A 142,303-nucleotide genomic window follows, 5' to 3' on the forward strand; every position below is an offset into this window, starting at 1 on the left:
ATACATACATGCTTTACAAATATAATTTTATTAGCCAGAAAATGTTTTCAAATGTGTTCATTTTTGTTTATACCTCAATTAGAGGCAAGCAGAACAGGAAAATAATGAACAGCACAGTGGAAAATCAAAGTATTTTGAAGAGGCTTGTTGACTGTAAGCCTGCCTACGATCAAAAGAATTCTGAGACTGGTTGGCAGGGGTGTACTTTAGTTTTTGTTTCGTATAAATATTGTAACTTCAAACTAAATAAATTGTGTTGGGATGCTTTTAGAATTATAGCTATTTAGTTAACTGTATATTGAACAAGAAAAAAAACTTTACCTTACAAAAATCTGAAAGTAATAAGAAACATTAAGTAATTAGAAAAGGGAGCAAGGGAAGCATTTTGTAGAACAAAATTAAGTTAAAAATTTAAGTTGAAGGGCTGCCTATATGAAAAAAAATCATGTGTGGTGTTAGTGCTAATGGCCGCTTTGCTGAAGTTGTGTTTTGTTGCTATTTTATTCTGGTATTCTCAATAAATATTGCCAGTATTTTAGTATAAAGAAAATGTGCCAGTACATTACATTCAAGACTTAAATCTTTCTATTTTCTACTTACATGCATAAGCAAAAATACTAATTTGTTAGGGCACAGCAATAAACCATAATGTTCTGTTTCTTTATAAAAAGATCACCAGAACAAGAATCTTGCTTTTACATTACAGAAGTGGAACCTAATTTAAGTAACAGGCCCAGCCAACTTTTCACTGAAAGTTTAGGAAACCATTGAATCCTAGGCAGGTATTTTTGCTATGTCTTTTCAACTTGCTATTTAGGAGCTTGAGAAGCTCACAGGTTTTACTACTTAAAATTGTAGACTTCCCCCCCCCCCCCCCCCCCCATGAGACACAGCATATGATGGGTTGTACAACTGTAAGGGAAAGCATCTTTATAACTGTCCCCCATATTCCCCTTGTTCCTCCTCAGGTTCTCTACAACAAGTTTTTCTACACTATCTGAAAGGGCAAAACAAAGCAGTATTTTAGTGCATTCTTAATATCTCAAATATGAGGTACCTGGAATACCTGGTTGTAAAAGTAGCTGATGATGGACACTTTTTGAACTTACATACTTTGTTTCCCATTCTAGACAAACTAAGATATGTTTATTACCAAAAAAAAAAAAAAAAAAAAGGCAGCTAATCTTTATTGTTTAGAAAAAGGCAATGATGGCTGATCATTAAAATACTATGTATTAAAAATCTGTAGGTATCACTAAGATAACCTGTGGCATATTCTCAGGCAGGAGGTGGAAGAAGAATGTACAGTCCGTATTAACAAATAGTGTTATCTATTCTCCTACAGAAGACTTCACTGAGAATGCTAGTAAGTCATTGGTGTACAAAAGGAACAGGATGTGTAAGAGTAGGGGAAAAAAGGATAAAGTATACTTTTATTAATTACAGTTTTCTTACAGTGCCTTATTAGCCCTGATGACAAAACCCATAGCAATTTTTTTTGTCATGGCAGAACACCAGGCACTTTAAGCAGACTGCTACAAGATCCCCATCTCCTCACAAGACAATTAGGTATGCTGTTTTAACACAGGTTTCACTTTATAAAAGCAAGGTACACATCATAAGCTGGGTTAGAGGTATCAGGGTTCTAATCTGTGCAGATCTCGTAGTCGTATTGAAGGTATCGTTGTATTAATCCTATTTCAATTTGGTTGGAGAAATGGATTCTTCAAAACCATCTGAATGTATGTTTGAACTCACTGACTGAAGCATGCCCTGGATGTACTGTACACAACTGATTTTTAGAAAGGGAGGCAGTTTCAGATACAGCCAGCGTATGGAAGACCACCTGAAAACTGTAGATGTTAATCAAGGCTCATCCTTCAGTACTACAAACCGTAAAAATATGAAAGACTTCATAAATTTTAGGTGTGAGCAAGATGAAGAGAGGGGTAAGCGGGAGGAGTTTCAGTTTGCTTAAGTACTTTGACTTAGTGTTTTTGGCACTATTTACAAAGCAGGACTTTGAATTAAAGTAAATTTGCATTCTGATTTTCTTTAGAATCTTTTTGCACCTTTTTTCTCCTTACTGGCAGGAGCATATACCAGGCATGGCTATTGCAGCAGGGACTCAGTATCTTGTTGGAATTGGAATCTTGTCCTGATAACAAGCACCTGCATGTACCCACTTCCTAGGATTTTAGAATAAATAGGAGCATTGAATGTGTTCAGGGTTTTTTTCCCCCTACAACTGAAGCTCATCTTAGCTACCTGCAAACTTTAGCATATAATACATAGCCTCTCACCATCCTTTACTTAAACCTTAAAAAATGAAACAACCATTTCTGAGAGTACAGAGTATCTGCATACACCTAAAAAAAGATTAACTCATACTGAATATTTCAGTTCACTTTTAATAGCAATATTGTATCTTAATATCTTAAGTTTTCAGTTATTGTAACTTCAGGTGTACCTGTATGTCATTTGCCTCGCTTCTCTTAATGTGTATTTCTACTACTAGACTGCTAGATCCTAACGCATACAAATTAGTTTATTTACTGCTAGTCATTTGGAATATTCTAAAGATAGCAACCCTGCTTTAAGTGAATTCTGACCTTTAGATAGTATCTTACCTAGTGTTCTTTAAATCTGTATCCTCTAAACATGTTTATGTCCTGCAGACTGTAAAAACCTGCTTGTAATCTGCAATATAGATCTATGGTGAGATCAATCTGCCCATTTCATATTTTCATAAAATGACTTAGTTTGAAATGTTGTTACTTAAATAGTTTTTTAAAATATTACACTCAGGTTTTCATAGGATGAAGGTACATCTGTCACAAAATTCACTTGGCAATGTGTCTCTCTTGTAAGCCGTATTACTTTTGGTGGCTGTGCTAGGGCAAGATTGTAGAGAGTTAATGGCAGAGCTGATGTGGGCCACCTGCATGCGAAGGAGGTGAGGAAACTGCTGAGGCCACCAGTCTGGCAGTATATCTGCTCTGACAAGCCAGAGCAGATATCTGACTGTGGAAATTGCTTATTCTTGTAGGAATGGGAACCTCAATGCCCATAGGCAGGACAGTACAAGAAAGTTGCCAGGGTACGCGTTTGGAGAAGATGGGTAAGGGTGACTGTCCTATACAACTTTTTGGGCTAGAGTTAATGTAGATTCAGTGACACTGGTATGTAAGAAATGTGCTTTTAATATTCAGTGTTGTTAGTTCTGCTAAATGCAGTGGAACAAGAATAACATCATACCGTTAAGGTGCAAAGAATGAGACTGGTGCCCCAAAAGGTCTTGTTAAAGGGCATAGTACACAGGAAAGATTAGACCTCACCAGGCAACAGAAAACAGGAACTAGTTTCAGCTAACATGCACCTGTACAATACTCAGAATTTTTTCAAATAATTATAAAGCATAGGTGCTTCCAGAATCTTCTCTCTGCATTTTCTTATTAACACCCATCTAAAAATCCTGTATATTCAAGTCTCCTGAAATACATACAAAGTCCTCTAACAGTTAAGATTTCTTCTTCAGGACTTGATGTAGCCAATTAGAGGCTCTGGAAGCCTTTACCTGATTTGGAACAAAGGTAGTCATAAATGCTGGAAGGATGAAGATTTGGACCTGTAGCTCAGCTACTTGGTACTTCAGCCTCCTCCTTTTAGCACCCTTTTTGGAGCTGCTATGTTGGTGTCAAGGTAGTATCCTATCAGGTGGCATTTGCAAAGATGTCTTGTAGAAAATAAGCTTCTTAAGTCCCATTTTAAATCATATGCAATTATTTTCATGTAGACTAAAAAATGTCTCTGGTTTATGAGCTGGCTAGTTATGCAGGTGTGTTCACAGGTTGTTTAACGTTTGTCCTGTTGTCAGTAGGAGGAGATTGGGAAAGTGGGCATAAGGTATAGATGAGCAGACTAATACCTGTGCAAGACAACTTGGAGGCATTAGGAATGTGGGATGGACATAAAAAACCCCCCATCTCTCAGCCACTAAAATATCTACAATTTATATAACTGGCCTAGTTTTAGTGCCTAATTGGAAAGGATTTGCAGCTAATGATCCCTAATGAAGGGAAACATGTTTTGTCCAAAGGAAAGCCCTCCTAGCTAGCTTAAATAGCTTGTTCTTTAGGCATACTGGTTCCTGAAAAGTACCTTGTTCAGCTGCCTTAACTCTAGCCACAAAATCTGTGGCCAAAGGATGAAAATTCCAGTTTCTTAGTGTACTAGCTCTGCTTAAGTGCTTTGGAAGTGTGGGACCCTCTGTGAAACTTTACTGTACAATATGCACGATTTACACTCTCAAAGTCACTCCAATCTTATACTGCTCTGTTTAGTCTGAGTATTCACTATTAAATGACAGCTGCTTTTCAATATTTTGATTCAGGAAGGCAGTGTCAGCTTCTGACTTTGTTTTTCTTATTCAGTCTTTGTGTATTTCCTTCTAGATAGACCAGCAGTTTTGAAGTGAATTTGACATATTTCCCTTTTCTAATCCATGTATTTACAAGATGTTTTTATACAATCTTTCCCTTAAAGAGATGATAACAAGCTATGTCCTAACCCAGTTGACTGGCACCCAGAATGAATCCTTGTTTAGTTTCTCTAACACAGTTTTCAGTTGATTACATGCACTCTGGAGATCTTCTTTCACCAGTACAGTGTCAATTAAATGGCCATACTGCTCTTCAATGAATGCTGCTGAATTAATAATTTCCTGCTGTTCTTCATCCTGCTGATCAACCCAAGAAGACGGTATGAAATTTACAGCATGTCTTTTTAATTACTAGCATTTTAAAGTATATTAGCACAAGTCATTACTTTGAAAGGAAATTAAACGAGCTGCTACCATTAGGAAAGGGTATGTACGATATTACAACTGAGATCAAGGAGCCGTATGCTACTGCTGGAATTTGGTAGGCTGTTTCAAAAATGCAAGAGGTAATAGGGAAGCGGGGAGAAAACGTGTTACAGGATGGACATAAGATGGCGACAGTGCATTTTAGGAAGTTAGAATCACTGGCTAATCTTAACACCTGGAAATCATACTCCTCAAAAGTTGAAAAGGAATGCTGTACCCACTGTACCCAAATTCAGTAATTTTAAGGGCTTACATGGAAACTTACCAAGTGACTAAGTTCTGTTATGTATAAATTCAAGCTCAGGTTACCCAGTGTAATGACATTATGCACTCTGAGTACTTTTGTTCACATTTACACATCACCAGTTGCAGTTGGTCTAGGATTGGTCCTTGTAAGACATCCACATGCTGCATTTTGTGTGTACCTGATTAATAACCTGGGTGGGTATCACCCTGGAGGTATCAGGAATAGGTGGCTACCCTTACCATTTGGTGGGGCTGCTCATCAGAAATGTAAAATTATTACTAGTTTATCCGAGTTCAGTAGCAGCTTCCCTGCTGCAGCCTTGAGTGATACACAGAGATCCACATGAAAGACCTGCACTTTGCTTGATGTTACTTACATAGTCAAGTTTTAAGGGAGTCAAAAATCTAGTTCTAAAGTTCCAGCTGAAAGGCTCTATGCGCACAGGACCCACTTAGTGCCCCACTCTGACTCTTGCTGTCACAGAAGAGGAGCTCTTCCATATCATAGAAATGCTAGCCCAAATACTTCTTTCATGTCTAAAAGAAAGAGATTAAAGTTAGAATACTTACAAGAGTGGCTGAGATTTCTTCTGACATGGGAGATTTTAGGACATGTTTTTTCTTTTCTGGAATGAGAGGCTTCACAAAGATAACATAAGGCTTAAACTCAGGAGTCCTCAGGTGCTTTACTGCCTGTGAACAGATTTTTTTTTTGTTACACCATTTAAAATTTTTTTGTGTGTTTGTTTTATGTCAATGATCTACTCAAGCTGGGTTCAACAGTTTCACTAGTACACAATGTGGTGTGAAGTCCTTTGTACTATATATCTGACCACAGTAACCTCTTGCTCTTCAAAAGAAAGGTTAATGTCGGTGTCCTGGTTAGCTTACAAGAGTATATAGCTTCGTGGAGCATGGTCTTAACCGCACATGTGCCTTGCTATGCATTGTGATACCAGGAACAAGAACATGGCAAAAGATACAGAGAAAAGTATAAAAAAAAAGTTGACTTGACAGGCAAGTTATGATTTGCTTAGGAGGCAAAACACTGGAAATTTTAAACCTGGAATTCATCTGAGGTAGTATAAAAGTCTTCTCCTAGCCCAGTTACAAAATCTGAATCAAAATTTCAAAGATTAACTCCCAGTATAAAGGGATGAAGAGCAGGTATACTGGCACTGGTTACAATGCTAGTAACACTTCAGAGGCAATAGGAAGGAACAAGAATGAAAAACCCATCCATGCTCTTAAGTATTCTCTCTAGGACTTGAGCAGGCTACAACAGTGATGCGCATTTCTCCTACAACAAGAGAAAGATAACCACAGTGAGAACTGATAAGGTGTCATCTAGGCTGTTATCAAGTAGACATCTAGGAATTGTAAACACTGCACTGCTTTCTGAAGTGCCCTATTCTGCTTGACTAGCAGTCAGGCCACCTGTTAGAAACACAAGTTCTGAGAGCATCATTGTTCTTTGCAGGGCAAATAGCCACAAATGGTGAAACAACATCAGTTACTTAGGCTGGCAGCCGAGTAAGAAATAACTTAAATACTTGCTTTCTTTAAAATAAGCTGCAGAACTTACTTCAGGTACCACATCCACCAAACAAACCTTCTTTTTGGCCATCACGGACCGGATTGCCTCAAGACTTGTACCGTACAGATTTTCTTTGTATTCTCCATGTTCCACAAATCTAAAAAAAGTACCATCCACAAACAATATTTAACTTACAACATTGATAGCTGTTTCCTGAAGTCACAGTAGTCAAAAGGGGGGGGGGGGGGGGGGGGGGGGCAGCAAGGGGGCGATGGTGGTTCTTTTTTCTTTTTTTTTTTTTTTCCTTCTGGTTGCTTAGTACCAATAGTCATCTTTATATGTCAATAATAGCTAATCAGCACTACTGACAAATAGGGGAAGAAGCTGCATTGATTCAGTTGACTGATGTTCAAGCCTAATAGAAGAAAGAGGATGTTTTTCACAGAAAATAGAACAAAGCTGGCAAGGAAATGGGACTCCAATTCTTCTGGGAGACTAGCCAAAAATCTGTACTTTCAGGAAGCACACTCAATCTTAAAGAAAGTCCTTTATATCCACGGATTCAGTCTACAACACACTTTAAAGTGGACTTATGAATAAAACTTGTTACCCGTCATATTAAATGGAGAATAAGTAGGCCCAACTAAATATCTGTTACTTTGACTAGATTCAGTTCTGACCAGTCATACTACTTATGATATGCAGGCTTAAATTCTAACTTGTGATTCTCCTACTAGTCCTATGTTGTTTCTAAATGGCTTCTTACTCAATTTCTGAGTTCACGCTAACAGTCCAGACTGAATAAAGAGCTTTTTACTTGGGAAGCTGAACCCTTCTAATACAGCTAGTCCAACTTTACACCTGCTTTTGGTATTCATATGATGTAAGATGTAACTAGCAGTATTTTTGAAATAGTCAATTATGCCAATATTTTAAAATTAACTCACTTGTTTTGCTGCACATCTGTCTCAAATGATTGCTTAGAGACAAAGTTGTATTCTACTCCCTCCTTCTCATGACTTTTCTTTGACCTGGTTGTATCTAGAAGAGAATGGAAGCAGGACATAGGAGACAGATCAGCCTTTGCAAACAACTGTATTTTCTCAGTTTAGTTCCAGTTACATTTTCATGACCTCAAACAAGGTAGTTAGTTACACACTGGCAAATTCAAATTAACATAAAATAAACTCAATCTCAAAAATGTTAAGACCAAAAATGAAGTTGTTTTGCTCCCAAGTGTGGTATAGCTAACACATTATTAGGAGGCATGCTTCTCACACCTGGTAGAAGCAGTAGAGTATGTCCTATGGAAAAGAGTATCTCTTAACTCTTTGGAATATTAGACTCTGATTTTCCTTGAAGTTTAGAAAATAAAAATAGGAAATATATAAAGTCCTATTATGTTGCCTCTGAATTTAGAGTAAAAATATCCCTGGCTGTTTTCCCACACTACTGTGAAACCTACATAATTATGTGTGTACCTTTTGATGTTGTAATTTCTTCTAATAATTGTTATTATGTAGGACAAGCTTCGGTGATCATTCTACAAATCTATGCCTGTCCATAAAAGTGATGTCTGCAATTTTTTTGTGTACATGTTTAAATTCAAGTAAAAATTACACATATGGTTTCTACTGGTAACCGATTAAAGGTCTGCCTCACAGACGTTTATTGAAAGTCTTAAATAACGTATAAACAGTGCCCTCAGTGTTAATTTTTTGGATTGCAAAAGTAGCTTGTTGGGGAAGAATTTTTTTTTGTCTTTTTTTTTTTTTTTTTTTTAAGAAAATAATTCAGAAAAAAATTTTCAGTGTAACTCTAGCCACGAAACCATGCAGCATAATCACTAATTTCTCTGTCACTGTGACTGGCTTGTTTGAACAGCCTAGATATGCTAATCAACAATTTAAAATCTTGTAAGAATTTTGACTTGGTTTATTGCTGTCTACTTTTTTTTTTTAACCTTTAGCTGGTATGATATTCTGAAGAAAAATCATCCTCTTTTAAACACACTTAATGTTTTGGCTGAATCTTAAGATACTAGTTTTTCACACTAGTTCTTTTTGCAATTTACAATCTTATTTTTTCTTCCTGTATCCAGTTTCTCATTTTTTTAATGGACACTGAGAAAATGCAATCTGTTCACTTGGGAAAATACAATTCAAAAAAATCAACTGAGTTGACAGAATTCCACAGTGCATATGTGCCAAGTTACATAGTGATCTATTCAGCTATTAAGGGCAAACACATTATATTACAATAAGAAAAATAATTAGAAGTACTTCCAAAATATGCATATAATCAATAGTCAAAACACAAATTGCCATTTATCAATGCAACTAGCACTATACTATTACACAGCATTTATGGAATACAGTGGCGACATGTGAAAGGCGGTAAATTTTACTCACGTGGAACTGCAACACCGTACTCCTGTGGGTTCTCTGACACAACCTTCTGCTTGAGCTCACTTAATTTGGCCCCCAAACAACCTAATAAAATAGAACTGACTGACAGATTTCTGTGTGGAATGAAATACTGCAAAGAGAATAAATATTATCAATTTCACAGAAATAATAGTGATACAGGAGTGTGCTTGAAGAAACCTGTACATGAGAGACCTCACCACCTGCCACATTCTGTTTTAAAGAACATCATCAGGAGCAAACTGAATCCTTGAACAGCTGTTGGACAAACATTTGTCAGGCACTAAGTCAGAAAATCTGTAATCTTAGCAGTCAGTTTTACGAGATACCCTTGATTTCTAGGACATCCTGGGAAACTGGCTTAACACAAAGCTGTTAAGCACACTGAATTAAAATTGCATGCAAAGTTTTGTTAGATAATTCTAACATCTACCTTTTCATCAATTGTTCTGACAGTGTAAATGTGCACATGTTTGAGTGAGGACCAATGGAAAGTGAATCAGAAAAATGAGAAACAGTCCTGCATCATTATTTTTAGAAGGATTTGGTGAGTTTGGTTGTTTTTGGGGTTTTTTTGGTTTGGTTCTTTTTTTAAATGTCATTTAAAAGAAAATAACAACCTCTGACCAAAATTAGAAAAACCTTTAAAAAAACCACCAGAACCACAAAAACCAAAACCAAGCATCTAAGGAAAGCCTCTTGGAGTGCAGGTGGTAAGGTAAGTGGGAGATACGTGAAAAATTTTGAATCAATTGTGTATCTTACCAATCAAAACCACCAGCCTCTGCTGTTCGCCAGGCTGCTGCTGATATTTCGTGACTTCTTCATATGTTAGGAACTCTGTTGTGTCTGCCTGCTCTGTTTGCTTTCCTTCACTCATATTGTTCTCCTTCTCTTTACGACTTAATCTAAAGCTCCTGCGTAAGCCAGCTGTAGAGGAAAACAAAAGATATATTAAACCATGTCGCCACTTACCTAAATTTTCAGGCTTGTTCAGCTAGAGGTTCCTCTGTCTTTGAATACAAGTTACTCTCACAATTTTTTTTTTTTATAATCAAATCAGTGCATATATTGTAATCTTATAGATTAAAACCTTGCGTATCAGGTAGAAAACCAAGCACCCAATCTATAATAAACCCCACCCCCATATCACCTTGAGTTGCCAAGTGTTGGCTATGCAAAAGTCGAATTATGCCTCTGCACAGAGATAATCCAGTTTATGAATGTATGGGAAATTAAGTCCAATGTAAATAAGCTAGTTTTACTTTTTTTAATGTGGGGGTGTTATTTTGGGGTGGGTGTGGTGCAGTTTGGTGGTGGTTTTTTTTTTCCGGAGTGGGGGGTAGGGAAGAGGAAAGGGATTTTGGTTTCTCACCTATGTACTGTCCGTTGAAATATCCTTCACAGTCACAGTCTTCTGTAAATTAAAAAGTGGGGTGGGGGGTGGGGGGACACAGGGAGGGTAAGGGCACAGGGGAAAGGAGAGTGAGAGGGGAGGAGTGAGATATATTAAACAGTGCCTGCAGTACCAGTCTGGCTCATTGGCAAGGGAAGGAGTTTTATATCCTGCGTTCTATGCACACGCTTTTCTAACACAAATATTAATGATAAAAAAAATTATTTGCCTTGGCTAGTGGTTTATATTTTAAAAAATCTTTGATGTCAATATTGCACAAGAGAATTTTACATCTCAGTATTTACAGTTCCCAGAATTTATGCTCTTTAGCATTCATTACATTTGATCAGTGCTGCTGCTAAAAGTGTAATATTCAGACTTAAGTAAAAAAGAAGACTCTGCAAACACAGAGCTCTTTTTTTAAAGTACAACTTTATAAATGGGTATGATTGTGTAAGAATATTGCCTCTTCTGACATTTCAATATCATTTGGGCTTGAAAAAGGGCATCAGAGATGACTGAAATATGAGCTCTAAACATCTTCATTTTGGCTAAGTTAAATTATCATTGCTTATTAATTCTTTATTAAAAAGGTAAAGATTTGATGCTTTTGTCATACACATGTATGTAAAATAACATGCAAATCTATGTTAAAAAAAGCCAATCCGCCCCTCCTCAAACTATGACCTTCCCCAAGCCCCCTAAAAACATGCAAAATAAAGCCATGATACTTGGCTGCAAAACACTATACTGCAATCCTAAGACAAATAACGAGTTCTCATACTTCCTGAAAGAGGGCTACCTGGCTTGTTAAAATTTAGGTACCTGAGCCCTGCAATACCCACAGAACTCTACTCATTTTAAGAAGGAGGTGTATGATTCTGGGACAAGCCCAGCCATAGGCAAAAATATATGCAGCTTAGATGTTTAACAAAATGCACCAATCCAGAGAAGGAGCTTTGTTTTTTAATGAATAGTTGCATGCAGATATGTAATCAAGCAATGCCAATGTGTACTTATAAAACATTATGCCTGCATTAACAGAAGATACTAGTAGCAATATATGCCTATCCATAGCTAAGATAAGAGCTATTTTCTGTTGTCAATGGTAGGCTCAAGTTTCATACTTGTGCTTTGGATAGGGTATACCAGTCATGGCCAGCTAATTAAAGAATATGATTAGTACCTTCAGCGAAGTTAATGGAATAGCAATACTTCTCAAGAAGCATGTGTAATGTAAAAAAACCACAGCATGCTCAATTCAACAGAAAATACCTGGTATTTGGAAAGGTGTGTGGTACAGTGACATAAATTGTGTAAGCCCAACACAGTTGCTCATAATGAAAATAACAAAACAGTCCAAATGAACAGTGAAGAAAAATCAATTTGGAGTGATACAGGTGCTCTAAAATGTTAAACCCCAATATTTCTTTATTTTTTCTAAAAATACCAGATACAAAGACTTGCAACTCTTTCAACCTCACTGAAAAACCTACAGAACATATAAATGCATGTCAGAACGCACAAATCTTTTCTCTTGAATCAGGAATAAATTTGGATGTTATCATGACCCAAGTCCAAGTTAAATTAGTTTAAATAATAACTCTGGAAGAAACTGCTGTAGGAACGAGCTATATCTGCTATTCCCTTTGCTTGGGGGCTTAGCAAGTATTTTAGAAAAATGCATTGGTTGTTTATATTGAGACAGCAAATGAGTTAGGAGAGTACCTACCTTTATCAGAAGACTGATCATCTGTAGGTAGCATGAAAGGCAGAGTTGGTATGACATTAAAAGACTGGCAAATGATTGAGTAAAATTAGAGGGAATGGAAAGGAAGGTTCTTCTGGTCTGATTTGCTTAACGGGCTTTTCTATCTTAAAAAAAATAATGCAGTAATGTACCCTTATCAACTGATTAAAAGACTTTTTTGCTAAAATTTAGTATTATAACCAGTTATCAGCTCAAGAATGTCTGAGAAAAAGCCTAAGTAGCAATCCTCATTACATGCCTCCTAACACTGAATGTAATGGAAACTAATTTGGAAAAGCTTAATTTAAATCAGTAATGTTATTTTATAATTTGGCTGATCATCTTCCCTCCTCTTTGTATCAGAAGAATACCTGTATCTCTTCATGAGATATACCATGCACCATGGGTCAGAAGTTCACTTATATCACTGAAGATGGACAATTTCCAGATTCTGTATGAGAGTGACACTCCTAGCACAATGTCTGGCTTCACACAGTCACAGGGCTGCCCCACGCATCAATAATAACTGTGCTGAGGTATCCAACAGCAACAGGAACATTATATTCTGGGGTAAAACAGAATGTCTTCTGCCCTTCATCACTGACTAGCAATTTCATCACGAGTAGCAGTTTTTGTGTGAATAATTCACTGACAGAGGCTTCAGAGCTGTAAACAAGAACCACTTTAAAGTCTACTTAAGACCAGCTCTGTAACGCTAAGCCTGAAATGCAGATGGTATTGCCAGCTCCAGTGGTTTTTATCCTCCTTAAAGCTACCGTTTATTTTCCTCCAAGCTTAGAGTCATTTCATGCACTTATGTAAGAATTTCAAGAAGTGTGCATTGGGTTACTTTTGCAGCTTTCAAGTTTCAAACCGTAGAAAAAATGTGAACACTAGCAAATTTTAAAACATCTGAACAATGTGTAAGGCCTCATGTTCTTGAAAGTAGGAAGAGAGGGACAGCCCTGTTTCTTGAAAATGGGCGCTAGCAACACTGGATAAAGCTTAAACCCAAATCCTCTCATGTGGCTGCTTGTATCCATGCAAATCAATGAGAGATTATGCAAAACACATTCAAACACATTATTGAAATAACAGAAAAATACTGAGAAGTTCATATGAACTAAGACGTTACTGAACGAACAGAACAGACTTACATAATGGTTTCTTCATAGTTCTGGGGTTCTGCAGAGTGCCTACTGTTCTTCTGTAAGTCAATCGTCTAAATAGAAAATAATTATATTTTAGCCTTGTAAGCTCAGAATTATAAAGAATTTATAGCAGGTTATATGTATAGCATTGAAAATGAATGAAGTAGTGCTTTTCCTTGAAAAGTTCCTTTCCTTGAAAAATAGAAAATGTCTCTGATTCAACATTTTAAAAGACTTTTTCTTTAAAACTATGATGGTCCCAGATTGCTAGTGGTAAGTGACTGAGAGAGAAGATTCTGAAACATTTTAGGCTTTCATACATCAGAGCACAGAAATCAACAGCACATTACTTTTATCAATGTAATTTTTTTCTATTTGCCCCCCCCAATCTTTTTTGCAAGATTAAGAAAACAACTATTCTATTCTAATTCTGCTGAGAATCCAACTTCTGTTTGCCGTTTTTACAAGGGATGGGCAAAATTCCTGTCTGCTGCAATCCTAAAACTACTAACCTCAAAGAGTACTCAAAAGTAGGTAACATTTGTGCAAAATGATCACTGCAGCTACATATACTTAGAAATTATCCATTGCCTTCCAGATCAGTTTGGAGTTTTCTGTTATTTAGTAGTAAACAAACCAAGTTACTCAGCTTGTGTGAAAATCTAAGAACAGAGTATCAAGCAAAATTTTCTGAACTGTTAAAATCATGACCCAGAGTTCAACTCCTAATCTCCCAGTCTTGAATTTGCTCAACACCCACTGGCCCCCACCGCTGCCTCTAAAAACCCAACACCGACAAACCCCCAAACAACCCAGCACAAAAATCCAACCCCCAAGAAACCCCTCACTGTTGGCAAAGGAAACCACATTTTCCTCCCAAGTGTTTTTTTGCAAGTGACCAACATTCATAACAGACTAAATAAGATGCTCAGGCATTTACACAGTCACTCAGGGGAAACACACTGGAAGCACTTTCTGTGTCCTTGCATACCTTGAAATGTAGTTTACAACGTCTTAAGAAAAAGGACAAAGGAAAAAAAAAAGACTGCAGTGCAGCAGCATCTGTTGACATATATGCATTCACAGGAAGAGAGATAGAGCTGTTCAGGCAGAATTTGCCTAGTATTTCAAAAGAGCATTCATATAGTGGAGCAAAGTCCTCTATTAGAAACCTTATGCAAATCTTGGAAGCCAGCAACAGAATCAGACTTGTTTAATTCTTAGACACCCCACCTTTGTAACACCTACAATCCAAAGAAGACATATCCAGCAATTTGGAGTAAGAATCACACAATGAGACCAGTGGCCTAAATCAGATTCCTTCTTAAACAGAAGACTTCTGTACTGTAAATACAAGACATGAGGGATATTTTTGCTTTAGAAGATACACATATCTTGCTGTGAAAACAGAGAAACTTCAAGCTCTAGAAGGTTTCCAGGTCCAAGCTACATACTCTCTTAGGAGCCAGAAGAAAGATCAGATACACTTTTTTTTACTACTACAACATGCATAAATTAAAAACTGTTACAATAAATCAACGTTTCCTCTTATACTATGGAAGTATAAGTCTGTGAAATACTGTGTCTCCATAAGTCAAGAGGGTCAAGAGACTGATCTTCCACATTTCATTTCAGTCATGTTTGTTTAGCAAGTGCTTCTGTCCTCATGCTACAAAGCATAAGTCAATGGCAAACTAGCCAAGGAAAGCTAGGAAGTTTATTATATAATTGGAGAAGATGGAACTTTTTAGCACTTTCCTCTAAGCATCTGGTATTCACCCTGGCATGATCCTGCCCTTCTTTTCCTGTGAAAAAAAGCAGCATAAAATCAGTGTGACACTGTATGTGTGAAAAAAAGTCTGTAATCTTCATTGACAAACCTTTCTTGGAACTGTTTTGAGGGGATCAAGCCTGCTCTGAGATTGGTATCTCCAACACGCTTTGCTTGCCACCATGTGGGATCATCTTGGCTTACAACTTCTAGGATGTGTCGTCTCTTAAATGGCAGCCCAGCCTCCTGGCAAGGAATGGCTCTGTCTTCTTTGGGATTATAGCAGAAAAGCGCCCTCATAAACACCTTTAAAAGAAAGTAACACATCCTTTCTTCTTGTCCTATTTAGAATTTCAAACTACCTTTCAAAGGCTTCCCCAGTACTTACACTGCTATCTATATATAATCTTCATGTCTCCTTTATGCTTTACAGTAGTGAAAAATATTGAAAACTAGCAAGCTGTATCTGTATTTTGACTTACAAAAAATAACTTTCAAGCAGATACCCAGTCATTATGTATTGGTATTGTGGAACATGGGACTCAAAGATGTCACAAGAAACACAGTTCACAGTCTACGTAAGTACAAAATGCAACAAAGGAAAAAAAAAAAAATGAAGGGGAGGGAGAAAACAATAAAAAGGGATTTATGGCAAAGTTGCCCAATTATAAAGATTGTCCATAAAAATGTTCTTTTAATGCATCAAAATCTACTATTCAGCTTTGGATTTGTATCTTACCACTATTTAATAGATCACAGTAGAACTACTTTTAAAAGTGATTTGTGGGGCTTCAAGGAAAAAATTGGCAACTGAGAGCAGGGAAGCAGAAATAGAGGTTGACAGAGGAATCCTGTAAGGGACCAGTTGAACAGGAAGTCATTGCTGATCAAGGAGGGCAAATGAAGGGCTCGTAGAGGTGTGTGGATGTTTGCAGTGGGCTAATGGGGTCAAATGATGAATGCAGCTCTGTTTGCCAATAGGTCTGTTTTGACTCAAGCGAGTGGCAAAATGCCCAGAGATAATAGGGAGATAGCAGCTGTCATGGTAAGAGGTGACTGGCAGGAGCATCAATTTTAATTATGTGAACAAAAGGAAGAGGCTAGATTTCAGAAATGCTGTGAAAGAACATGTGCCAAGATGATGAAGAAAAGAGAAGTCATCTGAGTAGTTCTACTGAATAAAAGGGCACTGCATTTTACAACAAGAAACTGCTCTACTATCTTTTTAGTTCCATTATGGGTGGTTCTGTAACACTCCTCACTGAAACAACAGGAATCTTGTATTTACAGAGATGCCAGAATTGTGTAAATATGAAAACACGTGCTTCAGTATTTCACTAAGTTGCATACCTTGCTGTCTTTTAGACGATCTTCTTCTTTGATGGCTGGAATTATTTTTAATGTTATTGATCCCTGAGACTGAGCCTGAGAAAGACAGTAATGTTTTTTTACTTTGAAAACAGGACAAGGACATAATGCAGACTATTCAAGTTCCAGTTTAGGAGCTAGCATCTGTCTCCTCAGAACTTTAATAGGCCAAGCTAATCCACTGTCTAACTTCATTACAAAGACTATCATGATGTTCCAGGAATCCTTCACAACAGTCCCCATGGAAACATCCACAGTAACTACTTGGCTAGAACACATTAAGACCTGCATTAAAATGCCTTCATTTGCTTTTAGCAACTGCATTAATTTCTGGATTACAGTTCACAGGGCATTAAATAATTCTGTGGCTTTTAGTATGACATTAAGTTTTTTCAGACTAACCATTTTAAAGTGCTCCTTTGAAAAATATTGCTGTGTTTTCCCACATAGTGACTAACCAGTAAACATCTACAAAGTAAACATCTACTTTCACTCTAAAAATCTTTGCTAGTAAATTTCAATTATTAGTTAGGTGCTTTGGAAGTCTAGAATAGGTTTATCAAATCTATTTTAGATGCCTTATTTTGGATGAGATGAACTGTGTCCTAGAGAAGCCTGCTGTTCTGCACAGATTAAAAAGGAAACCTGGACAATCAGCTTGGACAAACATTTATAGCTTTTCCTCAAAAAATAAACTGTGAAAAGGAAACTATTACATTGCAGGCACTTAGGACAGATGAATAGCATCCCAGAGTCCCCTCAAATAAAACTTTACACAGTATTTCAAAATACAATTTTTTATCTTCCCTCCCCCAAGTTAAAAGCAGTCATTCTCCTTATGCAGGATTTTTTTGATCTAAATTTAAATTAGGTGATGGAACCAATGCCAGATACCTCAGTCTCCTAGTGTTGCCGTTCTTGTTACTGTGTCCCTAACTCCACTCTACACCAAGACAAGGGGGAACCAAGCCACAAGAGGGGAGTCAAGAGACAAATAACTGTAAGAACTACGACACTTTCTACCAAGATTTGTGGGAATTAATGTTAGAGAAGCTTGAAGCAAGAATTTGCTAAGGTCACAAGGAATCTGCTGGTAACGAACAGATTGACAGCTCTATTGGACACGCAGCCAAGACGTTTCTCAGCTTCCTAACATACTGTGTTATGAATAAACTGCTTATCTTCTAGGAATGCACTTTTAATTTGTAATCTGTTTGTCATAAACAAAGCATGAAAGGAACATTCTTGACAGAGCAGTGTGTAACTTTATATTTGTATCTTACTTGGTACTGATTCAGTTTGCAGAAGTTTTTGAAGTCAAAAGGAGAATACTAAGCCACTGGGAAAAGAAAAACTTAATGCAAAGACAAGCAGGGATTGTGTCTTTTAGCTCTATACATATTTTAAACTCATGGTTGAATTTCATCATCTATTTTAATTACTATATCACCCAACAGAAAAAGATCTTGAAATTAGAATCAGTGCAGACCAAAATCTGACTTATTTCTTCTGGTCGTTTGTGAAGCACGGTAATACCATTGACTTCTCTTAGTTCATCTCCAACATGGACAAGACCTGAAAAGATGGTAAGTAAATTAAAATAAGTCTACAGACTGGAAAGCGCCACTCCTCTGGTGTCCGACCTAAGTCAATAGCATGTACCTCCTCTCCTCCCTCCCCCAGCTTAATGGATTTCCTACTAGAGTGAAGAGCCTTCATTGGCAATGTGCTCTGAAGTCTCTCGCCCTTATTCCTTCTGGCATTTTTTTTCATGCAGCACAGTCTCATAGGAGACCGGTATGGAGACAGAGAACACATGGCAAGATACTCTGGAAAATCACTGCCTCTATATTTGGATCAGCACTAAGAATGCAAAACTGGAATAGTTTCATGAAGATGATCAAATCTGGTAGTGTCAGGACACACGCTGCTGACTAGAAAGGCAGGAATGACATGGCCGTCAACTGACAGATCAACACTATGCAGTCCCAGAAAGCATGTTGGACTATTGTTTTTTAACAAGCTATGAAGAGGCCCTTACAAGTTTTAGGTTTGTTTATCCAGTTCAGTAAGAAATGTTGTACTTGTGTTATATAACCACTGTTAACTGACATAAAAGAATTTCTCAGGAAAGCAAACAGAATAACACATGATACACTAAATAAACCAAAATAGTGTATTTAAGGTAAAAAACCATTACTTTCTTTTCTTTTTTTCTAAAGCTTAGACCTACTTCTCCTATCTCTGTTGGTATTTTTACCTAGTGGCTATTTTAGAGAAAAACATATCTAATGAAATGAATAGATTACTGATGAAATACAGAAATGCTAAGTGCACATTCTAGTCATTTCACATGACATTTATCAGATTACACTAATTTGAAGAATGATAATGAAAAAGAAGAAAGCTGTAGTTAGCTAATATTTTTTCATCACAGTAATTAATTAATTTGGGGATTGCATTACTTGTGTACTAAAAAACGTGCATGAGGCTCAGAGTCTATAAATCTCATATAAGGCCAATTCAGCTTATTTAATAAAATCTGGATGATCACCTTCTAGAAAATGGAAGGTCAAATACTGCATGAATTAACCCTGTAGATCCTGCAAGCATGCTGAATGACAGCCTACACATGGAAGTCTCTCCTGCCACTAGACACCAGAAATTCAGTTGTCAAGTAGGCTCCCTTTATAGTCAATAAGGAAGAAAGGCAATTCCAGCAGTGACCCATCCAATTCTAAATCTCGTTGGGATGATTTGTTCTCCAGCAATGTCCATCTCCTTCCACTGACTACACACTAGTTCAGACTTGACATCTAACAGTTGCCTATTAAGATTTTGATAGGCTGTTATCTCTTTTCTACAAAATAGTCTATACATATATTAAACACCTATGTCAGAAGGACTGGTTTTGGAATTAATAACCATCAGATTTAGTTACAGATTATTGCTCTAGGTGTGTGTATACAGTATGTGTGTGCATGCATAATTTTGGAAATTTTAAAACCGTTTACAAATGCAATTTTAAATCCCTGTTTCTTCAGAAATTTACCACTGCGATCAGCTGCACCACCTCTCATGATCCTTGCTACAATCACAGCTCCTGTATGTTCATCTCTTCTGATGGTAGCTCCCTGAAATAAAGCATACCCCCCCGCAAGAAACCATTATAAGAAATCAGCTTAGAATATACTGAGCAGTGAAATAACATGTAAGCTGATGTATCTTTTAAACTGGAATTAATTTGTTCTATAATTTTTTTCTTCGTCCTCAACAATTTTCACTGTTACTCAACTTTTGCCTGTGCCAATGTCATGTGATTGTGGGAAAATGCACACACCTTCCTTTCTGCCGACTTTGCCAAGTGCTTACACTACCTACATTACTGTGGTGATCAAAGTCACTTAAGTGGGCAAAACAGAACTTCTTACAACAAGCTTTCTCTATGTGTCTTCTGAATCTTTATACAATACAGCCAGCACTTTTACATACAAAAGCAAGGAAGGCCAAGTAACTAGTTTTCGGGTTTTTTTCTTCTCCCACCTCTGCCAGCAATATAAAGCTTTAATTGGGAATTAAGCAAGTCACTGATCGCTTCTACTACCTACTGTCATATACAAAAAGCACTTTAGCAGATTTCTTCCCTGGTGCAACTGTTTTTTTTTTTAGGAAATCGATTCTTCCATTTCCATTTGTATAAAATTAGTACCTTGTCAATATAATGTTTACATACAGCTATCAAACATACTCTTACCATACATCACTGACTTTCACGCAAATGAGGGTATTAATTAATTGAATGTTAGCTACAATATGAAAAGAATTAATATTAATAAAAGCATAATTGCTTCAACATATAGTTACATCAAAGATCGTGTTCCCTGTGTTAACTGGCGTTATAAACCCACAACTATAAGATGTCTCACACAAAATTGTGAAGGTGTATTTACCAAAGTTTTCTTTTTATGTTACTTTACTAGCTTCAGAACACTCCTAGTTTTTGCAGACTACTTGATGACATCTTCAAGTATCTCCTCCATATTCACAATAACGTTTTTGCATTACAGAGTTTTATGACTAGAGATAGGTTATTTTATATGTACCAAGGGTTCTTTATTTTTCACTAGCCGAACAATTTTCACTGATTCCTCATCAAAATCATCATCAAAGTTATCAGGTAGAGGTGGAAGAACTGGGTCAAAGTTCTTCTGTGCTACCGTGTCATGTACTACAAGCATTGCCTGTGCAAAGGAAATAAGAAACAGTAATGTAATGGGGTAATATTAGTTTCCAGTTCTCGTGTTTCCAACATTACAGCAAGCTTAAACTGCCCCCTTCCCACCCTCACCATAAATCCTCCCCCAAAAGATTTACCAATTATCTTACACATCATGTAAATGATTTATTTGTACATGCTGACATTTAAAGTAAATCCAGGCAATAACAAAGCTCAGCCTAAATAAACTTACAGAATGGAGGTCGACTATGGAAAGCAAAAATTTGAGAAATGGTATTCTTCTCTTTTGTGCTCCCTCAGAAAATATTAAGGAGGGGGGGGAAGGACAACATGGTGCATTATACATGAAAGGCCTAATCTGTGTCTTCTCAATCCCCTTTGCATCCTAAAGCCTGTGCAGGAAATCAGTGGAATAGAGCTACAGTTTGTAGGAGGGTTTTCCTTTCCCTTAGGGAGTCTCCAGTGTAACTTTTCCATTACAAAACGTTCTATTGGAATTCTGCAAAGGAATTTCGTTAAGGTCTCTGGTGTGTTTTTTACCCTGAGATGTGGTGTTGACAACAGCTGAAGTAGCTCTTTTTCTTCATTATTCACTGGTGTTGTCTGCAATTCTTCTATTACCTTTAAAATAAAAATTAACAACCTCAAAATTAAAGGAGTCCACCAAACAAGATCATATATTTGCAAGTGAGTGCTTCTGGTGAGTGTTTGCAAACATCCATCATCCTTCAAAGTAGTGTGAACAGATCAAAAACAATCCCAATCAATAGTGCATGAATCCTAAAAGAAATAGAAGCTTCTTCATCTATTTTATTTTTATTAGATAGTGCAGGAAGACATCATCAGAAATCAGGATCCTAGCCCCTAAACATACATTTTAAGAGTGATTCCGCCAATATAATTTCAGGAATGAGTTCTGAAATTTTAAATTCTATATGGAATCCATAAGTGATAAGTGAAACAACACTCTTGTGCTTGTACTATGATAAAGGAGTTTAATCCTCTCCATAACTAGGTAGCATTGTGTGGAACATGCAACAGAAGATCCCTTGTTCCCCTGCAAAGCCTCAATACCAAAATATGCCCTGGAGTCTCAGGCCTTCCAAACAAAAGATTAGAGAAACAATGGAAGCACTTTTGCACTCGACTGGCTGGGTGGGAAGAGAGAGGGAGGAGGAAGAGAGAAGGGGTTGAGGCAAGAATGATTTCCTTTCACTGTAAAGGGTTCTCGATAGGGAAGTCATAGAGTCCCATATAAAACTTCTCTGCTGTTTAGAAGATGGTAAATTTTTATGACTTGACAGGCAACAATGCCAAAACTTTTATGGAGGCAGTAGACTATTTGTGGGAAAGGGGAGGTGGGGTGTGCTGCAGGTTAAGATGGAGCAGTGGGGTCTCCTGGCTTTGCAGAGGAAGGAATTCTAGCTCCCAAACCTTCCACAGCCCTTTGCTACGCTTTGGAAGGAAACAGGTGCAAGCTACTTGTAAAGAGCTGTCAAATGCAGTATAAATTTCACTTTTTCAGGCACGTGGCATGTTACAAACACATCTAAGATACAACTTTGCTCTGTGACAGACTGGGTGATAAATTGATTGTGAGCAGCACTGTGGAGGAGGACTTGATGATACCGATAGATGAAAAATCAGATATGTGGTGGCAATGTGCACTTGTAGTCCAGAAAGCCAATCATATCCCAGGCAGCATAAAGAGAAGGACGGCCAGCAGGTCGAGGGAGGTGACTCTCCCCCTCTACTCTGCTCTCATGAGATCCCCCACCTGGAGTATGGCGTCAAGTTCCAGGGTTCCCAGTACAAGACAGACACAGACCTGCTAGAGCACGTCCAGAGAAGGACCACAAAAATGATCCGAGGGCTGGAACACCTCTCCTATGAAGAAAGGCTGAGAGAGTTGGGGTTGTTCAGCCTGGAGAAGGTTCTGGGGAGACCTTATTGCTGCCTTTCAATATATAAAAGGGGCTTAAAAGGAAGATTGAGAAAAAGCTCTTTACCGAGGCCTGTAGTGACAGGACAAGAGGCAGAGGTTTTAAACTGAAACAGGGCAGATTCAGATTGGACATACAGAAGAATGTTTTTACCATGTGTGGCAGTACACTCCTCCCCCCCCCCCCCGCCCCTGCCCCCACCCCCGCCCCATCCCACCAGCAGGAAATGAAACTTCTCCAGGCAGGGAGAAGGGGAAGGAAACCCCGGAGGCCGCAGGTTGAAATTTGAACTGGCCAATCGAGACGTGCCAGGTACACTGAGGTGACCCTCTTGGCCAATAGGATTAAATGTCCACCGGTCAGATTCGACAGGGATATAAACGGGGTCCCGTCGGAGGACATGTTGGAACTAGTCCTCCTTGGAGCGGCGGGTCTGTGGTCAGGGACTCCCCCTCGGGTCGGGGCATCGCCCGAGGTAACTCCTCGAGGGAGAGAGCCCTCAGCTTTTGGGTGAGTGATACGTGCGTTTTGAGCCATCACTTTAAATCTTGGGGATTCTTGAAGTCGGCTGTGTAGTATTAATTCTCTTTACATCATTGAGCCTGTGGTTTTATAAAATGTTACCGGACTTCTAACTAACTTTTGCAGAAGAATAAATCTAGCTTTAACACCTGTTGGATTTGGTTATGCGTGCATCCGTAACACTTTAAATTGGCGTAGTCGGCAGGACGGTCTTAATAGAGGAATTATTACGGAGGCACGGCTGCAGCCCTTCTCCCCCAGGTCTGGACTGGGCGAAGAAGTGGTCCAACCCGGCCGCGCTCGTGGAGGGAGTAGAGCTGTGCCGCGGAAGTAGTCGAGACGGCAACGGCAGCGTGTGTGCCCTCCTGGGTGCCTGTTTGATTCAAGCACAAAACCAAAAGAGTGATTCTGCTAAGAGGCAAGGGGAAATAGATTATCTGAAGGTGGAAATGGAGGAGAGGGACGTGCGATCCCTTATTAAAATAGAAAGGCACACGGGTCCGCATGGTGGGAGCCCCCGAAACACTATTTGCACAACCCCTTGGTCGGGACCCGAACTCAGCGAGTTACAAGCTAAGTTTTCGCGCAAGCCGGGCGAAACCGAAACTGAGTATTTGTGGAGAGTTTCTCTAACGGGGGAGGATCGGATACTGTTGAGTGATGATGAAGAGAGAAATTACTGGGGACCGGGAGTGTTACTGAGTGCTGGACCGGCGTATGATCAGTCGATAACGTCCCGAGTAGCTTACTGGGCTGGGGGTGCGGACCCCAAGGAGAGAGGAGAATGTGTTACTATTCGGGTAAAGGGACTGTCGGAGTTAACGGAGGGCAGCAGGGAGGTCCGCTCAGCCGGTTGTCGACCGCGCCCTGAGCGGTCTCGAACTCGTGGCCCGTCGGGTCGAACTGCGATCCCTGGATCTCTGGCGGAAGGCATCGGCACTGGGGTCAGCCCGAGCCGGGCTGCAGGGGCCGTCCGCCGGCGGCATCCGGGAGTGGGATTGCTGGAGGGGAAAGCTAGAGACCAAAGGGAAGCGCCAGCAGCCCCGCCCCATGGGGAAGAGAAACGGAATCCTTTTGCATCACTGCGAGAGTAACTGGAAGGGCTGAAAACTAGAAGCTGCGGTTTGGGGTTCAGGCCACCCAATCCGCATGGTGAATACCTGCTAATGGTCTGCTGATAAAGAGCCTTATATACACATTCCCCCACTATCGCCCACAATACTCTAGCCAAGCCCCTTGATGCTGTGGAAGTACCATCAGGCGTTCGCATATATCAATATATAGATGATCTCCTGGTCGGTGGGGATAACAAGGAACAGGTAGGGCAAGTGGCTGAGGCCATCTGGAATCTGTTAGTCAAGAATGGGCTAGATGTTCCATTTTCTAAATGTCAGGGTCCTGGACAAGAAGTCGAATTCCTGGGGGCATGGTGGATAGCTGGAGCAGTTGTGGTCCCTGATGATACTTTTAACAGCTATTGAAAAGGGACAGACTCCAGGCAATAAAACGGAATTACAACAGCTGTTAGGTACTCTGGAGTACTGGAGAAAACATATACCAGGGTTTTCAGTGATCGCCCACCCTCTCTATGACTTGCTCTGAAAGAATAGGAAGTGGGATTGGACTTTGCAACATACGGAAGCCCTTAACACTCTGAAAGATGAGCTTAAGGCTTATCAGAGACTAGGCCCATTGCACCCGCGAGATCAGTTAAGGGTGGAATGGGGATTTGCTGAACATGCCTCATACTGTGGCATGTTTCAAAAGGGGCCACAAGGACCAGCTAGACTGTTATTATTCTCTTCCACTGCATTTAAAGAGACTGAGCAATGATGTTCAGATTGGGAGAAGGGGATTCTTTCCCTCACTAGAGCAGTTAAGGAGGCTGAAAAGCTGTGTATTTCACAGGATGTTATAGTACAGGGTCCTTGCCCTCTCTTAAACTCAATCCTCAGTGGGTCACCTCCTCTGCAGGGAGTGGCCCAAAAGGCCACAGTTAGGAAATGGTATGCATACCTAGAAGGGATAAGCCAACTGCTCCCACTAAAGGAGTGTCTGACTAACGTTGCTGTAGTTTGAAAACCTGTAAACCCTGACCCAGCCTTGTTGGCTTAACTGTATAAACCTTCTCTGATTGAGGAGGCACAGGAATTTGTGGCAGGCTCAGATGTGCAGGGAGTGTGGTTCACTGATGCATCTGGCTGTCAAGTGGGATCAATATAGCAATATAAAGCAGTGGCATTGGAGATTCGTACTGGGAAGAAAGTCAAGGAAGACAGTGAAGGTAGTGCACAAGTAGGAGAACTACGGGCTTTATTACTGGCCGTAGAGAATGGTGCTACCATTGTCTATGCTGACTCTTACACAACCTTTAAGGGTGCTACAGAGTGGATATGTCAGTGGGAATCTAGTAAGTGGGAAGTAGGTCATGTGAAAGTGGGGAGGACAGAGGACTGGCAATGTCTCTTGGCAATAGGGAGATCCTGACCTTTAAAGGTGGGATGGGTGGAGGGACATGCTTGGGATGGAACCCCAGCTGTGAAATGGAATCAACAGGTGGACCACCTGGCCCAAATCAGGACGGTCACCAGTGAGAAGGAAGATTCGGATAGACTAGCAGAATTGTTGCATATCAAACGAGGCCACTCAGGGAAAGCAGATCTCTATTATGAATGCTTATCTTGGGGTTGGCCAGTGTCTATGAAAACCTGTGAAGTAATTCTTACAGCTTGCCCACAATGCCAAATAAGGCTTAAGGCTAATCGCCCAAACAAAGCTCCGGCCCAGCATATCAGACAAGGCAAGGCTCTTTGCAGCACATGGCAGGTTGATTACATGGTCCTCTGAGACCTTCTCATGGGAGTGGAAAGACTCGCCACATCAGTGCCTGGTGGATAATCCCGGACTTTCTAACCTGGTGACCCGGTTTTAAGACCAAGGCCTAGTGTGTGCTTTCTTTTAGGACAATGAAGAAACAAGCCATTCCAGTGCTTCTGCTGGCAATGATGATGGTGGCAGGTGTGGATGGTGAAGATCTGGATGATAATGTTGTGGCAAAAATGATGGACATCAATATATCGCGAGTCCTTGAGCTCACATGGGAACAATGCAACAATTATAGTTGGAGGTTCAGATAGGATGGAGGCAAGAGGTGACTGTACCACCACTCCAAGAAAACCAGTCGAATCATGACTGTGGTCACAGGGTGCATTGTGTGGCAGTCTACTCCTCGCCCCCCCCCCCCCCCCCGCCCCATCCCACCAGCAGGAAATGAAACTTCTCCAGGCAGGGAGAAGGGGAAGGAAACCCCGGAGGCCGCAGGTTGAAATTTGAACTGGCCAATCGAGACGTGCCAGGTACACTGAGGTGACCCTCTTGGCCAATAGGATTAAATGTCCACCGGTCAGATTCGACAGGGATATAAACGGGGTCCCGTCGGAGGACATGTTGGAACTAGTCCTCCTCGGAGCGGCGGGTCTGTGGTCAGGGACTCCCCCTCGGGTCGGGGCATCGCCTGAGGTAACTCCTCGAGAGCCCTCAGCTTTTGGGTAAGTGATACATGCATTTTGAGCCATCACTTTAAATCTTGGGGATTCTTGAAGTCGGCTGTGTAGTATTAATTCTGTTTACATCATTGAGCCTGTGGTTTTATAAAATGTTACTGGACTTCTAACTAACTTTTGCAGAAGAATAAATCTAGTTTTAACACCTGTTGGATTTGGTTATGCATGCATCTGTAACACCATGAGGGTGGCAAGATGCTGGAACAGGTTGCCCAGAGAAGTTGTGGATGCCCCACCACTGGAAATGTTCAAAGTCAGATTGGACAGGGCTTTGAGTAACCTGACCTAGTGAAAGGTGGCCCTGCACATGGCAGGACAGTGAGACTAGATGATCTTTCAAGGTCCATTCCACCCCAAACCATTCTATGTGAACAGCAATGCTGCTTGGCTTGTAATGTATTTAAGTCGCTAAGACCGGATGCTTAGCTAGGATAGTCTATTGTCAAGAAAGGACTGAATGCTTTTTGCAGCCTCTCCCTTATGAAGGCCACTAATAATATCTGTCTGGTCTACCTGCCTGTGTCTGTCTTCACTGGACACTTAATGATATGGTATTTTTCAGCTCTCATTTCTGTGATCAATCATGAGTGAAACTAGCCAACAGATTCCAAAGACAGTTGGGGAAGATGAGAAATAGTACACATATAGCACAATTGCAAAGCTTTCATTTGTTGGAAAAGCAGGCTTAAATAATAGGAAAATAAGGAGACAAGAATTTTACTCACATCTTCAACTAATCCTGCTGCACTATGTAAAACAGGAGTTGGACTTTGTCTTTCATAATGACGGAGTTTTTCATGAATCTGAAAAAGACAAAACTTCCTAAATATACCTACACTGGAATATCTTTATATTTAAGGAATATAATTTTTCTGAGAAGTGTCAGAAAAATAATGTTTTTAGGGTTATTTTTGTTTTGGAGTCTTTTAGTTGTCTTTTTGCTTATGCTAGTTTCACAGACAGCCAGAAAATCTGTTAAGACTTCAGAAGCATAAGGGAAAAAATGAAGCCATTTCAGCCTGCTTTTTAGCTGCGGGGCACTGTATCTGCATTTTGGCAATCAAGACAGAAATGTTTTTTTTTCTGAACAAAATATGTTAATTGTCAGCAAATGTCCTTAATGTTTGTGCTTAAATAAATACATGCTTTGGTCAGTATAGAATTCTACCCAAAAAAACCAAAACCCCAAACTTTGGCAAAGTAAACAGTTGATAAATCAAGGGAACAGAAAATAAATAACCTGTAAGGAAAATGTACTACAATAAACAAACTTTTACCTTCATCAGGTAGCTGAGACTCTTTTCACTGAAGACATCCCTAAGGAATCCCATTTCCTCTTTATGATTTGAATCAGGTCTTAACTGAGATGTCAAAAGGGCCAAAGTTTCATGCAATCCTAAATTTAAATTCAAGATAGAACAAAAGCTTTGTAGACAGCATGTCTCATGGGACCTTCTATTGCAGACTTAACATCAACTACATTTAGTTGGGTACCATCTTGGTGATCATTAAGTTTGCGGAGAGATTTATGCTTATCTTCCACTAATTTTGTAATGCTCCCTTCTTAAGCGGTTAAGCGGCAAACACAGCTTAAGATATAACATATTAAGCAAAAGCTACCAAAGCAATATACGTTTTTAAAGACATTACTTTTGAAGTTTCCCCCTTCATGTTAATTACCCTGTTTCTAGAACAGCTAGCCCTCTAACAAACTTTAAAGAGTGCCACAGCAGACTTAGAAAATGCTGAACTACCTTCTTTGTTGCACAGCTACCAGCTCTACTTCCTGAGCAACTTTGTTTACAAGTGTTATCCTGCTCTTGCTACCTTTGAGGCACCTGTTAGAAGTCAGGTCTGACCAGAGGAGGAGAGGACTGGTGTAGGTTTCCACTGCAGTGGAAGCAAAGCTTGTGGCTAGTTTTCTAAAAAGTGCTTAAATCATCAATATGCCAATTTTGCAGTGCACAGGGCCAGACAAACGTTAGGTTCTTCCTGGTGGACCATGACTGGGAAAACAAAACAAAAAAAAAAAAAGAAAAAAGGGCAGGGGGGGCTAAAGTCTGCTCCTTTGGCTATTCTCTCCATGAACTTTAGAGTGCATTTGGATCTGGGAGACTCAAAACTCCTGCTTTAAAACTCAGTATATAACTTCACCCTGGGTAGCGTACTGGAGAAGCTGGTTAGCAAGCCTCAAATGGAATGGCTGTTTTTAAAGTCAAAAGGAAGAATATTAACAAAGCTTACCAACACCTGTTCAGAAAAATATTATAAAGTCGCACAGCAAGCAGCAGAGATACAAGAGCTGAGTTTTAATAAGCCAGTGTCCAAGCTTGTCGATAGGAGCCTGTCTACCAGCATATATGCAGGGGCTCTAGGGTTCTTATGAAACTAGGTGTTTCCTGAAATCTGACTAACTTTATTCATTTCCACCTTTTATATTGTACCTTCCTTGTATTCTTTTAGGGAATTGCTAAGAAATCTAGTTGAACTATCTTAGTTCTAGTTTATTTAACTCTAATTTGAATTAATTTCCTCTGTGAAACACATACAGTGAGATTTCAGTAACTGGTCTGTTGAAAGCATGCAGATTAGTTACCCGAGTCTTCTGAAAGCACTGGCATGGCTTTGTTCTTAATCCTAAGAGACAAATGTTCAACTTAAATCAACACGATGATAGTTTCTTCTTTCTGGACTGTGATTCAGAGGCAGTCCTGAAATAAGCAAAGATAATACCTAAGCTCAAGCATGCAAGAAAAATGGCAATCATGTAAAAATAGTAAATTCCTAGTGCATCTTTCTCTCAAGTGTTCTGTTTGACCTGAATCAGGCAGAGTCCTGCAGTTATTCTGCTATGCAAGTAACAACATGAAAAAGACTGTTATATAATAACCATATGATGTCTTGGATAAAGGTGATGCTGAAGAGAGCAGGTGCTTCCCTATTCTATTCTTAAGATAGACAGTTTTAGAAGGCCTAAGTAACTGTTTGAAAAGACAGAAAAGAAAAAAGCATGCTGCAGAATGGATGTCTAAAAGCACCGACAAACACCATATGCACAGAAATAGAAAGAGCATGCAGGAAGATGCTGTCACGACAAGATGTTCTGGGGCTTCCTAAAAGCACACCCCAAAGGAATTTACATCCCTCTGGCATTCTGATGCAGCACGCTACAATTACATGCAACTCATTAAAGCTAGTATGAGTGTCACTCCATCAACCTTGGTCATGGGTACTAAGCATGCCACAACAAATAAGGCTACTTCCATTGCTCAGAAATTCCATTAGATGCTTTTATTGCAGATTTTTCTGGTCACTGAGAGCAAATCACTCGAGAGCAATTTCATTTCAAACTGCAAAACTAAATCCATGCTTGTAATCACCAGTCCAAGATGAAACACTTTGTGTATTCTAGGGCATTTAAAACCTTGTTCATGGGCATAAAATTCATCAGGCTAGTGCTTGCAGAAAAATAAGCGGCCATAACAGCATGCAAAAAGGATTAGAAAGAAATGTGGGATACTCCAACTCTTTGCTAAAAGCAATAAAGGATGCTCCTTGTGTTTCTATTTGTAGATAAACCTCTGATATTGTGATCGTATGACACAAGTTTGATGGTTTTTCTGATTCATTTTGATTAGCTGCCTGAAAATACTGTAGTACTGCATGGCAAATTACCATATACCTGTCTAGCATTTTCTAGATTCCTGAGTTTCTCTACAACATACTGAAATGTTAAGCTCAATAGTCACCTGTGTTTTGCACCCCATATTTTCTACTGCTATGCTTAATCAGTCCACCTGGGTATCAAAACACAAGTGATTTCTCTAAACAAGTGAACTCAAGAGTGTTGAGATTTCACTCTAATCCATGGATCATATTCCAGTGTATTACATATACTACACATTTATTTAATTAACTTTCAGAAGGATTTTTATTGTCTATTGCTTTGAAGAACTAAACATTTCACTCCCCTCTCCCCACTTCATGCCAAAAGAAATGCATAGGCAATTAATTTAACCACTCTGGTTCCTTAACTATTGCATTTCATTTGACCTGTATTTAAAATCTTTACTCATCAAGAAAGGGAACTTTAATTGCATGCTCTGTCTTTGTAACAATGTGCACTTCTGTTCTGGGTTTGTGTGGCAGGGTTTGGGTAGCCATGGAGGGGCTGCAGAGGTGGCTCCTGTGAGAAGCTGCTAGAAGCTTCCCAGGCTCCAATTTGCACCTGCCTCTGGCCAAGGCTGAGCCCATCAGCAACAATGGTAGTGACTCTGGGAGAACGTATTTAAGAGGGGACACCTGTAGCAGGGGAAGGGAGTGGGATGTGAGAGAAACCCCTATGCAGACAGCAAGGCCAGTGAAGAAGGAGGGGATGCCCCTGCAGTCCCTGGTGAAATGGCAGCCTGTCTTCCTACAGCCCATGGAAGTGAGCAGGGGAGCAGAAGCCCACACTGGAGCAGGGGAAGAGTGAGGAGTCCTCCCCCTGAGGAGGAAGGAGCGGCAGAGACAAGGTGGGATGAACTGACCCCAACCCCCGTTCCCCGTCCCCCTGCGCTGCGGTGGGGGAGAAGGTGAAGAAAATTGGGAGTGGAGTTGAGCTGGGAAGGAGGGAGGGGTGGGGGGAAGGTGTTCTAAGATTTGGTTTTCCTTTTCATTATCCTTGTTTTGATTTGATTGGTAGTAAATGAAATTGATGTTGTTTTTTCCCCAAGTTGAGTCTGTCTTTTGCTTGTGACCATAATTGGTGAGTGATCCCTCCCTGTCCTTGTCTTGACCCATGAGCTTTTCTTTATATTTTCTCCTCCTCATCCCACGGGGATGGGGAGAGGAGTGAGCGAGCAGCCTTGTGGTGCTTTGTTACCAGCTGGGCTTAAACCATGACAGCTTCCCATAGCCAAACTTATTTGGCACCAAAACCCAAGAAAACCCAAGTTATTTCTCCAGACTCTTAGGGGAAAAAGCATTTAACACCTCAAGAACCTGACAGCAAACTCAGGAACACTGGAATTAGATGAGTTATCAGCAATCAAAATGGAGGCTTCCCCTTAGAGGCATTTCCCATGCTCTGTAAAAATCCAGTTAGCCAGGACTGATCAGAATGAACACTCAGAATAATGAAAAGCATTCCATATCCAGTAATTTCTCAGCAGCATGCTCCATGTCAATACTCAGGGCTGGCTTCAAAGTACTAAATTCAGCCTTGGCATGTGATATTTTTTGCAAGGGGAGCTCAAAAGCATAAATCTGTCCTTTCATCACTGTAGTATGAATAGGCTCAAATACACTTTTCATCTTTAAAAAATATCTACCCCAAACCATGATACATTTTTCACACATACCCTTGCCCAGCTGTACCCGAGACAGAATGTTTGAGCCACCTTCCTTGCCTAGGAAAAGGACTATTGATATTTGGAAACGGTTAAATAAACTGAACTGATGGGCCACAGGGGTTCAAAGAAGGGGATTAAATGGAAGCATAATATAATTTGTCATATCCCTATTACCTTGGAAAATAAACCTAGTGTGGTTCCCAGCCTAATACAACATAAAGCTTCTGTGATCCAGATATATCAGTCTAAGTGGTAGATCTCATTTTGGAAAGCAGTTGCATTCTAGCATCTTTGCAGGAGAAGATGACCCCAGTGATCTGCACGCTAGTAAGATCATAGCCTATAGCTGTGACACGCGATTTCTCACCTTGCTTTTGTGTACAAAACCCATCCAAATCTGACTGAAGTAGTCTTTCGCTGGGTCCTCTACCCGCTTTAGCGCTAAAAGAGCTACTGCTGTGATGGCTAAGTGAGGCACGGAGACAACCGCGCATCGTGCCTAGTTCGGCACTACGGGGACAGGCTCCTCGTCCGAGGACCCGCGCTCGGGGCCGGGCGCGCCTTAGGTGACCTAGGGGCTTGGCGGGAACCCCAGGGGCGGAGCACGGCGAGGCGGACCAGCTCGCCCGGCAGCGCCGGGCAGAAGTCTCCTGCCCCCGAGAGCGCTTTCCATGCGCTCCACCGAGCTGGGGCACCGATTGCTCTGCCGACAGCAAGGCTAGCGCGGCCGAGCCTACTCACGGCCCAGTCGTGAGCCCAACGGGTATGGGGCGAGGTTTTGTCCCGGACCGGGCTTCCTGCACGCCGGCAGCGAGACGTCCTCTTGCACATCTCCTTCTCCAGCCGCGAGGGCGGGCTCTGCGACCACCTCTCCGGCCCTATCTCAGCCACACGGAGGACTCCGCAGGGCTTCCGCCAGGCACGGCCCCGAGTCCTCGACCGCGGCCAGAGCCCGCCAGGTAAACCCCAGCGAACCCGCCAGTTCGCGCCACGCCGGGGCCCGCGCCTCGAAGGCCGCGTCAGAGCCCGGCTGGGCCCGGCCCCGCCCCGCTCAGCTCCAAAATGGCGCCGCCCCGGCCGCCTGTGCAGGTACGGAGCCGAGCCGCGCCGCGCTTCGGGAGCAATGCTGCCGCCGGGCGACCGTTACCTGCGGGTGCGGGCCCGGGTACGGGCCCGTGTGGTGCTGGCTGCCTGCCCCGGCAGGCCGCAGAGCCGCTCCCCGGCGCCGGCGTCCCTGTAGCCCTCTGCGCGCCTCGCTCATGCGCCCTCAGAGCCGTTCTACGCGCCGCCTCCCTCCCTCCCCCAACCTGCTCGGGGCCGGGCGGGCGGCCGCGGCAGGGCCGGGGGCGGCTGCGGCCGGCCTGGCTCGTCGTGCACCGCTGGGGATTCGCCGCGAAACCGCAGCGTAGAGTCGGGGCGGCAGGGCACCGCCAAGCCTAGCGCCTGCGAGCTCCAACCCGGCGTTTCGCCCCAGAGGTGGCGGCGCCGGGCGCGGCTTTTCCGTGAGGGGCCCCACGCTCCTGCAGGGGAGCTCGGCAGGTCTCCGGGGCGCCGTGCGGAGCTGGGCCGTTGCCGCGACCTAGCCCCGCTCAGCGCCACCCGGGCTCCCGAGTCCCCTTTTCTGAAGCCAGCCTTGGGAGTGAGTGTCGATGGTGGTTAGCGCAGCCGTCTAAGGCAATAGCTAGCGAGCAGCTGTCAGGTGTCCTGTGGCATGGGAAGACTTGGGAGGACGCTGCAGTGGCTGTCTGGATTTTTTTTATAGGGGCATTCATCCCAGGAGGGGGGACACGGCATTGGAGCATGCACAAAAATACCTGGGGGCAGATCGTGCTGGTGGATGTTTGGTGGCCAGGCATCGAGGGAGCAGAAGCTCACAGGCTGATGGCATAGGACAGCTGGCAGGGCATGCTCAAGAAGCAATCCAGGTCTTAAAGGTAAAGACAAAAAGCTGTGTTCAGTGAAGTAAAATGGGTAGCCAATGGAGAGACTAAAAGAGTCAGTAAAAATCACAGCAATATGGCAGAAGATCCACTAGGCTTTGTGGAGGTAGCATTCCCGCCCCCCCTAGAAAAAATGGTAGTATTTGGGAGATAGAGAGGCTAGGAACAGATGAGTTTTAGCTTGCAGAGTACTCTCTCTAGCTCTTCAAATTTTAAAAGTCCTTAGCAGTAAAGATAGGACAATCTATTAGCCACTTATCAGATGCAATACTAAAAAATAATTTTGGAGTATAGCTACTTTGGTCAGTCAAGCTCTTAGGAGTGAAACATCCTTATAAAATATATATGCATATGAAGGCTAGTCTGCAGCACAGAACATTACTCTGGAAAGAATAAACAAGCTAGCTATCAAAGTATTTACTAAACATTCATGATAATTTTATGCTTTATAATTTCTCCAAAGCTATTCATTAGTGATATGTTGTTACGGTGACAAATGGCATTAAGACAAAGTAGAAATTCTTCCCAATATTCTCCTAAGGTTCACCTGGACAAAGAATAATATGAAAGAAAATAACATTTTCCTTCTTCCGAGCCAGGGTACAAACAGCAGTGCTTCCATCTGCAGCAATTACTGCTGTGATTGTAAAAGTATAGGAGATCTAAAATTTGTCAAAATAGAGTGGGAAAGGCATGCGGAGACTTTGCAGCAGGCCACTTTGATAATTGTTAAATTTTCATTTAACTTGTAAAAATGCATACATGAATACAGTTTCTTTAGTTAAGTCACAGTTACACAAGCAATTGTGTTCTACTTCTTTCCAGTTCTTCACTGCAGATGGTTTAAGGATTTACTTGGTGTGGTTTTTCAGATATGATGGCAGCAATATTACTAAATGCAAACAGGATCAGCTGGTATATTCAAATATAAGTTAATCATTGCAAGAACAGCTAATACTACTTTACCAGTCTGCTGCAGTTACCAGGAGAAAAAAAATCAAACTGCTGTTTCTTGTATCTTTGGACTTTTTTTTATTAAAGCAACTTTCATTTACTATTTTTGCAAGAGAAAAAGAAAGAGAATCCCATGAAATGTGAAAACCTACGAATCAGTTTTCAGTTCTGTGCAGTTATAGGAGATTTAAACTTACACTACTGTGCTGTGATTGCATCATTGAATGCAAACATCATTCTGAAATACTGTAGACTATTGCATGACAGGTCGGTTTGTTTTTAAACAATGCTGTATTTTGCAGAGATTTTATCGCTTTAGTAACTACTTTTTTTTTGGAGGGAAGCATTGTGCAGGGGGATAAGAAACCCCTATTAAAAACCATCTCGCTAGTGGGGTACTGTTTCTGTGATTTGTCCATCACACAGAATAACTGTCTGTTTTGTTACAAAAATGGAGAACTTAAAATTTTGAAGGTGGACAATGTTGCCCTTTTAAAGACTGCTCTTTCTCCCAACAGCTAGCCTTTCAAGCAGGAAGTAAGCAATTATTTCCAAGGTGAAAGTATGTCTTTTGTCTGCTCTTAATAAAATAATGAAGTGACAAATTCCAGTTTCTGAAGAAAAGCCTGCCTAAAATCTAGGAGATAAAAATCTCTGAAGGTCAGATGATTATGTTTTCAAACTACTAGTGTCAGGCTGAAAACAGGCTGAAAAAGATCCAAAGTTCGCAATCAGATTTTCCTTTGGCTAGAATTAGAATAGAAGGGAGGAGGAGATTGGCTATTTTGCTTTTTTCAGCAGCAGCTGAGTCAGATTGGAATGTTGCTATGGAGTCCACAGAACTGGCCTCCATCATACTTGCTTTAGCTGTGGGTAACGTCTTTTCTTATGTGTCCCACCAAAATGCGTTCAAAAAATCAAAATTACTTGGAAAATGCAGTCAGGGTTGGTTATCCAGTTCGTGAACAGTCATTTGTAGAAATTTTTTTATGTATAGTCTAGCCTTGAAAGACTTTTAAGTTTCTCACTGCTTGTGAAGTATATTGATACACAGTTAACATAAAGGAAGAAAAACATTCTATAAGATTATTTATTTTTTGACAAATGAAGGCTACCAACTGGAATTCTTAGGTGCAAACCATCCTTACTAACACCTGAGGCATAAATCGATAACTTGGTTGCAGCAGATCAGTGAATGGAAATGATTCTACTGACTGTCAGGAATAGGGTTTGGGTTTTTTTATGTCATGAAAGAGGTATTTCCAGGCAGTGTGGCTCTTCTCAGTCAGACTGAGTTTAGCAAGTTTGGCCTTTCAATAGGAACACTGCTGCCTCTGTTCTGAAAGACCAGCACATTAGTAATGTATACTCAAGCCCCATGGTATGCATCTACATTATTCCAAGACGCAACTCTGCACGTCGCTGCTAGCCTTGTATTTTATCTACAAATTCCATCTGCCCTGGCAGTAAGAAACACAGAGTTTGTCTAGGAAGACCCAGGCTCCTACTTTCTACCTGGCATTATGAAAACCAGCTAATATAGTTGAAGGTCAGGATGTGTCCTTATGATTAATATGTGCAACCTGCGAGGGGGATCAGGAGGGGGAAATCAGAGGAAGAGGCTCCCATGATGGGCATACCCAGTATTCTTCCTGTGAACAAAAGAGCATCAGATCACCACACAACTGAAGATGGTGACTGCAGGCAAGCAGTATGGGTCTTCCGCTAATTAACCTCCAACATACCCTGAGATGCTGTTGACACAGCATTACAGACAGAACTCCTGCTGTTCTGGAATACAGCTTTGCCACTGCAGGCGGCAGTAATGCTACTACCTGTAGTGGTAAACAGAAATTCATAATGAGCATATTACTGTTTGGATAGGCTAAGATGTGCCATGTTTGTATAGTGCAAGTAGCCAGTTTGCTAAACACTGTACTTCCCTAGCAAGCTGAAGATTTATGTTAAAGGGAATTCTCACTGTACATTTCTGCCCTGGCTGAGCCCTTGGAAGAAACACAGCACTCCTGTTTCATCTTCCCTCCTGTGTGACTGCGACTATTACATCAGGTTTGGTGAGTGACCATGGGATGTGCAGCCTGCAATGGCAGCACAGCACCTGTCTATTCAGGAGGCAAAATGCAGGAGCATTCTTCAGAAACCTGAGAGCCTCCAGAAAGGGCAGGGAGCTATGCAGGAGTTTTTAAGGATCCAAGTTTCAACTTTGGTACCTATGGCCTTTTATGAGTGTAACCCATAATCTCTAGGTTTGTCTGCAAGAAGTCTAGTTAAGCTGAGGTTCATGCCACTAACAGAGAACAAGTAAAACCCAAAATATTGTGCCCTCCCCATGTATTTGTACTCCCAATTTTAGATGTAGCATGCAAAGAATGAGGAAAGAGTTAAAGAATGGATGGCAAGGAAGAGGAGTTACATCAGTAATGTCCAGTGCGTACTGATACAGGCAAGTGTATGTCTTAAGAATCATTAAACCGTTAAGGCTGACGTTTAGTTCTTGCTGATTATTCTGGATTGGTTGAGGGCATTTGAGAGGTTTTGAGTTTTTTTTTTGTTTGTTTTTTGTTTTTTTTTTTTTAAAACTTTAAGGAGATTGGTGAGAACAAGGCAGTAGAAAATGTTGCACAGTTATAGAACAATAAAAGAAATGCAGACATTGTTCCCCAGCAGTGGAGTAGGATTTAAAAATCAGGCATATGCTGTGCAACTAGCAAAGTCAGAACTGGCTCCAGAATGGGAGCGTAACTGTGTTAACTGTGATACTGCATACAGACTAATGAGCCCTGCTGAGAGCCAACAAGCTGCAGCATCTGTACGGTGCTGAAACACTGATGTGAGATGTGTATTTTTTCCAGCTTACTGCCCTGTGTATCATAGATACTTGCAAAATCACATGACAAAAGCCATCAAGCACTTGTCAATTGGTGGTCAGGCTAGGCATCATCCACTTAACCTGCAAGGAAGAAGGAGTGTGGAATTACTAAACCTGGATATTTGTGTCCTGTACAGCTAGGTAATCAAATTTCTCTTCAGTATGTGTTAGATAGCAAACCTCTCTCCAAAAGACACAATATATGCTTAAAATTAATGTACAGTTAGAAGGTAGATTCTTCAGTTACTGTCTCCCCTTTCTCAGTATTAAGAAACTGTCCATCCAGCGGGCACTTGCCTGGAGATAAATGATTATTGTTGGACCGTTGAAAAATAAATGGTTTTATCCACATCTTGGATGATGCCTTCTCATCGACTCCACTGCTGCAGGCCTTCTTTTGCAAGAAATATCAAAAGTACAATTCTCTTTGGGTAATGGATACTTAGGAACAAGGAAATATTGTGATAAGGTTTGGCTGACCAGTGAAATTAATCTCAAATTGTTCAGCCCATCTGATATTTGCATTCCATATTTGTGGTGAAAATGATGTGCTCAATTTGGGAGGAAATCGGAGGGAAGAGAACTGTGATCCTCTTTAGTTCTGGAAAATATGGCTCCTGAAATACCACAAAGCACCTACTGCAGCTAGGCATGGAGACTTCTTGGGAAGTATTAATGAAGTAGTGTCAAGACTGATAGCGTGAACATTTAAAAAATACTTGCTTATGCTTTAGCATTTGGTGAAAATAGTGAAATTAAACATCAGACAGACTAATAGTTTATTCAGTTCCCAGTCTAGAGCTGAAGCAAAATGCAATTGACAGTTACTACAGACTTACTTTCTAAACACTCAGCAACTGTGGGCTACAGTTTTGTAATGGCAATGTGTTGCTGAAAACTAGGTGTTGAAATGACTGACCTGAATGATAGTAGTTTTCTTATGTAACTGCGAATGAAATTCAAATACCCATTATTTTTGAGAAACAATAGTAAAAATACTAAGGGGGAAGGGAAGTCAGCAGCATAGCCCCACTTAGCTTCTAATGCCCTTAGTAATTAACACTGCTGATTTCGGATCTTTTCTGTCCATCAAAAACACGAGAGCTGCATTGAAACCGCTTAACCTTCTAGGGAACTGTCTTTGGAACAGCTTCTCTGCTATTTCGGCTGTAAGCAGGAATGCATAGACATAATTATGGCCTAACTCCGATGGACTAGGCCTGGTTTACTTGGAATACTTTTCTTTCACATGCGGATTGAGGAGTAGCATCTTCGCATTCCTTTGTCTAAGAGCTGACCTCTCTTACCATTTCCTTCTAAAATCTCCAGTGCTGCCGGCAGCACGGCCTCTCAGCTGATGACTTGGTGTCGCTCACGTTATTATTCTAATTTCCGGCAGCCTGAACTCCGCTACGAGGGTGTTACGGTGAAACGACATCTGTAAAGTAATCTTTCGTCCTCACCCAAGGGTCTCTGAGCGCAGAAGGAGGCGCTGACTGTAAACGGCTTGGAGCAAAAAGACGCCGGCGACTTACCGCTCAGCTCAGGGGCACGGCTCGCCGCTCTGCTTCCGCCGCGGTCCGACGCCCTGACCGCCCGCGCAGCCGCCGGCCGCCCTGCGGGGCTCAGCCAGCCGGCTCTGCCCCCGCCCCAGTCCCTGGCGAGCTCCGCCCCGCCCACGGGCCCCGCTCACCCGCCGGCTGCGCGGTCCCGCCGGCCTGTGCTCGGTCTCCTCGGCGCTGCTCTGCCCGCCAGCGGGCAGCGCTGGCCGGCTCCCGCTCCGTGGGCATCCGGGTGTGCCTCGTTGCCCAGCGGCCAGTGCCACGCCCGGCAGCTGCTGCTGCGCACACAGAGAGGTGCCGCCGCCCCCTCGCTGCCTCGCCGCATCCTCATCTCGCCCGTGGAGGGCCTCGGCTGCGGGCAGCATGTCTGCCGTTCGCAGGAAGTTTGGGGACGAGTACCAGGCGGTGGGCCTGGCTTGCAGCAGCGCCCGCAGAGAGCGGCAGCGCTTCGTGGACAAGAACGGGCGCTGCAATGTGCAACACGGGAACCTGGGTGGCGAGAGCAGCCGCTACCTCTCTGACCTCTTCACCACTCTGGTGGACCTCAAGTGGCGCTGGAACCTGCTTATTTTCCTGCTGACCTACACAGTTGCCTGGCTGGTTATGGCCTCGATGTGGTGGGGCATTGCCTACCTGCGAGGTGACCTGCACCAGGTGCATGACGACACCTACAGTCCGTGCGTGGCCAACGTGTACAACTTTCCCTCTGCTTTCCTCTTCTTCATAGAGACAGAGGCCACCATTGGCTATGGGCACCGCTACATTACTGAGCGCTGCCCTGAGGGCATTGTGCTCTTCCTCTTCCAGTCGCTGCTGGGCTCCATCGTTGATGCATTCCTCATTGGCTGCATGTTCATCAAGATGTCCCAGCCCAAGAAGCGAGCTGAGACCCTCATGTTCAGCCGTGCTGCGGTCGTCTCACAGCGGGATGGCAAGCTTTGCCTCATGTTCCGTGTCGGCAACCTCCGCAACAGCCACATGGTGTCTGCCCAGATCCGCTGCAAGCTGATCAAGGTGAGGCCTGGCGTGACAGCGGGTGGGATGGGGCGCCTGGGTTGCGGTGGGCGAGGCGGTCAGGGCACGGGCCAAGTGCAACCATGTGCCCATAGTGTGGGGCTTCCCTGGTGCAGTCCCTGCTGCTGCCTGCTGGTGGGCTCTGCCCTGCCCTGGGGCAACTGCCCTGCCCCAGGGCAGCTGCCCTGTCCCTTGGCATGTGGGTGAGAGGATGTGACTGGGGTGGTATGAATGGCTTCAGAAAAATTTGCTGCAGCTGCCCATAGTAGGAGCCATGAAAGAGCCAAGCAGGCATAGGGGAGAAGACAGTCTCATGAGAGACCTCCGAGAGGCATTCCAGTGGATTGTGAGGCTGGCAGGAATCCAGTTTGGTCAGGAAGGATGGATGTGTCAGGATACAGGATAGCTGCAGGGAGAGATACTAAGGCATGCCCCTTAGGAGCTGACAGCTGGGAAAAAGAAATAGATTTGTGATGACATTAAATTAGGACAAAGATCAACCTTGACCTCCTCCTCCACTTGGGGAAACTTGGGAAGCTTTAACTTGCAGTTTCTTACCCCATGGTTCCAGCCAGTGGCGTCCCAGCATTTCAGAGGGATTGTGCAGGTTCTTTAGTGGAAAGGCCCTTTGATTGTCACCAATACCTATTTATTAATCACTGACGATCGTCAGTGTAATTCAGAAGGCAAGAAAACTGGAATCCAAAGGAGATCGTAACCAAAAAAATAAAGAAAGCATCAGGAGATAGTAGAGTTTGGCAGGCATGGAAGTCCGAAAGATACGTTGGGTAGGAGTAGAATGGAAGGAGAACACTGCATGCAGCATGCCGAGATGAAGCAGCATAGCAGCTTATAGCAGCTACATCTTGTCACGGGAGCATGCTTGATGGGGAGCATCAGAAGCTGGATCCCAGTGATGACGTCAATTTCAGAATACCATATTTGAATGTTGTAAAGGTTCTATATTCTCTACAGTAATCCTCTATTTGGAGCAACTGTTTGGCCATTTTAATATTCTGCAGAAACAGGCATGATCCAGTAGGTGACAGGACAATGGTAAATGCAAAAGGCTGTTTTGCTTCTGTTCTGTGCAGAATGCTTGACTGAGCTGTTAATTTTTCTTGCTGCAGAATACCATTTAAAATGGAGAATCTGCTAAGATTCAAAAAGAGGTTGGAGATATGGGAACAAGCTGTCAGGAGTTACAATGGAGCAATTTTTGTAGGAATTGGAGCCAGCTAAACCATTATTTTTATTGATCTCTAGCTATTAAAAATTAGCAGAAAGCCTCCTCTAAAATACTTAATTCTGTCTATCATCCGAGATGGAATGTAAGTCAAAGTGGAATAAAAGCAGTGTCACAGTTGTGTTTTTACAGTGATAGTAATTCGCTATAAACTTGCTTTTGAAATAAGACACAAAACACAACCTGGTGCACTTTCTGCTGATAATTCTACTGCTGCACAATGCTGCGATGCAGGTGATTGGGACAGAAAACACAAGGATATTTGATGGACCTGCTTGACCGATTCATCTTATGATAGATGTTTCATAGACTAGATGATGAATCAGTGAGTAATATTTGATTTCTTTCAAACAATCATCATGCCCATGACTTCATCTTCAGGCTGCTTTGCCACCTTTGGCAAATATAAGCTATGGGCACAGCAAAGTTTAAAAGTGAATGTGCACTAGCTGTCCCCTCAGTCGTTACAAGGCATGGTATTAGTTCTCATGTCTTTCTGTAAGTCCTCAGTTCGTTGAGGTGCCTCTTGAACCAGACACACCATTCCAGCAATCATAGCAGCCATTCCGGCAGTATGTGAATTTACATCAGCTGTTTTGAAGTAGCTTTGTGTGTCCTGTAAACTTACAGTGACTGTGCCAGAACTCGCTTAACATTTGTCTTTAGCGAGTTCTGCCTTCTTGTGATTTGTGCTCTTTCCACAGTGCTTCATGTAGTGCTGTTGACAGCTGATCTTGCTACACTTCTTCCGCACCCGATTAGATAGGTAGAATTTTTTTTACTGGTGTCACAGTGAAAGAATGTGAAAAAATATGTCTTATCACACTTTTGAACTTGAAATAGGAGACATATTTAGTAGTGAACATAGTGTTTCGGTTGGACCAATGAAGCCCCGAGGATTTACTTTTGTAAAGAAAGTACACCAATCAAAATCTGTCTGAATGGCATTTACTGAAAGTGTGATATATGCCCTAGGATATTTGGTAGATTGCAGTGGTGTCACCACACTGTGCTGGCATTCCTTTTGGTCCAGGGGACTGCCTAGCAGTGTGGCGTAGCAATGTAATGGAAAAGTTGGGGGCCCTTTTTGGGCTGAGTTGTGGAGAGTTTGGAAAACAGTTACAAGACTAAGTGTGTATGTTTCAGCAAAAACTTTTCCAGAAATCCAAGTCTTTCTAATTTACATTGAGTGCTCTAGAAGCAGGAAAAAGCAAAATTCTGGGCAAGAAGTAGAAAGAAGCTGGTTGGACCTAGCTGCTGAAAATGTGCAGTTCCAGGTCTTGGTCTTTCCACTGTCACAGTGAGCTGTATTTTAATGCCTGTTAATTCCTGAGCCCCACTAGTGTGCCTGAGGGATCTGGTGATAGCAGCAGCAACCAGCGTCCACCATATGGCGATCAGTATTGATTTTTTTAAAAATTAGTTACGATACCTATTTTTATCTTCTCTTGATGGGACTACAGGTGTCACTGATAAACATGATGGTGTTGGTGTGTGAAGTGGTCTGTAAACTGTTTCAGCTAGTAGTGTAAGACATTTTGGTTCAGAAAGCTGAGGAATGTAACCTTATTGTAGCCTGTTTTCAACACGTGCTGAGCAATAGTTAGAAAAATACAATTGTGAAGCATAGTAGCCATAGAGCCAGTGCTCTTTGGGTTATGACCAGCAGGCACCTATTCTTTGAACTGTACTAATTAATAGCTTTGAATAAGCTGAAAACAAACAAAACTGTTACGAAAAGTTTGCAGATGGCAGATGACAGGCATTGCAAATAAGTAAGAAGACCCATTGTATTGTGATGTCAATAACTTGATAAGGAGGGCACGTGCAGAAAGTGCAAACAATATGTTTTTTTAATGTCACAGAATCATTCAGATTGGATGGGACCTTGGGAGATCTGTGGTCCACCTGCTCAAAGCATGGTGAGCTAGGAGATCAGACCAGGTTGCTCTGGGCTTTTTCCAGTCTGGTTTTGGAAACCTCTAAGGACAAAGACTGCACAGCCGTGCTGGGCAAGCTCTTCCACTGCTTAATTGTCCTCACGATGGAAAAGTTTTTCTTCAATCCAGTCCGAACTTGTCTTGTTTCAACTCACACCTGTTGTCTCTCTTGCTCTTGCTATAAAGAGTCTGGCTCCATCTTCTTGATTACGTTCCTCTCAGATTTTAGAAGGTTGCTATTAGATCCCCCTCTATGCCTTCTCTTTTCCAGTCTGAACAAGCCCAGCTCACTCAGATGGTAGTTACAGCTTGGGACAACTAGAGTATATTAAAAAGTAGCAGTCACCCTGGGAATTATCCAAGCCAGAGCTCCAGGTATAGTGTCACTACCAAAAAACCATACAATTCTTTAACAGCCATATCAAAGTAACAAGTTCATACTATTTCAGTAATGTAATATATAATAAATGTTGTTGCAAGCTGCTAGTCTAAGGATGGGGCAGAAGTGCAGATAGGTGAGATTAGGGTTTTTCCTCTCGAATACCAGAACTGAAAATATCATAGTACTGTATGGCAAATTAGCACATACCAGTTTAGCATTTTCTTGATTCCTGAGTTTCTCTACAATGTACTGCAATATTAAGCTCGACAGTCATGTCTTTTGTGTCCTGTGTTTTCTACTCCAATGCTTAATTAGTCCACCTGGGTATCAAAACATAATTATGTGAATTTTGTAAATGAGTGAACTGAAATAGGGTTAATAATAAAACTGCATCATGTCTAGTTAAAGAAGGATGTGCTTAAACAACAAGGTTTAGAAAAGTGCCGAGAATAAATAAAGGATAGGAGCGAAGACTCAAAGGGCATAAAATGCTTGGTTAGACACAAAAACAGACTAAGTGATGATGCAATGGAAGTCTGCCTAGTAATAAGAAACAAAACAAAGATCCAGTGGCAGAAAATTAACGGTGGAAAAATCCAGACGCGGTCTTTTTTTTCTTAGCTGTGAGGCAATTAACCTTCAGTGAAACTCATCTAGACCTTTGGATTCTCCATCTCTGGCCACATTTAAAATGAAAGCTGGGGCATTTCTAAGTAATTGTGCCCTTGTTCAAGCATGTATTAATTTGCAGAATTTATTTGGCTTTGTGTTGTGTGGGTGGTCAAAATAAAGAATGACAAGTGTTCCTTCCAAACTTGCTGCTGATAGTTTATAGTCCTCTGCCATCTTTTGTGATCCTTTGAGTAAAGCTATATATATGCAACAAAGGTCGCTAGCTAGGAGTCTTAACATATTAGAGCTATTAAGCTATCTTCATTCAGGTTAATTTCTTTTTATTTAACAATTTAAAAAAAAAAATTCTTCATGCCTTGCATAAATCAGTCCTGTATGTAAGATACCAAATACCTCAAACAACCTTTTGCTTTCTCCCAGATCTGTTACCTCTAATCATCCTCGCTGGATTTGTTTACTATTGAGTGGATTTGATCGAAGACTCTTCCACAGAGAAAAATGGTTTGTAGATGAAACAGTTCTTAAGTCATTCAGGCAGCAGTTTGTGCAAATATGCACATCTTTGTCTAGGTAATTGTATTTGATAAAACTTTGGGAAGTTCTGAGGTTTAGATGTTGGTTCATACAGCTCATGTTGAGCCTTGTTACCTTGGCACAAAGATCGTATGTTGCCAACCAGTTTGTGCACCCGTTGAAAGAACAGCCAGGTGACAAAAGCAGTGGTATAGTTTGCAGCTTAGTTCTGCGGGTTCCCTCAGGAAAAGAGAAAGGATGTTTTTGCAGTAGTTTGATTACACCTTTGCATCTAACAGAGACTGTCACGATTGCTACGTAGTAGTGATTTTGATTGCTTTTAGTTTATAGCGCTGTCTTTTACCTTTCAAAGCACAAATAATCCATGAGAATGCTTTTACAAACTATCAGCTGGTATTTTCCCTGTCCTCATCAGTAGTGGATAAACTGACTCTTGTGTAAGGGAGAACTTGGTTATTTAGATAGGAAGATTTTTTTTTCCCTCAGCAGAAAAACAGACACATAGCACATAAATGAAAAAATGCATTGTATTTAATAAGGAGCTGTACACTACCAGCTACCTAATTGGTTATGTAATCACCAGTAAATACGAGGCAGTTAAAAATTCAGCATTTTTAAGATACAGGTGAAGTGGAGAGACAATATGAAGGTACACTAGTTGGTTAGGGATTTTTTTTAAAGACAGAAACTTTCTTAAAAGAGTACCAGTCAGATTCAAGTAAACGGCAAAACTGCGAGCTTTGGCTTGCTCTCAGGATTAATGAATGGAGTTTCCAAGCAATGGAACCAATACATTTGTCAATACAAATGCAACACAGTTAAAACTATTTAGTAACTACAGAATAATTACCATTTATAATCAATATTTGGCTTCTTAGAGAGTTAAGTGTTTTCTAATGAAGCAATAAGCAGACAGTATTTTAAATCGGCTCTGCAAAGCTTTTTAGTTTTAATGGACAATTTCCACCAGAGACCTTTAAAGCAATCAGCTGAGGAAGCTGCCTGGCCAACTATGTAATTTTCAGTTATAGTTTGAATACCAGGAAAATGGGGGAGACAGTATGCAGTGGGGGGAAGCTATCATATCAGTATTTTTATTGGACCTGTGAAATGACGTGAATAAAAATGGGGCACTTAGCTTAATAATGATTGTAAGTTCATTATTAAGATCAACATACAGTAGGTGGTACACGCACATTGGCAAGGGGTGATAGCATCGTTAATGTCGATTTGGATGGTTTTGTGGAAATGTCACTTACCAGATGTACAATTACTATGATGCTTATGTTTGAGTAGTACATCACAGTGTCTGTCAAACCAAAATTAGTAACATGTAACAATAATGAAACATGAATTTAGGCAATGGGTTAAAATGTGCCTGGCTTGTAGATTTTATGCTCATTAATGGGAACTTTTGCCACAGGATGTTCTTGGCGAACATCCATTATAAGGCGTGTAGTGTGGTACCTGATGTTTTTGTCAATAAACATATATACATATATATATATATATCTCATAGTAAAGTTTGTAGATGATGATGAGATCTAGTGGCATGATAAGAAAAGTCAAAATTGGTCATATATAGTAGCCTTATAGTATTTAGCATTACTTATATCACCATTATGAAGACCTCAGACCTCATATGTAGATGATGGTGTCATGGAAGAGGCAGGTTTAAACTTCATTGCATTGATTTCATGTTTTATCTCACAATGGTGATTACTAAAGCATCTTTTCTTCTTTAGTCCCGACAGACACCAGAGGGAGAATTTCTGCCGCTAGACCAGTGTGAACTCGATGTTGGATTTGGAACTGGAGCTGACCAGCTGTTTTTAGTTTCCCCATTAACCATCTGTCATGAAATTAACTCAAAGAGCCCCTTTTTTTGTCTCTCACAAAGATCACTAAGAAGTGAGCAATTTGAAATAGTTGTCATCCTTGAAGGAATCGTTGAGACTACCGGTAAGATTTAGAATAATATTCATGCTCTAATTTTTAGTCTTTGTTTTCAGTCCTGATATTTTTAGCAATGCAGCTGTTAATCCTTTCAGAATGGTAATCCTGGATGCTCCAGAATATCCTGCCATATGCTACAGAGCTTCAGCGGCCTTTACCAGCCAATAGGAGACATAGGGCTCCCCATAGGGCTCTGCATTACCGATGCCCAAAGTGGCCGATACATCCAAGAAGAGATGCACCCTGCTATTCTGAATATGGCATGTAAAAGAGTACAACACCCTTATGAGACTCCTGTTTTAAGGACCACCACGCTGAAAGAACATTGAACTTTAAAAGTTGCCAGTGTTGCAAAATCACTTTCAGCCTAGCTTGCATTAAATTGAATGCAAAATAACAAATCCAGTTTTGCAGTACAAATACAGACCATGTAGTCGCAAATATTGTAGGAACACATGGTTACAGGCAAATATGAGCAGGGCTTTTTTTTCTTTTTTTTTTTAAAATTCTGTTACGGTGGTGTTCAGATGACAGCTGACTTTGTGGCCTTGTCTTTTGAGGACTTAATTATTTTATGAATCCTGTGACAATGCACTGTGGTTATGTAAGAAGCTCTGTGTCGAGGATCCATGTGCACTGTTAAAGTCCAAATCATTCAGCATTCAGGAGGTTCATCGATATTCTGATATTCCTCTCCCTTCTTTTGAGTATTTGTTAAACTTTGATTAATCAAGGAGCATTTTCATCCTTATCTCAACAAGATTACCAGTTGCTTGGTTCCTGCCTTAGAAACAGTGATGTCCTTTTGGCACAGCCAAGTGCAGTCATCTCATGCTGGACAGGAAACAGAACTGACTGATTCCTATCCACATGCTGGACTAAGCCCTAAATAAATACACAATCCACCAGGGCAGAGCACTCTTTCAGGTCGAGTGTGGCAGTCTTTAGATCCCCACAGAGGCCTCTTCTCATCCTGCAACTGAACCATGTATCTTAGATAAGTGTGCATCATAACCGCACTTAATGCACTTACCTAACTGGGTATCGCAAGGGAAACATTTTACACTTGTCTGAGAGTTAATGTAGCAGTAACGGGAGAGCAAATAACAGTTTGGGCTTACTGACTGCTAATTCTGCCTCTGAAGAGTATCATGACAGGAAGTCTTAAAGTTTTACTCTCACGGGATAGCACTCTTGTGCTGAGATTGCAACAGATTTGTTGGCTTGGTTAGAACACATTTTAGCTTGTCAGTTCACGCATGTAAATACCGCCAATGATGTATGTTCGCGCTAAGTGGAATAAATTCTTCTACAAGCTTTACAGCAGTACCTATGTCTTAGCATGGAAGAGAGCTGCAGTGTCTCTGCACAGCTTTTGTCTTGACATACTATTTGGAGAAAAAGTAGGAATGGAAGACTAAATTTTCCATTTAGCTTTGGCTGCCCCCATGCCCGATCTTTGCCAGAGAATTCTGTAAGCCTCTGCCAAGCGATGGTTCTTTCTCCCAGGGTGACTTTCAAGAAACAGCATTACATACAAGTTGTAAGATTGTTGTTGCTAGCAAGCTAATCCTATCTTAATTTTATTTTTTCCTTTTATCAAAAGTTGCTTGCTTAGTGTGACTCTGCAATATTTAATGCAGTATTTGCATAAAAATCTAGTCAATCAATTAGAGGGACTCCATGGACTGTTGGGAGATTGACTAGGAGCAATTGTTCCATTTTATAATCTATAAATTTGTTAGCTTGCAGGCTACAATAGATTTTTTTCTGTCAGCCTTACCTTGTATTTTTTGTTTCATATGCCAGTCTACTTATATTTGAATGTCATGCTCTTGTCTCTGTTTCCGTAGGAATGACGTGTCAAGCTAGGACCTCATATACAGAAGATGAAGTTCTTTGGGGTCACAGATTCCTCCCAGTAATGTCCCTAGAAGATGGCTTTTTCCGTGTCGACTATTCGCAGTTTCATGCTACGTTTGAAGTCCCCACTCCTCCTTACAGTGTTAAAGAGCAAGAAGAAAACCTGTCCCTATCTACTCCTTTGAATAGTCCTGTCAAAAATAACAAAACCAGAAGAGAACAGGTTTGTTCACTTGACTGTATTGATACTGCAGGAGAGAAAAACAGGCTCCCTTTTAAACTTCAGAAGATTAGCTCAAGAAAGGAAGACCTTCCAACAAGAACCCTGAGAATGATTTCCAGTAACACAGAGAAGACTTGCAGTACTGGAGATCTCTTGAAAATTCAAGAAATAAGTCCCATTTCTGATGGTGAAGACAATGATGAGAGGATACAGCTGAAAGCCTTAAAAATAAATGCCAAGGCTTTGACTCGGCCTACTGTCGACCTCAAGTTACAGAAGAACCCTCCAAGTATGTGCACTTTAGAGATGAAATTGGAAGATAATTTTCCTGCCAAACTTCAAAAAATGAACTCTGATCACCTCTTTTAAGAGCAGAAGCAACAGAAGTTGTTGCTAATGAACTGCATTTGAGACTGCTGACCTGAAAGAGTTGTCTTACAGTGAAGTGATAATTTGGTTTTGCTACTTTCAGGAACAACGATCCTTTTTGTATAATTGTTCTGTACAGATCCAGCTTAGGTAGCATAATAGGACTTTGAGGCGCAGTAGGGTTAGACTGTTGTGCCAAAGAGATTGCTGCCCTAATGATGTTTATCGGCATGCTCGTTGCAAATCTTTGTTTTCTTCCACATATGCAGATGCTTTTTCACAAAGCAAGGACCAGATCCTTAGTTGCAGAGTGAAATGTTCAGACATCAAGCCAAAAAGGGCGTAAAACCAGCTGAAACACAGTTTTGTGCAGCTCAGATCTTGGACTGTTCCTGCTGTATAGAACAGCAGAACACAGGAAGAATCTGTGATGCTTCTTGGTCATAGCCCAGTCCTGTCTCAATGACCCTGTTGGAAGGTGGCCTTCCTGTGCAGTCTAGTGGCATGCATCCTTCTTTCTCAGTGATTGTGGCATGCCAGCTCTGTGCCCCCAGAATTCTGTTCATTGTCATTCAGGTAAAGGAAGCAATTTGCAATAGCCATTTGTGTCAGTTGACTCAAACGAGCTCTCATAAACACGAGGATCATTTATCCTGTCCAGAATTAGACCCCAGCATTCGATCAGGTGGATCAAATGTTGAATTTTAATGACCCTATCACCACTCACTGTGAAAGGAACTTGAGGTCAGTAGCTCAACTTAATGGTATGTCTCATATCTCAAGTTCATGAAATTTTAGTTTGGAGACATCTCCTAAGTAAATAAAAGCAAAGTGCTAGATAATGCTCAGTCATTACATGAATGGACAATGATATGTGCACATCTCAGAGTTTTACTAATGAATGATAGGGTCTTTGATATTGCTCTTTTTTTTTTGGTTACATTTGCCTTCTCCATTTATGTATGATTCTCATTAATTTTGTAGATCTGACATTTATAATATTATGCAGTTTATTGCAGGGTAGAACTCTGTTTTAACATAGATATATTAATACACTGAAAGAAAAAGCAGCACAGGTCTGTAACATGTTAATTGTGCAGCTGGGAGAGGGCTTTCACTTTTTTGAATGTAATGGAGCATTCTTTCAAAATGCTTCTGCTAATATTGGTGATTTACTTTCAATGCCTGAATGAATATTTTAGAAGATCATCCCTGGAATATGGCAACTGTATCCGTGGAAATGGTCAAAAAGATGTCAGTGAAGATTTGCACAGAGGTGTTGGTGTTTTGGTATTCGGTATCTCTTTAAAGTGTCATATAGCTTTTTCTAAGGGACTGGCCTTGAACAAGAGGGAAAAATGCTTTTCTGGTTTTGAAACAAATCTTGCATAACGGAAACTACTGTTTGCCTTACTGATCATCAGGAAATGGTGAGAACTAGACTTGGACTTTCTTAGGTTTCCTGGGGTTCTACACTTCAGAATAACTGCATTACTATTCAGCTATTCTGCTGTCCATCTCAGTCTGTGAAAGAGGTCGTCTTTTTCTGGTTGGTAGTGAGCAAGCATAATGAGAACTTGCAATTTTGTAAAATGCAATGTTCAGTACCTTAGCATGTACAGTGCTTATCACTAGCAGAGCACTCCCCAACAGAAGGATCAAATTCTGCTTTTGTTACGGGGACAGAATTCAGTCAAATTTAAAAGGGGTTGCTGTGGCCATACCAATTGGCAACGCATGCCTTGATGACTAGAGCAGAGAGGTAAAGTGATATATCCAAGCCAGGGATGGCTTGGCTTGCATAAATCGCTATTTCTTGCTTTCCTGCCCCCGTGTGAAACGGGGAAAGTGGTATTTTACACAGGAGTCGGATTTGCTTGTTGTTGTTCTTGTTTGTTTTCAACATTAATTTCAACATTATATGTGTGCTGAAATCTGTATTTTCATTTATTAAATGTATTAGTATGGGCTATTTAGATGACAGCGTGAAGTCTTGATGGATGATGACTATCCCCACTCTTCAGAACAGCCAAAATTAGTATAAAGTAGAATTACATCCACCTTGGGTCTCGAGCGTTCTTGTGAGTCAGTCAGCTCAGAGTGCATTTCTAACAGACACAGAAACAATGAGCAAAAGTACCCTGTATCTTCTTTTCCAAGTAGTTAAGTGAAAGGCTGTTCTGCACATGTTATGCAACTGTCAGAGATGTAAGGCAGTAGTATTATGTGCTATGCATTCTAGAGGATGGTCCTAAGCTATTTTTAGTTTTCCCAGTTCTGGGCTGCTCTCCTATAGCTGCAGAGTAGCTTTAGTTGTGGCCTCCCGTGACTTTCCTGTAGACCAGTCTCGGCACTAAGAAGAATCTTCATGCTCTAAATGTATTCTATGAGAGCTTGCAAGCTGTAGAGTGGTTTTCTGCAGTGCTGTCTGTGACAAAAAATTGTCGAAATACTTCTGGGAGCTGTATGGTGATTCTTTTCCTACTGCATGAAGCAGAAAGATGTCATCCTGAGACTGAGGGCTCCAGAGTGCATCTCTCATAACAGTATTACTGTTACTCCTCGAGGAGTGTATTTGCTTTGGAAGAGAGTAAGAATGGAGGAGTAGGAAAGCAAACTCTTACAAGCAAAATGACACAACAGGGTGCCCAGAGATACAGGAGGGCAAGGAGGAAGAACATAGCCAGCTTTGCATGGCCCCAGTGGGACACCAGGGGGACCATACTGACTGCAGAGTCTTGTGTGACTGAGGGGGTCACTGGTGCCACCAGTGACTCCTTCTCAGGTTGTTAGTGTGGCCCTGTGTACAGGCTGCTGAGGTCATCAACTCTGCATGGGACACAGGCATCCTGGAGAGCTTTACACTGTGTCATTCCTTTCCCCTTGGGCCACAGCAGTTCTGCCGCTGCTACAGGCAGCTGCTTTCTCAAGGGCAAGGGGCTGGGATAAAAACAGGCTGCTGCATGCTCCAGTCAGAGTAAGATGCTGTTCTCTGGCGACCCGGTGCAGGGAAAGCTGAGGTACTTTCTGCACTGCCCACGGCTCTTCACAAGGGAACCGTGCTCTGGTTTTAGCAGAAAAAGGTGTTGGTGACAGGCAGCCACGTTCACTGCACAGCTGTTTGGCAGGTGTCTTGTTCAAGTAGAGGTAAATTTCTTGCCTTGCAGTCTCGATGCCAAAACAATCAGGGATTCAAGTTACAAAAGCCTTTTGCCATCAAAGCAAGATAACAGCTAGATTTCTACCAGTGCTGTATCTCAGCTGTGGTGTTAGCTGAAAATGGCTTGCAGGCCAGGAGATCTTTAGAGGGGTCTGAATTAAAGAAACTGAGTGTTGAAGTGTTTGTTTTAAGGAGGCAAATTAGGCAGCCAAAGGAACTGAGATGCTTACCTGACACATTGGCAGAACGGCCCATCCAGCCTACCAAGTATTGTGTGTTGCAGGCAGGAAAGTGCAACTGTGATGCTTGCTGGCAGAGAGCAACAAGGAGTGCAGACCTATGCTCCTGTACAGAGCAAAGATGGAACCTCCAGGGCTCTGCGGTCATCTGCTAAGGACATCTAATATACTAACATGCCTCTTTGCTTTCCCTTCTTCATGTCTAGTTACTTTGCATGCTGGAGGGCAGGGCAGTAACACCGTGCAGTGTCTCTTAAGCAAGAGACAAGCTCTGCACAAGAAGCCTTGTATGCAGGATTAGGAGAGCAGAGTTCTGATAGCACAGAAGTGAGGAAAGGTGCGCCCACCCCAACAGAGCCCCAGGATCGCCAGGGTATCACTCACAGGTCAGCTGCTCACATCTGGTCTGCTCTGACGCACCGTTTCCTGCTGAATAGAGCTGCCCCTCTGGCACAAAGCAGCTTCGGTCTCTTCGGCCTGCCTTCAGGCTGTCACCTGTGTTGCATTATTTTTTTAAAAAATCTTTCGCCAGCATCTGTTGACTGGCTGTTGTCGCTCCCACACCCCTGATGCCACATGCAGACCGATGCAGCAGTCCCTGGGGCTTGCTCCAGGGCAAACCCCCCCTTTGCAGGTTCCCTGTGCTGCTTGTCCTCCCGCAGGTAATGGGGTGGGGGCATGGACAGGAGCAACCCCTAGACTTTTAAAGCATTTCAATGCAAGGGGCAACACTCCAGCCACTCGGGTGCTTTTTGGAAGGGAGGCGATGGAGAGGCCTGCCCGGGCTGCGAGTGGGGAAAGGGCAGGGCGACGTCAGCCCTGTGCCCCCAGTAAGGAGTTGCCGCCTGCGGCTGGTCTCTACTGGGCTGAGCTGTCAGTCATCCCTCGTGCAGCTGACGCTCAGAAGAGGATCGTTGCGGCGGGGATGCTGCTGCCCGGCGCCCAAAATCCGGTACTACAGCTCGGGACCCGCGCATGCACGGTGGCGGTTTTTTTTTCCCCGCCCTCGCCGCTGCCACCCCGCGACCAATGTTCGGTACTGCAGCTCGGAGGCTGCGAGTACGCGGTGCTGTCCGTGTCCTGCACGTGCCGTCCGACGGTAACGGTAATGCGGCAGCGGGGGGAGGTGCCGCCGCGCTCGTTGCTTCCTCCCGGTAAGGAAACGCCGCTGCCGCCCCAGGCGCGCGGTGTCGGCGGGCGCTCAGCGCGCAAAGCGCGGAACAGAAGCGCCGAGGCCGCCCCTGGGCACGCGCCTCCGCCGTCCGCTCGCTGCTGCTGCCGCCTCGTGGCCGAAGCGCGGAACTGCAGCGCCGGCACCGTACAGGTGCGCAGCAGCGCCGCCGCCGCCCCGTGGCCGAAATGTGGAAGTGCAGCCCGGCGTTCGCGCGCCGGCTCTGACCCCTCCGGCGCGCCGTCGTACGGCCGGCGCGCATGCGCGGTCCCCGGGAGCAGCGTGGCGGCGCGCAGGGCGCGGGTGTCGGCGGCAGCGGGCGAGCGCCGGGACCGCGGGTGAGGCGAGCGATCCCCTCCGGCGGGGGCGGCGGCGGGTGCCTCCTGCCCGCTGGCCGCCCGGGGCTGGCGGGACGGGAGGCTGCGAAGCGGCCGCCGCGGCAGGCTCCCGGTCCGCCGGAGGCGAGCCCGGCCAGGGCAGCGCCGGGCAGGTCCCCGAGAGCCGACAGAAGGGAAGAGGGGACGGAGGCGGGCGCCTCCCCGAGTCGCCGGAGCTCCCCCGGCGCCTTCCCTCGGTCCCGCTCGGCCCGTGCGGCTGACCCCAGCTGCAGCCCCTCCGCTGAAGCCTGTGCTGTAGCCGCAGGTAGCCCCCGAGCCCTGTCGTGAGGGCGGCAAGCTGGCCCTCCGGTGTTCTCGAGTCTCCCTTAAGGTGGGTGCCGTTAGCAGCGGCGCGGGGAAGGAGCGGCGTCCGTCCGCGGAAGCCCCCGCGGACGGAGGGGCTCCGGCCAGGGCGGAGCTACGGTAATAACGGTCGCTGCTGCCTCTTTCCCTCTGCCAGAGGCCACGCCGTGAGCGCGGTTGTCCGTTCGTCCCCGGGGATGCCGTTGACTGCAGCAGCCTCAGGCTCGCGTGGGCTGTCTCTGCCCGGCCTCCCTCTCCTCGCGGCGCAGAGGGACAGGCGGAGCGCTTACTGGCTGTGGACGGGAGCTGCTGAAGCTGGAGAGGCCACAGAAAGGTAAAGAAGAAGAAACGGAAGGCCATCTGGCTGGCAGCTGCCTCCCGCTGCAGGCCAGAGAGACCCTGCCTCTGTGGGTGTGGGAGGATCCCTCCTCGTAGTCCACAGCAGGTCAGACCACCAACGTGCACCACGGGGTCTGTAAGCATCACCAACAGCGCGGTACGGCCATGTAGTGTGCGAGGCTACGTGTCTAAGAAGCCTCGTCTTATGAGAGCTGTGATACGTCCATGTATTCTTTTAGGTGGAGGACAGTCAAGCGATAGGAGTTACAGAAGAGGAAGGGAGGAGAGAAGGAGAAAGGAGTGTCTGAACTGGCAAAGGGTTGTGGCAGTGCCGAGAGCAAGAGCTGTGGTGAGTCCCAGTCCCTCCCTGCCCCTCTCCTGGCCCTTTTTTTCCTAAGCTGCTGTGATTTTTTTTTTTTTTTTTTTTTGCTTCCCTGTACCTCTCCTCTTCTGCCTATTCTCTTGTCCCGCTCCTTCTTCCTCTCCCTTTATTTGTTGTTTGACTGCTTTTTTTTTTTTTTTCTCTCTGGGTTCTTGTCCTGCTCCTTCTCCCTCTTTTTTTTCATCCTCTGTCTCTCTCCCGCAGCCCATTGGAGTGTTTTTTTCCTTTTCCATCTGTCCTGGTTTCAGCTGGGATAGTTAATTGTCTTCCTAGAAGCTGGTATAGTGCTATGTTTTTGAGTTTGGTATGAGAAGAATGTTGATGACACACTGATGTTTTCAGTTGTTGCTAAGTAATGTTTAGTCTAAAGTGAAGGATTTTTTATCTTCTGATGCCCAGCCAACAAGAAGGCTGGAGGGGCACAAGAGGTTGGGAGGGGGGTCAGACAGGGCAGCTGACCCAAAGTGGCCAACAGTGTATCCCATACCATGTGACATCATGTCCAGTATATAAACTGGGGGGAGTGGGGCTGGGGGAATCACCGCTCAGGGGCTAACTGGGTGTCAGTTGGTGGGTGGTGAGCAATCGCATTGTGCATCATTTGTATATTCCAATCCTTTTATTATTACTGTTGTCATTTTATTAGTGTTATCATTATTAGTTTCTTCTTTTCTGTTCTATTAAATCGTTCTTATCTCAACGCACAAGTTTTACTTCTTTTTCCTGATTCTATCCCCCATCCTGCTGGGTGGGGGGGAGGGAGTGAGCAGCTGTGTGGTACTTAGTTGCTGGCTGGGGTTAAACCACAACACCATCTGTTTGTCCTGATCTGCATCCATCTCTTTTTTCCCCACAATTTCTCTGGCCTGTTCCTTGGCATTCTTTTCCTCTCTGTGCCTGTACATGCTGCTCTGTCCCTGGCTTCCTAGCTCTGTCTCCTTCCTTCTTTTTTTCTCTCTATCCCTTTGTCTTGCTGTTGCTGGTTTGTTTGTTTGTTTGTGTTTTTTTAATTTATTTTGTATTTCACTGTCCCCGTCCTCCTTCCTGTTCATCTCTTACTCTCTCTGACCCTTTGTGCTGCTCCCTGGCCTTTTTTTATTCATCCTCTGTCTCTCTGCAGGGCTCCTAATATCCGTCTCTCTTTCTCCAACCCCCTATGCTTCTCACGTCTCTGTCTTTCTCTGTCTCGTCATTATTCTTGTCTGTTGCTCTGTCTTGCTTCCTGTCCTGCTGTTTCTTGCTGTGTCCCTTTTTTCCGCTCCCTGCCCATATTCATATTCCTCTCTGTCCTGTTGACCATCCCGGTTTATCTCCGTCCTGCCCCTGTCCTGATTCTTCTTTCTCTGCCCAGCTCCTTGTCCCTCCTTCTGTCTCTTTTCCTCTGTCCTTCTCTGTCCTTCTGTCATGCTCCCTGTGTCTTTTTTAATTCCTTCATCTCTGTCCTGCAGCCCATCACTATTTTTTTTCTTCTTCCATCCCTTTGTCCTGCTCCCCATCCTTGTCTCTCTTTCCCTTGGTTCTGCCTCCCATCCTTCTTTCCTTTCTTGCTCCATCTCTCTGTCCTACTCTCTATCCCTCTCACTCTCTGTTTCTCTGTCCTCTTCCTTGCCTTTCCCCCCATTCTCTGTCTTGTTCCCTCTTTGTTTTTTTTTTGTTTTCTGTCACGGTCCTGCTCCCTGACACTGTGTTTTCTCAATCCATCTATGTCCTGCAGCTCAGTGCTTTTTTCCCTTCTCCAGCTCTCTGTCCTGCTGCCCATCCTAGACTTTTTCTCTTCCATCTCTGTCCTAGTCCCCAGCTCTTCTTTTTGCCCGTCTTCCACTTTGTCCTGCCTCCCTGTCCCTTTTTTCTCTCTCTGTATCACCTTGTCTTGCTCCCTGTCTTCCTCTGACAATCTGTGTCCTGCTCCTTGTCCCCACCCACCCCCGTCTCCCATCCCTCTTCCTGTCTCTTCTCTCTTTCTATCCTTCTGGTCCAGTGCTTCTTTCTCCACCTCTGTCCTGCTCCCTGCCCCTTGTTTCCTCTCACTGTCCCTCTGTTCTGCTTCCTGTCCCCCTGGTTTTTCTGTCTTTATTTCCCTGTCCCACTGCCTCTCTGGTAACTTGTTGCTATACCTCCCTGTCCAACCAGCTCTGACTTTTTCCCTTTATCTCCTCCTCTTTCTTGCTACCTGGCCCTTTATCTTCCTCTGTCTCTGTCCTCTAGCCCATTGCTATTTTTTTTAATTTTCCCTTCTTGGTCTTTTGTACAGAGCTGACCCTTTCTTTCTTTCTCAGTCCCTTTTTGCTGTTCCCTGTCCTTTTTCTCTCTCTGTCTGTGTGTTCTGCACCCTGTCCCCGTCCTCCTTCCTCCCTCCTCTCCTTTCCCCCTCCATCTCTATCCCTCTGTCCTGCTCACTGACCCTATGTTTTCCTGTGCCATCTCTTTGCAGGACTTCTCGTCCTTATTATTTTTTTTTTAATTTTTCTACCTTTCTGACCTTATCCTTCTACCTTCCTTTCTCTCTCTGCTCCTCAGTCTTCTCCCTTGTCTTATTTTTCTTTCTAGTTCTCTCTCCAGCTCTCCACCGCTATTTTCTTTCTCCATTTCTCTGCTCCACTGCCCATTCCTTTTTGCATCCCGCTGTGCTGCTCGCCATCCGTCCTTCCCTCCCTTCCTCCCTCTTTCTCTGTCATTATACTTGCACCCCTCGTTGTCTCTCCAGGACCTGTCTGTCCTGCTCCCCATCCCTAATTTTCCTTTTCCATTTCTCTGTCCTGCTCTTGGTCCCTCTTCTTCGTCTGGCTCCATCTCCCTGTCATTCTCCCCGTTGCTCTTACTTGTTCTCTATCCCAGTGTCCTGATCCCCATCCCTCTTTTTTTTTTTTTCCCTCTGTATCCCATTTTCTTGCTCCCTGTCCCTCACTTGTCTTCTATATCCCTCTCTCCTTCTCCCTGCCCCCTTCTCTGGCCTGCTGCTTGCCACTGGTTTTTTCCTTCTCTTGCTGTCTGTCTGGGTTCTGTCACTCTGTCTTAATCTGTATCCATTGTTCCCCCCTGCCCCATCCTTCCAGCTTGTGCTTTCCTCTTTCTATTCCTCTGGCCGTAATGCTTCTTTCTCCATCTCTCAGTCCTGCTCCCTGGCTCTTTTTTTTTCTTTTTTTCCCCTTACCATCCATCCTGCTTCCTCTCCCTGTTTTTTCTGCCCTTATGTCTCTGTCCTGCTGCCTGTCTCATTGTTTCTAGTTATAACCCCCTGTCCAGCCAGCTGTCCCTTTTTTCCTTTCTGTCTTCCCTACTCTGGCCCTAGTTTTTCTTTGTCTGTCTCTGTCCAGCAGCCCATCACTGTTTTTTCCCCTTCTCCATCTCTTGTCTTAATCTACATCTGGTTCCCCCCTCCCCACCACCCTCAGTCCCTCTGTCCTGTTCCTTATCCAGCTTTTTGTCTTTCCATGTCCCACGCTCTATCACCATCTTTTTTTCTCTCTCCCTCCTCCCTTTTCTCTACATCCCTTTGTCCTGTTGCTCATCAGTGCTCATTTTTTTCCTTCCACTCCTCTGTCCTGTTCCCTGTCCCTTACTTCTCTGTCAATCTCTCTGTCTTGTTATGGATCATTATTTTTGCTGTCTGCATCCCACTGCCCTGCTTCCCATTGATCTCTTTTGGCTCTCTCCTCCTGTGCTGCTCCCCAGCAGTATTTTGTCTTTCTCCAGCTCTCTGATCTGCTCCCCACCCACCTTGTTCTCTCTCTGTCATTCTTTCCACTTCCCTGTACCTCTCTGTGCAATCTCGTGTCCCGCTCCTTGTCCCTCTCTGTGCATATATTCCCCGCTGTCCTGGTCCCCGTCCTTCTCTTTGCCTCTCTCTCCCTGTCCCTGTTTGTTCTTTCTTTCCCTCTCTGTTCCCTTGTTTTATTTTTCGCTTCCCAGCCCTCTGTCCTGCTCCCCATCGCTGTATTGAACACGGGCGGGGCCGGGGGGACGCCTGGGCGGGGCCAGGCTGGTGGGGGCGGAGGCTGCCCCGGGGTCGTTGCGGGGGGGCGGGGTTCGGGGCCGGGCCCCTGCCCGGACGGTGGGGAGCAGGGCCAGGGGCGGCCCATCCCTTCCCCGGCTGCTCCTCGCTGGGGCCGGGCGGCCCCTGCTGCTCCCGGCGCGGGTGGGGTGGTGGCGGCCCAGGGGGGCTCCTGCAGGGGCGAGGAAGGGCCCCGGCTGCTGCCGGTGGGGAGTCCTGGAGTGGGGCCGCGCTGGGGGTGGCTGGGCCTGGCTCCCCGCGGGGGTGCTTCGGCTGGGGCGTTTGGGGTGTGTGCGCGGTGCTGCCGGTGACACCGGGGAAATGGAGCCTGAAACGGCAGTAATGAAGCGACGCCCTGCCTGTGCTGGGGCTGCCCCACAGAGGTGTTGGGCCAGGCCTTCCGCAGTTCCAGAGCTCTCCCCAAAACCGCGTGTGGGACCCCGTGGGTGCAGGGCTGTGGGGTGGCTACGCTCCCCCCAGCATTGCCCACGGGGACTGCAAAGGGGGTTAGCTGTTTTGGGGGCCAGAAATGGAGACAAAAGTTTTCTGTTCCTGGGCCTTGAAAACAGTCTCACATGGCTGATTTTGGGGCTCTGAAACAGACTGAGCTGCATGGCTTTGGGCCCAGAAACAGAGGTCCGGCCCTGCGTGTTTGGGCCTTGAGAACAGGCTCAGCAGCCGGGTTTTTTGGCTCCCAAATGGGCCCCAAGTCAGCTGGTGTGGGGGCCAAAAGCAGGAGCTGTCTTGGCTGGTTTTCCAGGTGGGTAAGAGGCAGGTGGGTGGGAGGGTGTTGGGGTCTGCGGGGGAAAGCAGGGGGTGGGCAGGGTGAGTGGACCCTCCCCGGAGTTGGGGGTCTGGTTGTGTTGGACACCAAAGTTCGGGAGGCCGGCACGCAGCAGGCCGAACTCAACATCTGCAATGGTCTATGGGGGGAAGGGTGCTTTTCAGACCCCACGTGGCCTCTTTGAGTCCAGCTCTTCTTTCTACACTGCTTAGAATAGTTGTAAAGTAATTAATTGCACAAACTAATGAATATTTATACAGCGTATAACTCTGATGTTTAATCCTAATGCTCCAGTTTTGACAGCAGTTGATAGACAACCTTATGGAAAGCCCAGACCGTTGCATGTAGCTGGAGCTTGTAAGGAGAAGCAGCTGAAATCAGCCGGAGCTTCAGTGCGGAGCTGGGGCTTCAGTGGGCCAGAACTGTAGTAAGCAGGATCTGGAACAAGGCGGGGTGTCTGCTGTCTGGCGTGTGCATTAGCCAGAGACAAAAGTACCTGCAGCTGTAACGAGCAGGAGCTGTGATTAGCTGAAGTGTCTTTTCGCTGGAGTATCCGTCGGCCGGACTGCGCTCCCAGCACGGCTGAAGAGTGGCTGGGCACAGGCAGGGCTGTCTGCAGCAAGCAGCTCCGAGCAGCGGGGAGGTGAGTTGTCCTTCTGCCAGCAGGGAGCCCGGCCTCTTCCGTCAGGGATGCAATCCACGCCACGCTCCTATCTCTGCGTGGAGGGTCTCGCCCGGTCCGTTCCTGCGGGCAGGAGCGAGGTGGGGGTCCCCTGGCTCTGCTGGGGCAGCCTCCCCTGTGAGGGGGCGTGGGCGAGTTGTTGTCGTCCCCTCGGTACTGGGCAAAGAGGAGAGAAACCGGCCGGTGGGAGCTCTTGGGGTGCAGAGCCCTTCCAGCAGAATCCTCCCCTGTCTTTTCACCATTGGCTGGGTGTAACAAACAGGTTCATTTTGTGTCTCCTCTTTTCCTAGTGTCACCTTCTGTGGTGCATGAAGAAAATCCTGCACAGTTTAATTCGGCTTGCTGCTCAGGTAATTGCACATATCGGGCTGGGGGAGCGGGGAGGAACGTTTGCGAGTTCGAGGGTACTACGGATACTCTGCATCAAACGCATAGAAAAGGCAAGTTTGCTGCTAGTGCAGAAAAGCTGATGAAAAATTGCCATTAACAGAGTGTGCCCTGTTCTTGAATGTGTCCCTTGATATGTTTCTGTTTCAGGTGAAAGAATGAACTTTCATCTACAAAAAATTCAGAGCTGCCTGTTAGCTTCTTTAGTGTCGAGTGTTTCTCTTCTCTTTGTTCATACTGATTTTATGGGCAAGTTGGAGATAGCCTTTTATTTTTTTTATGTATAACTGAATTTTTAGGAATATGTGGTATTCTTGTAGCTCATTTTTGAGCACTTAGATGCCAGTAGAAACATAGTGAGTGAAACATGGTGGAAACTGGTACTTAAACTTGATTTTTATTTGATTTTTTTTTTTTTTTTCCTCATTAGAGTGTTGATGGCATGTTGTCCCATGGCACAATCGCCATTCTGTTCAGCTGAGTCTTCAGTCTAGGACTTCTAAGTAAAAAAGTTTGTCCTTCCAAAAAAGGACTGGTCATTCATAGGACTGAGACATAGACTTGCAGAGTTTCTTAAGTACGTGATCGGAATTAAAGCCAACTTTCACTTAATGTTGCTGCTGTTGGTCTTCACTTTCATTAATTTCTCCACCACTCCCTCATGGTTGGGAGCTCTGAATCATAATTTTTTTCAGTCTCTTAACACATTTTTTTTTTTCTCCCCAAAAAGGAGAGGCAGTGTCTAAAAGTTAATTAATTTCCTCACAAACGCGTGAGTATATAAAATTTGAGTTATGACGATTAAAACCATGAAAATGACACCAGTCTTGTAGATACGGACTCTCTGAACAGGCATTCCTCACACGCAAATGCCATCAGGGTACAGATCACCTGCACTTCATGCTCTGACGACAATATGCTGAGACAGGGATGAGCGCTGAAAGAAAAAAAAAAAAAGATACAGGGTCATGGTTTTGTTTTGTTGTTTTTTAGAGAGTGCAATATTGACTGGTGCCAGCCTGCAGGGCTCTTCTGCTGCCTGACCTCTCCTTCTCTTTCATGGCTGTAATTGTCATTTGGATAATTGTAGAAGAGTAATTGAATTACTTGCCTCTGTAAATGTGCTGGAACCAGTAGTGAATAACTTGGCTACAGGTAGAATTTCTGAAGGAAGAACAGCAGCAGCAACAGGAAGCAAATAGCAAGTGACCAAAAACTTGCGTGTGTCAAACGCATCAAAGCTTTATTGCCGAATGTTGTTTGGCAATACGTTCCAAATGGCTTCTTTTGGTAAATGTAAATTTTCAGGAAGTTCAGGGTTGTGTGTGGCAAAATGTGTCCCTCTGCGTCCGCGTCCTGCTACGTAAATAGCATGGGTCGATGGCAAGTCCAGTGGCAGGGCTGCTGTTCCCTACTCTCGATGTTGCCTTAGTAGTGTTGCAGCATTTAGACCTTAACGGGCGGGCTGAGGAATGGAAGGAGAATGCCCGTTTTCTGTAAGGGCTCAGAATGCCGACCCTTTTCTCTGCCTGCCGGTCCCCTGTGCGTGAGATGAAGTTGTTTTATTTTTCTCCCTTGTTTCTGGTCTAAATATTTCTGGAGCTGTTGCTGCTGTGGGTTTGCAATTGGTGTTTCTGCGTTTTTGTAGCGTTCTAGCAATGGGTCGTTTCTGCTGTGGCAAAGCGTCGAGATATGGTTTTCGGTGTAAAGCGTCAGAAACTACGTTCACTGCAAACCGGTAACTCGCGGCGCAGGTGAAACCGATCTGGCGTGTGCAGCTGTGCTCGCAGGGATGCTCGGTGGCTCCTCATCAAAACGGCGGGCTGTGTGCGTGGACATCCGTAGGGTTGCTCTCTGGGTCCGAGAGCGTTAACGTATTTTTGCTGTTGGAAGATGGAATGGAGCGTGTGTCTGCTAAATCTCAGGGCGGTCAAAAGCTAGCAGGGACCCTGAGCGGGTTTGGTGGCGCAACTGCGGTTTTAAAAGATCTTGCCCGTTTGGAGCAATGGACTGGAAAAAATTATTCCTTTTTTGCAACAAGGCAGTTCACAAGATCAGATGTGTTGCTGTGCTCTTTAGCAAAAATACTCAGCTTGGGACGTATAGGTTTGATGGAGCCTTGGCTGTACTAAAGCTTGAGAAAATATATGTAGGTCTCTGGGTGTGTCACCTGCGTTTATCTAGGAAAGTGAGTTCTAGTGAAAGTAAAGTTGGCAATGAGTCAAAAAAGAAAGGAGAAAAAAAAAAAAGGCACGGTTGTCTGAAAGATGTCAACAACTGTACCGAAGATGACGCAAAAATACTTTTTCCTCCGCTCAGTCGTACTGTCTTCACAAACCTTCACAAAAAAAAGGCAGCTTTGGCTTCCTACCCAGCTTTGTGCTAATGGTTTTTTTTTTCTTCTCTCAGCTGGATGTCAGCTGGCACTGTTTTGCCGTGGTTGCCCTTTCTTCTGCCGTGGCGGAACGAGAGGGAAAGATTCCGTAGTGGCCTGCAAGTACTAGGTACGCCTACAATGCGTGTCTGCATTTTTGCAAAGGTACTTGCAGTATGGACTTTAACACTGAGAGTGTGCCAACTCTCCTTCTGCTTTTTTTACGTGAAATATTTTAACAGAAATACTAAAAATAAGTTCTGTTCTGGGGCATGTTACACCTATACAAAGCTTACTTCCCTCAGTTTATTTTCTCTTCCTGAAAGCATAATCTTCTGTTTCTGTGTGCTTGCTAGTAAATGATACTGTGAAAATAATTTTGTACTAAAAGAGGGAAGAAACTGTTCATAAGAGTTCAGGTGTTCAGAAGAAACAGACTTTGTTTTCATGATAAAAGCTTTATGCTTTTACAGTCAGTGAGTTTTTTTAAATATCTTATAGTAGTACTCAAAAATGTTATGAAGATAATTAGCATCTGTACTAAAAGCAATCAAGGTCAAAGAAGAGATGTGGACAAAACAGGACAAACGGGCTTCGCATCTGTGTGTTTCCCAGGCTTTCCCAGGAAGCATTAGCATCCTTGTAACTAGTGACAGTGAGCCCTGAGGTGTTTTTGATGAGTTACTGCTTCAGGAATGTATTTTTTCCTTTAACGTACAGTGTGTAATTTTGACTTCAGTTGCAAATTGATTTTCCAAAATGGAAGTCTTTCTCACTCAAAGAAATTTTGTTCTATGAACTTCCCATCAGAGTGGATCTTCAGAGGTGATTGACTTGACAGTAGAAGTCATCAGTAACGAGACTTTTCACTCTCTTTAAAAAAAGAAAAAAAGAAAGAAAGAAAAAAAATAGTCCAAAGACCCAAGCACAGCCCATCTTTCTAAAGTTGATGGCATCACTGGTCTTTGGTTTCTCAGTTGTAACAGTCGAGATAACACGAAAACGTGTTGCTCTGCATGCTTCAGTGCTGCCAAAAGCATTAGGAAATCCGCCAGTCCTTTTAGGTAGTCTGAGGTATTGCAGCACTGGGGATTTTACAAACTGACTTGCATTGTTTAAACTGTAACTGCCAAATAGCTGTAGTATATGATGTGTTAGGTGTATGTAAGCAGTTAGGTATTTTTCTAAACGTTTAAAAAGAGATGCAACTGAATGTTATGGGGTTTTTTTCCTGATGTTTTGACGGAGTGCTCTGAAGTACTTTCTTTCTGTCTGGCTTTCAATGGTGCATTTCCCTGGCAGTTCAGTAGCGCCTCTCTTGGGCAGCTCAGCTGGCCAGGTGTCCCTCCGCGTTACGCAACACGCACAAAACCCCCTAGTCCCATTATGACTGTGTACTTTGGAGAGGGATAATTTAATGGTACAAATTCAGAGCTGTGCAAGTTAAGGTAATGGGAAAGGGAAATCAAATACTTTTACAGTATAAGTATTTTCATTGGATGTATATAAACATGGGCACACCTTTTTAGTGTAAAGTGAATTACTGAGATTTATTCTTTATTTTTCATTTTGCTCTCTGAAGTTTTCCACTTCACTTTCAGCTTTATTCAGCAATCAAGCAAGATGCAAAGCAGCAGCAGCAGCGCAAGGGCTGTAGCTGTTGTGGTGGATCCGTAAGTGTAGATTCTGATTGCGTACGACCTCATCCCGCAGCCTCCCAGGGTTATCTCCCTGCAGCAGTGCTGTAAGGAAGGGAGGAGACGTTTTCCAACACCGGCAAGAGTGTTTACTTGTATGCTAAGAAGGTGTTTAAAATGGTATCGATAAGCCTAAATGCTGATTTTAAGTGTTCAAATCGCTCTTAACTTTTAGAGGAGGTGGTGTATTTCGAGCTGATCTTTTTTACCTGGAATCCTCCTTTAGCTCAGCGACTGTTCTTGTGCACCCCCAGCCTCTGCTGGCAGGGCGGTATGAGAAGCTGGAAGGTCCTTGACTTAGTAAACACTGCTTAGCAACAACTACAGCATCAGTGTGTTGTCAGCATTATTCTCATCCTAAATCCAAAATGGCCCTGTACCAGCTACTCAGAAGAAAATTAACTTTATTCCAGCCAAAACCAGGACAACTCCAAACCCCCTGATTCTGGGTCTGCAAAGGAAAAATACCAAACAAATTTGGGACTCCTGGGAAAGCCAAATCCGCCTGGATTTGCGCAGCTGGAAAGCAAAAACCCCACCCCATTTGCATGCACAAACCACAACCAAAAGATCACCCCTTTTTATGTTGTGGAAAAGCACTGAAACACACCCCAAACTGAGTATTTTGAAAGAGCAAAAAACTCCCCAGTTTGGGGAAGACTGGGGGTAAAGCACAGGCAGTTTGAGGGGCGTTGCTGGGGGTCCTCCCAGCGTGGATGATCTGGTGTGGATGCTCTGTTGCGGGTTATCCCAGGTGAGTTACCTGCTGTGGATCATCCTGGGTGGACTCCCTGGGGTAGGTCATCCCCACCCGTGTCCACCATGCACCTTTGTACCCTCACCTACCCTCTCCCCGGCGTGTGTTTCTCCCCCATATGCCCCCCGCTGCTCCAGCCCGCCCCCTTCACCCATGCGAGTTTCTAACCCACGCGAGTTTTTTCCCCCTGCACCCCCTGCTCTCCTATCTCCTGCCCTGCCTCCCTCCTTTCCCTCCTCCATATTCCACACCACCACCCCCCATCATCCATCAGGCTCTAGACCACTGGTGTGCTGCCTGCACCCTGTTCTCTGTCATTTTTTTTCCTTCTTTTCATTACAAGTTGTTGTTGTAGTTCCTTTTTAATGATTAAACTGTTTTCGTTTCAAGCCACGAGTTTTCTCACTTTTGCCCTTCCGATTGTCTCCCCGTCCCGCTGGGGGCGGGGGAGCGAGTGAGCGGTCGCGTGGGCCTTCGTTGCCGGCTGGCGTTAAACCACGACACGAGGTGAGTTGCAAGCCCTGCCTGGCTAATGCTGGAGGCTCTCTGTGTTCCTCCTGCCATCTCACCGGGCCGTGCTTGTTCTTCATCGCCGCTTTATAGCGAGCGCCTCTCGCTCTGTAAGCAGCAGTACTGGGGCCGTGCAGGTACTGCGTGTTGCAGGCAGCAAAGGGCAATTGTGATGCTTGCTGGCAGGAGCGGCAAGGGGTGCAGAGCCACGCTCCTGTAGGGAGCAAAGATGGAACCTCGAGGGCTCTGTGGTCCTCTGCTGAGGACATCTAATATCCCGACAGGCCTCTTTGCTTTCCCTGCCTCAACGTCTAATTACTTTGCACGCCGGAGGGCAGGGTGGTTAAGTAACACAGTGCAGCGTCTTTTCGATAAGAGACAAGCCCCGCGCAAGAAGCCTTGCGTGCGTGCAGGATTAGGAGAGTTCTGATAGCACGGAGGTGCCCACCCCGACTGAGCCCCAGGGTCGCTCGCTTCCAGGTGGGCTGCTCGCATCTGGTGCGCTGCGCTGCGGCCTTTCCTGCCAAACAGAGCTGCCCCTCTGGCACGAAGCAGCTTTGGGTCTCTTGTGGCCTGCCTTCAGGCTGTCAGCTGAACCAGACGTTATTTTTTGTTGTAAATCTCTCGCCAGCGTCTGCTGACTGGCTGCTGTCGCTCCGCAACCCTGATGCCACATGCAGAGGGATACAGCAGTCACTGGGGCTTGCTCCAGGGGACACCCCCCCCCCTTATCCCCCCCCCCATTTGCAGGTTCCCTGTGCTGCTACTCCTCTCTAGATAATGGGGTGGGGGGGCAGGGACAGAAGTGGCCGCCCGAATTGTCTGTTCCTTGCACTTGACTGCTGTAAACGCTCCAGCCGCTCGGGTGCTTTTTGGAAGGGAGGCGATGAAGAGGCCTGCCCGGGCTGCGAGTGGGGAAAGGGCAGGGCGACGTCAGCCCTGTGCCCCCAGTAAGGAGTTGCCGCCTGCGGCTGGTCTCTACTGGGCTGAGCTGTCAGTCATCCCTCACGCAGCTGACGCTCAGAAGAGGATCGTTTCGGGGGTGCGGATTCTGCTGCCCCGTGGCCGAAGGTGGGAACTGGCGTTGGGGAGGCGCGCATGCGCGGTGGCGTGTGTTGGGGGGGCTCCTGCGGTTGACGGGTGACCGAGATGCGGTAAGGCATCTCGACAGGCGCGCATGCGCAGTGGCGCATGTACGGCGCTCGCCGCTGTTGCTTGGCAGCTAGAGCATATTATGGCAGCTCGGCGTGTGCGCATGCGCGCTGCGCCCTGTACGTTGCACGCCGCTGTTGCCTGGCAACCAAAGCTCGACACGACGCCTTGGTAGCCGCGCATGCGCGGCGTCGCGGTTTACGGCGCTCCTGTTGTCGCCTAGCAACCAGAACGAGTTACGTCTGCTCGGCAATCGCCCATGCGCGCTGCGCCTTGTACGGCGCTCGCTGCTATTGCCTAGCAACCAGAACGCGTTACGGCAGTTCTGTATCCGCGCATGCGAGCTGCGCCTTGTACGGCGCTCGCCGCTGTTGTCTGGCAACCAGAACGCGTTACGGCAGCTCGGAAACCGCGCATGCGCGTTGCGCCTTGTACAGCGTTCGCCGCTGTTGCCTGGCAACCAGAACGAGTTACGGCACCTCGCAATCCGCGCATGCGCGCTGCTCCTTGTACGGCGATCGCCGCTGTTGCCTGGCAACCAACGCGCGACACAGCGCCTCAGTAACAGCGCATGCGCGGCGTCGCGGTTTACGGCGCTCTGTTGTCGCCTAGCAACCAGAACGAGTTACGTCTGCTCGGCAATCGCCCATGCGCGCTGCGCCTTGTAGGGCGCTCGCTGCTATTGCCTAGCAACCAGAACGCGTTACGGCAGTTCTGTATCCGCGCATGCGAGCTGCGCCTTGTACGGCGATGGCCGCTGTTGCCTGGCAACCAGAACGCGTTACGGCAGCTCAGAATCCGCGCATGCGCACTGCGCCTTGTACGGCGATCGCCGCTGTTGCCTGGCAACCAAAGCGCGACACAGCGCCTCAGTAACAGCGCATGCGCGGCGTCGCGGTTTACGGCGCTCTGTTGTCGCCTAGCAACCAGAACAAGTTACGTCAGCTCGGCAACCGCGCATGCGCGCTGCGCCTTGTACGGCGTTCGCCGCTGTTGCCTGGCAACCAGAACGAGTTACGGCACCTCGGAATCCGCGCATGCGCGCTGCGCCTTGTACGGCGATCGCCGCTGTTGCCTGGCAACCAACGCGCGACACAGCGCCTCAGTAACAGCGCATGCGCGGCGTCGCGGTTTACGGCGCTCTGTTGTCGCCTAGCAACCAGAACGAGTTACGTCTGCTCGGCAACCGCGCATGCGCGCTGCGCCTTGTACGGCGCTCGCTGCTGTTGCCCAGCAACCAGAACGCGTTACGGCAGCTCGGAATCCGCGCATGCGCGCTGCGCCTTGTACGGCGATGGCCGCTGTTGCCTGGCAACCAAAGCGCGACACGACTCCTCGGTAACTGCGCATGCGTGTCGGCGCTCCTGCTGTCGCCTAGCAACCAGAACGCGTTATGGCAGCTGGGCATCCGCGCATGCGCGCTGCGCCTTGTACGGCGCTCGCCGCTGTTGCCTGGCAACCAAAGCGCGACACGACGCCTCGGCAAACGCGCATGTGCGGCGGCGCTCCTGCTGTCGCCTAGCAACCAGAACGCGTTACGGCAGCTGGGCATCCGCGCATGCGCGCTGCGTCTTCTATGGCAATCACCGCTGTTGCCTGGCAACCAAAGCGCGACACGGCGCCTCGGAAACCGCGCATGAGCGGCCTCGCAGTTTACGGCAGTCCTGCTGTTGCCTGGCTACCAAACCACGGTGCAGCAGCTCGGAAGCTGCGGATGCGCGGTCGCGGCCCCATGCGCCAGCGCTCTCTTTCGCCACCTAATGACAAAAGTCTGATACTGCTGCTGGGGTGCCGCACATGCGCGCTGGCGCGGTCTGCCAAGCCCTCGCCGCTGCCACCCCGTGGCCAATGTTCGGTACTGCAGCTAGGAGGCTGCGAGTGCGCGGGGCTGCCCCGGTCCTGCACGTGCTGTCCGACGGTACCGGCAGTGCTTCCCCGGGGGAAAGTGCCGCCGCGCTCGTTGCTTCCTCCCTCCCGGTAAGGAAACGCCGCTGCCGCCCCGCGGGCGCGGTGTCAGCGGGCGCTCCGCGCGCAAAGCGCGGAACAGCAGCGCCGGCACCGCACAGGTGCGCAGCATCGGCGCCGCCGCCGCCGCTGGTGCCGCCTTGTGGGAAAAGTGCGGTACTGCAGCCCGGCGTTCGCGCGCCGGCTCTGAGCCATCCGGCGCACCGTCGTACGGCTGGCACGCATGCGCAGCCCCCGGGAGCAGCGTGGCGGCGTGCAGGGCGCGGGTGTTGGCGGTAGCGGGTGAGCGCTGGGACCGCGGGTGAGGCGAGCGATCCCCTCCAGCGGGGGCAGCGGCAGGGGCGGTGGGTGCCTCCTGCCCGCTGGCCGCCCGGGGTGGCGGGATGGGAAGCTGCGAAGCGGCCGCCGCGGCAGGCTCCCGGTCCACCGGAGGCGAGCCGGGCCAGGGCAGTGCCGGGCAGGTCCCCGAGAGCCGACAGAAGGGAAGAGGGGACGGAGGCGGGCACCCCCCAGGCGCGGCCAGCGGGCGCCTCCCCGAGTTGCCGGAGCTCCCCCGGCGCCTTCCCCCGGCCCCGCTGGGCCCGTGCGGCTGACCCCAGCTGCAGCCCCTCCCCTGAAGCCTGTGCTGCAGCCGCAGCTAGCCCCCGAGTCCTGTCATGAGGGTGGCAAGCTGGCCCTCCGGTGTTCTCGAGTCTCCCTTAAGGTGGGTGCCGTTAGCAGTGGCGCGGGGAAGGAGCGGCGTCCATCCGCAGAAGCCCCTGTGGAAGGAGGGGCTCTTGCCAGGGTGGAGCTATGGTAATAACGGTCGCTGCTGCCTCTTTCCCTCTGCCAGAGGCCACGCCATGAGCACGCTTGTCCGTTCGTCCCCGGGGATGCCGTTGACTGCAGCAGCCTCAGGCTTGCGTGGGCTGTCTCTGCCCGGCCTCCCTCTCCTCGTAGCACGGGAGCACAGAGGGACAGGCGGAGCGCTTACTGGCTGTGGACGGGAGCTGCTGAAGCTGGAGAGGCCACAGAAAGGTAAAGAAGAAGAAACGGAAGGCCATCTGGCTGGCAGCTGCCTCCCGCTGCAGGCCAGAGAGACCCTGCCTCTGTGGGTGTGGGAGGATCCCTCCTCGTAGTCCACAGCAGGTCAGACCGCCAGGGTCTGTATGCGTGACCAGCAGCGCGGTACGGCCACATAGTGAGCGAGCGAGCGAGGCTACGTGTCTAGGAGGCCTCATCTCGTAAGAGCTGCTAGGGGCTCGCATGTTCCGTTATGCGGAGGACAGCCAAGCAACTGGAGTTACAGAAGAGGGAGGAGAGAAGGAGAAAGAAGCGGCTGAACTGGCAAAGTCTCCTGGCAGCGCCAAGAACAAGAGCTGTGGTGAGCCCCGGGCCCTCAGGGCCCTGTCTCCCCTCTTCAGCATTCTGGTCCCTCCCTGCCCCTCCCGCCCCTGGTCCCCTCACTTTCCCACACCCCTGCCTTTTTTTTTTTTTCTTTTTTTTTTTTTGTTTCCTCCCTTGTACCTCTGATACTGAAAAGCCGGTCGAAGAAACTCCCTAAGACTTGTTTTGGAGTTTTAGAAAGCGGGCATTCTTCATTGCAGCGCTGGATGCACGGGGGATAGTTCCACCTAGTGTGCGTGCCACAGCTTTAGCACAAACAGGTTATATAGAATAACTAATTGATTATTAATCAGATTAGTATACATATACATAAAAACGACAGCAACCGATTATCATAGCACTGCCTACATCTGATCACGCGCAATGAAGGATCCATTTGAGACAAAGGGCTGCTTTTGCGACCACTGACCCATTTGAAGTTCTTGCTGGCTGTCCTCGAAGTCTTTATTCTTGTCCTTGTTCTTTGATCTTGAAGCTTAACGTAGTTTCAATCACATGTGGTCTGTTTCAGCATTGTTCCCATTGTTCCCTGTTTAGCTTACAGGGGAACATCTAGTCATAAGAGCAAAGAACTGCAAAACTTAGGAGTACCTACCTCTGCTAGTTAATTGCTTGGCTATACTTTTGTCTGTTGTTTCAGTCGTAGCATTAGTATAAGATTTCTAATAATTATTTACCAAATCTCACTTTTACAGTCACCTAGCAGCAAACCACAGCTGGTACAAAGTATTAAAACCATCCAAATATTTAGACGTGCCATACAGAACGTATGGAAATGTGCTATCAGAGGTGTCCGAGGGGCAGGGGGAGAGCCGGGGGGCGCCCCGAGCCCCAGAGCAGACTCGCTGGCAGGACTCGATAGGCGCGCGACTGACTGAATAGACGCTGGCCGTCCGTCCACTTTGCCCTCCGGGCTGTGTTTGCGCTCCCTCTGCATGGGGTGAGGGGCTGTGAGGGAGCCCAGGGGAGGAGGAGGTGAGGCGCTGGGGGGGGCGGGCCGTGCCCCCCCTGTTCCTGCTGGGCTCCGGCTGTTGCAAATATTCTGGTAAAGAAATCTACATTTAATCGCATAGAAGACTTAGGTTTGATTAAGAAGTAAAATTGTGAAGCATAACGTATAGGATTGTTAAGTTTGAAACGTAGCCATAGAAACTTTAGGAGCTGTGTTATGCGTGACACTAGGAACTGTAATATTGTTAAAGTTTGAAACAGCTAACCCTAGAGACCTCACCAGGAAGTTACTGTTTTTTCTGCATGCTGTTTCAGGAAACTAAGGAAACCGTTGTGGACACCAGTTTGCTGCTTGGAAATCCCCTCACCCTTCCCATCTTGATTTGAGTATCGAAGATGCCAGTCAGCAGAGCCAAGTGTCACTGACCAATGATTGTTTTTAAATAAGAATATTGATAAGGTTATATAATCACAGGACTGATCATTACAAAGGTTAAATTTAAGAACGAGCATAGTATGCGTTTTTACAGAAGGAGCTTAGGTAACAATGACCTGACGGGAAAAGTCTGTAAAAACTGATGGATTTTGATACTAAGTGGGACACGCCTTTGGAGGAGCGATCCCCCGTGTCCCCAGCGCTGCGATAAACAAACTGCCTGCTTCTTAACTTCACGTTGGTGTTAAGGAGTTTTATTCTGGATTTCGGTAACGGTTTTGGCGACCCAGATGGGACCTTGCGAGTGAGACTGGACGAGATCGAGTGTCGATAGAACTCCGGCTGGCACCGAGGGATTCTCGGGGAGAACCATCGCTCTCGACTCATAAAGCTCCTCGCAACGTTCCCTGGAAAAAAGGGTAAGGCACTTGTTCTTTGAAACTTGTTTGGAAAGCCTGCCCATGAGGCGCTGCGAAAGCTTCGCAGGGTTGGGGCTTGGAGGGTACCCGTCTGCAGTGGAAGCCTAGGCGTCTGCCCGTAAGTCATAAGCGGAAGCTATTGCTGGGTTGGACTTTGTGTATTATTTGGGACAGCTGTCGTTTGCATTTGTTTGGTATTTAGTATTTGAATGTATATAAGTGTAATGGCATTAGCAAAATTGTTTAAGAATAAGAGTGCAGGAAATAGAACTGCTGATGAAAAGTTACCAGAAACATCACCGTTGGGATGTTTATTGGCACATTGGGGTGAATTGCAGGAAAAATGGTAAACAAACAGAACTTTGAGTGACAATACTATATTGCAATTACTGTTGTTTTGTAGGAGAGAGAGTAAATGGAATAAAGTACCACATGTAGATTTGTTCTTTTAAAGTGAACGTATCTGACGGGGACTGGAGGGAAGTCTCCCAGCAGAACCTCTGGTTACAGCTTGTTACAAATATTCTGATAAGTTAAAATTTTATATAAGCTGGGTTTGATGAAAAAGTAAAGATTGTAGAATATATAGGGGTTTGAAGCTCGCAATGTAGTCATTGAAACTTAGGAACATACAAAATGTGCTGTATACAGTCATAAGAAAATAAGTATTGTCTAAAATAAGTTAACCATAGAAACTTCGACCGATTTGTTAGTTTGTAGTGTTTCGTCCTAAGAAACTAAGAGAGATCGTTATGGATCTTAGTTCTGTTGCTTAGAAACCCCACTTTGATCAAGATTCCAGTTAGTGGAATTAAGTAAGATTAACCAATGAATGTTTTAGTATAAGAATATTGAAAAGGTGGTGTGACTGAGGGCCAATCACTAGAAACGTTAAATTCAAGAATTAACATTGAATGTACTTTTATGTAAATCTAATACATGATGGTGAAAATCATACTGCACAGAATCACATAAGAGAGGTCAACTGTTGGACAAAGTGAAGAAGACTATGGAAGACCACCAGCGGGCTTCTGAAGACCACCAGAGGCTTCACCATGCCTGCGTAGAAGGACATTTACATATGCTAATGATTTATCGGACAGTTGATGATTATGTATGACATTTCCCAGAAATTTAGTGAATATGGATAACAGGTGTGTATTTAACCTGCATGATTAAACTAGACAGGTGCACATACTAGGTGGACTGATCCCCTGTATGCCCAGCACTGCAATAAAGTACGTGCTTCTTAACTTCTCATTGCTGTTAAGGAGTTTTATTCCGGATTTCGGCAACAAGCTGAACTGGGAGAACAGAAAACTGAATTTGAGTTGACACTAGAGTCACCTTTTCAGTTTTAAATACCTTAGAGGGAGAGTTAAGTTTTGAAGAAATTGGTGGTGGTGGTGCAACAAGCGAACGAGAAACTAGACCCTTCTTTAAATCTTTAACAATGAAATTAGGAAAGCAATGGGTCACTCGGCAGTTTTTGTATGTGCCAAATTCTCCTAAACTCCTGTTAAGGAGAGATCTATTTGAGAACTTAGAGGCAGAAATTAAATTTAAAAATGGAGAGATTAAAATTTTAATTCCAGAAACTAAACGTATCGAAGCAGTGGCTTTGTTGTTAACAGGATGTTTACCGAAAGCAGAAGATTATACCAGTCCAAGTATAATGCTGTCATTCCAATCGTCTGGACTGGGAAGTTCCTGGTAAATCCAAAAAGCAGAACCTGTGAGAGTTGATTAAAGCCAGGATCGAATCCAGTAAGAATTAAACAATACCCCCCAAAACCAGGAAGTTGGAAAGGGTTAGTAATGGTAATACAAAAATTTTTAAGATACAAATTGTTAATAGAATGTGAATCCAGATATAACACCCCGATCTTGCCTGTTAAAAGGCTGATGAAAAAGATGACAGATTAGTTCAAGACCTCCTCAGAGCAATAAATCAAATGGTACAAGATATTCATCCGGTAGTGGCAAATCCTTATACTTTGTTAACAACCCTAACGGAGAAACGAGAATGGTTCACAGTGTTAGACCGAAAAGATGCCTTTTTCTGTATTCCCTTGGATCCCAATAATCAAGAGGTTTTTGCTTTGGAATGGGAAAATCCTGGGACTGGGAGAAAAACACAATATACGTGGACAGTCTTGCCTCAGGGCTTTAAGAACAGTCTTACCATTTTTGGAAATCAACTGGCACGAGAATTAGAGATTCGGAAGAAAGAAAATAATCAAGAAATCTTGCTGAAATATACAGATGATCTGTTAATTGTAGCTGAGAAGGAAGAACAATGCACAAAGTTAACTGTTAACTTTTTGAACTTTTGGGGAATCAGTGGATATCGAGTGTCAAAAGAAAAAGCCCAAATAACCCAGAAAGAAGAAACTTATTTGAGTTTTAAAATTCTAAAAGGACAGAGACAATTGGGACCTGAGGGAAAAGAGGCAATGTGTTGTCTCCCTGAACCTAAGACTAAAAAAATTAATGACAAGCATTTCCGGGAACAGTTGAGTGGTGTCACCTGTAGATTATAAATTGTGGCTTGCTAGTCTGACCTTTATAGGAGCAGCTCAAAACCTCAAACAATGGATTGGACCGATGCCGAGAAAGCTACTTTCCAAGAATTGAAACAGGCTGTAATAGGGGTGCCAGCCCTAGCGTCTGCCAGATCTCACAAGAGACACTTGAACTTTTTGCTCGTGAAAGAAGAGGTAGAGCTCTGGGTATCCTGGCCCAATATTTAGGGCCAAGTGGGTGAGCTGTGGCCTACTTCTCGAAGCGATTAGATAATGTGAGTCTGGGATGCTCTGGTCGTCCGAGAGCCGTGGCTGCAACTGTGCTACTGATCCAGGAAGCTCGTAAGTTCACCTGAGGACAAAGGATTACTGTACGTTTCCCATATGGTAACTGTTGTGCTAAAACGGAAAGGGGGGCACTGGTTATCCCCTAGCAGAATGCTGAAATACCAAGTGGTGTTGTTGCTGGAACAAGATGATGTTTACCTAAAAACTACTACCGCCGTTAACCCTGTTGCGTTTTCAACAACTGACCAAGTTAAAGGAGAACTGGAACGTGACTGCTTGCAGGCAATCGAAAGAGTTTACTCCAGCTGACTGGATGTCTGAGATGTGTCACTAGAAGAAACAGATTGGGAAATATATGCCGACGGAAGTGGTTCCATCTGTGAAGGAAAACGTTTATTGAGATAGACAATAACTACTGAGGAGGTAATTGCATTGCCAACTTTGCCTTCGATGATCTCTGCCCAAAAGGCTGAATTGATAGCTCTTACTCGAGCTCTGGAACTAAGTCAAGGAAAGCGAGTCAACACTTGGACAGACTAAAAGTATGCTTTTGGAGTAGTACGTGCGCATGGAGCGATACGGGGAGAAAGAGGACTGTTATCTGCACCAGGAACCACCGTTCAGCACGCAGAACAAATACTGAAATTGTTAGAAACCATTCAAAAACCAACAGCAGTCACGATAATGCGCTGTAAAGCACACCAGTTAGGTAAGACCGGTCCTAACGCAGGTAACCGACTGGCTGATAAAGCTGCTAAAGAGGCTGCAGAAAAAGGCATCCTAGCATTAGTTCCAGAGAAAGGTATAAAATTGCCTAAAGAAACTCCAAATTATAATGAAAAAGATGAAGAATTAATTATTAGATTGCAGGCTAACAAAATGAAACAGGATAGGCTGTAACACCGACAGGTCAAATAATAGTCCCACCCACAATAATAAGAGAAATTGCCCCATTGAACATCACAAAGTATATTGGGAAACAGAAAGTGAAATATGACAAAGATTGTTTAAACAATTACAAGCGGACGTGAAATGTATATGTAAAATTATCCCCGAATCAGTAATAAGATCATCTTTGGGATTATTAAATAAGGAAATTTTTTAGAAGAATATTAGCAAGTTGATTTTATAGAATTGCCTTGAAAATAAGGATATATCCTAGTTTTAGTTGATATCTTTACTGGGTGGCCTAAGGCTTTCCCTTGTCGCACCAACAAAGCAAGGGAAGTAGTCAAAGTCTTGCTCAAAGAGATAATACCAAAATATGGGGTGCCTGTAAGAATGTCATCTGACAATGGCCCTCATTTTATAGCAAAGATTGAGACAAGTTGAGCAAAGTATTATCTATGGATTGAGACTATCACATCCCACATAGACCACAAGCAAGTGTGTGGGGGGAGAGAGAGAGAATGAACTATCTCCTTAAGCAACAGTCGAGTAAAATTTGTCAGGAAACCTCACTCCTCAGATGGGTTAAAGCGTTACCCGCGGCTCTATTAAGAATCAGAGTATAGCCAGAAGAGAAAGAAGTCAAGTCTTTATGAAATGTTGTATGAAAGACCATATCAAGAGTCCTATGTTCTGAGTATCTTGAGTGCCTTTGGAGATATGTTTTTAAAAGGTGTTATGATTTCTTTAAGCAATTCAAGAACTTTGTCAGTATGTCTCCACAGCTGGACCCTTAGAATTGGAGGTAGCAGCGCATCCCTTCCGACCAGGAGACTGAATATATATAAAATCACCGAGAAGTGGAAAGGACCGTATCGAGTCATTTTAACAACACTTGCAGCAGTAAAGGTCTGGGAGAAGAACCTTGGCTTCATTATTCGAGAATAAAGAAAGCACCCAACAAGAAACTGGAAGTCTAAAGAAACTGGCCCTTTAAAACAGAAAATCTATAAGTAAGTTTCACGTTATCTATTTGGGAAAACAGTTGTGTAAAGTTTATAATGTTGGGGTTGCTATTAGGAATATTGTCGAGGGCAATAATCTTTTTGTGTGTTTAGAGGGTGTATGTATTTTTTTTGAGGGGTTCTAAACATGAGATAAACAAAATGAAACAATTATTGTTTGAGCTATTAATCTTGATATTAACCGTTTTTGTAATTTGGATTAAAAAAAATAATCTAGTTTTGTAACTGATTCAAAGTTTTGTAAAGACACAAAATTTAACCTCAGTAACAGCCTGCCTTCCGGTTCCAAAGTCAGATGAAAATCTAGTTCCGTGGATAATACTGACATTGAATTTAACCAAAACTTGAGAAAAGAGGTAGAACAATAACAATGAGAATCATTTTAGCAGATTAAATTGGATGGATTTAAAAGGCAATTATTTTTTTTAAATTTGAAAGAAGGAATTATAGCGTTGTGAATTATAACGTTACCAAACCATCCACCTCACGGACAAAAGAATTAATTTACTCACCCTTCGGGAGAAACTTGTACAAGCACCCCTTGGGGCTGTCAGCTGCCAAAACCGTAGAGACAAGTGCAAAAAGGAACTTGGGATCATGTTTAAAATATAAAACGATGTTTAGAACTTAGTGGAGTTCCAGGATCCTTGTTAGAGCCACCCAGAGTCGGTGTTACCAATATTTGATAGAAATTAGAATTTTACATAGTTCAGGTTTGGTTAAAAGGGAAAAGACTGTAGAATATAGGAGTTTGAAGCTCGCAATAGTTATAGAAACCTAGGAACATACAAAATGTGCTGTAAGCAATCATAAAAGAATAAGTATTGTCTTAGATCAGTTGACCATAGAAATTTAGATAGATTTGTTAGATTGTAGTGTCTTGTTTTAATGAACAAAGAGAGAGATCGTTATGGACCTTAGCTTTGTGGTTTAGAAACCCTACTTTGACCAAAAGAGCAGTTAGTGGAATAGGAAAGATTAACCAATGAATGTTATAGTATAAGAATATTGATAAGGTGATGTAACTGGGGGCCAATCACTAGAAACGTTGAATTTAAGAATTAACATTGAATGTACTTTTATGTAAATCTAATACATGATGGCAAAATCGTACTGCGCAGAATCGTATAAGAGAGGTCAACTATCGGACAAAGTGAGGAAGACTACGGAAGACCACCAGAGGGTTTATGAAGACCACCAGAGACTTCACTACGCCTGCGTAAAGGACATTTACATATGCTAATGATCTTTCGGACAGTTGATGATTATGCATGATATTTCCCAGGAATCTAGTGAATATGTATGATAGGTGTATATTTAACCTGCATGATTAAATCAGACAGGTGCACACACTAGGTGGAGTGATCCCCTGTGTGCCCAGCGCTGCAATAAAGGAGTGCCTGCTTCTTAACTTCTCATTGCTGTTAAGGAGTTTTATTCCGGATTTCGGCAACATTGGGACCATCTGTGGAAATTTAGACTGGTTTAGACAACCAGAGAAACGTCACACATCCTAAACAGAGCTGTATGAAAGTTTATACTTGCAGCTCCTCTGACCCCAAACTCCAAAGACTTTCTCTAGTAGCTAAAGCTCTAAGATGGGGGTGTATTTGTAGAAAGTATAATAATATTTCACATGATCTTTGGTCCCCTCTTAATAATGGGAAAAATTTAGCTTGGAGTTGACTGCATTAAAGGACAGGTGAAAAGTTCAGGGTTAACTGCTTGGGTGACTAGTGATGCTATATGATCCACTCACCTTTTCATGAAGGAGAAAAGCAAATCGTGGTCTTTAGACTTAATAACTCTATCCTCTCTCTGGAAGAAATCTCCCTTGTGGCCTCGCTCTCTGGTGGACCTGGGGAAATCGAAAAGATGATAGCTGGCAATCGCCAAGTCTTAGAACTAAAATAAGATGGGTATTAAAATCTGTATTTTGACCCCAGTTAACACCTCTTCCACATCAGATGACTCGACATCTTTCACTCAATCAAGGCAGTGCCTGCTGCTTCACTTCACCTTGGTGTTGAGGGGTTTTGTTCCGCGTTTCGGTACCACAGCTGCGGGCTGGGGCTGGAGGAGCCGCAGGTGCGGGCAGTGAGGCTGATGGCGATGCCCCCTCCATGGCAAGGGGAGGGGCTGCCGGGGGAGGGGCTGCCGGGAGCCCAGGCAGGAGCGGAGCAGAGCGGAGCTGAGCGGTGACCGGGCTGCGGCTGCCCCTCGGGAGAAGGTGAGTGGGGCCGGGCGCCCCTCGGAGCGCTAACGTCGGAGGCGGGGGAGGTGGGGGTGCCGAGGCCAGGGGGGAGCCCTGGGGGCTGACAGGGCGGCTGAGAGAACGTGCGTGCGGGGGTGGGGGGGGCGCTGACAGGGCGGCTGAGAGAACGGGCGCGCGGGGGTGGGGGGGGCGCTGACAGGGCGGCTGAGAGAACGTGCGCACGGCGGGGGGGGGCTCACAGGGCGGCTGAGAGAACGGGCGCGTGGGGGGGGCTCACCGGGCCCCGTAGTGGGGCTGCGCCGTCGGCTGGCAGGTCCCGTGGAAAACCCCGAGGAGGACGGCGGGGTCCCTGTCGGACGCACGGAGCGGCAGCGGGGCCGCGCCGTGCCGGAGCAGCGGCGGCGGGAGCGCGCCGGAGCTACCCGGAGCGGCGCTGGGGGCTCGGCGGGGACTGCCGCTGCGGCGGCGTGGGGAGGTGGGGGGGAACGGAAGCGGCGTCCCCTTGGGGTCAGGCAGCAGGGCAGGCTGCCTCCCGGGGCATGCCGGGAGCTGTAGTTTTCGCGGACTCGGCGGCCGGGTGGCAGCGTGGCTCTCGGGCGCGGCATAGTCCGACCAGGTCAGACTCAGGAGCGTTGCCGGTTTCGCGTGGTTTTCCACGGGCTTCCTGCTGCGCCCGCTCCCTGACCAGCCGTGCGGACGCGCTTCCCGGGCGCATGCACCGTGCTTCGCGTGGGGCAGCCCGGCGTTTGCTCGCTGGCGCAGGCGCCGTCCCCGGAGGTTTGTGATCTAGATAAGTCCGTGTCCTGGATAGCTGGGGTTGTGGCTTGCAAGCCTGTGACTCCCACCAAGTTCCCAACAAATTCAAACGTAGAAATTGTGCATCAGCCCTCCTCACCCCCTCCGAGCTGGTCTGTTCTCTGTGGTCACCATTAGTAGCCTCGGTTTCCCACCTGTGGTTCTCCACAAACCCAGAGCCTCGCAGCTCCATGCTGAAGGGAGTGGGGAGCTACCCACGGAGAAGGCAGAGGCCTGAGTTTGTCTTTTGGGGATGAGAAGTGGGGAGGAACTGCCATAAATGGGATGCATCCCTGCTTGAGGCATGGCTGTTTCAGCTGTGCACATGGAAAATCCTCAGATATGTTACATCTACCCCTCCTTTCCATTGACCCCAGGAGAACTGGCCTCCTGTGTCCCCCAAGTTTATTTACTTCATGCTGCAGTGAAGTGGCTATTTTTCTTCTTTTCTCTGAGGATTTTGTGGATCTGGGAGTGGGAAGGACTGCCTTAATGCTGGCTTTCTCAGCCTACTTCTGGGAAGCCAGGCATATCTGCAGATTAGAGCCAGGGCAGTGGCCCAGACACCTTTTATTCCTCGGAGGGCAGTGGATTTGGGGAGTTAGAGCAAGGCATGCCTGGATGTTGGTCTCCCTGAGGGGGAGGGGGTTTACAGCCAGATGAATGAAAAGCCTCCCACAAGCACTTCTGGGGAAAGGGTTGGGGGGTGGCTTTTAATGTACCCACGGTATTGATGTGGCAGGTGAGCATACATCCCCCTCTTGGCTAGGTAATCTTATGTGGATGCCTGCTGAGCCAGGGCTGGAAGCCCCTCTGCACACCCTGGAGGAGCTGGATGCAGACTGGGGACGTGAGGGCAGTCGTGACAGGGACACAGAGCGGCAGAGAGTCCTGCTCTTTCAGCAGTTAACGGTGCTACCGCGTGGTCAAAATCTCAAGTGCACCCGTCCAACCGTGCATTCTCTTTCCTGGGGTTTGTTTATGGGACAAATAAACTGCCCAGCACCAGATGAGAAGGTTGTCTGCACTCCACCTCAAATCAGGTGCATCACCTCTCCGTCGGGAAAGAAGTATGGGGGTGGGCATAAAAGGAACAGTAACTCCAACGTCTGGATTCTTTTTGGCTCTGGGCATGGAGCAGATAACCACAGCAAAACAGAGAGGGAAGGAGGTGCTGATGGGTTTGTACCTTGGACTTAAACTGTAGAGGAGGATCTGTTCAGGACATCCATGTCATAGAGTAGCTGTTGCATGATTTATGCTTGTAATCAGGTTCCTACTTTATAGCCTTAACTTTGCGTGGATTGTGTATTGAACTTTCCAGTAGTTTGTTTGTTTTTACATTTCCTTAAGGTCTAGGCAAAGGTTTAGAAAGTTAGCAGACTTAAGGATAAGTATTTATTACTTTGTCCTGCCACGTTGCTATTTGAAACCTGTTCTGAGTATTGGTGGTATTCAAGAAATTGCCAAGATTTAGAGGGTGAATCTGTATCTTTAGGTGTACTGAGCAGAAAAGTACAATGGATCTTTTTAGTTGCGAGATGGCTTTCTTTATCCAGGCGGTCAATTTATCAAGATCAGGCTGCAGTGTCCAGGGGGCCGGGGTGGGAAGGTTGGTGTTCAGACTTCTCATTCCTGTCAGTGGTGACTGTGCTTGCACCACTAAGTGGTGCTGTGTACATACGCTTAATTAAATTGGGAGCTGCCAGTGCCTGCCTGCTTGTGCAGTTCGGAGCGGTCCTTTTAGAGAAAATGTTCTTTTGGCTGCATTTGTTCTCCTGTGATATAAAAACTTGACAGCGATTGGGGGCAACTACTACTTTAGGAGGATTTCTATAAAGTAAGAAATTGCCGGTTTTATTTTGTCATGATGGGCAAAACAATAACTGATTCAAACTCACGTCCACTGCAGCTTATGCTTCCGTAACACACCACTCAACTGATTTCTATGTGGAAATGTCTTTGGAGAGGAATCACAGGTGCCTGCTGTGACTATAGGGACAAGCAGTATGGGCTCACAGGAACCGAACATGCTTTGCCTTCCCATCACCAGAAGAAAGAAAGAAAGAAAGAGGTGAAGAAGGGTGCTCAGGAGCAAGAGGCTGCAAGGAAGTTGCTGTACATGATCCTTTTGCCTTGCTTTATCTGACAGAAAAGCTGCCTTCTGCTAGTTGGGTCTTGGCTTGAAATACAAGGGGAGAGAGACTCCCGCCCCTCTCCCAGGGAGTGTGCTACTTTTGACTGGCTTGTTCTGACTATGTGATCTGCAATTACAATATTTAGATTGCATGGTGACAATCTATACCACTGACTCCCTGAATGGTTTTTCATTTCTGTCCCTGCTTCCTTCTCCAGCTTTTTTCAATATATCAATTTAAAAAAAAAATAAAAAAATAAAATTTTTTTTTTAACCTTACATGAACATCATGCATTGGTTTTGGCCCCAAACACTTTATTTCCTAGAAATAAGTTGAGTCTTTTCATCAGAATATGTAAAAGATTTCTAGCCACTGTAGTACTATTGTATTGTTTGTTTTTCTTAAATAAGTTTCTATCCAGGTTCCAGCGTGTGCACTAAATTTCTGCTGCAGTAGAAGACAGTCTTAAACTGAAGAGAGATTTCATGGTTGGGAGAGAAAAAGAGCAGATCTTGACTCAAAGGTAACTTTTCCAAGGGAAAGGTAAACTCTTTTGTTTCTTTGGGGATTTTTATTCTGATAGCGCAAACATCTTGTTCTCTCAGGATTTTGTTATCTCTGGAAAAAAAACCTTGGTGTTGTGTCACTTCATCCTTCCCTGGTTGTGGTTTTTTTCACTCCTTTCAGAGGAAGTGTGAAAACTGTTATATTTTAGGAAGACATTTTAACTCTTGACTCGGAGGTCTGCAGACATCACTGTAAAGACAGTTTCTGTGCATCCAAATGCTGTTAATCCGTTAAAATACGAAATGAAAGATGTGTAACTTGGAGCTGAGACGCCAGACTATTCCAGATGGGTCTGGTTTACTTTGCATTCAGTGTTCCTGTAGCCTGTTGCTTTGGAAGTGCAGGTAATAAGCTTTTCAGTTGAATAAATGAGTGGTAGTGTTTTTTTGTTTTCCTCCCCTAGAAATGTAGTGCTTAATCATACTGCACTGACCTGTAGAAGTTGTGGACACTGTGGTGTTCTCCAGAATGCTACTTGGGCTGCCACTACAAGTAGGTCATTTAAAATAGTAACCTTAGACCTTAAAAATACATAAAAACTTAATGATGCTTAAAGTATAGAGCAGAGTAGTCACCAGGTTAAAATAACTTCATCCTTATGACATGCACAGTGATGGTTCCTTTCAGGTTTTTTGGTGTTGGTTTTTTTTTTTCTTCTTTAAGATGGCACTGGTTGCAGTGATCTTCAGTTTTACGACACAGCTAACTGTCTTAGTATGGATATGGTTCCTTTCTGCCTACTATTTCCGTTTACTTGCAGACATAGTTAAGATAGCTCTTTGGAGTTGTGGAGTGTGCGTGTGTATACAGATATATGTGTGTGTGTGTGTATGAAAATAATAAGACCTAAAGTCCCCTCCCCACATCATTAGTTTTTGCTGACCTGAATTTCAGTGTTACCAAGATTTTAAAGTGGCCCAAGTATTGCTGTTGCAAATGTTTCCATGTTTGTCTAACATGTCTATGTGATGACATAAAAAAAAAAAAAAAAAAATCAAAACACTAAATGTTTTATTACTTGCCCTATAACTATATAGGCGTTCCCTGTCTAATATCTATTTCTTTTTTCAGGATTCACTGTATTTTTTTTTTTTTTACCCTATGAAACGGAAAGATATTTCTGGCTTACTGTTGGCTTTTGATAGATGTTTTATCCTTGGGGAATTGCCCACCAATTAATTCATAGAGTTTGGAATTTAACTGAAGGACATTTTGCATGCCCATGTTCAAATATTGATGCTAACAAGCCACCATACCGTTCATGTTGATAGCTTTATGGGTACTTAGAGGTAGGCAATAGTCTTGTTTTTTAATAATGCTTAACCTTTCTCTCTTTGGCAAGAACAAGCAAGTCTGCCTGGTTTTGTAGGACTCGCAGCTTTTCCTTAACATCAGACTTTAAAAAGGGGAGAACCAGTATCAGGTACACAGTTAGGATGGTGATTTTTAAAATACTAAGCTGCGTAACAGTCTCGGGAAGAACATGTGTGACTGGGCGTGGGAGTCTGTGGTACGGCATTACTAACATTTGCTAAAAAAAGTTTTGAAGAATGAAGCATTTGCTTTATGAACGGTACCTGAGGACAAATTCTGATGCTGCTAAAGTTTATTGAAAAATAGGCACTGATTTCAGTGATGATGCAGGTGTGGTTTCTGTTCATGCCTTAAATCTGAAGAGAAACCTCCATTTGAAGGAGGGTTTTGTATGAAGGGTAATCAAACCAGTAACCTGCTTTAAGAATGACTTTAACATATTTGGAGCATCGGTTAAAGGCAAATAAGTAAAGTTTATCATATCCTCCTACATAAGCTGTGACTATTGAATACAGTCAGCAGTCTGCCTCGGAACTTGTTGGTGTGGAACTGAAACGTGTTAAGTTGTAAGACTTCACAGCCACGAGCTGATGGGCCACAGGTCTCTCCGAGCATGAAGCGCTGTAAGTTTTAGTTTCTTGCACAGCAGTGACTCTTTTCAACATTAGTAACTATACAACAGGGTAAAAGGCAAAGGCAAATTTAGTGAATAATAATGTGTCGTTATCAGAGTAGCTGTTTGCATTTCACCATGATGCAGATGCTTTTTATAGCAGTTGTGTTGGCACATGTCTTAGAATTCGGTTAATCCTCTCCTGAACTCATTTAAACTTTTGGCTTCAGCTGCATCACTGACAGTATGTTTCACAATAGAAAAATTATTTTCTTTAAAAAAAAAAGGGGGGGGGGGGCGGGAATAGGAAGAAGGGGTGGAGGAAGTGGGGATAAAAAAATCTGTTGTCTGCCAGTGCTGTGGGCTGCTCACTCATTTTTCTGTAGAACTCATGGGTTTTTGTTGTTGTTGTTTTTCTGCCTTAGCCTATTAGCCTATCCTCTGCACCTTTGGTCATTTCCTGAAGTTTGTCTGTAGTTTCCTACATTAGTAGGTAAATGTATCTATTTTACTTTACAGAGCTTTGCTAGTTTTTTAAATTATACAAGTAATTTAAATCTTGGAACAAATGTCTTTGCTTATTGATTTTTGTGAGTAGCTGCAAAAATCTTATTTATTAGCTGCCCCTTTTAAAATTAAAGTGAATGCTATGCAAGAAATATGTGCCCCACGAATAGTTTCTTGTGTTCATGCACATTGCCAGTGATTTACTACTGAGAGAAGTCCTAGCAATTGTAAACAACTAGATAATTTATCAGAACATCACAGATAAATATATCTCAATTTTTATATCACAGCTAGTCTAATGCATTAACTTTTTATCTTAGGAGCTCTTCCATAATAATCTATTTCTCATTTTATGGGATAGATAATGAAATAAACAAAACATTGGATGAGAAAAGAGGAGACAGAGTGGGTTTTGAAGTGTTGATGCAATATTACATATTGTGTTGCAGTTCACAGAGGAGAAGACTACTTTGGTTATGATACCAAAATATTTCTCTTCCACATCTGTAAGCTACACTAATTATTTTATGCTTAGAAGCTTAAAAGATCCTGAGAAGTTAATTTCAAGCTCTTTAGTAAAGTCTACATGGCGAACATGATATTGTTCCCCTTGTGTGGTTTAGATTAACATGTATCTTTCTCAGTGACAACTATTAAACTGAAAGATTTATTTTCACATATCATGGATATCAGAAATGATAAGACTACGTAAATTGTTGGATGTTTGGACTTACAAGTCTACTGAAGGCTTTAAGTGCCTGATTAATGTTTAAGAGCAGAAGAAACCGTACTGAATTCTGGTGGGACCATGTTTTTGTGAAGCAGCACAACTTGTTTTAGTACACCCCATGCACCTTTGTACCCACACATACCCTACCCCCTGTGTCCGTGTCTCCCCCATATGCCCCCTCATGTCCTACTCCAGCCCACCCCCTTCACCCACATGAGTTTTTAACCCACGCGAGTTGTTTCCCCCTGCACCCCCTGCTCTCCTATCTCCTGCCCTGCCTCCCTCCTTTCCCTCCTCCATATTCCACACCACCACCCCCCATCATCCATCAGGCTCTAGACCACTGGTGTGCTGCCTGCACCCTGTTCTCTGTCATTTTTTTTCCTTCTTTTCATTACAAGTTGTTGTTGTAGTTCCTTTTTAATGATTAAACTGTTTTCGTTTCAAGCCACGAGTTTTCTCACTTTTGCCCTTCCGATTGTCTCCCCGTCCCGCTGGGGGCGGGGGAGCGAGTGAGCGGTCGCGTGGGCCTTCGTTGCCGGCTGGCGTTAAACCACGACACGAGGTGAGTTGCAAGCCCTGCCTGGCTAATGCTGGAGGCTCTCTGTGTTCCTCCTGCCATCTCACCGGGCCGTGCTTGTTCTTCATCGCCGCTTTATAGCGAGCGCCTCTCGCTCTGTAAGCAGCAGTACTGGGGCCGTGCAGGTACTGCGTGTTGCAGGCAGCAAAGGGCAATTGTGATGCTTGCTGGCAGGAGCGGCAAGGGGTGCAGAGCCACGCTCCTGTAGGGAGCAAAGATGGAACCTCGAGGGCTCTGTGGTCCTCTGCTGAGGACATCTAATATCCCGACAGGCCTCTTTGCTTTCCCTGCCTCAACGTCTAATTACTTTGCACGCCGGAGGGCAGGGTGGTTAAGTAACACAGTGCAGCGTCTTTTCGATAAGAGACAAGCCCCGCGCAAGAAGCCTTGCATGCGTGCAGGATTAGGAGAGTTCTGATAGCACGGAGGTGCCCACCCCAACTGAGCCCCAGGGTCGCCGGGGTATCGCTCGCTTGCAGGTGGGCCGCTCGTATCTGGTGCGCTGGGCTGCGGTGTTTCCTGCCTAACAGAGCTGCCCCTCTGGCCCGAAGCAGCTTTGGGTCTCTTGTGGCCTGCCTTCAGGCTGTCAGCTGAACCAGGCATTATTTTTTGTTGTAAATCTCTTGCCAGCATCTGTTGACTGGCTGCTGTCACTCCTGCAACCCTGATGCCACATGCAGATGGCTACAGCAGACCCTGGGGCTTGCTGAGGTGCACCGCAGGGTCCGTATGCAGCACGGCCACATAGCGAGCGAGTGAGGCTCTGTGCCTAGGAAGCCTCGTCTTGCAAGACCTACGAGACATGTGTTCTCCTAGGGGGAGGACGGCCGTGCCGCCGGAGTTACGGAAGAGGAGGGGAGCGGGAGAGGAGCAGAAAGAAGTGTCTGAACTGGCAAATTCTCCTGGCAGCACCAAGAACAAGAGCTGTGGTAAGCCCCGGGCCCTGGGAGCCCTGTCTCCCCTCTTGGGCGTTCTGGTCCCTCCCTGCCCCTCCCTCCCCTGGTCCCCTCTCTTTCCCACACCCCTGCCTTTTTTTTCTTTTTTTTTTTCTTTCCTCCCTTGTGCCTCTGATACTAAGAAGCCGGTCGAAGAAACTCCCTAAGACTCGTTTTGGAGTTTTAGAAAGCAGGCATTCTTCATTGCAGCGCTGGATGCACGGGGGATAGCTCCACCTAGTGTGCATGCCACAGCTTTAGCACAAACAGGTTATATAGAATAACTAATTGCTTATTAATCAGATTAGTCTACATATACATAAAAATGAAGGCAGCCAATTATCATAGTACTGCCTACATCCGATCACGTGCAATGAAGGATCCATTTGAGACAAAGGGCTGCTTTTGCGACCACTGACCCATTTGAAGTTCTTGCTGGCTGTCCTCGAAGTCTTTATTCTTGTCCTTGTTCTTTGATCTTGAAGCTTAACGCAGTTTCAATCACGTGGTCAATTTCAGCATTGTTCCCATTTAGCGTACAGGAACATCTAGTCATAAGAGCAAAGAACTGCAAAACTTATGAATAATTACTAGTTAATCACTTGACTACACTTTTGTAGTTATGTCCCCAGGTACCCTTTGTCTACTGTTTCAACCATAATGTTAATATATGATCATTTATCAAATCTCACTTATAGAGTTATCTAACAGCAAACCAGTTTTCATCGGTCTACATTCTAAAGGATGTGTTGTATTGTGAGCTGACCTGTTTAGCTCGAGTCCTAATTAGGGCACCTGCTAGCCTCTCCCTTTGCTGGAATTCCTCTACTCATTTGGTGTTATTTTTTTTTAATATGCTGAAATACAGTTTGTGACTTTAATTTTTCAGATGTGTTGTCGTAAGGGTGTGGTGATGCTCAGCAGATGTCCCATCCTGTGGGAAGCATGCCCTCCATGGGGCAGGCAGTGTGGATTATGTGGTGTTGGGTCAAGAATCCAGAGTGGAATTGCTGTTGCAGATTATCCCAGATGAGGTTACCTGCTGTGGATTACCTAGTTGGAGCCCCTGGTGAAGGTGAACCTCATGCATAACCCCCCCCAGCCTGTGCATGTTCTTGCGCACATATCTTACCACCGCAAACTATCCATCTAACCCACCTTCCCTGTGAGTTTTTTCCCATGCCAATTGGTGGGGGCATCACCCCCTTCCCCCCACCCGCCGTGTATCCCTGAAGTTCCATGTTTTCTTGGTGTCATTTGTGGCTGCAGCCCCCTCTCCCCCAAACCGTGGGGGTGTGGCTTCTTCTGACCCTTTCCTGCATGACTGCAGGGGGTGTTGTTGCCCCCCTGCCCTGCCCTGTCCTTGTGGGGCATGGCTGCTGCCTGGTCCCCCCCATGTATTTCCATGGTTTTTTTGTGGTGTCTTTTGTGCTTTGGGGCTCTTGTACCTCTGTTAAGGGAGTCAGCTGGAGACACAGTCAGGGGGACTCTGCATCATTGGCTGTTCACAGTAAAGAATTTGTTGTGCAACTAGAGATATTTTGGAGATGGAATTCTTAAGGGATCTAATTCTGCTTTTTGATTCATTCCTATCCAGAAGGTAGTTCTGGTAGAAGTAAGGTGGTATGCACAGTCTTGCTAGAAATGAAGCATAACCCCTGAGTGTTTTGGCTTTTTTATAGGAAACTAAAGCACGTCAATTTTGATAACAACATTGTCATTGCATTTAATAAGCTAGTTTCCTATCTAGTTTGGAAGGGCATCTATTGTTTTCTGTCTACACCCCATCCAAATTAAGTTGAATTCCCTACCTGGTCCCATTGCTGATGCAATAGGTGTAGCTGTAGTACAGGAGCAGGTATCCTCATTGTCAGTAAGGGTTGCTTTGTCTGTTCAGGGTCTCATTTGCTGTAAATTTAAGGCAGGTGAGAACAGTGCTGCTGCTCCTCCAGCTGACCCTATAACTGCTGGTGGTTTGCCCTTCCCCTTTCCCAGGTGATTGCGCTAAGGGAGGTGGGCGGGGGCTCGGGGGTATTTGAGCCACAGCCTCTGCTGAGGGAGCTCATTGTGCTCCTGGGTTTTTTTGGTGGTGGTGCTCAGTTCTTCCTTGAGTTCTTTGCAGCTTTTGAGCTGGCTGAGCCCTTTGGGAAGAGGTGTCTGCTTATGGTAAGAGCTTCAGGACCAGTCAAGGTTCAGCAGCATGTGTGGTAGAAAGTAACATTGGTATGCAGCTTTTTTTTTTCTTTTTTTTTTTTTTTTTTTTTTTTTTCAGGTCAGTAGTTTTGTTTTGAGTGTTCAGGGGTAGAAAGATGGTTTAATAGTATGCATTGTTTGTTTGGTTTGTTTTTAATTCTTCATGCGTTGTGTTTTCCTGGAATTCCCAACTTGATTGAAAATGGAACCTTGTTTTTTTCACCAGTTCTGCTGTATAAGTTGATCATATCTCTCTTAACAGGACTGATGGTGACATTGTTTAGCAGGGGTTAGGATGAGCATCTTGTATGTATTTGTATATGGAGTTTTAGTATTTCTGAAGAAAGCAGAAGGACCGTGAGGCACAGCGTCCTTCAGGGTTTGGGGTGCCTTTCCTCATTGCCCACAGAATGCCACGTTGTCCCAAGAATCTTTGCAGCTGGTGGCAGGCCCCTCATAGATTACAAGGCTTGGGACTTGACTTTATTTTGTGGGTATGGAGCAGAGCTCAGAGTCTCTGGGGAGCTGTAGGTTAGGGGGGTGCTCCCAGAATTTGGGATGTGTCTCAGAAGAGCGGCTCCTGAGGAGTAGCTACTGCAGGGGGTTCAGGGGTGCAAATTGAGGGCAGGAGTTGTCAGGAAGCAGTGGGGTTCCTTTCCTGACAGCTGAGGAGAAGAAAAGGGGTTTCTTAAGTTTTGGGACTGCTGGGGAAAGGGAGGAGTGTTCACCAGCCTTTCTCAGATGAGTTTTGCAGTTGGATTTGGATATCATAGAATGGTTTGGGTTGGAAGGCACCATAAAGATCCTCTAGTTCCAAGCCCCCCAGGGACACCTTCTGCGAGGTCAGGTTGCTCACAGCCCCATCTGACCTGGCCTTGAATGCTTTCAGGGAGGGAGCATCCGCAGGTTCTCTGGGCAATGCGTTCCAGTGCCTGGCCACCCCTAGTGAGAAACGTCTTCCTAAGGCCTAAACGAAATGTACCCTCTTTAGGACTAAAGCCATTACCGCCTTGTCCTATGGCTATACACCCTTGTAAAAAGTCCCTCTGCGGGTTTCTTTTAGGCACCCTTTATGTACTGTGAAGTCTGCTATAAGGTCTCCCGAAATGCTGCGTGCCGGTGAGCGGACCGAGAAGGTGAGGCGGTTGTCGGCCGGGTCGGTGTTGAATAGCAAAGTATTATGGGGCTGCTCCGTTCAGCGTTTACCTACTGTTGTGAAGGTGCTGTGTGGGCTATCTTTGAATTGGATGAGTGTTTGAGGTGAGCTGTGGATTAGCGAGGAGGAACGTGGGGCTGCTGTCTTCTCATGAGTGCCATGCTAACTTGGTTTCTCTCAGTACCTTAGATACCATGAGTGACGATGGCTGCAGGGTCTGACTCTGGAATGAGCGGGGAAGCGAACATGGTGGCACTTGTGAGGAGGGGGGAGTTGGGGAAGTAGTTGGCGTTGGCCAGTGGGATGCTTACTCCCTTTTCTGATTTGTTTGTGTTTGTTTTTTTCATTGCAGATGTTGAAGAGCAATATGTCCCCTTGAGGAACATCCCAGTTAGCCCGTGTGGTTTTGTGGAGGATGGATTTGGACCCTTGGCCCTCTGGAAGCTCATTTGAGGGACCAGGCTGGGAGGAGGGGACAAAGCTAGGAATAGCAGGAAGGAGTTTTAAAGTTAGCGCAGGAGAGAGGGCTGTCCCAAAGCAGTCGCCTTTGCGCAGGCAAAGGGAGCGGGTTGCTTTTCAGCACGAGCCCCGTGTGTGCTGGGCAGTGCAGTTCCAGCCTGTGTCCGCGGTGGCGTGTAGTTTGTGTAGTCTGTCTTGTGCGCTTAGACCTTCCTCGGGTCTCGATGTCCTTGTTGCGCTTTGCGCCGGAGGAGCGAGGCATGCGCTTCGGGTGCTGTCTCTAGGGTTTCGAATGCTCTTACTCATCGGCCCAGTGCCAATTGGGTCCTTATTTTCTTGTGCTTCTAGCTCTAAAGCATGGGTCGGTCTCGGCGGGTTCCGTCGGTGCCCTTTGGCAGCATTTTTTCGGGCTGCATCGGCAGCTCTGCGCTCTAGCCGTCCGTTTTCTCGGACTGGGACTTCTTCCCCGCATCCTGACATCCTTAGGTCTCGACGCCAGGCTTCTGGCACATCTGTCGTCTGGGTTTTGACAGTGCTGTCTTGTAACAGGCCGTTCCGTTTGACTCCTCTGGGTCTGCCGTGGAGCCTCCTGGCCTCGCAGTTGTGGGCCTGTAGGTCATCTTGCCCGACGGCGCCTCCCGCCCGGGGGTCATTCTTCTTGCCGAGAGTTTTCTCTCTCATTGAATCACCTTGTTGGTAGCGTTCCACGTGGTGACGTTCTGCACACGGTGTGCTTGGCTTGGAGCTGCTCTGCCCGGGGATGTAGAGTCAGGGGTAGGTGGAACAGCGATAAGAGTCTACGGGTGAAACGTTGATGTGCCTAGACCGTTTAGGCGAGGGTTGTACAGTCATCTCGGCTCAAATAACCATCAGCGGGCTGCGCGGACAGCCATGCCAATAGTGTTTCACAGAGATGATTGGAGCCGTGTGGCAGGGGTTGTTGAGGGGCAGTGAAGCGGATTTGACTCTCTAAGGTGTTAAGACTTGCACGTGATGGGCTCCAAGTTTGGCCCTGGTTTTTTTTTGGTTGGTGGGGTGTAGGGTTTAGGGTTACTCCGTGCGGGGCCCGGACGGTAGAACACCAGTATGATGATTAAAGTTGCCCCTTTATTGAGCTTACCTGACCATACTTATACAATTCTCTAAGTTGTTTAGAAGCTTTGATTGGCTGCTGCACGCAAGCATGTGGTGTCCACGTGCGCAAGCGTAAGCGGTGATTGGTTACATCGATACTGTCCACACGTAGAAACATAAGATACAGTTATACTCGCTCTGTACACGCGCATACACACAGGATATAATTGGCCATGTTAGAGCATGCAAAACTTGTCTTAGTCCAATCGGTCGAGATAAGCCCCTGAATTGAGGTCAGTTGTGCCAAGTTCCCTTTATCGTGGAATGTGCACCTGTGTTTTTCTAATTGGGATCTTTCTTCTTCTGTCTTCTTGTTTGTTCTGTTCAGGGCCTTCAAAGGTGTCTGGAACGCTCTTGTGACCGTGAGCTACTTTCAGGCCCAGTAACTAAGTTCCATATAATTGAACCCTACAGTGGAGAGGGGGGGGGGGCTGGGTTGGTTTTTTTTTGTTGTTGTTTTTTGGTTTGTTTTTTGGTTTGGTTTTTTTTTTAAATGACAGGCTGTAGCTGGACTCCAGATGGACTTTGTAGATGGAATCAAGACCTCTGGAGTTGTGAAGCTCTTGCTCTGCATCCAGGTGACTCGTTCAATATGTGTGTGGGTGTTTTTTTCAGATGTGGAGGGACAAGATGTGTCCCACCGAGCGATGGGGGAAGGCAGCAGAGCGCTGTAAGAAGGTGGGCCCGTGAATGGGGTCGGAAGGAAGATGCGTCTGGTGGCTCTATGAGACTGCTTTACTTTGCTGTGTTCTGCAGTTTTGTTGCATTGTATTGGTCTGTATTTGCCTTTGCCTTGTGTTGTTTTGTTGTGTATTTGTATCGACTGTCATGTGAGACTGTCTCGCATTGCCTGGCCCTGCATTGTGTTTTGTATTGCAGTGCTCTGTACTTGTATCGATTGCCACCTGAGACTGCCTTGCCTTCTACGGTTCTGTATTGGGTTGGTATTGTTTTGGTCTGTACTTGTATTGACTGTCACGTGAGAGTCTCTTGCATTGGCCCTGTTCTGTTTTGACTGGTATGGCAGTGCTCTGAGTTGTTTTGCCTTGACCGAGGTAAGAGTACTGCCTTGTATGGCATTACATTTGCATGTGAATTACATGGCTCTATGTTCGTGTGCGTCTTGTATGGCATTGTAGAGGCAGCGTAGAAGGCTTAATGACTTTGGGCTCTTTGCATGCAAAGAGTTGAGGGGATCGCAATTCGACTGTGAACTAGCATTGAGTAAGGCAGGAACTGGGCAATGGTGTTCATCTTGTTTATGCGGATGCTTTGTGGCAAGTCTCTAGAAATGGTCAAGGCCTTGGAGGTCTGAGTAGCAGCGTGATGGGTCTTGGAGCGATCGGTAACTTTGGGAGAGCTCTGTGTTTGTGATGCTCTGTTTTTTTCAAGTGCCATGGAGGACACTGGCTGTGAGGATGTGTTATTTTTGGAAGAGGTGGGAAGCGGGGTAGGGGAGCAGTGGAGGACTTGACTTCTCTCTCAAGGATGAAGTGTCTGTTGACAAGCTTTGTGTGTTGTTTTTGCAGGTGATGACAGGGCACGAGAGGTGCTTGAAGGAACCTTGCGTTTAGGTGACATGGCTGCTACGGAGGTTGGGCTGCGACACGTGGCACTGTGAAAGCTCAGTATCGGGTTGAAAATGCGTGGATGGTGGAGATGATGGTGTGTGTTGAAACATTGGTGTAACGGAAGGGCAGTTTGTGGGGAGGTTGGAAGGAGGTTGGGCTGGGGTCTGGGTTTTTGCAGGTAGGGCAATTTTTGAGGCCCCTGCTGCTGCAGGCACGGGGTGTCGGCCTCTCCAGGCCTGTGGGTGGTAGGATGGATGAGTTGAGAGTGAGGGCTGGCGTTCATGTGATCTGAACGAGTGGTGTGTTGTGAATGTGTCTAACCTTGTAGGGTTATGTGGTTTAGACTTTTTGGGTTTTTTTTCCTTTCAGGTTGGGTGTAGAGCTGAGATTTTTTTCAGGGAATTAGGACACCCACCCCCCCCCCCCCCAAACTTAGAATAAAAAACCCCAGCTGGGATCTGGGTTGGATTTTGGTGTGTCCTCCCCTGCCCCAATATTTTTCTTTTCCCTGGCCCCTTCTGCTCCACGAGGCAACGCTTATTGCCAATGTTTGGACGGGGGTTTGGCTTGTACCCGGGTTTTTACTGGCAGGGTGATTTTTTCCAAGGCTCCCGGGAGTGGCGTTCCTCTGGAGCACTCCCCTGGAACCTGGTAATTGCCAGTCAGCACAGGGAAATATGTGGTCCGGTGGGTGGATGGTCTTTGGAAGACAGTTGAGGATTTTGCAGGTGAAGGGTGGGGGGAGTTGGACTAGATGGCCAGCATGGAGTAGGCCAGGGTTGTGAAGTGTGTGAGTGTAACTCTATTTGTTTGTGGTGGGTTTGTGAAATATTTGGGTGCTCTTTGTAGCTTGTGCTGTAATGATATTTTTCAATTTCTGGTTTTGTGTCGAGGTGTGGAAGTGGATGGTCTGTCAAGATGATTGGAGGTCACTCATTTGCTGCCCGGGAACAGGGATTGTGCAGGTAATGTCACCTGAGGGAGTAAAACTTCTGGATGTGCAGCGACGGATGTAATGGGAGCGAGGAATGTGGAAAAGACCACTCCGTAGAGAATTGCAGGTACTGAATAGCGGTGTTTCTTCTTCAGGTGATGCTAGATTTTTGGAGTTTACATGTATTTGTAAAAATAATGATTAAAAGAGGACTAAAACTAATAGTGTGAAATATTTGACGAGTGAGGCCGTAAAGTCTTTTCTATATATTGTAGAAGTACGTTGTAGAATTGGACTTTAAATACTGACATAGCTGAAAGTATGTGGAATGAGTAACGGACCAACTGAAGCACTACATACAAAATGACAAAAAGGCAGGTGTTCTTGTGGGAATCACAGTACTAATGGCAATCACAAAGGGAAGTGTAGAGGGAAGCATGGGCGTTTAGTGCCCATAGGTAAACTTAGCTGTTGAAGTAAGTGAAAGTGTCTGTTGGAATTAGGCATCCAAGGGCGAGTTGTAGATACCTTGAGGTAAATGTAGCTGCTGCTGGGTTAATGGAAAGGGGGTGCATTCGTGGCTCTAGTGATTGCTCAACTTTGAAATTGGATCTGTAGCTAGAGAACCGTGAAATGGGCTCGGGCGCGGGCTCGGGCGCGGGCGCGGCGCCGAAATGGGCGCGGGCGCGGCGCCGAAATGGGCGCGGGCGCCGGCTCGGGCGCGGCGCCGAAATGGGCTCGGGCGCATACGTTGCTTTTCTTAAAGGGGCTGGGGTACTGTGTAACTCTGAAATGGGCTTGATAAGTGGATAATAGGGGGTGTGTGTGTGTGTGGTGTTATTCTGTATTTCACTGTTTCTGTTGTCCTTCCTGTTCTTCCCTTTCCCTGACCCTTTGTGGTGCTCCCTACTCTTTTTATTCATGTCTTCTCTCTCTCTCTCTCTCCAACCTCCTGTGCTTTTCATAGTCTGTGTATATCTCTTGTCATTATTCTCATCTGGCGCTCTGTGTTACTTCCTGTCCCATCATGTCATGTTGTATCTGTTCCTCCTGCTTTTTTCTCCATCTGTCCAGATCCCTGTCCTTTTTTTCTTCTATTGCTGTTTCTCTGCCCTGCTTCCTCTTGCTATCTTTTCTGTATTTCTCTCTGTTCCCTTCCCTCTTCCATCCTTTCTAACTGTATCCCCCTCTCCTGCTAGCTGTCCCTTCTCTTTTCTCTCTTCCTCCATGTCTCTCTCACAGCCTATCGCTGACAGTTGTCTTTTCCTCCAGTGCTGTCCTGCTCTGTCCCTTGTTTCTCCCTCTCGTTCTGTCATGCTCCCTGTGTCTTTTTTGAACTCCTCCATCTCTCTCCTGCAGCCTATCACTATTTTTTTCCTGTGCCATCCCTTTGTCCTTCTTCCAGTCTTTGTCTCTCTCCCTTTGTTCTTTCTCCCTTCCTTTTTTTCCTTTCTTGCTACACCTCTGTTCTGCTCCCTAGAATGGTATCAAATCGCATTGAATCAAATGGTGAAATTTGGAAAGGACCTCTAAGATCATTAAGTCCAAGTATCAACGCAACAGCACCATGCCTGCTAAATCATGTCCCAAAGTGCCACATCTACGTGTGTTCTAAACAACTCCAGGGATTGTGACTCCATCGCTACCCTGGGCAGCCTCTTCCAATGCCTGACAACCCTCTCAGTAAATGATTTTTTTTCCTGATATCCCATCTAAACCTTCTCTGGCGCAAATTCAGGCCATTTTATCTCGTTCTATTTCTAGTTAATTGTTAGAAGAGACCAGTACCCACCTCGCTACAATCTCCTTTCAGGTAGTTGTAGAGAGCGATAAGGTCTCCCCTCAGCCTCCTTTTCTCCACACTAAACCACCCCAGTTCCCTCAGCCGTTCCTCATCAGACTTACGCTCCGGGCCCCTCACCAACTCAGTTGCCCTTCTCCGGACGCGTTCCAGCAACTCAACGCCTTTCCCGTAGCAAGGGGCCCAAAACTCAACGCAGTACTTGGGGTGTGGCCTCACCAGTGCCGAATACAGGGGAACAATTACCTCCCTGCTCCAGCCGGCCACACTATTTCCGATACAGGCCAGGATGCCACTGGCCTTCCTGGCCACCTGGGCACACTGCTGGCTCATATTCAGCCGGCTGTCAACCAGCGCCCCCAGGTCTTTCCCTGCCGGGCAGCATTCCAGCCACTCTTCCCCAAGCCCATAGCGCTGCACGGGGTCGCCGTGACTGAAGCGTAGGACCCGGCACTCAGCCTCACTGAACTTCATACAGTTGGCCTCGGCTCATCGATCCAGACTGTCCAGATATCTGTGTAGAGCCTCCTACCCTCAAGGAGATCGACCCTGCCTCTCCAGTTGGTGTCGTCTGCAAAGTTGCTGAGGAGGCACTCGATCTCCTCGTCCAAATTGTCGATAAAGGCATTAAGCAGAACTGGGCCCAACACCGAGCCCTGGGGAACACCACTAGCGACCCGCCGCCAACCGGATTTAACCCCATTCCCTGCAATCCTCTGGGCTCGTCCATCCAGCCAGTTTTTCACCCAGCAAAGAGTATGATTGTCTAAGCCAGAGATGACAGCTTCTCTAGGAGTATGCCATGAGAGACGGTATCAAAGGCCTTGCTGCAGTCAAGGTAGGTAACATCCACAGCCTTTCCCTCATCCACTAGGTGGGTCACCCAGTCACAGAAGGAGATCAGGTTGGTCAAGCAGAACCTGTCTTTCGTAAACCCACGGTGACCAGGCCCAATCCCCTGCTTGTCCCAGACTTGCCACGTGAGCGCTCTCAAGGCAAACCGTTCCATAATCTTCCCCAGTACCGAGGTCAGGCTGACAGGCCTGTAGCTCCCTGGATCCTCCCTCCGACCCTTCTCGTAGATGGGCATCACACCGGCAAGCTTCCAGTCCTCTGGGACCTCCCCCGTTGACCAGGATCGCCAATAGATGATGGAGAGCAGCTTGGGAAGCACCTCTGCCAGTTCCCTCTGCCCTCTTGGATGGATTCCATCTGGCCCCATAGATTTGTGAGCATCCGGATGGTGTAGTAGGTCACTAACTATTTCCTCCCAGATTAATGGATTAAGGGGTGTGTGTGTGTGTGTGTATATTCTGCTCTTCATCCTCACCTTCCAGCTCAGGAGGCAAGAGAACCCTGAGGATAACTGGTCTCCCTCTTAAAGACTAAGGCAAAGAAGGCATTAAGTACCTCAGCCTTTTCCTCATCTCTGGTGGCAACGTTCCCTTCTGTATCCCTTAAAGGATAGATATGCTCCTTGGGATTCTTTTGACTGTTAATGTATTTGTAAAAACATTTTTTGTCGTCTCTTATGACAGCGGACAGATTTTGTTCTAGCTGAGCTTTTGTCTTTCTAATTTCCTTTCTCTATGACCTAACAGGATCCCTGCACTCCTCCCAGGTTGCCCGCCCTTTCTTCCAGAGATGATAAACTCTCCTTTCGCTTCCTGACTCCTAGCAAAAGCCCCCTGTTCAGCCAGGCCGGTCGTTTTCCTCAGCGATTCGACATTGCGGCACGGGGGAATAGCCTGGTCCCGAGCTGTTAAGATTTCCTTCTTAAAGAACGTCTGTCCCTCCTGGACCCCTTTGCCCTTCAGGACCGTCTCCCAAGGGACTCTCTCAACCAGTGCCTCAACGAGGCCAAAGTTTGCCCTCCGCAAGTCCAGAGCGCTGGTTTTGCCAACCCCCTTCCTTGCCTCACCAAGAATTGAGAATTCTGTCATTTCACAGTCGCTAAGCCCAAGATGGCCTGTGACCATCACACCTCCCACCAGTCCTTCCCTGTTTGTAAACAATAGATCTAGCAAGGCTCCTCCCCTGGTCGGCTCACCTACCGCCTGTGTCGGGAAGTTAACTTCCACATGCTCCAGGAACCTCCTAGACTGTTTATTCTCAGCTGTGGCATATTTCCAGCAGACGTCTGGACACTTGAAGTCCCCCACGAGAACAAGGGCACGCGATTCTAAGACTACTGCTAGCCGCTTGTAGAATGATTCATCTGTCACTTTGACCCGGTCGGGCGGTCTATAACAGACTCCCAGCACAATATCTGCCTTATCGGCCTTCCCTCTCATCCTCACCCATAAGCACTCCGCCTTGTCATCGCACTCGGGTAGCTCTGTACTGTCCAAACCCTGCCTAACATAGAGAGCCACCCCGCCACCTCTTCTACCTTGCCTATCCCTTCTGAAGAGCTCGTAGCCATCCGTCGCAGCACTCCATTCACGGGAGGCGTCCCACCGTGTTTCCGTGATGGGGACTAAGTCATATGTATCCTGCCGCGCGATGGCTTCCAGCTCCTCCCATTTATCGCCCATGCTGCGTGCGTTGGCATAGATGCATTCGAGCTGGCCTATCGAATCCACCCCTAACATCGGCACACGCTGCCCCCAGGCTCACCTCTGGTGCACCTAGTCTTATCCCTTACCCCCTTCAACCCTAGTTTAAAGCCCTCTCTATGAGCCCTGTCATCTCACAAGCGAGGATTCTTTTACGCCTTTGAGATAGCCGGATACCATCTGTCGCTAGCAAGCCCGGTGCCGTGTAAACCTCCCCATGATCAAAAAACCCCAAACGCCACCGATGGCACCAGCCTCTGAGCCACGTAATCACCAGGTGTGGTTTCCTGTTCCTTTCAGTATATTTCCCTGCCACTAAGGGATTGAGGAAAACACTACCTGTGCTCCTTCCACTAATCGCCCCAGTGCCCTGCCAGCTGCTTGTAGGATGATTCATCTGTCTCTTCAACCTGGTCAGGCGGTCTGTTACAGACTCTCAGCACAATATCTGCCTTATCAGCCTGCCCTCTCCTCCTCATCCTGTGGGATGGGTCAGGACTGCATATTGGGCCCTCTGTCCCCCTCAGAAGGGACTTGCCTATGACAATTATCCTCCTTTTTCTTTTTTTCGGGGGCTTTGGGAACGCGTGGGGCTGCCTGACTGAGCCTAGGCGCCTCCCTGGATAGGGCGTCACCTACACCCTGATCTTCATTGTTCCAGAAGATCCTCAAGTTCCAGAGCCACGCTCCTGTTGCATAGGGGCAACTGGGAAGGTGAGGGAGACCGACAGGGGACTCACCTGCCTCCCCGAGCAGGGACCTGTATCCATTTCCCTCCATCTCTTGGGTCCCCTCCTGCCCGGTGGCGAGGGGGCAGGGAAACCTCCGCTTCTCGCGGAGCCTCCATCCGCTGCCTCTCCCCCAGGGATGGTAGGGTGTGGGTCCACCAATCTGTCTCCCTCTCACACTCCCTGATACTCCTCAACCTTTCCACTTCCTCCTTCAGCTCTGTCACCAGGCTGAGCAGATCATCTACCTGGTCACATCTCACACAGGAGGTGTCCCCGCTGCCCTCCGGCATCAGTGATAGACTCGGGCACTCCCCGCAGCCAGATACCCGGACAGCTGCATGTTTACATGGGAGCTCAGTCTGCATCACCACGTTTTTCCTAGCGATGGCTTTCATCTCAGTGGCAGCCATACCGGGGTCTCCTCCTGAGGACGATGCCCACTGCTTCAGTAGCCTGCTTGAGCTGGGAAGAGGGGGGCTGCGCCCTGCCCGCACGAACTGCCGCGCAAACTGCCGCACCATGGCACACCTTTCTGACGCACCACGCCCTGCTTGCCACGCTCCCAGTCACTGGCGCTGCTCCGTGCCATTTAAATCTCCCACGGTTGCCCCTGGCAATGCCCACGCCGCGTCAGCCTCTCTCGCGAGAGCTGTCGGCTCTGCACAGTCCTTCTGCTCTTCCCCGGGGCTCCTGGGCCTCGGGAACCTCCCGGTCCGCCTCAATCTAGCGCTTAGCCGCCAACTTACCATTGCGTCTGCTGGACTTGCCGTTGACCGATGTGATTTTAATAACTACATTGTTATTGCATTTAACGAGCTAATTTCCTACCTAGTTTAGAGACACACATGTCTTTTTTTGTCTATGCCTCAGAAAAATTAAGATTAACTCCTTAGCTGGTCACGTTGCCGATGCAACAGTTGTAGCTGTAGTACAGGAGCAGGTATTGTAGTTGCCAGTAAGTGTTGCTTTCTCTGTTCAGGGTGGTGGGCGGGGGCTCGGGGGTATTTGAGCTGCAGCCTCTGCTGAGGGAGCTCATTGTGTTCCTGGGTTTCTCTGGTGTTGGTGCTCAGCTCTTCCTTGAGTGCTTTGCAGCTTTTGAGCTGCCTCAGCCCTTTGGGAAGAGGTGTCTGCCTGAGGTAAGAGTTTCAGGACCAGTCAAGGATCAGCAGCATGTGTGGCAGAAAGTAACATTAGTATACAGCTGCCCTTGTGTGGTTTTTTTTTTTTTTTTTTTTCTTTCCCCTCCCTTTTTTCAGGTCAGTAGTTTTGTTTTGAGTGTTCAGGGGTAGAAAGATGGTTTAATAGTATGCATTGTTTGTTTTGTTTTGTTTTTAATTCTTCATGCGTTGTGTTTCCCTGGAATTCTCAACTTTTTGAAAATGGAACCTTGTTTATTTTCACCAGTTCTGCTGTATGCTGTTTAAGTTGATGATATCTCTTCTCACAGGACTGATGGTGACATTGTTTAGCAGGGGTTAGGGTGAGCATCTTGTATGTATTTGTATATGGAGTTTTAGTATTTCTGAAGAAAACAGAAGGGCCATGAGGCACAGTGCCCTTCAGTTTCTGGGATGCCTCGTTGCCTTTTCTCATTGCCCACAGAATGCCACGTTGTCCTTGGAATCTTTGCAGCTTGTGGCAGGCGTCTCGTAGATTACAAGCCTTGGGACGTGAGTTTGTTTTGTGGGCATGTAGCAGAGCTCAGAGTCTCTGGGGATCTGTAGGTTAGGGGGTGCCCTCGGAATTTGGGATGTTGCTCAGAAGAGCGGCTCCTGAGGAGTCGCCACTGAAGGGGGTTCAGGAGTGCAGATTGAGGGCAGGAGTTGTCAGGAAGCAGTGGGGTTCCTTTCCTGACAGTTGAGGAGGAGAAAAGGGGTTTCTAAAGTTTTGAGACTGCTGGGAAAGGGAGGAGGGTTCACCAGCCCTTCTCAGATGAGTTTTGCAGTTGGATTTGCATTTGTCATAGTATCGTAGAATGGTTTGGGTTGGAAGGCACCATAAAGATCCTCTAGTTCCAATCCCCCCCCACACCCAGCCCAGGGAGACCTTCCGTGAGACCAGGTTGATGAAAGTCCCATTTGACCTTGCCTTGAATGCTTCCAGGGAGGGAGCACCTGCAGGTTCTCTGGGCAACGCGTTCCAGTGCCTTGCCACCCCTAGAGAGAAACGTCTTCCTAACGCCTAAACAAAATGTACCCTCTTTAGGACTAAAGCCGTTACCGCCTTGTCCTATGGCTGTACACCCTTGTAAAAAGTCCCTCTGCAGGTTTCTTATAGGCACCCTTTATGTACCGTGAAGTCCACTATAAGGTCTCCTGCAAAGCTGCATGCCGGTCCGAGAAGGTGAGGCGGTCATCGGCCGGGTCGGTGTTGAATAGCAAGGTATCATGGGCTGCTCGGTTCAGCATTTACCTTCTATTGTGAAGGTGCTGTATGGGCTATCTTTGAATTGGATGAGCGTTTGAGGCGAGCTGTGGATTAGTGAAGGAGGAGCGTGGGGCTGCTGTCTTCTCATGAGTGCCATGCTAACTTGGTTTCTCTCGGTACTGTAGATACCACCAGTGACGACGGCTGCAGGGTCTGACTCTGGAATGAGGGGGGAAGCGAACATGGCATTTGAACATGGCGCTGCTGTGCCAGATATGTTAGAGCTTCAATATGAACTGGAATCAAAGGCAGCTAAGTGGTATGCCACAATTGACATTGCTAATGCATTTTTCTCCATTCCTTTGGCAGCGGAGTGCAGGCCTCAGTTTGCTTTCACTTGGAGGGGCGTCCAGTACACCTGGAATCGACTGCCCCAGGGGTGGAAACACAGCCCCACCATTTGTCATGGACTGATCCAGGCTGCACTAGAAAAAGGGTGAAGCTCCAGAGCACCTGCAATATATTGATGACATGATCGTATGGGGCAACACGGCAGAAGAAGTTTTTGAGAAAGGGAAGAAAATAATCCAAATCCTTTTGAAGGCAGGTTTTGCCATAAAAGAAAGTAAGGTCAAGGGACCTGCGCAGGAGATCCAGTTCTTAGGAGTAAAATGGCAAGATGGGCGTCGTCAGATCCATGTGGACGTCATCAACATAATAGCAGCTATGTCCTCACCGACTAATAAAAAGGAAACACAGGCTTTCTTAGGTGTTGTGAGTTTTTGGAGAATGCATATTCCAAATTACAGTCAAATTGTAAGCCCTCTCTACCAAGTTACTCAGAAGAACGATTTTAAATGGGGGCCTGAGCAACGACAAGCCTTTGAACAGATTAAGCAGGAGATTGTTCACGCAGTAGCTCTTGGGCCAGTCCGGACAGGACAAGATAGTAAAAATATGCTCTACACTGCAGCTGGGGAGAATGGCCCTACCTGGAGCCTCTGGCAGAAAGCACCTGGGGAGACCCGTGGCCGACCTCTGGGGTTTTGGAGTCGGGGATATCGAGGATCCGAGGCTCGCTATACTCCAACTGAAAAAGAGATCTTGGCAGCATATGAAGGAGTTCGAGCCGCCTCAGAAGTGGTTGGTACTGAAACACAGCTCTTCTTAGCACCTCGACTGCCAGTGCTGGGCTGGATGTTCAAAGGCAAAGTTTCCTCTACGCATCATGTGACTGACGCCATGTGGAGTAAGTGGATCGCACTGATCACACAGCGAGCTCACATAGGAAACCCCAGTCGCCCAGGAATGTTAGAATTGATCACGGACTGGCCAGAAGGCAAAGATTTTGGAATGTCGCCAGAGAAAGAGGTGACACGGGCCGAAGAAGCCCCGCTGTATAATAAACTGCCAGAAAATGAGAGGCAATATGCCCTGTTCACTGATGGGTCCTGTCGCATTGTGGGAAAACATCGAAGGTGGAAGGCTGCTGTATGGAGTCCTACACGACTAGTCGCAGAAACTGCTGAAGGAGAAGGTGAATCGAATCAGTTTGCAGAGGTGAAAGCCATCCAGCTAGCGTTAGACATTGCTGAAAGAGAAAAGTGGCCAGTGCTCTATCTGTATACTGACTCATGGATGGTGGCAAATGCCCTGTGGGGGTGTCTACAGCAATGGAAGAAGGGCAATTGGCAGCGCAGAGGTAAACCCATCTGGGCTGCCGCAATGTGGCAAGATATCGCTGTTCGGATAGAGAAGCTAGTGGTAAAAGTACGTCACGTAGATGCTCATGTACCCAAGAGTCGAGCCACTGAAGAACATCAAAACAACCACCAGGCAGATCAGGCCGCCAAGATTGAAGTGTCTCAGGTGGACCTGGACTGGCAACGTAGGGGTGAGCTATTTATGGCTCGGTGGGCCCACGATACCTCAGGCCATCAGGGAAGAGATGCTACATATAGATGGGCTCGAGATCGAGGGGTGGACTTGACCATGGACACTATCGCACAGGTCATCCATGAATGTGAAACATGTGCTGCAATTAAGCAAGCCAAGCGGCAAAAACCCCTGTCGCATGGAGGGCGATGGCTGAAATATAACCAGTGGGAGGCCTGGCAGATTGACTATATCACACTCCCACGAACACGCCAAGGCAAGTGCCATGTGCTTACAATGGTGGAAGCAACCACTGGGTGGCTGGAAACATACCCGGTGTCCCATGCCACTGCCCAGAACACTATCCTGGGCCTTGAAGAGAAAATTTTATGGCAACACGGCACCCCAGAAAGAATCGAGTCGGACAACGGGACTCACTTCCGAAACAACCTCGTAGACACCTGGGCCAAAGAACATGGCATTGAGTGGGTGTATCACATCCCTTATCACGCACCAGCCTCCGGAAAAATTGAACGGTACAATGGACTGCTGAAAACTACATTGAGAGCGATGGGGGGTGGAACTTTCAAGCATTGGGATACACATTTAACAAAAGCCACCTGGTTAGTTAATACTAGAGGATCTGCCAATCGGGCTGGCCCCGCCCAACCAAGAGTTCCACATACTGTAGAAGGGGATAAAGTCCCTGTAGTGCGCATGAGGAGTATGTTAGGAAAGACAGTCTGGGTTAGTCCTCCCTCAAGCAGAAGCAAACCCATTCAAGGGGTTGTTTTTGCTCAAGGACCTGGGTACACCTGGTGTGTGATGCAGAAGGATGGGGAGGTTCGATGTGTACCTCAGGGAGATTTGATTTTGGGAGAGAATAGCCAGTGAATTGGGCTGTATGATATTTAACTGCTAAATAACCTGCCAATGCATGTCATTGTATCTATAGTGTCTATATGCCATATCAAGGGTATTATTGTGAGAATTATCCAAATGACTACAGGATGGACTTTTGAAACTGAGCCAAGTACAACAGCGATAGAACTTGAACTGGCACCCACCAATTTCCTCAAGATCAACATCTTCGACCTGCAGACCAGGGGCATGAGTTACACCAAATGTACTAGCCACAAGTTCCAGAGGCAGCGTACAACAACCCAACATCTCACACCATCTCTCTCTTATCCGGAAGAACTGTTACAACAGATAGAGCCCCAAAATTGATGGACACATTAGAGGGATAGCCCATAGGCTAAAGGAACACCGTGTGTGTGTGTGCGAGGTCAGGGGGTGGAGTCCATATACTTATATATAAGACAAGGAAAGTTGTAGTGGTTGATTGGAAAAAAAATGTAAGATCTGGGCATGATGTAGATGGTATAGAATAAGGGGTAGATAATGTCCTGGGTTCAGCTGGGATAGAGTTAATTTTTACAGGAACCTGGGAGGTGGGGGCATAGCCGGGGCAGCTGACCTGAACTAGCCAAGGAGCTATTCCATACCATGTGACATCCTGCCCAGTATATAAATGGGGAGCAGGCCGGGGGGGTGGTCTCTGTTTCCGGTGGGGGAAGTGGCGGAGCGTCGGGTCCCGGGTGGTGAGAAGTTGCACTGTGCATCACTCTTTTTGTATATTTTTTTTTTCATTAGTGCCGTTGTTGTTGTTGTTGTAATCTCTTTGTGTTTGTCCCAGTAAACTGCCTTTATCTCAACCCTCGAGGTTCCAGTTTCTTTTTCTTTTTTTCTCTCCTCCGTCTCCTCCCCATCCCACCGGAGGGGGGCGGAGGAGTGAGCGAGCGGCTGCGTGGTCCTTTGTTACCGGCTGGGCTGAAACCACGACACTGGGAATGGGGATTGTGCAGGTAATGTCACCTGAGGGAGTAAAACTTCTGGATGTGCAGCAACGGATGTAATGGGAGCGAGGAATGTGGAAAAGACCACTCCGTAGAGAACTGCAGGTACTGAATAGCAGCATTTCTTCTTCAGGTAATGCTAGATTTTTGGAGTTTACATGTATATGTAAAAATAATGATTAAAAGAGGACTAAAACTAATAGTGTGAAATATTTGACGAGTGAGGCCGTAAAGTCTTTTCTATATACTGTAGAAAAAGAACGTTGTAGAATTGGACTTTAAATACTGACATAGCTGAAAGTATGTGGAGTGAGTAATGGACCAAATGAAGCACTAAGAACAAAATGAAAAGAAGACAGGTAATTAGGTCTCGCTGTGAGAATCACAGTACTAATGGCAATCACAAAGGCAAGTGCAGAGCGAAGCATGTGTCCATAGGTAAACTGCTGTTAAAGTAAGTGAAAGTGTCTGTTGGAATTAGGCATCCAAGGGCGAGTTGTAGATACCTTGAGGTAAATGTAGCTGCTGCTGGGTTAATAGAAAGGGGGTGCATTCCTGGCTCTAGTGACTGCACAACTTTGAAATTGGTTCTGTAGCTCCATAACTGTGACAGGGGCTCGGGCGTGGTGCGGCGCCGAAAGGGGCTTGGGCATCGTGTAAGTTTGAAATTTGCTCGGGTTCTGTGTGCTGCCAAATAGGGCTCGGTCAATGTGTTACTTTTCTCAAAGGGGCTGAGGTACTGTATAACTCTGAAATGGGCTTGATTACTGGATAGTATGTGTATAATATGTGTGTGTGGGGTTTATTCTGTATCTCACTGTCCCCATTGTCCTTCCTGTTCTTCTCTTTCTCTGACCCTTTGTGGTGCTCCCTACTCTCTTTATTCATGTCTTTTCTCCCTCTGCAGGGGTCCTAATCTCTCTCTCCCCCTCCCCATCCTCCTGTGTTTTCCATAGTCTCTCTCTATCTCTTGTCATTATTATCATCTGTTGCTCCGTGTTACTTCCTGTCCCATCGTATCATGTTGTATCTGTTCCTCCTGCGTTTTTCTCCATCTGTCCAGATCCCTGTCCCTTTTTTCTTCTATTGCTGTCCCTCTGCCCTGCTTCCTCTTGCCATCTTTTCTGTATTTCTCTCTGTTCCCTTCCCTCTTCCATCCTTTCTAACTGTATCCCCCTCTCCAGCTAGCTGTCCCTTCTCTTTTCTCTCTTCCTCCATATCTCTCTCACAGCCTATCAATCACAGTTGTGTTTTCCTCCAGTGCTGTCCTGCTCTGTCCCTTGTTTCTCCCTCTCGTTCTGTCATGCTCCCTGTGTCTTTTTTGAACTCCTCCATCTCTGTCCTGTAGCCTATCACTATTTTTTTCTTCTGCCATCCCTTTGTCCTTCTTCCAGTCTTTGTGTCTCTTTCCCTTTGTTCTCCCTCCCTTCCTTTTTTTTCCTTTCTTGCTACATCTCTGTTCTGTACCACAAAAGCATGGAGGGTGTTTAGTAACAGAGAAGAAGGATATAGGCAAGGGCAAAGGAAATTAATGGCTGTTATTCGGGAAGAAAGGTGAAGAGGGCCTAGACGAGACTTGCCCCGACTGGGCAAGGATCAATGCGCTTTGTGTAAGAAATTCAGTCATTGGAAAAGGGAATGCCCAAGGAACAAGGAGCATCAGAGGGCTCAAACAGGAAGAACGGTAGCCTCTGTGAAGGGAGACTGACGAAAACCTGGGGAATCTACCCTAGCGGATCCACTGGTTATAATTAAGCTAGGGAAAACACAACAAGAGGTAGAAGTTTTGGTAGATACAGGAGCAACATACTCGGTTTTGAATCAGGCTTTGATGCCTCTGGGAAATGATTATGTCACGGTGAAAGGAGCGACTGGCCAAAGTGAAAAGGCATAGTTTTGTAAACCTTTAGAATATAAATTAGGAAAACAGTGGGGCATACATAAATTTTTATATATGCCCAACTCCCCAAAGGCACTTTTGGGAAGGGACTTGTTGGAACCACTGGGAGCAAAAATGGTATTCAAGAAGGGAGAAATTACTCTGGAGGTAAAAGATCAGGAAAATATTCAAATATTGAGCCTAACCTTAACCAGTCTCCCCCTAGAAGGAAGCATTAACGAGGACATCTTAAAGCAAGTGTACCCGGGGGTATGGGCTACCGATGCACCTGGAAGAGCAAAAAGTGCTCCCCCTGTTGAAGTTAGGATCAAGGAAGGCCAAAAGCCGGTAAGAATTAAACAATATCCCCTAAAGAAGGAAGACAGAGAAGGAATCCGGCCTGTGATAGAAAAATTTTTGCAGTTGGGACTATTAAAAGAGTGTGAGTCTGAATTCAATCCCCCTATATTACCTGTTCGGAAGCCCGATGGGTCATATCGGGTGGTCCAAGACTTACGGGCGGTGAATAAGATAACTGAAGATCTTTACCCGGTCGTGGTGAACCCATATACCCTGTTAACCGTACTAACACCTGAATTGACTTGGTTTAGTGTTTTAGATTTGAAGGATGCTTTCTTTTGCCTCCCTCTCCATGAAGCCAGGCAAAACTTACTTGCATTTGAATGGGAAAACCCCAAGAGCAGTCGAAAGACCCAGCTCACTTGGACGGCCTTGCCACAAGGATTTAAGAATAGGCCTACCGTTTTCAGCAATCGGTTTGCAAAAGACTTGGAATCCTGGGAAGCCCCGTCTGAGGAGGGGAAGCTGTTGCAGTATGTGGAGGATATCCTGATTGCCACCAGAACAGAGAAAGATTGTATGACGTGGGCGGTGATTCTGTTGAATTTCCTGGGACTTCAGGGGTACCGGGTATCCAAGAAAAAGGCACAGGTAATGCAAGGCAAAGTGAATTATTTGGGCTATGAAATTACTGCGGGACAAAGAACTTTGGGACAGGCCCGTAAAGAGGCAATATGTCAAACTGGGAGACCTCAGACAGTAGAAGAGTTATGGACTTTTCTGGGCATGACAGGGTGGTGCCGATCGTGGATCTATAATTACGGATTGCTTGTTAAACCACTGTATGCGTTGACAGCCACTGGGCAGAAACACCTTGAGTGGAATAAGGAGAGCGAACGAGCCTTTGAGCTACCGAAAAAGGCTTTGATGTCGGCCCCGGCCTTAGGACTCCCAGGTGTGAGTAAGCCGTTTCTTCTTTACTCCCATGAGAAGCAGGGCATTGCCCTGGGAATATTAGCACAAAACCTGGGCCCATATCGATGGGCAGTTGCCTACCTCTCTAAGCAGTTAGACACGACTGCAAAAGGTTGGCCTGGATGCCTGCGGGCGGTTGCGGCTGTGATACTAAACAAACAGAAAGTCCGAAAGTTTAGTCTGGGCCAGAAAATGACTGTTCTGGTGTCTCACGCAGTATCAGCAGTACCGGAAGCAAAAGGCGGACACTGGCTCTCTCCACAAAGATTCCTGAGATATCAAGCTATATTGGTAGAGCAGGATGACGTGGAGATTGTAGTCGCTAACATTATCAACCCAGCTTCTTTTCTCAGCGGGAACACAGGAGAACCGGTACATCGTGACCGTTTGGAATCCATCGAAGGAACATACGCCAGTCGCCCAGACCTGAAAGACGGCCCCATGGAAAATGGGGAAACTCGCTTCACAGATGGAAGCAGTTACGTCCTAAACGGTAATCGACACGTGGGATACGCCGTCACCACCAGCCAAGAGGTAATAGAATCGGGGGCTTTGCCCACAAACACCTCCGCACAGAAGGCAGAAATAATTGCTCTAACCCGCGCCCTGGAATTGGCCCAGGGCAAAGTTGTGAATATTTATACAGACTCAAAATATGCCTTTGGAGTTGTACACGCACGTGGAACAATTTGGAAGGAGAGAGGACTAGTGAGTTCTCAAGGGAAAAATATCAAACACGCAGAAGAAATTCTGAAGTTACTGGAAGCTGTCCAGCTCCCTAAGAAAGTAGCAATTATGCATATTAAGGCACACCAGAAAGCGAGCTCAGATTTGGAAAAAGGGAACGAGCTGGTGGACAGAGAGGCAAATCAAGTGGCCAAAACACAGGTCAAAACAGAAGGGGCCTTAATTCCTGATAGGTGGATTTCCCTAGAAGGTAAGCCAGAATACACTAAGGAAGATCAAAAGCTCATTACAGGTTTGGAAGGGTCATATAATGAAGAGGGGTGGCCTCATACCCCACAGGGAAAGCTAATCGTTCCCTCTTGCTTATTATGGCATTTGATAGGGGAGGAACATAGGAAAAGACATTGGGGAACAGAAGCCCTGTATAATCATTTGATAGGAGAAATTGTGGCTAGGAATTTATACGCCACGGTAAGACAGTGTGATCACCCAACAGTGTGATCTTTGCCTCCAGACTAATCCTAAGAGCACCCCAAAGCTGGAAATGGGCCAGACTGGAAAAGGCAATGGGCCTGGACAACAATGGCAAATTGCTAATGTTTATTCATTACTAAAACACACCCACTTGTGATTTGCAGCTATGCGTGTTCCATAACTTTCTCATGGGAACTTCTTCAAAAGTTACTTATGAAGTTATGCCAAGGTCACACCGTCCCTGTTTTTCTCCTGATATCAGCAAAGCCAGCTATTTTTGGCCAAGGCCTAGTCTTGCTGCTCAAACTGACATTCTTTCACACAGAACGCTGCTCGCACAACTTTTCTATAGACCCATGTCCTTTTTCATCAAGCCAATTCCCAACAATTCCCCCTTTTTCTTTTTGTGCGAGTAGAGCTTGGTGTGTCAGCTTTGAGACTCCTTTTATCATGCACCCATACGCAATTCTAACTATTACACAGATTAATATCAATATACCCAACCATCGTAAGGCTTCCTTAATCAATGACATTAGCCATGGTGTTATCCTGCCGAATATTGATTGTAACACTCCATCAAACCAACTAGTTTCTTGCTGGATCTTTGTGTATGTTTCTTCAGCCAATCTATTTGTATATAGATTGAGGTAAAATTTTAACACCTGCTGTATTGCCCTTTGCAAAGATCTGTGAACACAATTAATTAAACAGAGTAAAAACAACATTATACCTAATAAAATACATAAGCACACAAAAAGAGGTTTGATTAATGGCTTTAGCTAGTGACACCCAAACATTCTTACTGTCCCATGGCGTTAACCGATGTGGATCAATCATGCTGCTTATTACAGTCAGTGTGTTCCATATCAATCTCAGCATAAGGTTTCAAATTTATGGGTAAATCAGGAACATATCTGCCAGACATGGATGATGTGATTTTTTTTTTTTTCTGTCCAATTGCTGCCAAGGCTTGCCATCCCGGTGCACTTAGTTTTCTTGTAGAAGTTAAGCTACCGCTGCCCCGCAATAAATCCAGCAGCGGTTGTAAGTCTGTATTTGTAATACCACAACAAGGTCGAATCCACTGTAGGTCTCTGTTTAAATCTTTCTCCCTCTTTTTGTTTTTGAGCAATCCAGGCTTGCTTAATAACTTGGGATGCCATTTTCCTTAATAAGCTGAACAAGGTAAAACTATTATAGTAGCTACAATCACAGTAACTACAATAATGCCCATAATTCTTTGAGCCAACCTGTTACCCCTAATGACCCAGACCATGAGGACTATGAGGAAAATGAACCATCCATACATTCTTGTGCCATCTTGCTCCACAAACTCAGCCCAGCAAGCGGTAGGTGCCAGCTTTCCGTGGGCGTCCCCACAGAGGCAACGACGGCCTCACCGTACACCAGCCCGATGCTCTTCGGAAAATCCCGGTATTTATACATTTGCAGAGGAACGGGTTTTAGCACACGTGGCCAGCGGGTGCCAAAAGTCCGCCTCGGTTGCAATCTATGACGCATGCGCTCGCTGGCCAGGCGCGCTGCACGAGTCATAGCCATCTTGTCTATTGGTTCGTGGGCTTTACGATACAGTTGCGATGCGCAGAGAATCTTGACCTGTTATGTTAGCCAAGGTGACCTATACATTAGTTTTCGGCTGAGGTAGTATTCATATTGCCACATCATCTATGATGCTCCAGATGATGATGGTCGTGCAAATCGAACAGGAGTCCATCGTGGGCCTGTATCTGTGGAAACACAATCAACCTCGTTCCCAGGTTATTAATGGAAATAGACCTTACCCCTAATATTGGCTTTAACTAACTTTTACCCCACACTGTCTTCCCGTAATCACACTATGTTTAATCAAATTATGCTTTACACACTTTTTACCTAAAGCAAGTTCTATATACAATAAGGCACGCTGTTCTAAAAACCTCTCTGAAGGACTCAGTGTCCACTAGTAATACTCTATTAGTTAGAATCTGTCGGATCAGTGGCTCCAGCACCCGCCGGTGCCGTGCCAGTTGCCATTGGGACAATTCCGTGTCCAGCATCAGTGCGAAGCCATGGCTTGTCCCACTTAGCCGGGATCTCCCAGTAAGTTTTACTTCTGCTGATCCCCACCATTTCCCGGATTCTGGGTCCTTATACATTACCATGATTCCTGTACTTTGTTGCATCCTTTCTGCCTGTAAAAGAACATGATGCACTACCATTGGTGGGTCTTTGTGATCAGCTGTCAGTCTAAGATAATTTAGCACAAATAAGGCTTTGGCCAATCGTTCCTCTGGGAGTAAGCCCTGGGTTCCCCCCTTTTGTTTTTGCAGCATGTTCTTTTAGGGTTTGGTTGGTCCATTCGACAATAGCTTGTCCTGTGGGAAGATGTGGAATACCGGTACCGTGGTGAATTCCCCACAAATTACAAAATCGAGCAAATTGTGTAGAACCATAGGCTGGGCCGTTGTCCATCTTAATTTCTTTAGGCACACCCAGTACTGCAAAAAAAGCATGAAGATGTCATTCAATATGTAAGGCCTTTTCTCCAGTTCATGCCGTGGCCCACATGGCAGCAGGATAGGTATCAATACACACATGCACAGAACGCTTTGCACCAAACCACATGACATGGGTGAAATCCATTTGCCACAACTGCAATGGCAAAAGACCTCGTCGGTTAACCCCACGGCCCAAGCCGAGCCCTTCCTTTTGACAATCGGGGCATGCTTTAACGATACCTTGGGCATCAGTAAGTGGTAAATCAAATTGCTTTGTTAACATCCTAGCGGGTTGGTGCAAGAACGCATGCGATTGCCGTGCTTTGTTGAAAACGATTCCCTGGAGGAGGCTCCCGTGGTGCTGCAACCAATTGGTTAGCTCTGTCATTTCCCGTTTCTTATCTGCACAGTGTTCTCATACCCAAGAGTTCTACCAGAGGGGTCATATCGCCATTAGTGATACCGCAAAGATTCCGCACCCACTGGCTATCTCCCACAAGCTTCTGGACATCATGTAATGTTGAAATTTCTCATGTTATTTGAACATTCTGAGGTTTAACATTGCTAGCATCTATGTGCCACCCCACATACTTCCAAGGTGCTGCCTTTTGCACCTTTTCAGGAGTAATTATTACTCCGCGATGGCTTAAGATGTCCTGCAATTGAGTTAAAATTTCATCCTGTGGCAAGTTACTGAGGAAACTGCTTTCTTACAGGCTCTAATGCCCAGGCCACATACACAATCTTGTATGTATTTGTATATGGAGTTTTAGTATTTCTGAAGAAAGCAGAAGGGCTGTGAGGCACAGTGCCCTTCAGGGTTTGGGATGCCTTTCCTCATTGCCCACAGAATGCCACATTGTCCCAAGAATCTTTGCAGCTTGTGGCAGGCCCCTCGTAGATTACAAGCCTTGGGACTTGAGTTTATTTTGTGGGCATGGAGCAGAGCTCAGAGTCTCTGGGGAGCTGTAGGTTAGGAGGTTTCCCCAGAGTGGAATTGCTGTTGCAGATGATCCCAGATGAGTTTACCTACTGTGGATTACCTAGGTGGAGCTCCTGGTGAAGGTAAACCTCATGCATGACCCCCCCCAAGCCTGTACATGTTCTTGTGCATGTATCTTACCTCCGCGAATTATCCATCTAACCCACATTTCCTGCAAGTTTTTTCCCATGCTGATGGGTGGGGGTGTCACCCCTTTCCCCCCACCTGCCGTGTATCCCTGAAGTTCCATGTTTTCTTGGTGTTATTTGTGGTTGCTGCCACCCCACCCCCCACCCCCGCCAAAGTGTGGGGGTGTGGCTTCAGATGACCTTTTCCTGCATGACTGCAGGAGGTGTCGCTGTCCCCCTGCCCTTCTGGGGCATGGCTGCTGCCTCTTTCCCCCATGTATTTCCATGGGTTTTTGTGGTGTCTTTTGTGCTTTGGGGCTCTTGTACCTCTTGTACCTGTTAAGGGAGTCAGCTGGAGACATGCTCAGGGGGACTCTGCATCATTGGCTATTCACAGTAAAGAATTTGTTTTGCAACCAGAGATATTTTGGAGATGGAATTCTTAAGGGATCGAATTCTGCTTTTTGATTCATTCCTATCCAGAAGGTAGTTCTGGTAGAAGTAAGGTGGTATGCACAGCCTTGCTAGAAATGAAGCATAACCCCAGAGCGTTTTGGATTTTTATAGGAAACTAAAGCACATCAATTTTGGTAACAACAACAATGTCATTGCATTTAATGAGCTAGTTTCCTCCCTAGTTTGGAAGGGGATCTATCGTTTTCTATCTACACCCCATCCAAATTAAGTTGAATTCCCTACCTGGTCCCATTGCTGATGCAATAGGTGTAGCTGTAGCACAGGAGCAAGCAGTGTCATTTCCTGGGGGGGTTACTTTCTCTGTTCAGGGTCTCATTTGCTGTAAATTTAAGGCAGGTGAGAACAGTGCTGCTGCTCCTCCAGCTGACTTTATAACTGCTGGTGGTTTGCCCTTCCCCTTTCCCAGGGGATTGTGCTAAGGGTGGTGGGTGGGGGCTCGGGGGTATTTGAGCCACAGCCTCTGCTGAGGGAGCTCTTTGTGCTCCTGGGTTTCTCTGGTGTTGGTGCTCAGCTCTTCCTTGAGTGCTTTGCAGCTTTTGAGCTGGCTGAGCCCTTTGGGAAGAGGTCTCTGCCTGAGGTAAGAGCTTCAGGACCAGTCAAGGATCAGCAGCATGTGTGGTAGAAAGTAACACTTTGTCCTGGGTCCAGCTGGGATAGAGTTAATTTTTACAGGAACCTGGGATGTGGGGGGCATAGCCGGGGCAGCTGACCTGAACTAGTCAAGGAGCTATTCCATACCATGTGACATTATGCTCAGTATATGAATGGGGAGTGGGCCCGGGGAGCGCTTGACTTTCGTTGGGGAAGTGGTGGAGCATCAGGTTCTGGGTGGTGAGCAGTTGCACTGTGCATCACTCTTTTTGTTTACTCTTTTGTTAGTACCGTTGTTGTTGTTGCAATTTTGTTTTGTGTTGTCCCAGTAAACTGCCTTTATCTCAGCCCTCGAGGTTCCATTTTTTTTTCCTTTTCTCTCTTCTGTCTCCTCCCTATCCCACCGGAGGGGGGGCAGGAGGAGTGAGCGATTGGCTGAGTGGTCCTTTGTTACCGGCTGGGCTGAAACCACGACACACTTGTATGCAGCCTTTTTTTTTTTTTTTTTTCCCCCTTTTTTTTTTCAGGTCAGTAATTTTGTTTTGAGCGTTCTGTTTCTCGAAATGAGCATTCGGTGATGGAGTTAAGTATTCTTTATTGCAGTGCTGGAAGCACAGGGGATCGCTCCTCCAAACGTGCTTCCTGGCTGGGACTAATTGTATAGGTTAAATACATGCCTTGCATACATATTCCTAAAATTTCCGAGAAATAATACACATATTCATTGATTTTTTTCCAAGAAGTCATTAGCATGTGTAAATGTCCTTTATGCATGTGTGTTGAAGGTCTTCGGTGGTCTTCTGGAGTCCTCTGGTGGTCTTCCATTGTCTTCCTCACTTGTCCGCTGTTTGAACTTTGTTGTATGAGTTTGCGCAGTACGATCCCCTTCTGGGCCCCAGAAAAAACTTCTCTGCTTATCACCTAGCTTTTGGCTCAGTCATCACAAGAGACAGAACATATTTTCTTATCCAACAGAATACCTCCTCAAACAGGGCATGTTATTTTGTCTTATTACAGACACAGGAATCTTGTGCTTTATGTCCTTGGCTTGTCTACGTAAATCAACTTACGGAGGCAGTTGTTAATCTTCAAACAAATTCCTGAGTCTTTTATTTAGCAACACACTGAGTCTAAACATACGTTCTATTTCTACATCTACTAGGCCTAGTGTCAGTCTCTGCATCAGTTCAGGGGTAGAAAGGTGGTTTAATAGTATGCATTGTTTGGGGTTTGTTTTGGTTTTGTTTTTTTTATTCTTCATGCATTGTGTTTTCCTGCAATTCCCAACTTTATTGAAGAAGGAATGTTGGTTTTTTAACAGTTCTGCTGTGTGAGTTGTTGATATCTCTCTTAACGGGACCGATGGTGATATTGTTTAGCAGGGGTTAGGGTGAGCATCTTGTATGTAATTGTATACGGAGTTCTAGTATTTCTGAAGAAAGCAGAAGGGCCGTGAGGCACAGTGCCCTTCAGGGTTTGGGGTGCCTTTCCTCATTGCCCACAGAATGCCACATTGTCCCAAGAATCTTTGCAGCTGGTGGCAGGCCTCTCGTAGATTACAAGCCTTGGGACTTGACTTTATTTTGTGGGCATGTAGCAGAGCTTGGAGTCTCTGGGGAGCTGTAGGTTAGGAGGTGCCCCCAGAATTTGGGATGTGGCTCCGAAGAGCGGCTCCTGAGGAGTAGCCACTGAAGGGGGTTCAGGGGTGCAAATTGAGGGTAGGAGGTGTCAGGAAGCAGTGGGGTTCCTTTCCTGACAGTTGAGGAGGAGAAAAGGGGTTTCTTAAGTTTTGGGACTGCTGGGGAAAGGGAGGAGGGTTCACCAGCCCTTCTCAGATGAGTTTTGCAGTTGGATTTGAATGTCATAGAATCGTAGAATGGTTTGGGTTGGAAGGCACCATAAAGATCCTCTAGTTCCACAAACGTCTTCCTAACGCCTAAACAAAATGTACCCTCTTTAGGACTAAAGCTGTTACCGCCTTGTCCTACGGCTGTACACCCTTGTAAAAAGTCCCTCTGCAGGTTTCTTATAGGCACCCTTTATGTACTGTGAAGTCTGCTATAAGGTCTCCCAAAAAGCTGTGTGCCGGTGAGCGGTCCGAGAAGGTGAGGCGGTCGTCGGTCGGGTCGGTGTTGAATAGCGAAGTATTATGGGGTTGCTCATTTCAGCGTTTACCTTCTGTTGTGGAGGTGCTGTGTGGGCTATCTTTGAATTGGATGAGCGTCTGAGGTGAGCTGTGGATTAGTGTGGAGGAGCGTGTGGGGCCGATGTCTTCTCACGAGTGCCATGCTAACTTGGTGTTTCTTGGTACCTTAGGTACCAGGAGTGACTACGGCTGCAGGGTCTGACTCTGGAATCAGTGGGGAAGAGAACACTGTGGCACTTGTGAGGAGGGGGAAGTTGGGGAAGTAGTTGGTGTTGGCCAGCGGGATGCTTACTCCCTTTTCTGATTTGTTTGTGTTTGTTTTTTTCATTGCAGATGTTGAAGAGCAATGTGTCCCCTTGAGGAACATCCCGGTTAGCCCTTGTGGTTTTGTGGAAGATGGATTTGGACCGTTGGCCCTCTGAAAGCTAAGTTGAGGGACAAGGCTGGGAGGAAGGGACAAAGCTGGGAATTGCAGGGAGGAGTTTTAAAGTTAGCGCAGGAGAGAGGGCTGTCCCAAAGCTGTCGCCTTTGCGCAGGCAAAGGGAGCGGGTTGCTTTTCAGCACAAGACCCGTGTGTGCCGGGCAGGACAGTTCCAGCCCGTGTCCGCGGTGGCACGTGGTTTGTGTAGTCTGTCTTGGGTGCCTAGACCTTTCTCGGGTCTCGATGTCCTTGTCGCGCTTTGCGCCGGAGGAGTGAGGCATGCGCTTTGGGTGCTGTCCCTAGGGTTTCAAATGCTCTTGCTCATCAGCCTGGTGCCAATCGGGTGCTTATTTTCTTGTGCTCGGAGCTCTAAAGCATGGATCGGTCTCGGCGGGTTCCGGTCGGTGCTCTATGGCAGCAATCTTTTGGGCTGCATCGGCAGCTCTGCTCTCTAGCCGTCCGTTTTCTCGGACTGGGACTTCTTCCCCGCATCCTGACATCCTTGGGTCCCGACGCCAGGCTTCTGGCGCATCTGTCGTCTGGGTTTTGACAGTGCTGTCTTGTAATGGGCCGCTCTGTTTGACTCCTCTGGGTCTGCCGTGGAGCTTCCTGGCCTCGCGGTTGCGGCCCCATAGGTCATCTTGCCCAACGGCGCCTCCCACCCGGGGGTCATTCTTCTTGCCGAGAGTTTTCTCTCTCGTTGAATCACCTCGTTGGTAGCGTTCCACGTGGTGATGTTCTGCACACGGTGTGCTTGGCTTGGAGCTGCTCTGCCCGGGGATGTAGAGTCAGGGGTAGGTGGAACAGCGATAAGAGTCTACGGGTGAAACGTTGATGTGCCTAGACCGTTTAGGCGAGGGTTGTACAGTCATCTCGGCTCGAGTAGCCATCAGCGGGCTGCGCGGACAGCTGTGCCGATCGTGTTTCACAGAGATGATTGGAGACGTGTGGCAGGGGTTGTTGAGGGGCAGTGAAGCGGATTTGACTCTCTAAGGTGTTAAGACTTGCACGTGATGGGCTCCAAGTTTGGCCCTGTTTTTTTTGGTTGGTGGGGTGTAGGGTTTAGGGTTACTCCATGCGGGGCCCGGACGATAGAACAGCAGTACGATGATTAAAGTCGCCCCTTTATTTAGCTTAGCTGATCATTCTTATACAATTCTCTAAGTTGTTTAGAAGCTTTGATTGGCTGCTGCATGCAAGCATGTGGTGTCCATGCACAGAAGAATAAGCAGTGATTGGTTACATCGATACTGTCTACGTGTATAAACATAAGATACAGTTAGTTATTCTTGCTCTGTACACGAGCATACACACAGGATATAATTGGCGATGTTAGAGCATGCAAAACTTGTCTTAGTCCAGTCGGTCGAGATAAGCCCCTGAATTGAGGTCGGTTGTGCCAAGTTCCCTTTATCATGGAATGTGCACCTGTGTTTTTCTAATTGGGATCTTTTTTCTTCTATCTTCTTGTTTGTTCTGTTCAGGGCCTTCCAAAGGTGTCTGGAAGGCTCTTGCGACCATGAGCTGCTTTCAGGCCCAGTAGCTAAGTTCTGTATAATTGAACCCTACAGTGGAGGGAGGGTGGGGTGGGTTTTTTTGTTGTTTTTTTGTTTGTTTGTTTGTTGGTTTTTTTGTGGTTTTTTTTTTTTTTTTTTTTAAATGACAGGCTGTAGCTGGACTCCAGATGGACTTTGTAGATGGAATCAAGACCTCTGGAGCTGTGAAGCTCTTGCTCTGCATCCAGGTGACTCGTTCAATGTGCTTGTGGTTTTTTTTTTTTCAGATGTGGAGGGCCAAGATGCGTCCCACAGAGCGATGGGGGAAGGCAGCAGAGCGCTGTAAGAAGGTGGGTCTATGAGTGGAGTCGGAAGGAAGATGCGGCCGGTGGCTCTATGAGACTGCTTTGCTTTGCTGTGTTCTGCAGTTTTGTTGCATTGTATTGGTCTGTATTTGCCTTTGCCTTGTGTTGTTTTGTTGTGTATTTGTATCGACTGTCATGTGAGACTGTCTCGCATTGCCTGGCCCTGGATTGTGTTTTGTATTGCAGTGCTCTGTACTTGTATCGATTGCCACCTGAGACTGCCTTGCCTTCTACGGTTCTGTATTGGTTTTGTATTGTTTTGGTCTGTACTTGTATTGACTGTCACGTGAGAGTCTCTTGCATTGGCCTGTTCCGTTTTGTCCGGTATGGCAGTGCTCTGAGTTGTTTTGCCTTGACCGAGGTAAGAGTACTGCCTTGTATGGCATTACATTTGCATGTGAATTACATGGCTCTATGTTCGTGTGTGTCTTGTATGGCATTGTAGAGGCAGCGTAGAAGGCTTAATGACTTTGGGCTCTTTGCATGCAAAGAGTTGAGGGGATCGCAATTCGACTGTGAACTAGCATTGAGTAAGGCAGGAACTGGGCAATGGTGTTCATCTTGTTTATGCGGATGCTTTGTGGCAAGTCTCTAGAAATGGTCAAGGCCTTGAGGTCTGAGTAGCAGTGTGATGGGTCTTGGAGCGATTGGTAACTTTGGGAGAGCTCTGTGTTTGTGATGCTCTGTTTTTTTCAAGTGCCATGGAGGACACTGGCTGTGAGGATGTGTTATTTTTGGAAGAGGTGGGAAGCGGGGTAGGGGAGCAGTGGAGGACTTGACTTCTCTCTCAAGGATGAAGTGTCTGTTGACAAGCTTTGTGTGTTGTTTTTGCAGGTGATGACAGGGCACGAGAGGTGCTTGAAGGAACCTTGCGTTTAGGTGACATGGCTGCTACGGAGGTTGGGCTGCGACACGTGGCACTGTGAAAGCTCAGTATCGGGTTGAAAATGCGTGGATGGTGGAGATGATGGTGTGTGTTGAAACATTGGTGTAACGGAAGGGCAGTTTGTGGGGAGGTTGGAAGGAGGTTGGGCTGGGGTCTGGGTTTTTGCAGGTAGGGCAATTTTTGAGGCCCCTGCTGCTGCAGGCACGGGGTGTCGGCCTCTCCAGGCCTGTGGGTGGTAGGATGGATGAGTTGAGAGTGAGGGCTGGCGTGCATGTGATCTGAACGAGTGGCGTGTTGTGAATGTGTCTAACCTTGTAGGGTTATGTGGTTTAGTCTTTTGGTTTTTTCTTTTCAGGTTGGGTGTAGAGCTGACATTTTTTTCAGGGAATTAGGAAAAAGAACCCCAAAACTTAGAATAAAAAATCCCAGCTGGGATCTGGGTTGGTTTTTGGTGTGTCCTCCCCTGACCCAATATTTTTCTTTTCCCTGGCCCCAGCTGCTCCATGAGGCAATGCTTATTGCCAATGTTTGGACAGGGGTTTGGCTCGTGCCCGGGTTTTCACTGGCAGGGTGATTTTTTTTTCAAGGCTCCCGGGAACGGCATTCCCGTGGAGCGCTCCCCTGGAACCTGGTAATTGCCAGTCAGCGCAGGGAAATATGTTGTTTGGTGGATGGTCTTTGGAAGACAGTTGAGGATTTTGCGGGCGAAGGGTGGGGGGAGTTGGACTAGATGGCCAGCATGGAGTAGGCCAGGGTTGTGAAGTGCGTGAGTGTAACTCTATTTGTCTGTGGTGGGTTTGTAAAATATTTGGGTGCTCTCTGTAGTTTGTGATGTAAAGATATTTTTCAATTTCTGGTTTTGTGTCGAGGTGTTGAAGTGGACGGTCTGTCAAGATGAGCGGAGCTCCCTCGTTTGCTGCCCGGGAATGGGGATCGTGCAGGTAATGTCACCTGAGGGAGTAAAACTTCTGGATGTGCAGCGACGGATGTAATGGGAGCGAGGAATGTGGAAAAGACCACTCCGTAGAGAAATGCAGGTACTGAATAGCGGCATTTCTTCTTCAGGTAATGCTAGATTTTTGGGGGTTTACATAAAAATAATGATTAAAAGAGGACTAGAACTAAGAGTGTCAAACATTTAACGAGTGAGGTCATAAGTCTTTTCTATGTATTGTAGAAAAAGTACATTGTAGAATTGGATTGAAATACTGACATAGCTGAATTTATGTGGAATGAGTAATGGATCAAATGAAGCACTAAAAATGAAATGAAAAAAAGAGAGTTAATTATGTGTTCTTGTGGGAATCACAGTACTAATGACAATCACAAAGGGAAGCGTAGAGGGAAGCATGGGCGTTTAGTGCCCATAGGTAAACTTAGCTGTTGAAGTAAGTGAAAGTGTCTGTTGGAATTAGGCATCCAAGGGCGAGTTGTAGATACCTTGAGGTAAATGTAGCTGCTGCTAGGTTAATGGAAAGGGGGTGCATTCGTGGCTCTAGTGATTGCACAACTTTGAAATTGGTTCTGTAGCTAGAGAACCGTGAAATGGGCTCGGGCGCGGTGCGGCGCCGAAATGGGCTCGGGCGCGGTGCGGCGCCGAAATGGGCTCGGGCGCGGTGCGGCGCCGAAATGGGCTCGGGCGCGGTGCGGCGCCGAAATGGGCTCGGGCGCGGTGCGGCGCCGAAATGGGCTCGGGCGCGGTGCGGCGCCGAAATGGGCTCGGGCGCGGTGCGGCGCCGAAATGGGCTCGGGCGCGGTGCGGCGCCGAAATGGGCTCGGGCGCGGTGCGGCGCCGAAATGGGCTCGGGCGCGGTGCGGCGCCGAAATGGGCTCGGGCGCGGTGCGGCGCCGAAATGGGCTCGGGCGCGGTGCGGCGCCGAAATGGGCTCGGGCGCGGTGCGGCGCCGAAATGGGCTCGGGCGCGGTGCGGCGCCGAAATGGGCTCGGGCGCGGTGCGGCGCCGAAATGGGCTCGGGCGCGGTGGGACTTTTCTTAAAGGGGCTGAGGTACTGTGTAACTCTGAAATGGGCTTGATAAGTGGATAATATGTTTGTGTTTGTGGTGTTATTCTGTATTTCACTGTCCCTGTTGTCCTTCCTGTTCTTCTCTTTCCCTGACCCTTTTTGGTGCTCCCTACTCTTTTTATTCATGTCTTCTCTCTCTCTCCAACCTCCCGTGCTTTTCATAGTCTCTCTATCTCTTGTCATTATTATCATCTGTCGCTCTGTGTTACTTCCTGTCCCATCATGTCATGTTGTATCTGTTCCTCCTGCTTTTTTCTCCATCTGTCCAGATCCCTGTCCTTTTTTTCTTCTATTGCTGTTTCTCTGCCCTGCTTCCTCTTGCTATCTTTTCTGTATTTCTCTCTGTTCCCTTCCCTCTTCCATCCTTTCTAACTGTATCCCCCTCTCCAGCTAGCTGTCCCTTCTCTTTTCTCTCTTCCTCCATATCTCTCTCACAGCCTATCAATCACAGTTGTGTTTTCCTCCAGTGCTGTCCTGCTCTGTCCCTTGTTTCTCACTCTTGTTCTGTCATGCTCCCTGTGTCTTTTTTGAACTCTTCCATCTCTGTCCTGCAGCGTATCACTATTTTTTTCTCTGCTATCCCTTTGTCCTTCTTCCAGTCTTTGTGTCTCTCTCCCTTTGTTCTCCCTGTCTTCCTTTTTCCCCTTTCTTGCTACATCTCTGTTCTGCTCCCTAGAATAGAATCAAATCGCATTGAATCAGATCGTGAAATTTGGAAAGGACCTTTAAGATCATTAAGTCCAACCATCAACCCAACAGCACCCTGACCGCTAAATTATGTCCCAAAGTAACACATCTACGTGTGTTCTGAACAACTCCAGGGATGGTGACTCCATCACTACCCTGGGCAGCCTGTTCCAATGCCTGACAACCCCCTCAGTAAATGATTTTTTTCGTGATATCCAATCTAAACCTTCCTTGGCGCAACTTCAGGCCACTTTTTCTCGTCCCATTTCTAGTTACTTGATAGAAGAGACCAGTACCCACCTCGCTACAATCTCCTTTCAGGTAGTTGTAGAGAGCGATAAGGTCTCCCCTCAGCCTTCTTTTCTCCAGACTAAACCACCCCAGTTCCTTCAGCCGTTCCTCTTACGACAGCAGACAGGGTTCGTTTTAGCTGAGCTTTTGTCTTTCTAATTTCCTTTCTCTATGACCTAACAAGATCCCTGCACTCCTCCCAGGTTGCCCGCCCTTTCTTCCAGAGATGATAAATTGTCCTTTTGTTTCCTGACTCCTAGCAAAAGCCCCCCGTTCAGCCAGGCCGGTCGGTTTCCTCGGCGATTCGACATTGCGGCACGGGGGAATAGCCTGGTCCCGAGCTGTTAAGATTTCCTTCTTAAAGAATGTCTGTCCCTCCTGGACCATCTCCCAAGGGACTCTCTCAACCAGCGCCTCAACAAGGCCAAAGTTTGCCCTCCGGAAGTCCAGAGTGCTGGATTTGCTAACCCCCTTCCTTGCCTCACCAAGAATTGAGAATTCTGTCATTTCACGGTCGCTAAGCCCAAGACGGCCTGTGACCATCACACCTCCCACCAGTCCTTCCCTTTTCGTAAACAATAGATTTAGTAGGCATTGGTGGGCTGTGTGGACAGTAACATTGAGATTTTTTTACGGAAATGATTGTAGGCCTGTGGCAGAGGCTGTTGAGGGGTGGTGAAGTAGATTTGAGTCTCTAAGGTGTTGAGTCTTGCATGTGATGGGCTTAAAGTTTGGCCCTGGGTTTTTTGGTGTTTTTTTTTGTTTTTTTTTTTTTTTTTTTTAAAATGGCTGGTTCTAGCTGGAGTACTGATATTCCTAGATGGAATCAAGATCTCTGGAGTTGTTAAGCTCTTGCTCTGCATCTAGGCCGATTCGTTCAATATGGGGTTTTATTCAGATGCGGAGAGACAAGATGCAGAGCAACGGAGGAGGGGAGGGGAGTGCTGTAAGGAGGTGGATCTGTGAGTGGAGTCGGAGGGAAGATGCGGCCGGTGGCTCTATGACTAACTGATAGGGGTTTTTTTTCTTTTATTATTTTGAAGGTGCGAAGCAAGGAGTGAAGTGGGCCATCAGCACTGGAGGTGTCTTGTGCAAGGTGAGCTCTGACTACTGGCTTAAAGGAACTGTTCCTTTGGAGGTGTTGCATTGCTATCAAAGTTGGAATCATCCCTTATTTGTCTTTGCAGGCAGTGCGCATGCTTTGATGTGGCAAGCTCTTGATGACAGAGTGGGGTAGTTGAGCGGCTAAGGTAGAGGAGAGGGAGTTGGGTATCTGTGCGGGTGGGCTGAGGTTTTGGGCAGCCTCTCAGCATGCGTCTTCCGCTTTGGTTTTTGCAGGTGGGGCATGCAGCCTCAGAGGAGCCATGCCACAGGCCAATGAGGAGTTTGAGAAGGTGAGGTGGTTGTGGGCTGAGTTGGTGTTGAATATCAAATATTACATGGTTGCTTGATTAAGCATTTATTTTTGTTTTGCAGGCGCAGTGCGGGCCACCTTTGGATTTGGATGAGTGCTCAAGGTGACTTGTGGATTAGGGAGGAGGAGAATGGGCCTGGTGAGTCTCACGACTGCTACGCTAATTTTGTGTGTCTTGCTGTCTCAGGTACCATGAGTGATGATGGCCGCAGGGTCTGACTCTGGAATGAATAGGTAAGCATAATGCTGTGGTGTGTGTGATTAAGAGTGGGGGGTGGGAAAGTAGTTGGTGTTGGCTGATGGGTTACTTCCTGCCTCTTCTGATTTTGAGAGGGTTTTTTTTTTGTCTTGACTGCAGATGATGAAGATGAACCTGGCGACTGCAGAGTTGAAAGCATCCCTTGTTTGTGTTTTTGCAGACGATACGCATGCCTTGAGGTGGCAAGCTCTTGATGACAGAGCGGGGTAGTTGAGCGGCCAAGGGAAAGGGGAGGGAGTTGCGAATCGGTCCGGGCAGGCTGCGGTTTCGGGCGGCCTCTCGGCATGCGTCTCTTGCTTTGGTTTTTGCAGGTGGTGCACGCAGCCTCGGAGGGGTGAAACTGCATGGTGATGTGCAGTCTGAGGAGGTGAGGTGGTTGTGGGCTGGGTCGGTGTTGAATATCGAAGTATTAGGTAGTTGCTTGGTTAAGCGTTTACCTTTAGTTTTGCAGGTGCTGCGCGGGCCAGCTTTGGAATGGGATGAGACTTTGAGTTGAGCTGTGGCTGAGGGAGGAGGAGCATGGGGCCAGTGACTTCTCGCGAGTGCTGTGCTAACTCTGTGAGTCTTGCTGTCTGAGGTACCCTGAGAGATGATGGCTGCAGGGTGTGACCCTGGAAAGAGCAGGTAAGCATAACACTATTGTGTGTGTGTGATTAACTGGGCTTTTGGGAAAGTAGCTGGTGTTGGCTGATGGGTTCCTGCGTCTTCTGATTTTGCTGGTGGTGGTTTTTTTGTTTTTTTTTTTTTTGTCTTGACTGCAAGCGATGAAGAGGAACCTGGCGACTGCCGGACGGTCCCAGTTAGCCCATGTGATTTGTGCGGAGGCTGGATTCGTACCCTTGGCCCTCTCAAAGTTAGGTTGAGGGACCCGGGCTGGGGAGTGGCTGGGAGGGAGGGACAGAGCTGGGAATTGCCAGGAGGGGTTTTTAAGTGAGAGTAGGAAGGCAGGAGTCCTGTTTGGGAAGATGAAGGGCGTGGGTTGCTTTTCAGCCCGAGACCAGCGTGTGCCGGGCAGGGCAGTTCTGGCCTGTGTCTGTGGTGGTGTGTAGTTTGTGAAGTGTGTCTTGTGTGCCTTCGACCTTCTTCGGTGGGGGGGCAGGGAATTGCCGCTCGGGGACTAGCTGGGTGTCGGTCGGCGGCTGGTGAGCACTTGCCCTGTGCATCATTTGTACATTCCAATCCTTTTATTACTACTGTTGTCATTTTATTAGTGTTATCATTATCATTATTAGTTTCTTCTTTTCTGTTCTATTAAACCGTTGTTATCTCAACCCAGGAGTTTTACTTCTTTTCCCGATTTCCTCCCCCATCCCACTGGATAGTGGGGGAGAGAGTGAGTGAGCGGCTGCGTGGTGCTTAGTTGCTGGCTGGGGTTAAACCACGACAGTCCATTTTGGCGCCCAATGTGGGGCACGAAGGGTTGAGATAACGACAAACCTGACCAGAGCTTGTTAAAACAAATTTGGTCCAAGTGTTCATTGTGTTGATTTATGTGTTCTTAGAGTTGTTGCTCTGGCTTTTAAAGCTCTGTTATGTATCACCTCGCTTGCTGTATATTGTTCCTCTTCTACTGCTTATCCGTGGGAGGTGGATTAAGGTTTTCGCTTTGATGTATGGTATAACACTGGTTTATGGTATGATAAAATCATCGGCTGTGGGATTAATCTGGTATTTGCACTTAGCATTGTCACCTTTATACGGTGGGAGCCACCTGTGGGAAACTATTACTAATTATACCATTTACCTTTCCTCCATGGAAAACCAGTCTATGGGTGGGGTACCTTTCTTCCCCTCTCCTTTCTCCTTCAGTCCGGTTACTATGGTGTCTGAGAATTTTGAAAAATTTGAATACTCCTGGGGTGTTGGGACTAGCACGGTCCTAGCCCTACTGCTAGGAATTAGCATACTTCTGAATGTGGTTCAGCTCTTGTTTAAGGTTAAACAGCTATTTAGGAAGATCACCCAGAGATGTGCCCCCAGGCTAGATAATTATGAGTGGCAGGGTGGGTGGGGTAGTATGGGCAAGTACCTAGAAAAGTGGGCACCTCCAATGTTTTGGAAATTCACCCCTGAACAAGTGCAGGATCCAGAAGAATAGTAAAATATTTGGAAAAAGTATGCTGTCACCCCGGCAGCTCCAGAGAGATACAAATCACTGCAACGTGCTGGGGCCTGGCCCATGCCTATCGAGTCCTGTTTGACACTACTCAGTACCCTCAAGGGGAAGAGAAAGTCTCTAGGCCTAACAACAAAACGATGAGCACTGCGGCCACCCAAACCTCGGCAATGGGCGCTGCGGCCCCTCTAGGCCTGGCAAGGAGCATTGCAGGCACCCAGACCTTGGCGACAGGCACCGTGACCCCTCCAGCCCCGGCGACGAGAACTCGGGCTCCCCAAACCTCAACAACAGGCACTGCAGCCCCTCCAGCCCCGGCAATGAGCACAGCAGCTACCCAAACCTTGGCAACAAGCACTGCTGTCCCTCCAGCCCCACTGACGAGCACTGCTGCTACCCAAACCTCGGCGACAGACACTGCGGTTATCCAGAACCCGACGAGCGATACTGCAACTGAACCAGAGGACCAACCTGGACCAGTATCGGTTGCCCCCGTACAGAAAAGGAAATATACAAAAAAATCAGTTCGCTTAGCGAAGGATGAAGATGAACCAAGGCCATCACGGGAACCAGAGGAAGAGGCAGAACCAGAGGTAATAACCCGGTCCCTATCCTTGAGTAAGCCGCAGGATTTGCGAAAGGATTTTGGCTGCCATATAGGTGAGCATATTATCACCTGGCTCCTCCAATGCTGGGACAATAGGGTTAATAGCTTGGAATTAGAAGGTAGGGAAGCCAAGCAGCTGGGATCGCTTGCCAGGGAAGGTGGCATTGACAAGGCAATTGGAAAAGGGACACAGGCCATCAGCCTCTGGAGATGACTACTGTCAAGTGTGAAGGAGAGGTACCCCTTTAAGGAAGATGTTATATGTCAATCAAGCAAGTGGACCACCATGGAAAAAGGTATTCAATATCTGAGGGAATTAGCTGCGCTAGAGACAATTCATCGTGACCCGGACAACCCACAATTACCCAAAGATCCAGACAAAGTTCAATGCACACGACCCACGTGGTGGAAGTTTGTATGGAGCGCACCATTGTCCTATGCCAACTCACTGGCAATAATGGCCTGGAAAGACGAAGAGGCACCGACAGTGCATGAAGTGGCTTGCCAACTCCGTTAATATGAAGAAAATCTCTCCTCCTCCCTACATGCCTGCATTTCGGCTGTGGAGAATCTGTCTGAGGATTTCCAGCAATTCAAAGAGGATATGTCCTACTCCACACTTGTAAGGACCAATGTCTCAGCTATTAGGAGTGAGCGTTCTTCTGCCCAAGAGAGAGAATATAGAAGATGCACACCGCGAGTGAGGTGCCCTGTGGTTTTACCGATGTGATCATAGAGAGGACATGAGGAAATGGGACGGAAAACCTACCTCGGTCCTAAATGCACGGGTACGTGAGCTGCGAGGAAAAAACACCACAAAAGGGGATTCTACCGGGAAAAATGCCACTCCAGTTTCCAAACGGAGTAGAAGGGCTGATTTTATTTCCGATCCTCTTGAAGGGAATTCTGAGCCAATTTTACGAGAAGTGAATACTGAATACTCTGACCAGAATTAGAGGGGCCTGCCTCCAGCCAGGTGGAGGAAAGGGATAACCGGGTCTATTGGACTGTGTGGATTCGATGGCCTGGCACGTCAGACCCACAGGAGTATAAGGCTCTAGTAGGCACTGGCGCACAGTGCACTCTAATGCCATCAAGTTATAAAGGGACAGAACCCATTTGTATTTCTGGTGTGACAGGGGGATCCCAAGAGTTAACTGTATTGGAAGCTGAAGTAAGCCTAACTGGAAATGAATGGCAGAAACACCCCATTGTGACTGGTCCAGAGGCTCCGTGCATCCTTGGCATAGACTATCTCAGGAGGGGGTATTTTAAGGACCCGAAGGGGTATCGATGGGCTTTTGGTATAGCTGCCTTGGAGACGGAGGGCGCTGAACAGTTGTCTACCCTGCCTGGTCTCTCTCAAGACCCTTCGATTGTGGGGTTGCTGAAGGTTGAAGAACAACAAGTGCCAATTGCTACCACGACGGTGCACCGGCGGCAATATCGCGCCAACCGAGACTCTCCGATTCCCATCCACAAATTGATTCGCCAACTGGAGAGCCAAGGAGTGATCAGCAAAACTCGCTCACCCTTTAATAGTCCCATATGGCCAGTGCGGAAGTCTAATGGGGAATGGAGATTAACAGTTGACTATCGCGGCCTGAATGAATTTACCCCACCGCTGAGCGCTGCCGTTCCAGATATGCTAGAACTTCAATACGAACTAGAGTCAAAGGCAGCCAAGTGGTATGCCACAATTGACATTGCTAATGCATTTTTCTCAACCCCTCTGGCAGCAGAGTGTCGCCCACAATTTGCCTTTACTTGGAGGGGTGTCCAGTACACTTGGAACCGATTGCCTCAGGGGTGGAAACACAGCCCCACCATTTGCCATGGACTAATCCAGACTGCACTGGAAAAAGGTGAAGCTCCAGAACACCTGCAATACATTGATGACATCATTGTACGGGGCAACACAGCAGAAGAAGTTTTTGAGAAAGGGAAGAAAGTAATCCAAATCCTTCTGAAAGCCGGTTTCGCCATAAAAGAAAGTAAGGTCAAGGGACCTGCACAGGAGATCCAGTTTTGGGGAATAAAATGGCAAGATGGACGTTGTCAGCTCCCAATGGTCGTGATTAACAAAATAGCAGCTCTGTCTCCCCCGACTAACAAAAAGGACACACAGGCCTGTATTGGGTCTGGCTGAGATGGAGTTAGTACTCCCTATAGCAGCCCTCATAGCACTGTGCTCTGCATCAGTAGCTAGAAAGGTGTTGATAGCACACCAGTGTTTTGGCTGCTGCTGAGCAGTGCTGGCACAGCATCAAGGCTGTCTCTCCAACATTTTTGCCCTCCCCTCAATGGCAGGCTGGGGCAGGGCAAGATCTTGGGACGGGACATAACCAGGACAGCTGACCTAAACTAACCAAACAGATATTCCATACCATATGACGTCAGCTCAGATACAAAAGCTAAGTGAAGGGAGACGGAAGGGGGGGCATTTTTGTCTTCCGGAGCAACCACTATGCGTACTGGAGCCCTGCTTCCCGAGAAGTGGCTAGACATCGCCTGCTGATGGGAAGTAGAGAGTAACATCATTTGTTTTTTCTTTGCTTTCGTGCGTGACCTTTGCTATCATTTTATTAAACTGCCCTTATCTTGACCCACGAGCCTTTTGTTATATTTTCTCTCCCCCGTCCAGCTGAGGAGGGGGAGTGATAGAGCGGCTTTGGTGGGCACCTGGCATCCAACCAGGGTCAACCCACCACAGTCCTTTTTGGCGCCCAACGTGGGGCAGGACAACGGCAGTTTTGCATTAAGCGTTCTATAGCTAGTTATTAAGTGGCAAGTTCCTGTGCAGGTCACAGAGCTTGTTAGCTGCTTGCTTATCTCTAGCTTGCTGAGTTTGGGAACATGTTAATGCAAATAATGGCTGTGTGCTTTGTCCTGGCATTGATGGCTTTGTTGTGCTGTGGGAGCTATCTTGTGGGGAGAATGAAGGAACGCGGGAACGTGCTAATACAAATAGTGTCTATGTGCTTTGTCCTGGCAGTGATGGCTTTGCTGTGTTGTGGGAGCTATCTTGTGGAGGAGATGAGGGAACACATCTCTCTCTCCCTACCAGGCATTGATGTGAATGGTTTTATTATGCAGGCTCCCGAGGTCCTTGTTCACCCTTATGTGAGCTGTTTAATACTAATAATTAATACTGGTGGCATATTATGGGTATTGTGGAACCTGGTCTCGTCCTGGTATAAGAGGAGGCAAGTTTTAGGTGAGGCAATATTGAAATGTGCCCTCAAGCGACCAGTCCCTGGGTGGCAGGGTATATGGAAGGATTTGGGCAGATTCCTGGGACGGTTATCACCTCCCATAATCTGGGATTTTACATCCGAACAGGCAAGTAACCCTGGCAAACTGACACGTCACCTGATAGAAGGGTGCCTTGCCTATCCCAATGAAAACCAGCAGCTTCTCGCACTGTACTGGGGCCTGGCCTATGCCTACCGAGCCACAGTTCAACACTCTCAGAGGACCATGGTTGAGGCAGGGACCCAGACTGCATCTAAGGACACGATGCTCGAGATAGGGACCCAAACAACAACAACTACAGTAATTGCCCCAATAGTGAAATGGAAACAGTGGACAAGGAGATCAACGGGCCCATACCATCGATTAGTGAGAGAAGAAGAAGAAGGAGAGGAAAGGCTTGATTTAGAAGCTGGTCCTTCAATAAAGAAATCAGAGGAAGGAGTGAGGGAACTTAAACAAGAAGCAGAAACTACCCGGTCCCTGACGTCCTCAGAACTTCGGGACTTACGGAAAGATTACAGCCGCCAGCCAGGTGAGCGGATTGCTGCCTGGCTGCTCAGATGCTGGGATAACGGGGCTGATAGTCAGCAACTGGAAGCCAAGGAAGCGCAACAGCTGGGATCCCTCGCTAGAAACCGGGGAATTGAAAGAGGAATTGGAAAAGAGGCAGCAATTTGCAGTCTCTGGAGCTGGCTCCTCTCAAGTGTGAGGGCAAGATATCCATTCAAGGAAGATCTTGTCAATTCATCAGAAAAGTGGACTACTGCAGATGAAGGCATTCAGTACCTGAGAGAGTTAGCAGTGGTGGAAGTCATCTACAGTGATCTAGATGGCGAGGAAGTTTCCAAAGACCCAGAGGATGTCCTGTGCACACGGGCCATGTGGCGAAAGGTGATTCAAGGTGCCCCAGCGTCGTATTCTAACAGCTTGGCAGCAATGTATTGTCCAGATATGGAAACACCAACTGTGGAGAAAGTGTCGTCTTGGCTCCAAAACTTTGAGGAAAATCTCTGTGTCTCCTCATCCCTACAGGACAGTGCCTTGGCTGTTAGGGATGCTCCAAGAAATCAGTCCTCCCCTGCCCCGGTCAGAGGGAAAGGGAGCCCAAGGCGTATGCCACGTGGTACACTCTGGTTCTTCCTGCGTGACCAAGGGGAGGACATGAGGAAGTGGAATGGTGAACCCACCTTTAAGCTGGAAGCCCGCGTACGTGAACTGAGAGGGAAGACAGCTGTTAAGAAGGGGTCACCCAAGAACAAGGCTGTCAGTGTAGTTGCTGTAGAGGCCCAAGAAGGTACTCAGCGATCCTCCAGGCATAGAAGAACTGAAACCACCTCCCTTGATTCTGGTGGGGGGACTTCTGGTCTGGTACCACAAGGATCAGACAGTGAATATTCTGATGAGGAACAGCAATAGAGGGTCCCTGCCTTCGGCCAGGAGAAGGAAAGGGATGATCAGATATACTGGACTGTGTGGATTCGATGGCCTGGCACATCAGACCCACAGAAGTATAAGGCTTTGGTAGACACCGGTGCACAGTGTACACTGATGCCATCAGGATACAGGGGCACAGAATCCATCTGGATCTCTGGAGTGACGGGGGATGCCAAGAATTGACTATACTGGAGGCTGAAGTGAGCTTGACAGGGGACAAGTGGGAAAAGCACCCCATTGTGACCGGCCCAGAGGCCCCTTGTATGCTTGGCATAGACTACCTCAAGAGAGGGTACTTCAAGGACCCAAAGGGGTACCGGTGGGCTTTTGGTGTAGCCACTGTAAATGCAGAGAAGATCAAACAGCTATCTACCCTGCCTGGCCTCTCGGAAGGTCCCTTCACTGTGGGATTGCTGCAAGTTGAAGAACAGCAGGTGCCTATCGCTACCAGGACAGTGCACCGTCGGCAATACCGGACAAACCGAGACTCCCTGGCTCCCATCCATGAGCTGATTCATCACCTAGAGAGCCAAGGAGTCATCAGCAAGACTCATTCACCTTTTAATAGTCCTATATGGCCAGTGCAGAAGTCTGATGGAGGATGGAGGTTAACAGTAGATTATCGTGGCCTGAAGGAAGTGACACCGCCATTGAGTGCTGCTGTACCAGACACATTAGAGCTCCAATATGAACTGGCATCAAAGGCAGCCACATGGTATGCTACAATTGATATTGCCAATGCATTTTTCTCCATTCCTTTGGCAGCAGAGTGCAGGCCACAGTTTGCTTTCACATGGAGAGGTGTCCAATACACCTGGATTCGGCTGCCCCAGGGGTGGAAGCACAGCCCTACCATTTGTCACGGATTAATCCAAATGGCACTGGAACAAGGCGATGCCCCTGAACATTTACAATACATAGATGACATCATCGTGTGGGGCAACGAGGCAGAAGAAGCGTTTGAGAAGGGAAAAAGAATAATTCAGATTCTTCTGAAAGCTGGTTTCGCCATAAAGAAAAGTAAGGTCAAGGGACCTGCACAGGAGATTCAGTTCTTGGGAATAAAATGGCAGGATGGTCGCCGTCATGTCCCTATGGATGTGGTTAACAAGATAGCAACTATGTCTCCACCAGCTAACAAGAAAGAAACGCAAGCTTTCCTAGGCCTTGTGGGGTTCTGGAGAATGCATATTCCAGGTTATAGTCAGCTTGTGAGCCCTCTGTATCGAGTAACGCGGAAAAAGAACTATTTTGAATGGGGCCCTGAACAACAGCAAGCCTTTGAGCATATCAGACAGGAAATAGCTCGTGCAGTAGCTCTTGGGCCCGTCCGAAAAGGACCAGATGTACAAAACGTACTCTACACTGCAGCTGGGGAACATGGTCTCACCTGGAGCCTGTGGCAGAAAACACCAGGAGAAACCCGAGGTCGACCATTAGGGTTTTGGAGTTGGGGGTACCGAGGATCAGAAGCTCACTATACCCCGACTGAAAAACAGATATTAGCAGCATATGAGGGGGTTCGAGCCGCTTCAGAAGTTGTTGGTGCAGAAACATATCTCCTCTTGGCGCCACGATTACCCGTGCTACCCTAGATGTTCAAAGGAAACATCCCCTCTACACATCATGCAACCAGCGCTACATGGAGTAAGTGGATAGCATTGATCACGCAACGGGCTCGACTGGGGAAATCTAACCGCCCAGGAATTCTGGAAGAGATCATGGAATGGCCAGAAGGCAGAGATTTTGGAGCATCACCTGAGGAGGTGACTCGTGCCCAAGAGGCACCACCATATAATGAGTTATCAGAAGATGAAAGGTGTTATGCTTTGTTTACTGATGGATCCTGTCGTGTGGTAGGGAACCATCGGAAGTGGAAAGCTGCTGTGTGGAGTCCCACACGACAAGTCATTGAGGCCACTGAAGGAGAAGGCGAGTCAAGTCAGTTTGCAGAAGTGAAAGCCATCCAACTAGCTCTAGGCATTGCTGAACGAGAAAAGTGGCCGGTACTCTACCTCTATACTGACTCCTGGATGGTGGCTAATGCCCTATGGGGGTGGCTACAGCAGTGGAAGAAGACCAATTGGCAACGCAGGGGTAAACCCATTTGGGCAGCAGCATTGTGGCAGGACATTGCTGCCCATGTAGAACACATGACTCTAAAGGTACATCATGTAGATGCTCACGTGCCCAAAAGCCATGCCACTGAAGAACATCGAAATAATGAACAGGTAGACAAGGCTGCCAAAATAGATATAGCTCAGGTGGACCTGGACTGGGAGCGTAAGGGTGAGCTATTTGTAGCTCGATGGGCCCATGAGACATCGGGACATCTAGGGAGAGATGCAACATATAGGTGGGCTCGTGATCGAGGGGTGGACCTGACCATGGAGGCCATCACACAGGTCACTCATGAATGTGAAACACGTGCTGCAATCAAAAGAGCCACCAGAGTAAAGTCTCCCTGGAACAGAGGGCGGTGGTTGGGCTTTCAATATGGCAAGGCCTGGCAAATTGACTGCATTGGACCACTGCCACGAACACTCCAAGGCAAGCGCTACGTACTCACCATGGTGGAAGCAACTCCTGGTTGGCTAGAAACATATCCTGTAAACCATGCCACTGCCCGAAACACCATCTTAGGCCTCGAAAGGCAAATTTTATGGCGACACGGTACCCCAGAAAGAATTGAATCAGACAATGGGACTCATTTCCGAAATAACCTCATAAGCTCCTGGGCAAAGAAACATGGCATTGAGTGGGTGTACCACATACCCTATCACCCTCAGGCATCTGGAAAAATTGAGAGATATAATGGACTGTTGAAGACTATGTTGAGAGCGCTAGGCACTGGGACATGGAAGCATTGGGATGCAAATTTAGCAGAAGCCACTTGGCTAGTTAACTCTAGAGGATCTGCTAACCATCCTGGTCCTGCCCAAACAAAAGCCCTACATACTGTGGGAGGAGATAAGGTCCCCGTGGTGCACATGGGGAAGTGGCTGGGGAAGGCAGTGTGGATTGCATCTCCCATGGGAAAAGGCAAACCCATTCGTGGGATTGTCTTTGCTCAGGGACCTGGGTGTACTTGGTGGGTAATGCGGAAGGATGGGGAGATCCAGTGTGTGCCTCAAGGACATTTAACCTTGGGGGAAAAATAATCTGTGATGTGAGTTGTATGTTGCAGGAAGTAACGTAGCAGGAATGACCTGAACTGCAGAGGAGTGAACTTCGCAAGGAACCAGACAAGTGCATCGGTGACCCAAACCAAGCCGGCGTTTGTGCCCAACGATTGAACATACTGCTTCTCCTGTCCTGACCATTCATCTTGATGGACGGGGCCCAAGTCATAACCTGTGTGTGTGAACATCTGAAGGAGTGGAAGAAGCCCATGGAATATCTATCTCTTAAAGGACAGGGGATAGTAATTAATAAGAATGTATAAATCTGTACGTTGGGTATAAAAGCGGTTTAAGTATGTAGTTTCAGTTGTAAGTGTTGGTAAGAAAGGATTTCAGTAATGAGAATTAAATACAATAGTATGGTTAGAAGATATCTGTATTAAATTATGTGGGACCTGAGCAGGACGCAAATGCCATGGAATAAGGGGTGGAGATTGTATTGGGTCTGGCTGAGATGGAGTTAGTACTCCCTATAGCAGCCCTCATAGCACTGTGCTCTGCATCAGTAGCTAGAAAGGTGTTGATAGCACACCAGTGTTTTGGCTACTGCTGAGCAGTGCTGGCACAGCATCAAGGCTGTCTCTCCAACATTTTTGCCCTCCCCTCAATGGCAGGCTGGGGCAGGGCAAGATCTTGGGACGGGACATAACCAGGACAGCTGACCTAAACTAACCAAACAGATATTCCATACCATATGACGTCAGCTCAGATATAAAAGCTAAGTGAAGGGAGATGGAAGGGGGGGCATTTTTGTCTTCCGGAGCAACCACTATGCGTACTGGAGCCCTGCTTCCCGAGAAGTGGCTAGACATCGCCTGCTGATGGGAAGTAGAGAGTAACATCATTTGTTTTTTCTTTGCTTTCGCGCGTGACCTTTGCTATCATTTTATTAAACTGCCCTTATCTTGACCCACGAGCCTTTTGTAATATTTTCTCTCCCCCGTCCAGCTGAGGAAGGGGAGTGATAGAGTGGCTTTGGTGGGCACCTGGCATCCAACCAGGGTCAACGCACCACAAGGCCTTGTTAGGTGTCGTGATGTTTTGGAGAATGCATATTCCAAATTACAGTTTGATTGTAAGCCCTCTCTATCAAGCGAGCAGGAAGAAGAATGATTTTGAATGGGGCCCTGAACAACAACAAGCCTTCGAACAAATTGAACGGGAGATTGTTCATGCCGTAGCTCTTGGACTAGTCCGGACAGGACAAGATGTTAAAAATGTGCTCTCCACTGCAGCTGGGGTGAATGGCCCTACCTGGAGCTTCTGGCAGAAAGCACCTGGGGAAACCCGAGGCCGACCCCTGGGGTTTTGGAGTCAAGGATATCGAGGATCCGAGGCTCGCTATACTCCAACTGAAAAAGAGATACTGGCAGCGTATGAAGGAGTTCGAGCCGCCTCAGAAGTGGTCGGTACTGAGACACAGCTCCTCTTAGCACCTCGACTGCCAGTGCTGGGCTGGATGTTCAAAGGGAGGGTCTCCTCTACACATCACGCGACTGACGCCACGTGGAGTAAGTAAGTGGATCGCACTGATCACACAGTGGGCTCGCATAGGAAACCCCAGTTGCCCAGGAATTTTAGAAGTGATCACGGACTGGCCAGAAGGCAAAGATTTTGGGATGTCACCAGAGGAGGAGGTGGCACGTGCTGAAGAAGCCCCGCTGTATAAGAAACTGCCAGAAAATGAGAGGCAATATGCCCTGTTCACTGATGGGTCCTGTCGCATTGTGGGAAAGCGTCGAAGGTGGAAAGCTGCTGTATGGAGTCCTACACGACAAGTTGCAGAAACTGCTGAAGGAGAAGGTGAATCGAGTCAGGTTGCAGAGGTGAAAGCCATCCAGCTAGCGTTCTAGCGTTAGACATTGCTGAAAGAGAAAAGTGGCCAGTGCTCTATCTCTATACTGACTCATGGACGGTGGCAAACGCCCTGTGTGGGTGGCTACAGCAATGGAAGCAGAGCAACTGGCAGCGCAGAGGTAAACCCATTTGGGCTGCCGCACTGTGGCAAGATATTGCGTCCCAGCTAGAGAATCTGGTTGTAAAAGTACGTCATGTAGATGCTCATGTACCCAAGGGTCGGGCCACTGAGGAACATCGAAACAACGAACAGGTGGATCAGGCTGCCAAGATTGAAGTGTCTCAGGTGGACCTGGACTGGCAACATCAGGGTGAGCTATTTATGGCTTGGTGGGCCCATGATACTTCAGGCCATCAGGGAAGAGATGCAACATATAGATGGGCTCGAGATCGAGGGGCGGACCTGACCATGGACGCTATCGCGCAGGTTATCCATGAATGTGAAACATATGCTGCAATTCAGCAAGCCAAGCGGTTAAAGCCCCTGTGGTATGGAGGGCGATGGCTGAAATATAAATCTGGGGAAGCCTGGCAGATTGACTGTATCACACTCCCACAAACTCGCCAAGGCAAGCGCTATGTGCTGACAATGGTGGAAGCAACCACCGGATGGCTGGAAACGTATTCTGTACCCCACGCCACTGCCCGGAACACTATGCTGGGCCTTGAGAAGCAGGTCTTGTGGCGACATGGCACCCCAGAAAGAACTGAGTCAGACAACGGGACTCATTTCCGAAACAACCTCATAGACACCTGGGCCAAAGAGCATGGCATTGAGTGGGTGTATCATATTCCCTATCATGCACCAGCCTCTGGGAAAATCCAGCGATACAATGGACTGTTAAAGACTACATTGAGAGCAATGGGGGGGTGGAACCTTCAAACATTGGGATACACACTTAGCAAAAGCCACCTGGTTAGTCAACACCAGAGGATCTGCCAATCAGAGTGGCCCTGCCCAATCAGAATTTTTACATACTGTAGAAGGGGATAAAGTCCCTGTAGTGCACATGAAAAATATGTTAGGGAAAACAGTCTGGGTTACTCCTGCCTCAGGCAAAGGTAAACCCAGTCGTGGGATTGCTTTTGCTCAAGGGCCTGGGTGCACTTGGTGGGTGATGCGAAAAGATGGAGAATTCCGATGTGTGCCTCAAGGGGATTTGATTTTAGGTGAAAATAGCCAGAATTAAACTGTATGATATTAGTTGCTATATAACCCTGCTCCTGTATGTTATCATTACGATAATCGTTATATGCTATATCCATAGTACTATAGTAAGAATCACTTGGATCAAGCAAGAAAGAACGGCGATAAAACTGCGCAAAATGCAGTAGTGATGGAACCAGAACTGACTCCAGCATGCAACAATCCAATGGTGCACACCATCCTCCTGCTGCGTCAAATGTCAGCTGCTCGTCACACCGCACTGAAGCCCAATTCTGCTCTACCGACTGAGAGGCCTTTGCACCATTCCTCCTGCCCAGACAGACTGGTATGACAGATGGAGCCCAGAGTCGGAAACTAATTGAACTCAACAAATGTTTTATGAACATAACTCATGAACTAAAGGAATGATATCACTCTGTGTGTATACATATATATATGTCTCATTGTTCATATGTCTTAAAGGGAGGGAAAGGTGGTGATGATTAATCAGGATGTAACTAAAGGTATGGGAACTGAGCATGACGTCAGTGGTATAGAATAAGGGGTGGATACTGTCCTGGTTTCAGCTGGGATAGAGTTAACTGTCTTCCTAGTAGCTGGTACAGGGCTATGTTTTGAGTTCAGCATGTGAAGAATGTTGATAACACTGATGTTTTCAGTTGTTGTGCAGTAGTGTTTAGACTAAAGTCAAGGATTTTTCAGCTTCTCATGGCCAGCCAGGGCACAAGAAGTTGGCACAGGACACAGCCAGGGCACCTGACCCAAACTGGCCAACGGTGTATTCCATACCACGTGACGTCCCATCTAGTTTTAGGAACTGGGAAGTGGGGGGGCAGGGAATCGCCGCTCGGGGACTAGCTGGGTGTCGGTCGGCAGGTGGTGAGCAATTGCCCTGCGCATCATTTGTACATTCCAATCCTTTTATTACTACTGTTGTCCTTTTATTAGTATTATCATTATTAGTTTCTTCTCTTCTGTTCTATTAACCCGTTCTTATCTCAACCCAGGAGTTTTACTTCTTTTCCTGATTTCCTCCCCCATCCCACTGGATGGGGGGGAGAGAGTGAGTGAGCAGCTGTGTGGTGCTTAGTTGCTGGCTGGGGTTAAACCACGACACACCTCCAGGGATGGTGACTCCATCACTACCCTGGGCAGCCTCTTCCAATGCCTGACAACCCTCTCAGTAAATGATTTTTTTTCTGATATCCAATCTAAACCTTCTCTGGCGCAACTTCAGGCCATTTTCTCTCGTCCTATTTCTAGTTACTTGATAGAAGAGACCAGTACCCACCTAGCTACACTCTCCTTTCAGGTAGGTGTAGAGAGTGATAAGGTCTCCCCTCAGCCTCCTTTTCTCTACACTAAACCACCCCAGTTACCTCAGCCGTTCCTCATCAGACTTATGCTCCAGGCCCCTCACCAACTTGGTTGCCCTTCTCCGGATGCGTTCCAGCAACTCAACGCCTTTCCCGTAGCAAGGGGCCCAAAACTCAATGCAGTACTCGAGGTGTGGCCTCACCAGTGCCAAATACAGGGGAACAATTACCTCCCTGCTCCCGCTGGCTACACTATTTCCGATACAGGCCAGGATGCCACTGGCCTTCCTGGCCACCTGGGCACACTGCTGGCTCATATTCAGCCGGCTGTCAACCAGCACCCCAAGGTCTTTCCCTGCTGGGCAGCTTTCCAGCCACTCTTCCCCAAGCTCATAGCGCTGCACGGGGTCGCCGTGACTGAAGCGTAGGACCCGGCACTCAGCCTCACTGAACTTCATACAGTTGGCCTCGGCTCATCGATCCAGACTGTCCAGATATCTGCGTAGAGCCTTCCTACCCTCAAGGAGATCGACCCTGCCTCTCAAGTTGGTGTCGTCTGCAAACTTGCTGAGGAGGCACTCAATCTCCTCGTCCAAATCGTCAATAAAGGCGTTAAGCAGAACCGGGCCCGACACCGAGCCCTGGGGAACACCACTAGCGACCCGCCGCCAACCGGATTTAACCCCATTCCCTGCAACCCTCTGGGCTCGTCCATCCAGCCAGTTTTTCACCCAGCAAAGAGTACGCTTGCCTAAGCCAGGAGACGACAGCTTCTCGAGGAGTATGCCATGAGAGACGGTATCAAAGGCCTTGCTGCAGTCAAGGTAGGTAACATCCACAGCCTTTCCCTCATCCACTAGGTGCGTCACCTGGTCACAGAAGGAGATCGGGTTGGTCAAGCAGAACCTGTCTTTCGTAAACCCATGCTGACCAGGCCCAATCCCCTGCTTGTCCCAGGCTTGCCACGTGAGCGCTCTCAAGGCAAACCGTTCCATAATCTTCCCCGGTACTGAGGTCAGGCTGACAGGCCCGTAGCTCCCCGGATCCTCCCTCCGACCCTCCTCGTAAATGGGCGTCACACCGGCAAGCCTCCAGTCCTCTGGGACCTCCCCCGTTGACCACGATCGCCAATAGATGATGGAGAGCAGCTTGGGAAGCACCTCTGCCAGTTCCCTCTGCCCTCTTGGATGGATTCCATCTGGTCCCATGGATTTGTGAGCATCCGGATGGCGTAGCAGGTCACTAACTATTTCCTCCCGGATTAATGGATTAAGGGGGGTGTGTGTGTGTGTATATTCTGCTCTCCATCCTCACCTTCCAGCTCAGGAGGCAAGAGTACCCTGAGGATAACCGGTCTCCCTCTTAAAGACTAAGGCAAAGAAGGCATTAAGTACCTCAGCCTTTTCCTCATCTCTGGTGGCAACGTTCCCTTCTGTATCCCTTAAAGGATAGATATGCTCCTTGGGATTCTTTTGACCGTTAATGTATTTGTAAAAACATTTTTTGTCGTCTCTTACGACAGCGGACAGGGTTTGTTCTAGCTGAGCTTTTG

General features: G+C 46.3%; 2 protein-coding genes and 1 long non-coding RNA gene across 8 annotated transcripts; 2 read left to right on the forward strand and 1 right to left on the reverse strand.

Moving 5' to 3' along the window:
* Positions 1-920: 920 nt before the first annotated feature.
* On the reverse strand, positions 921-33,366 carry MPP3 (MAGUK p55 scaffold protein 3). Of its 4 annotated transcripts, none has more exons than XM_049799640.1 (19): positions 33,258-33,366; positions 29,374-29,488; positions 28,055-28,173; positions 27,503-27,580; positions 21,290-21,370; positions 20,616-20,753; positions 19,565-19,646; positions 18,002-18,087; positions 16,495-16,569; positions 15,254-15,450; positions 13,380-13,444; positions 12,205-12,225; positions 10,452-10,493; positions 9,842-10,006; positions 9,062-9,142; positions 7,598-7,691; positions 6,699-6,807; positions 5,684-5,806; positions 921-4,741 (listed from the first exon to the last, which is right to left on the reverse strand). In XM_049799640.1, exons 2-19 carry the CDS (start codon positions 29,396-29,398, stop codon positions 4,559-4,561), a joined length of 1,764 nt encoding a protein of 587 aa, XP_049655597.1. In that variant the 5' UTR covers positions 29,399-29,488; positions 33,258-33,366; the 3' UTR covers positions 921-4,558. The 4 variants fall into 4 exon arrangements, with proteins under 4 accessions (XP_049655597.1, XP_049655600.1, XP_049655599.1 ...); XM_049799641.1 differs by lacking the exon at positions 33,258-33,366 and adding an exon at positions 32,478-32,499 and having other exon boundaries at positions 1,430-4,741; XM_049799643.1 differs by lacking the exon at positions 33,258-33,366 and having other exon boundaries at positions 1,412-4,741; positions 6,726-6,807.
* Positions 22,902-51,592, forward strand: LOC126038228 (G protein-activated inward rectifier potassium channel 1-like). 3 transcript variants are annotated; one of them, XM_049799645.1, is made up of 4 exons: positions 22,902-23,202; positions 40,264-40,470; positions 46,951-47,167; positions 49,015-51,592. In XM_049799645.1, the coding sequence occupies exons 1-4, from the start codon at positions 23,041-23,043 to the stop codon at positions 49,614-49,616; spliced, it is 1,188 nt and encodes a 395-aa protein (XP_049655602.1). In that variant the 5' UTR covers positions 22,902-23,040; the 3' UTR covers positions 49,617-51,592. The 3 variants fall into 3 exon arrangements, 2 of the variants coding, with proteins under 2 accessions (XP_049655602.1, XP_049655601.1); XR_007505961.1 differs by lacking the exons at positions 22,902-23,202; positions 49,015-51,592 and adding an exon at positions 45,092-45,172 and having other exon boundaries at positions 39,808-40,470; positions 46,951-47,086; XM_049799644.1 differs by lacking the exon at positions 22,902-23,202 and having other exon boundaries at positions 39,808-40,470.
* A 3,308-nt stretch (positions 51,593-54,900) lies between these two features.
* On the forward strand, positions 54,901-74,661 carry LOC126038235 (uncharacterized). Its single transcript, XR_007505962.1, has 7 exons — positions 54,901-55,200; positions 55,445-55,554; positions 60,657-61,005; positions 61,335-63,935; positions 65,407-66,766; positions 70,719-71,249; positions 72,539-74,661. It is a non-coding gene; the product is annotated as an uncharacterized LOC126038235 (long non-coding RNA).
* The last annotated feature ends 67,642 nt before the right edge of the window (positions 74,662-142,303 follow it).

The sequence above is a fragment of the Accipiter gentilis genome, chromosome 5 (assembly GCF_929443795.1).
Source record: "Accipiter gentilis chromosome 5, bAccGen1.1, whole genome shotgun sequence".
Classification (NCBI taxonomy): Eukaryota; Metazoa; Chordata; class Aves; order Accipitriformes; family Accipitridae; genus Astur; species Astur gentilis.

Excerpts from the sequence above, each read along its gene's own strand:
- MPP3 (XM_049799640.1), bottom strand. The coding sequence starts at position 29,398 with ATGCCAGTGCTTTCAGAAGACTCGG. Across the intron at positions 20,754-21,289 it reads TGTCAACACCACATCTCAGG|GCAATGCTTGTAGTACATGA; the intron begins GTAAAAAACACA and ends TCCTTTGCACAG. Across the intron at positions 16,570-18,001 it reads AAGAAATAAGTCAGATTTTG|GCTCAGTCTCAGGGATCAAT; the intron begins GTCTGCACTGAT and ends TGTCTTTCTCAG.
- LOC126038228 (XM_049799644.1), top strand. The coding sequence starts at position 39,820 with ATGTCTGCCGTTCGCAGGAAGTTTGGGGACGAGTACCAGGCGGTGGGC. Across the intron at positions 40,471-46,950 it reads TCCGCTGCAAGCTGATCAAG|TCCCGACAGACACCAGAGGG; the intron begins GTGAGGCCTGGC and ends TTTCTTCTTTAG. Across the intron at positions 47,168-49,014 it reads AGGAATCGTTGAGACTACCG|GAATGACGTGTCAAGCTAGG; the intron begins GTAAGATTTAGA and ends CTGTTTCCGTAG.